The 132,377-nt window shown below is 45.2% G+C and overlaps 4 protein-coding genes and 1 long non-coding RNA gene across 15 annotated transcripts; 4 read left to right on the top strand and 1 right to left on the bottom strand.

Annotated features, from left to right (window-relative positions):
- The first annotated feature begins 3,969 nt into the window (after positions 1–3,969).
- On the top strand, positions 3,970–24,972 carry CCDC22 (CCC complex scaffolding subunit CCDC22). 6 transcript variants are annotated; one of them, XM_035140620.3, is made up of 19 exons: positions 3,975–4,168; positions 5,016–5,094; positions 7,011–7,091; positions 8,483–8,660; positions 12,237–12,369; positions 12,455–12,561; positions 13,096–13,180; positions 15,424–15,593; positions 17,436–17,642; positions 17,870–17,926; positions 19,220–19,339; positions 19,699–19,818; positions 20,160–20,276; positions 20,369–20,470; positions 21,349–21,456; positions 23,290–23,385; positions 23,500–23,559; positions 23,659–23,733; positions 24,544–24,972. In XM_035140620.3, the coding sequence occupies exons 3-19, from the start codon at positions 7,042–7,044 to the stop codon at positions 24,655–24,657; spliced, it is 1,899 nt and encodes a 632-aa protein (XP_034996511.1). In that variant the 5' UTR covers positions 3,975–4,168; positions 5,016–5,094; positions 7,011–7,041; the 3' UTR covers positions 24,658–24,972. The 6 variants fall into 6 exon arrangements, with proteins under 6 accessions (XP_034996516.1, XP_034996511.1, XP_060125056.1 ...); XM_060269073.2 differs by having other exon boundaries at positions 4,135–4,168; positions 5,016–6,470; XM_088658432.1 differs by lacking the exon at positions 3,975–4,168 and adding an exon at positions 4,390–4,662.
- Positions 24,882–35,156, bottom strand: FOXP3 (forkhead box P3). Its single transcript, XM_088658438.1, has 8 exons — positions 34,192–35,156; positions 31,646–31,754; positions 31,433–31,559; positions 30,624–30,690; positions 29,668–29,842; positions 28,738–28,814; positions 27,208–27,306; positions 24,882–25,506 (listed from the first exon to the last, which is right to left on the bottom strand). Exons 1-8 carry the CDS (start codon positions 34,342–34,344, stop codon positions 25,243–25,245), a joined length of 1,071 nt encoding a protein of 356 aa, XP_088514564.1. The 5' UTR covers positions 34,345–35,156; the 3' UTR covers positions 24,882–25,242.
- Positions 27,713–63,274, top strand: LOC148683336 (uncharacterized). Of its 2 annotated transcripts, XR_015947195.1 has the most exons (5): positions 27,713–27,842; positions 41,093–41,172; positions 57,350–57,458; positions 58,827–58,876; positions 63,136–63,274. It is a non-coding gene; the product is annotated as an uncharacterized LOC148683336 (long non-coding RNA). The 2 variants fall into 2 exon arrangements; XR_015947196.1 differs by lacking the exons at positions 57,350–57,458; positions 58,827–58,876 and having other exon boundaries at positions 63,136–63,272.
- Positions 63,275–67,382: 4,108 nt separating this feature from the next.
- On the top strand, positions 67,383–96,793 carry PPP1R3F (protein phosphatase 1 regulatory subunit 3F). Its single transcript, XM_035141043.3, has 4 exons — positions 67,383–68,563; positions 86,486–86,541; positions 90,667–90,743; positions 94,057–96,793. Exons 1-4 carry the CDS (start codon positions 67,491–67,493, stop codon positions 95,158–95,160), a joined length of 2,310 nt encoding a protein of 769 aa, XP_034996934.3. The 5' UTR covers positions 67,383–67,490; the 3' UTR covers positions 95,161–96,793.
- GPR173 (G protein-coupled receptor 173) lies at positions 86,523–130,895 on the top strand. 5 transcript variants are annotated; one of them, XM_088658436.1, is made up of 3 exons: positions 106,826–106,923; positions 121,299–121,321; positions 129,646–130,895. In XM_088658436.1, exon 3 carries the CDS (start codon positions 129,736–129,738, stop codon positions 130,846–130,848), a length of 1,113 nt encoding a protein of 370 aa, XP_088514562.1. In that variant the 5' UTR covers positions 106,826–106,923; positions 121,299–121,321; positions 129,646–129,735; the 3' UTR covers positions 130,849–130,895. The 5 variants fall into 5 exon arrangements, with proteins under 5 accessions (XP_088514563.1, XP_088514561.1, XP_060124960.2 ...); XM_088658437.1 differs by lacking the exons at positions 106,826–106,923; positions 121,299–121,321 and adding an exon at positions 86,523–86,541; XM_088658435.1 differs by lacking the exons at positions 106,826–106,923; positions 121,299–121,321 and adding an exon at positions 90,668–90,743.
- Positions 130,896–132,377: the final 1,482 nt, after the last annotated feature.

Genomic DNA, 132,377 nt, shown 5'->3' with positions numbered 1-132,377 from the left:
AGTTACAATTCCCAGCAACCCTAAACAAACTAAAGTGCCCAGAATTTTTTGAGGAGAAAATGTGCTTCTAATGTGCTTTAAAGGTATGGAGGTACAATGTCTTATGAAAAGGACAGCAACTGGCATAATTAATTGGCGAGTCAATAAAAATATTAAATTTTACTATTGTTATTTCATAATACTGTATAGGGTTGCTTTTTTTAATGACTTGAAAACAATCTTAGCCTGATGCCAACAAATGTGGAAAAAGAAGATAAGGTAGTCAACAAATGTAAAACATTGGCACAGACTATACATGTATGAGATACATTGAGTGCACTCTCAACACTGGTTTGGGAAGCAGTGTAGATGCAATGTTAGCCAAGGACCATATCTGTTTTGTCTTGTTTCACATTGTTTCATGTGAAATACTGCCTTTTGATGTGTTTTCCCCAAAACCAGCTTCAGAAAAAGAATGGCATTAACCCCATAATATGTATACAACCTTAGTTTTCCTGCCTTCTGGCACAGGACAGGAAATGTAAAGCATTGCTTTCTGGTTGGTATGTCAAAATTCACAAATGGCTCACATGTGCCAACTCTAAAATGAGGTGGACTGTACCACTATATATATATATATATATATATATATATTATGGAAAGAATGAAACTGAAAGATAGAAAAGTGAGAGGAAAAGAGAGGGGAGGAAAGGACAACTAAATATAAAAATTTAAAAGGGTGAGAGTTTATTTACAGTTAATATTTGAGCAGGTGCAGCTTTTATTAGCTATGCATGGCAATTTGCACTTGATAAAATGTCTCCTTTCATATAATGATTGTTGATGATCTCCAGCAGGGTGAAAGCTGTTTCCTAGTTCTGCTGGATCTCTCAGCAGCCTTTGATACCATCAACCATGACATCCTTCTGGACCGTTTAGAGGGGTTGGGAGCTGGGGGCACTGTTATACAGTGGTTCCACTCCTTCCTCCTGGGCCATGTCCGGAAAGTGGTGTTGAGGATGAGTGTTCAGACCCCTGGGCTTTCACTTGTGGGGTGCCTCAGGGTTCTGTCCTCTCCCCCATGCTTTTTAACATCTATATGAAGCCACTGGGAGAGATCATCAGGGGCTGTGGGCTGGGTGTTCATCAGTATGCGGATGATACCCAGTTCTACCTCTCTTTCAAATCAGAACCAGTGAAGGCGGTGAACGACCTGTGTGAGTATCTGGAGGCGGTTGGGGGATGGATGGCGGCTAACAGATTGAGGTTGAATCCTGACAAGACAGAAGTACTGTTTTGGGGGGACAGGAGGCGGGCAGGTGTGGAGGACTCCCTGGTCCTGAATGGGGTCACTGTGCCCCTGAAGGACCAGGTGCACAGCCTGGGAGTCATTTGGACTCACAGCTGTCCATGGAGGCGCAGGTTAATTCTGTATCCAGGACAGCTGTTTATCAGCTCCATCTGGTACGCTGGCTGAGACCCTACCTGCCCACAGACTGTCTTGCCAGAGTGGTACATTCCCTGGTTATCTCCCACTTGGACTACTGCAATGTGCTCTACGTGGGGCTACCTTTGAAGGTGACCCGGAAACTACAACTAATCCAGAATGAGGCAGATAGACTGGTGATTGGGAGCAGCCGTCGAGACCACATAACACTGGTCCTGAAAGACCTACATTGGCTTCCAGTGTATATCTGAGCACAATTCAAAATGTTGGTGCTGACCTTTAAAGCCCTAAATGGCCTCAGCCCAGTATACACTGAGGTCCAGCTCTGAGGGCCTTCTGGCGGTTGCCTCCCTGTGAGAAGCAAGGTTACAGGGAACCAGCCAGAGGGCCTTCTCGGTAGTGGCACCCACCCTGTGGAACACCCTCCCATCAGATGTCAAGGAAATAAACAACTATTTTACTTTTAAAAGACAACTGAAGGCAGCCCTGTTTAGGAAGTTTTTAATGTTTGATGTTTTATTGTATTTTTAATATTTTGTTGGAAGCCGCGCTGCCAGAGTGGCTGGGGAAACCCAGCCAGATGGGCGGGGCATAAATTATTATTATTATTATTATTATTATTATTATTAGATTATTATTAGTATATAAAAGTACAGGAGCCTTTGTCTCTTGCCATCCTAGAGTGAGATTCAGAAAAACAGATCTAGAATAATAGAAATGCAGAGTTGGAAAGGACCCCAATGGTCATCCAGTCCAACCCTCTGCAATTCAGGAATCTCAACTGAAGCATCCATGACAGAAGGCCATCCATTCTCCTGAAGTAGTCCATTCCACTGCTGAACAGCTCTTATTGTCAGTAACTTCTTCCTGATGTTTAGTCAGAATCTCCTTTCTTGTAACTTGAAGCCATTGGTTCGAGTCCTACTCTCCAGAGCAGGAGAAAACAAGCTTCTTCCCTCTTCCATGTGACAGCCCTTAAGATACTGGAAGATAGCTATCATATATCCTCTCAGTCTCCTCTTTTCCAGACTAAACATACCCAGCTCCTTCAACCATTCCTCATAAGGCTTGTTTCCCAGATCCACATTTTCCTAGCTACTCCAGAATTTCATGGGGGTCTTTGTCAAAAGCCTTACTGAAATAAAAAAACACTATATCCACAGCATTCCCCTGATCCACCAAACTTGTAACTAGAAGCATGTTGTTGCTGTTTAGTCGTTTAGTCGTATCCGACTCTTCGTGACCCCATGGACCAGAGCACGCCAGGCACTCCTGTCTTCCACTGCCTCCTGTTTGGTCAAACTCATGTTCGTAGCTTCGAGAATACTGTCCAACCATCTTGTCCTCTGTCGTCCCCTTCTCCTTGTGCCCTCAATCTTTCCCAGCATCAGGGTCTTTTCCAGGGCATCAGCAGCAAAATTAATAATGGGATCCATATTACAGATGGGTGATAAAGGAGGGACGTTAGGTCTGAAAAGGTTTGAGATTACTGATTAAGGTTGCAAACCTAATCATGGCTACTCCCAGGCAAGTGGGGTGAGGATTGTAGCCTTGGAGGACTCATTTTCTGATAACCTTTTGGAAGAGGGCTAAAAGGTTATCCTGTACAGTCCCTCCTCCTTAAGTTACAGAGCTGTGAGCTTTGGTTTAACTCATTTTACCTCTTTACAAAGGTGCCTCAGCATGAAGTAAGCTGAGGCAGCAGCTGGACTGCAAGCTGGGGATCCTGACAGAGAAGGGCCCCAACCTTGCCCTGGCACATGGGCATATTTCTGCTGCTTAAGCACTACTGAATGGGAGGTCTGTGATGTGGCTGCATTCATTTAGAACAGGCATAGGCAACCTTGGCTCTCCAGATGTTTTGGAACTACAACTCCCATGATCCCTGACCACTGGACCTGTTAGCTAGGGATCATGGGAGTTGGTAGTTCAAAAACATCTGGAGAGCCAAGGTTGTGTATGCCTGATTTAGAAGGAGCTTGAGCAGGCATCCCCAAACTGCGGCCCTCCAGATGTTTTGGCCTACAACTCCCATGATCGCTAGCTAACAGGACAAGTGGTCAGGGATGATGGGAATTGTAGTCCAAAACATCCGGAGGGCCGAAGTTTGGGGATGCCTGAGCTTGAGTAAGGGAAGGGTCTGGTTAGATTGGGCTAGAAGGAGTAGGAACCTTCCTCTCTTTAGTTTAGGCATTCCCAAACTTCGGCCCTCCAGATGTTTTGGACTACAATTCCCATCATCCCTGACCACTTGTCCTGTTAGCTAGCGATCATGGGAGTTGTAGGCCAAAACATCTGGAGGGTCGCAGTTTGGGGATGCCTGCTTTAGTTGGTCTTTAAGGTGCTACTGAAGGAATTTTTTTATTTTACTTTGACCCAGACCAACACGGCTACCTACCTGTAACAAGAAAAAAATAATTACCTTAAATTAATTCCCTTTAAAAATAACCTTATAATTGCTGCTCCTGTTGTTTTGTATTTCTCCATGGGCGTATGGGCCCCTCCCACTTCCGCTTCGAGGGAAACCTCCGCATACAAAAAACACCCTTTCTCAGAAATTACTCCTCCTGCCAGAATTGCGCTGCTCTTCCACTTGCTCTACCGCCGGGGCGGAGACGAGCCTCCTGGACCACAAATCCCAGCATGATGCGCGCGAGGAGACCCCGCACTACATTTCCCGCCTTCCCCTAGGGCAGGTCCCGTGACCCAGGGCGCCTGGCCCAGCTGAGAGCAGAGGGAGCGGTGAGTGCTGCTGCTGCTGCTGCTGCCGCCGCCCGACTACTGGCCTTCTCGCTGGCCTGCTTCTGTCCCTCCCGGCTGCCTCTTCCCTTCTGCCCCTGGGGTCCTGCTGCTGCTCCTGCCACCGCCCCACACCTGGGATGCCCCGCTGGCTCTTCCTCCCGCGGGTGGAGCGCATGGCGCTGGCAGAACACCCCCCCGCGCGCGCGCGCGCGCGCCAGGCCGCTTCACAAACGGAGGGTTGCCGGTGGCGCCCGGCCCCGAGGGCTAGCTCGGCTGGGCCGGGCTAAGGCCTGATCCGAGCAGGAGGCAGCGGCGCTTCCGAAGGCCGGCTGCCGGGAACCGAGGGGCCGGGAGGGCCGGGCTGGGTTCGGCGCTGCTCACGGGCTCGGGTTTCCCGTAATGGGCACCCGGTTGGCCACTGTGAGAACGGGGCGCTGTGGGGCCCCCTTTGGCCTGATCCAGCGAGACTGTTCTCGGGTTCAAGGGTAGGAAAGGTGCACGTGCCAAAATTCATCCTCTCAAACCACTTTATTTTAAATGGCTTTTATCGCGGGTCGGCGGGGTGTGGGTGTGTTGAGGATATGGACATATTGCCGGGGTGCAACTAGAGAGCAATGATAGCAAGCGGAGCGGGGCAGATTGCCGCAGCTGTTGACTCTCATGCTTCTGCCCGCCGCCTTCCCGAGGCCTGTTGCTGAGCTTCAGTAGTAGTTTGCCCCTCAACTGACAGAGGAGACGCTGGGTGGGTGACAGTGCCCTGGAGGGAACAGTGGCAGCATCAGTACTGCTAGGTTTACTATGTTGCCGACTGGCAAAACCCCACCACCATCTTCTGCGTGTCTTACAGCATGGCTACAGTTGTGAAGTTGCTGTTTACTCTGTGTTATCCCATGTGCTCCAGATCCTAACCTTGGTTCCAAAAACAGGTAATCCCTTCAATTGCTGTGCCTCAAACTAAGTCCTGTATATTAGGTTCAGGGCACTAGCCCATCTAATCCAGCATCCTGTTCTCAAAGTGGCCAACTGGTTGCTTATGGGAAGCCTGCACAACCAGAGTGCAGCAGTATTCTCCCCATATGCAACTGTCTCCAGCAGTGGTGGCAGAATAACAGCCATTGTGGCTGGTGGCCATTGATAGGCTTCTCCTCCTCCAAAAGGGGAAACGCAGAATGAGGGCATCTGTACTGTAATCCAGCATTACCAGTTGCCACCAGGCATTGCCCACTCTGGCCTGTACATCCTCCTGATGCCTTCAGGCACCCATTGTGGTGACCTCCACATGTGGGACTCCCAGCTCCAGCCAGTATGGCCAATGGTTAGGAACGATGGGAGTTGTAACCCAACATACCCCTGCCTTTGAAAATCAGAACCACTGGAATAGGGGGATCCTGCCACAAACCAGAGTCTTGGTTGCTAGTATTCTGATGTGGCATTTGTGTTATTCACATCACCTTAGAATTTGACTCCATCCACCCCACACCCAGCTGGTGATAACCTGTCTTCATCCTCCTCTCTTTAGCTCCCTTCGTGGAATTGGAGCCCATCCCAGCCTGGCCTTAATTTCCTTACAGTTCACACTTGGAGTATTGGTCAGACTTGATAAAGAGGGTGATGGTATCTACGCTGGTCTAGAAATAAAAATATGACTAGCAGGAGGCAAGAGAGAGGCTTATCAAATCATGTAGCAAGAAAGGTGTTTCTTCATCTCCCAAGTTCTTCTCTCAGAACTTGAGAGAGCCGTATGAGACATGATAGCGAAAAGGAACTTTCTGCTTCAGAGGCAGTATACTTTTGAATAGCAGGTACTAGTGATGAACAATGATGAGTGCCTGTTGCTTTCCTTTTTTCCTTTCTAAAATTTATTAAAAATGCATAAAATGGATACATACAAATGCAATAAAACAGAGAATACAGTGCAAAGCAAAACATAGTGTAACAACAGCAGTTCCAAAGCAGCTCAAAAAACCAGCCACAATGTGTTGATTAAAACCTGAGGAAATAAAATAGGTTTTTAACTACCTGCCTATATTATATGAAGCTGGTGCCAGGCAAATGTTATTTTACATGGTCTTAAAACATTGGCAGGCCATATAGGTTCTCCACAACAGGTTTGTGAGGCTGGTGGGAGAGCTTTACTTTCTTTTTCCTTATGTATAAAAAAGATACCAGGTTTCATCAAAGGTATTTTCCTTTATAACCCGATTTGCAACTCTTCTAAGCCCAGTTAGTTGTCCTGAACTAGCTGCATCCCAAATCACTGAACCACATCTCAAGGGGTAGCTGTTGCCTTCCTGGCTGGCTGGTGAGTTTCCCTGAAAAAGAATGTCACACTTGGGGGGGGGGGGAGGCACTCTGTGTACTCTTCATATGGAGAACTTTGTTCTGGTCTTCATCTCTATTATAGACTTGGTTGCCTGTGGCAAGAATTGCCTCCAGGCAATAGGACAATGAAGTCTTTTAAAGCAGAAAATAGTTTCAATTGTGCCACCCCCTTTCACACTATTGTAAACCACTTAGAGGCTATTGTAGTTAAGCAGCATACAAATTGTTTAAATAAGTAAGCAAAACATGTGGGCAGGCAGGTATACATGAGATATATTTGTAGGCAAGTTACAGTTTGAGAGTTTATTCACAAGATTGGCCTAACCAGCAAACAGGAGTAAAGTTGCAGAAAGGGGGTGGGGTGGGGGTTAATACTCCAACCTGTTGTAGAGGAAAAAGGAGGAGAAGAATTTGTCCCAAGGGCTTCATGGAACTTACTGCTTGTAGGTAACCCAGCTTGAGCCCTGCTGTTATAAGCATCCAGATTATTGGTTGTTGTAATGCTTCTTCTTTTGTACAGGGTTTCCTGTATCCATAGATGTATTGGCATCATGGAAGAGGTGGACAAGATCCTCATACATTCCCTTCGCTTCTCTGGGACGTAAGGCCATCTTTATGCTGTCTGTACTTCTTCATAGTGGTGGGTGGGTATGGTGAGAAGTCAGGTACTATGGTGCATGGTGTCCATAGGCAATCATGGGTTTGGTGGACAAAGGCAGAAAAGGGTTTGGAAGCATAATAATAATAATAATAATAATAATAATAATTTATTTATACCCCGCCCATCCGGCTGGGCTTCCCCAGCCACTCTGGGCGGCTTCCAACAAAATATTAAAATACAGTAATCCATCAAACATTAAAAGCTTCCCCGAACAGGGCTGCCTTCAGATGTCTTCTAAAAGTCTGGTGGTGGTTGTTCTCTTTGACATCTGATGGGAGGGCATTCCACAGGGCGGGTGCCAACACCGAGAAGGTCCTCTGCCTGGTTCCCTGTAACGTGGCTTCTCGCAGCGAGGGAACCGCCAGAAGGCCCTCGGTGCTGGACCTCAGTGTCCGGGTAGAATGATGGGGGTGGACCAAGATATACTGGACCAAGGCCGTTTAGGGCTTTAAAGGTCAGCACCAACACTTTGAATTGTGCTCGGAAACGTACTGGGAGCCAATGTAGGTCTTTCAAGACCGGTGTTATGTGGTCTCGGTGGCCGCTCCCAGTCACCAGTCTAGCTGCCGCATTCTGGATTAGTTGTAGTTTCCGGGTCACCTTCAAAGGTAGCCCCATGTAGAGCACATTGCAGTAGTCCAAGCAGGAGATAACCAGGGCATGTACCACTCTGGCAAGACAGTCTGCGGGCAGGTAGGGTCTCAGCCTGCGTACCAGATGAAGCTGGTAAGCAGCTGCCTTGAACACAGAATTGAGCTATGCCTCCATGAACAGCTGTGAGTCCAAAATGAGTCCCAGGCTGCGCACCTGGTCCTTCAGGGGCACAGTTACCCCATTCAGGACCAGGGAGTCCTCCACACACACACACACCACCTGTCCCTCCAAAACAGTACTTCTGTCTTGTCAGGATTCAACCTCAATCATGCAGGATTTGATGTAGGGGTGTAGGGTGGCTGGTTGCTGTCTCCTATGGGATTTCACAGACTTGGAGCCTAAAAAGCTGAAGTCAATTTCTAGAAATTCAGAATACTTTTCTTGCTGTGAACTCTAATAAAGCAAAGGCTGTGGTACAGGGAATGGGGTTTCCACAGGAGAGCTAATAGACCCAAAAGCTTATGCCAGGGATTTTTCTTAGGCCAGGCAAGAAATTAATTGGGGATAAACACTTATGGCTTTTGCTGTGTTCCATTGGCTCTTTGCTTTTGCTTTGGGAATCATCCTACAAGCTGCTTATTGGACAGGTGGTACAATGGCAGCAGAGTCTTAGCAGCAGAGGACAAATTGCAAAAAGTACGGCAGTTGGCAAGCCATTCCCTTGTTCTTCCTTCTAGGGATATCCCAGAGGAAGTGCAGAGCATCCGGGAGTTTACCACCGAGTTGATAGTTGAATCTGTTGTGCGATGTCTTCGTGTCATCAGTCCTTCTGTGGGGTCCAGCCTCTGCCACATCCTGCCTCCAGGGATGTCGGCTCGCTTCCGAATTGGCATGAGCCTAGCGCAAGCTTGCCAGGTAACTACAACTTAACCAGGGTGTGGATGCATTAAACATCTCTGAAAGTTTGTGCAGTGGTAGATAGTCTCTCATTAAGTGCCATGGGTTCTGAGCTTGAAGGTGTTGTGAGAAATCTGGTGTAGTTTAGATTTTTGTTTGCTGGAAATCTCAGATTTGATTTTTGGAAAAGCAAGCTTCTAGGCATCATGGTGGAAAGTACATCCTTGTTAAAGGATCCAGAAGCGTACACATGTACACACACACGAACTACCAGAATAAAATGGCAAAATCAGCCATTACCAACAAGTTGTAAGAGTCAGCTGGACAAAAGACCATAATCAAGGCAACTGCTGAAATAGCTAAGCAGATGAAAAGGTATTTTTATTTTTTAAATATATTTATTGAATTTATATTCCACCCTATACCCAGAGGTCTCCAAGCAGTTCACAGAACAAAATCAAAATAGAAAATACAATATATATAATCAAAATAAAAATAACCCAATACCCCCCCAAAAGAACCAGATTTTAAAAGGGCATAGGATGTCAATCAAATCAACCAATGGCCTGGTTAAAAAATGAACATTTTTGCTTGGTGCCTAAAGGTGTATAATGAAGGCTCCAGGTGCCACAGACAGGGGGCCACTGCAGAGAAGGCCCGTTCTTGTGTTGCCACCCTCTGGACCTCTCAAGGAGGAGGTAGATGCAGGAGGGTCTCAGAAAATGATTTCAGGGTCTGGGTAGGTTCATATGGAGAGAGGTGATCCTTGAGGTATTGCGGTCCTGAGCCTTAAAGCTTTATAGGTCAAAACCAGCACTTTGAATTGGGCCCGGAAACTAATTGGTAGCCAGTGCAGGATCAGTGTAATATGCTCAAACAGTCTTGCTCTGATGAGCAACCTGGCCACTGAATTCTGCACTAGCTGAAGTTTCTGAACCGTCTTCAGAGGCAGCCCTACATATAACGCATTGCAGTAATCTAACCGTGAGGTTACCAGAGCATAGACAACAGGGATAGTTGGCTACCCCACATAGGGGCGTAGCTGGGCCACCAGCTGAAGATGATGGAAGGCACTCGGGGCCACTGAGGCCACCAGAGCCTTGAGGCTCCATCTCTCTTGGAGCCGGGCACCAAAGAGCCTCACTCCTTGCCTTTACCCAGCAGGCCACTCCCACTCTGCCCCACTGTGGGACTGACATGTTACTGAGTACCCCCAAGCTACAAACCTGCTTCAGAGGAAGTTTAACCCCATCAAGAGCAGGCGACCTCCCAGCCATTGGTCTAGGGAACCACCCACTAACAGTGCTTCAGTATTATCTGGATTGAATTTCAGTTTGTTGGCTCTCATCCAGTCCATTACCTAGGAAAGACACTGGTCCAGCACTTCCACTGCCTCACCTGCAGATGTAGAGGAGAAATAGAGCTGAGTGTCATCCGCATACTGCTGGCAACATACTCTGAACCTCTGGATAACCCCATCCAGGGGTTTCATGTAGATGTTAAACAACATAGGGGGTAGGATTGAGCCCTACGGAACCCCACACTGAAGGTTCCATGGGGCTGAAAAGCATTCCCCAAGCAACACCCTCTGGGAATGACCATCCAAGTAGGACTGGAACCACCACAAAGCATTGCCACCAAATCCCTAGTTCAGACAGCCGCTCCAGAAGGATACCATGGTTGATGGTATCAAAAGCCACTGAGAGGTAGAGGAGAATTAACAGGGACACATTTTCCCTGTCTCTCTCTCTCGACAGAGGTCATCATACAGGGCAACCAAAGCAATTTCTGTGCCCAAACCGGGCCTAAACCCTGATTGAAATGGATCCAGAAAATCAGTTTCTTCCAAAAGCACCTGGATCTGGTCTGCGACCCCTTGCCTCAGAACCTTGTCCAGGAAAGGGAGATTAGCAACGCTGGTGGTTAGTTATGTTTTCTGAATCCAGGGAAGGTTTCTTAAGGAGTGGGGGGGGGAGAGGGGGACCCCCCCCTCTCATAAAGAGGCATTGATTGCTTCCAGGGCCGGCCCTAAGGCAAGGCTGGGTGGTGCAATGCGCCAGGGTGCTGGGCCACCCGGGGGGTGCCGCACTGCGCCCACCAGACAGCCACGCTGGGAAACGGGGGGGGGGGGCGGCACTGGAGGGATCTTCACACCACGGCGCCAGGGCGCCAGATATGCTTAAGACGACCCTGATAGCTTCCCTGGCCCAGTCAGCTGTTCCCTCCCTGCTGTTTTTTATCAGTCAAGAGGGGCAAGGGTCCAGAGCACAAATGGTCACCCTGACTGATCTGAGCACCATGACACTTTCTCCTTTGCCCATTACTACCCACCAAAGTTTAGATAGTGGGGAGAGACTTAGCAAGGTCTCATGCTGACTGCAGAGCTCTGGCAGGCTTTTGTGGAACTCCCCCCCCCCCAACAGAGCTTTGTAGCTAAACGTCAGTCAGCTAGCAGATAACAGACAGGATGGCCACATGGCCAACAGGTGTTTGAGTTTTGTGTCGTGTGTGTGTCTTACTTTTTCTTTTCTTGATAGTTCTTATTGAAAATAGGTTATGTTAACTGCTATAAATATTTTTAATATCCATGGGACTCAGCAAACAATTGCCAAGTTGTCTCTCATCATCCATTGTTGAGAACTAGTTGCACGGCATTACAGTTCACAAATAGCTTGATTTCGCACTGGCTTTCCATGATTTTGGACTGGCTTTCCATGGTCCTTTCCTGGACCGTGTTAGCTAGGCGGCCTCTTGAGGGTTCTCATGTGAGCACAAGCAGCTTGCAAGTCTGGACTGTTGCACTGAGAAAGCAGGACTCTTGGTCCCTTAACCTAGAGCAGTGATGGCGAACCTATGACACGCGTGTCAGATGTGACACGCAGAGCCCTCACTGCTGGCACGTGCCCCACCAGCCCATTCACGTTGTTGTTGTTGGTCCCCCCCCCATTTGTTCTTCTCTGCTAGAGCTTGTCTCAGCTGGTAGCCAGAGATTGTTTTTTTAAACCCTTTCTATGCTGTTTTTTCTGGCACTTTGGCAGACTATGTCGGTGCTGCATGTTAGTTCCAGCGAAGGTATTATTCATCATTTTTTTCTGTTCTCTTCCCCCCCCCCTAAAAGCACAGCAGCTTTGGGGCATCCCCCCAAAAAAGCAAAGCAACTTTTGCAACCCCCCAAAAAACCTCCAAAACTTTAGTTAGCAGCTCCCCCAAAAAAGCTCAACAACTCTGGGCACTTTGTGATAAATAAGGCGTTTTTGGTTTGGTTTGGTTAAATAATTAATTTTTGGTTTATTAAATACAGTTATATATTACAATTATACATTTTTGTTATTTAAACTATAAATATCGCAAAATTATGGTTTTTTTCTTGAAGTGACACACCAGCTGAGTTATGCTCGGGTTTTTGGCGAATTTTGACACACCAAGCTCAAAAGGTTGCCCATCACTGACCTAGAGCCAGCTTGGAACACCTTTATTTTAAATGCTTCATCTCTTGGAGCCAGGCACCAAAGAGCCTCACTCCCCGCCTTCACCCAGCAGGGCACTCTCACTCTGCCCCACTGGGGAACTGACATGTTACTGTCCATCATTTAGGACCTGGGATATCAAGGGGAAGTTGGCTATCAGACCTTCTTGTACAGCAATGAGCCCGAAATCCGACGCCTCCTGCTCTTCCTGGTAGAGAAGCTCCCACGCGACGCCTCGGAGGATGCCACCCAGCCTGTGGGTATGGATGAAACTGGGCAAACACAAGTCCCGGGCACAGGGAGGCCAAGTGGTGGCAACCTCTCTAACCTGTTGTGTCCTTGCAGGCAAATCAACGACACTTCACAGAGCCATTGCTGCTGCCATCAAGGAGCAACTGGCTGTCCCCTGGGTACCCCCTGCCTGCCGTACCCCCCGCTTGCAGCTCTTACAGGTGTGCTTCCTCACCCCTCTTATTAGGTTAATGGTCCCACTCCTCGGGTTCATGGCTTCCTAAGCAAGATCTGTTGCTGAAATTTTATTTCTGAGGCTGTTGACTTCCTTAAAAATGAAAGCCTTTCCAGTCCTCGTGTTGTGGAGAAATGCAGGAAACCTTTGCAAAAGGTCATTGTGGATTTTGGGTTCATATGACTATCTAGTGTCTGGTCTGCACTGTTGGGGCTTTTTCCCTTGCCGATAAATTTTTCATACTCTGCAGAAACCCAAATACTGGCTTCTAAACAAACCATGCAAATTTCTATGCATCCATTATCTTAAACAAGATATTGATGTATTTTTCTTGTTGAGTATGTAAACTCCTCGAGTAAATAATTCATTTTATAACCCCACTCCTTGCCCCCTGTTTTATATTTCTCTTTCCAGGCCTCATCCCTGTAAACCCAGAACCTATTTCCTCTTACAGTGTTTCTTATCTTTCAGTGGGGTGAATGCTGTTTCAGACTCTTCCCCCCCCCTTTATCCTTGCTAGGGTTCTTGCCTACTGAAGCGATTCCAAGCTCAACCCTTGGTCCTGCCTCGAGAGTCGGACCCCTTTTGGGGGAAGGTGCCCCCAGGTGAGTTTTGCCCTGTAGCTGGGTGGGGTGGGGGGTATATTCCTGCGTATAAGACTGCTTTTTAACCCAGGAAAATCTTCTCAAAAGTCGGGAATTGTCTTATACGCCGGGTTGTATTTCTTATACGGCGAGTATATCCTAAACTCTATATTTTAACTGGAAAAGTTGGGGGTCGTCTTATACGCCCAGTCGTCTTGTACGCCGGAATATACGGTAAGTAAAATGGAGGGCATGGAATGGCAGGTTTTCCCTGTTCTCCATTTATTTATTTATTTCCCCTTATTTCTGGGGTGCGGGGCTAGAGGCGGGGGCGGGGGAAGACCTCTAGCCCCGCACCCCAGAAATAAAGGGAAATAAATAAATAAATGGAGAACAGGGGGAACCTGTTCTCTGTGTCGGGGGAGGCAGGTGAGAGGCGGCGGGGGACGGAGCCGAATCGCAGCGGGCACTGCTTGCCCCCGCCTGTCTTCCCCGAGCCAAGGGGAAGACAAGCAGGGGCAGCCGCCGCACCGCCGCGTTTCGCCTCCGTCCCCCCTGGCAAAGGAAGATTAGCTGTCAGCTTCCCTCGCTGACAGCTGATCTTCCTTTGCCGCTTTCTATGGCCGCGCTTCGTAAGCCGAAGCGTCGGTCATAGAAAATTTTGTCGTCTTACGAATGCCTCGCGCAACGCAAAACTCTTTCGTCTAGTGAGTTTTTCGTTGTGCGAGGCATTCGTAAAGCGAGGCACCACTGTATAGGTAAACCTATTCAATTATCATCATGGGGAAAATTATGGAAACAGAGTTGGAGATTCACAGCTTGCGAGGCGATAAAGGAAAACTTGTTAAAGATGTTTTACAGATGGTATTTAACACCAAGCAAAATATACAAAATGTATAAAACAAAATAAAAAATGTGTTGGAGGTGCAACCAAGTAGAGGGGACGCTACTACATATGTGGACCTGTGGCAAAATGAAGGGCTTTTGGCATATGGTATATGAAGAGCTAAAGAAAACATTTAAACAAACCCTTGTTTAAAAAAACAGAAGCTTTTTTATTGGGTATACTAGATTCAGATATCGCTAGGGAAAACAAGAAAATATTCCGTTATGCAACGATGGCAGCGAGAACCCTAACTGCAAAAAAATGGAAAAATGAGACAGCACCAACAAAAAAAGAATGGCAAGAAAAATTATTTGATTACATTGAATTGGCCAGAATGACAGATGCAATTAGGGGTCTGTCTAAACCAAAAAACATTTTATCTCTAGAATCCCGAGAGTAAGTTCTGCTGAGTCCAGTGGTCCTTAGTCCCAAGTTAGTGCACATAGGATTACAGTGTAAAGGCCTGTGAACGCCCCATAAACCTCTGGGAGCCCTTGAAAAGCCCTTTAAAAAAGCCAGCAGCACTTACCAGACTGGCATGAATGGTGGCAGTGGTGGCTCTCAATCTTTGACAACACTGGGGGATTATGTGGAAACAACAAGGCAGGTAGACCAGTCCCCCAAAGTGCTTGGCTGTGGGGCAGATTCACTTGTTGCTGGTGGTATCTTACTCTTTTGGGGCTGTTTTTGCCCTTTTCATGGTTTAAATTGATTTATAAAATTATTTCCCAGCACCACATGTATATGTGGTCATGCGTGAGTTGAATGCGTGTAAGTGGGGAAACAGGACACGGGTGGCGCTGTGGCTTAAACCACTGAGCCTAGGGCTTGCCGATCAGAAGGTCGGCGGTTTGAATCCCCGCGACGGGGTGAGCTCCCGTTGCTCAGTCCCAGCTCCTGCCAACCTAGCAGTTCGAAAGCATGTCAAAGTGCAAATAGATAAATAGGTACCGCTCTGGCGGGAAGGTAAACGGTGTTTCCGTGTGCTGCTCTGGTTCGCCAGAAGCGGCTTTGTCATGCTGGCCACATAACCTGGAAGCTGTATGCCGGCTCCCTCGGCCAATAACACGAAATGAGCGCGCAACCCCAGAGTTGGTCACGACTGGACCTAATGGTCAGGGGTCCCTTTACCTTTAAGTGGGGAAACACCTGTAAATTCCTTTCTCTATAAACACATAATTTTTGGTCCAATTCACCATTTCTGAATGAGGAACCTGGAGCAGGCTGCTGAGTGCAGGACTTGCAGGCCTCCTCCTGGATTAAGAAAGGGGAGGAAAGTTGCTCTTCCAACATTTGGCTCAACTTGATTGACCCCAAAGCAGGGGCTGGGGCTAACCAGTGTGTGGCAGTGTAACTGGCCTCATCCTCTTCTCCCTAGAAAGGAAAGAGTTCTTTGTCAAGTTCCTGCCCCCCGTCTCAGCCCAGCTGTCCCAACCTGCATCCTTGCTGCCATCCCTGTTGGAGCTGAATACGGCTGAGCTGAGCACAGCCCAAGACTGGGAGAACGAGTGGAGGAGCCAAGGCCTTGGATCACGGATGACTCCGGAGGTGGGCACAGCGGGTGGCACTCGGCCTGTTTATCCTGACTCGGTGGCTGGTGGCAGCAGCATGGCGATGATAGTTTGCATTGGCTGCCCTCTGAGGAAGGGTAGTGCCCTGTGTTGTTCAGGGTGTGGGTGAGGCCAGAAAAATGGTGACTTGCCTAAGACCACCTTAGGGATTCATGGAAGAAATGCATCTGAATCAGGAATCTGCAGGTGTGGAGCTCATTCTCTTTGCTATTACATGGTGGTCGTTGTAACACTCTAAAGTCACATCAGAAGTGGGGTCCTCTGTCTGAGTTTCCTTTCTTCCATCATGTTTGGGTTGTCTTTTGTTCCCTCCCTGACACCCACATCTCTTGAGAGGAGAGGAGAAACTGTGTCTAGAGAAGGGATGGCCTTCCAGGTGTGTCTGGACTGCAGCTCCCATCATCCCTGATCATTGGCCATGTGGGCTAGGGTTGATGGGAGTTTGTTGTTGTTGTTTAGTCGTTTAGTCGTGTCCGACTCTTCGTGACCCCATGGACCATAGCATGCCAGGCACTCCTGTCTTGCACTGCCTCCCGCAGTTTGGTCAAACTCATGTGAGTAGCTTCGAGAACACTGTCCAACCATCTCGTCCTCTGTCGTCCCCTTCTCCTAGTGCCCTCAATCTTTCCCAGCATCAGGATCTTTTCCAAGGATTCTTCTCTTCTCATGATGGGAGTTAGAGTCCAACAACACCCATCTGTGGTGTAGAGCACAAGTTGTTTGAGCTACTCTTATTACTTGCTCTGGTAAGCAGGGGCAAGCAAATAGGAGAACTACGACACATACGTACACACACTCCAATTCAGTCCAGTCCTGCTGCTTTGCACTTTGGGGACTTGGGAGGAGCTATGCTTCCTCTTTACCATTTAGCTATTGATGGAATATTTTTTCATCTTCCTGCTTACCCTGCTTGCCTCTTGAGCACACCTCAAAGGAGCTGCAGTAGCCTGACCCAACACTCATCTCCACTCAGCAGAACATGCCCACATTGAGGCGCTGGAGAGAGTGGTTTGTGGAATGATCTGAAGGCCACAGGGATAGGTGGAGCCCTGGTTTTCTGCATGGCAAGAAGGAGATGCTACTTCTTGGTTGGTCTGGAGTTCTGTGGGGAGGTCTGTCTAGGATACGACATACAAAACTAGTGCCACTTTTAATAAGACACCAAAGCAAGAGGCTCAGGGAAACTGCTGCAAGTCTGGCAGTCCTCCCCTCACATCGGCTCCATTGCAAATGGGGATATTCTCCAACCCAATTTTTCAAAATGAATGCAAAACATTCTAGAAAAAATATATAACGGTGAGCAGAAAGTGCAGTGGTAGATCTTGTGTGTCCACCCCCTACATTAGATATTTTTTCCTCTTCCTCCTTTTAGTCCAGGAATTTCTGGTCATTATAGAAGAGAGGTTTCTGAATGTTCTCCCAACTAGGAGAAATGGAGCCTGTGAAGTCAGCTTCCCTTAGGTTGAGAGACCTTTAGAGATCCCACCCCTGACTTCAGACAAGAAGAAGGGAAGTAGCAATCTTATATCTTCCTGCCTCCACTGCACACTCAGATAATTGTCCTTCTGCGAGGTTCTTCAAAATGTGTGGAATGCCTTCCTGCATGCCTGAGTTTTCTGAAAGGACCATCCGCATTCCAAAGTCTGGATCTAACCAGAGATGTTACGGTTTGGACTTGGTAGATGGGAATAGAATCCACTCGCCCTGATCCCAGTTGAGGTGGTTTATGTTCCCAAGATTATTTGCTTGCCCCTCCCCACCCTGTCTCCAGTCTGCACTGCCATATCCTGCCCCTTATTTCCCTTTGCCCTTCCCTCAGGAATACCGCCAATGGAAGCGTCAGCGGCTGCAGCGGCGCCTCCTGGACCAGTTCCGGCAGGCATCTCCTCGTGCTGGGCCTGCCCACCAAGGAACAGCCCATGACCTGATTCAGCTCCTGGGTGCTTTTGGTGCTGGCCATGAGAATGCTGGGGCTCTGGCTAAGGGCTCTCGCTTCACCCACACTCAGCACTTGGCCTATAAGCAGGTATGAAGGGGAATGGGAAGAGCATATGATTTTGGCCTAGAATGGTGGGGACAGGCTTAAGACACAACAACAATAACAACGCTTTTTTGGATCAAAGTGATTTGAGTTATTCAGCAGCACCAGCTGAAGAATCTCATTTGTTGAGGTTGGGGAGCAAGCAAGGAGGGTGGAGCATGCAGGGGAACAGGTAATGGTCTATGATTACTCTCTGTTTGGTCTCCCAACAGGAGGCAGAATCGCCAGTGCAAGTGGAAACATTGCCAATGTCCCGGACATCAGAACAGGTAAACCAAAGAGGGAGAGCTCTGGTTATGGTGCTGGCACTGGTGAGAGCCAGTTCTGTTTGCCTAAAAGCAAGAGCCCAGATGGGGGAGGGGATTTTGGCTAAAAAACATTGGGGTGTGTGTGTGCTTTATGCCGTCTCATTCTGCTTTTTGAATTAATAAAAACTGCATGTGTGTGCACACAGGCAAGGGGGTACATGGGAGGTGATGGTCTCTTAGGTATATTGGGTCTGAAGCTGCTTTGGGGTTTTATTGCCATCATCTTGAATTGTGCTACAAAGAGAACAGGAAGTCAGTGCAGATGTTGGGAGTCCTCATGTCACATATTGTCAGCAGCTTGCAATTGGTGGCAGGAGCTGTTGAAATAACTTGGTGAACACATCCAACAAAGTTAATTTGAATCTTCTTTTTAAAATAATAGGACCATGATTTCCTCTTAGAATCTTCTTTTTGAATTCTTATAATTCTGATACTCTGCAAAGAGTGGCAGCTTTACAAATCCTTTGCTAATAAAATGACTTGAAACATTTGTCTGCCCCCTTCTTCCAGACATTCATCTTTGCAAGAATAACGTCTTTAAGATCTTCACACCACAGCTGATCAATCCTGCAGCATTTGTTTGCATCTTGTCAGCAGGGGGGCCTTTTTACTTTAATCCAAATTGTCCAAATTTGGATTTGGGGGGGATCTGCAGCAAAATGCAGCTGTTAAACAAGGAAGACTCATGGTGGGTTTTTGCAGCCTAGGGCCCTGCTTCTTTGACCGCTATGCAGAGATCTTCACCTCCACCAGACACTTGTTTCGGCATTAACAGGCTTCTGTGGGGTCATGCACCTCCATTATAACCAAAGGGTCAAGAGGGCAACTTGCCTGTCACCCCCTTTTTTCCCACCAGAGTGGGCTCTGTGGTGGGTTGTTGTGGTTTTACATGGAGGAAAAGTGGGTGTGGGTGTGAGTGTTTTGTCTCAATGCCTTTTGTTGTGCATGTGTGTTTCCTAATTGTGTGTGGGTGTGTTGTGTGAATATCTTTTATTCACACATCACCATCATCACCCAGAATAGAGGCAATTATTGGAACAGGGAACTGGATATGCCAAAAAGCCTGTCATATACTTTTGATGAAGGGTGGTTAAGGAATTTCAAATATATAAAAAAGAAATTATGCTTGCAATAAGAGATGGGTTGAGCTGTATTTTTGCATAAACGCAGGGTTTATTAAGACAGGATTCCAGCTCTGATTCCTCAAGCATCCCTTCCCCCACGTTACCGTCTCCTCACCCCCCTTCCCCCCAGGACTTAAGGGAACATCAGGCAACAGAACTGGAAGCTTTGGAAGGTGAACTGGGCCATCTCATGGAGCAGATTGAGGCGCTTGAAGGCCAGATAGCCACACTGGGATTGACTCTCACACAGGTGAGAAGAACCAGTTGGGGGGTGGCAGCACCACTGTCTGGCTGAGCCCCGCCAGCTAAAGGGCCTCTAGGACCCCCTTCTGGCTCTCAGTGGCACTTGCAGCACATCTAGCAGAAGAAAAGCTGGTGGACTCCCAAGGCCCTGATGGGGCATGGTCTCCAGAATGAGCTGTCTAAAGGTTTGTGGGTGGCAGAGTGGGAGAAATATAGCTTTAGCCCATGGGGCAGATCTCCTGAGGAAGCTCCTCTGAAGCAAGTGGGAGCTGCGCAAGGACACCACGCTGTTCTTGGGTGCCTGCCCCCTCCCCCGTTTGGCCTTCACCTTGGGTCAGTTCTGAGAGGGATCCATTTCTTTTCCAGGTGGAAGGGGAGGTGCGGCAGCGGCAGCTGGGAGTGGCAGAGCGGGACCAGGTGCTGCGGGTGAAGAGGTGTGCTGTGCAGCTTCTTCCCGATGCAGAGAACAACATGGCTAAGCTGCAGGTAAGGGGCCAGGCAAGAGGAGGGCCATTGCTTGGGAGTGGAGCAGCCAGGAATGAAGAGGCTGCAGAGGGTGGGGGTGCTTGCTGGAGTTTCCATAGGGACCATTGAGAAAGGTTTTAGAAACCTACAGGTGGTTCGGTGGCAGGATGCTTGGTAAAGGGGAGGCAACAGATGGGTGTGGACATGGGTGGAAGAGGCTGTAGTTGTAAGGGTTTGGTGTGAGTGTAGAGTGTCTTAACTGCTATCTCCTAGAATGGCATTGAACATTACATAGCAGATAGTTGGAAGGTGAGAGAGCCCAGGAGGCTTAGAATCTCAGGTTCACTTTTGATCTCCTGCAGGTGGTGGTGGAGAGCAGTGCACAGCGGGTCATCCAGCTGGCTGCCCAGTGGGAGAAGCACCGGGTGCCTCTGATCCAGGAGTTCCGGGAGCTCAAGGCCCTCCAGGACTCCAAGGAGGTGACGCAAGCGAAAGGGTGTGAGGAGTCCTTCCAAGGGCTGGGAGGGAGCCTCGGCAGCCGTGACACTCTCTTGTCTGCTCCTCTTTGCAGCTGGAATCATCACAGCGCCTGTCCGAGATCAGGGAGCTGCATGAACGGATCCGATCTGCCGCAGATGAAGCGAAGCGCAAGGATGATCTCTACAAACAGCTGGTTAGTGACATGTCTTAGGGTGCAGGGCTCCTGGCAAAGATCGGTATGCACAAAGAGATTTATGGTGCGTTGCTTCTTGTGCGGTGATTATTTCACAGAGAATGAATACAGTGGCACCTCTGGTTACAGACGCTTCAGGTTACAAACTCTGCTAACCCAGAAATAGTACCTCAGGTTAAGAACTTTGCTTCAGGGATGAGAACTGAAATCATGCTCCGGCGGTGTGGTGGCAGCGGGAGGCCCCATTAGCTAAAGTGGTGCTTCAGGTTAAGAACAGTTTCAGGTTAAGAACGGACCTCCGGAATGAATTAAGTTCTTAACCAGAGGTACCACTGTAATGAGAATCCTTTCCCCACTCCACATTTTACTGTTTCTCTGTAATTGGGATATATTTGCTAACTTTAAATGGGTGACAGTTTCTCAGAAAATTTCTTACAACCACCAGTACTGCTGAGAGGACTCGCCTGTTTCATAAGTCAATTTGTTAACTTATGCTAGTTACAATTCAAGCTGGCCTCATTGAACAGGTAAACCTGTGTCCAGGCTACATCACATTATGGAACACTCCCTCATTAAAAAAACAAAAACAAAATCCTGCCCATTGAAGACTAGCATGCCTGAGGGAACTAGCCTAGCATTACCCCTTGCATGTTAGTTTTCTTTGTGCAGGGATTTGTTGTGTGAATGGAGGAGCATTTGGTCATGGTGTAGTCCAGACACACGTTTTCCACCTCAAGTGAGTACTGAGCCTCTGCACAGTGGGATGGGGCTTAGGGGTAGAACCTCCTTAGCCTCTTCCAAGAGCCCCTTTACCGTTTGCACATTCGTCTGCTTGTTGTAACCCAGTCCCATTCCTGCTTTCCACTCTTTGTCTCCAGCTTATGGAGCTGGAATCCCTTCCCAGGGATGTCTCTCGCTCTGCCTATACCCAGCGCATCCTAGAAATTGTCGGCAATATTCGTAAGCAGAAGGAGGAGATCACAAAGGTAAACCAATGGGTACCTGTGAAGTTCTTTCTCAAGCCTTGCCTTATGTCACTGTACACAGGCGATAGCCCTGTGGGATGAGCCCATGGCAGACAGCTGGTGGGGAAGACTGAACATTTCAGGGGTCCTTTCATATTAAAAACAGGGGTGACATTATTTGCACGTACATAACATTTAATGTCAAGGAAAAAGTTGTCCTAACCTAGTTTGAATGTGCAAATAGTAGTGAGTAGTGAGCTTTCACATTTTGTCTCAAATGCAGTACTTTTCCATGATGGATCCTCACACTTTTAAGCTCAGAGTCATCAAGCTGAGATAGCTCAGTTGGTGGAGCAGAGCTTTCCAAACTTTTTCATGTTGGTGACACTTTTTAGACATGCATCATTTCAGAACACAGTACCAGTTTTACTAGCAAACTGGAGGTTAAACTAACTCCTTATAATATTGTTTGCAAGACACACCTACACACTGCAGCTGACACACTAATGTGCTGCAACACAGTTTGGAAAGCTCTGCAGTAGAGCCTGAGACTCTTAATCTCAGGGTCATGGGTTCAAGCCCCACATTGGGCAAAAGATTCATGCATTGCAGGGGGTTGGACTAGATGATTCTCAACCCTACAATTCTCTGATTCTATGTGATGCATATAAAATATAGCCATTTTTTTAAAAAACCTCCAAAATAAAGCTTCTATGTCTTTGCTACTAGGAGGGAAAATGTTCTTTTCTAGCTGTAACTGTGAGCCACAGGATTTGACAAAACATTTCCTCTTGCCCAGTTAGAATCATAGAATCATAGAGTTGGAAGAGACCACAAAGGCCATCCAGTCCAACCCTCTGCCAAGCAGGAAACACCATCAAAACATTCCTGACAGATGGCTGTCAAGCCTCTGCTTAAAGACCTCCAAAGAAGGAGACTCCACCACACTCCTTGGCAGCAAATTCCACTGCCAAACAGCTCTTACTGTCAGGAAGTTCTTCCTAATGTTTAGGTGGAATCTTCTTTCTTGTAGTTTGAATCCATTGCTCCGTGTCCGCTTCTCTGGAGCAGCAGAAAACAACCTTCTCTCTCCTCTATATGACATCCTTTTATCTATATATAAAAAAATGTTCCCACTGCATGCGCGGATGTCTCAGCCTTGCACCGTAACCGCTGAACCGAATTGCATCAAATTAGGACAAAGCGTACCTTGCCCATCAGGGAGGGATCTAGCATAAAAAGTTTATCAAAAAACCACACCTTTCACACCTAAAATAATGATTAAACACACAAAAAGTGGTGCCCAAATTATACATCACCAGCAGAAGCTCTGAAGACTCCAGCAGCATCCAATAGAAAGGCAGATCTCCGAGGGCGGGGCTTATTTGTTACGTCATCAACCACCATCCAACAACCGGCAAAACGGCCATTCCACCTCCCAAGCCCAAGCCCAAAGCCTCTCCCGGCAGCTGCATTATAAACGCCTGGCAGCATTAGGCATTTTAAAAGGATGCCACTACTGCCTTCAATTGGTACTAGGACAAGGGACCCTTGCAATCCCACGGGGCCTGTGAACTCTCATAGCCGATATGTGTGTGTCTGATCATGTGAAGATGGTGGCCCTCAGCAGCATTTCCCTGTGTCAGTGATGATCCTGTCATGCAGGCAACCAGCAGGAGCCCATCTATGCTGACCACAAGTACTTTCCCTCACCCCAAGGACAGAACCAGCTGTTAGTTTACAGCCTGTTGTTGTTACCGCTGTTGTTATCTGTCTTTGTTCCTGAGTTTGAGTTTTCAACCTACAGTATTAATAGTCTCCATTTTCTAATGCCTGCTATTTGTGCTTCTCAAGATCTTGTCAGATACCAAGGAGCTCCAGAAGGAGATCAATGGCCTCACTGGGAAGGTAGACCGGACCTTTGCTGTCACTGATGAGCTGGTTTTTAAGGTGAAGGCAAGGGATCAGATTTCGGGGGGGGGGAGGGAGGGAGAGCAGCGCTTTGGCTGACCTTCCAGTTGCTAACTTTCCCATCCCTCCCTTCTGCATTCTTTCTTTCTGCAGGATGCCAAACGCGACGAGGCTGTGAGGAAGGCATATAAATATTTGGCAGCACTGCACGAGGTAAGCTTCAGCAGCAATATATTATTTCATATATAGATATAGAGCTGCAGTTAGTGCTACATCCCTTTCCAGCTGACTCTGACTCTTCCTCTCCCCTAGAACTGCGGTCAACTGATTCAGACTATTGAGGACACGGGTACCATCCTGCGGGAGATCCGGGACTTAGAGGAGCAGGTGAGGCCTGCCAGAAAGTGGGTGGAAACATGTAAACGTTTGCCACTGTCTTGCAGTAATCTGAACTTCTGTGTGGAGGAAATTGTTTCAGAAATTGGGATACTAGGAAATATATTTTAACAACTCCCTCTTTAGAACTAAAAATGCAGCTGCCAAACATGGACACCTGTCCCTCTGTTCTCGTTTCTAGTCATGCTTTCTCTCCTGCTTCCTTACCACCACCCCTGTGCCGAAAGCTTGCAAATTCTGCCATCTTTCCTTTTGATTTTTTAAAATTAATTTTTAAACTTGGGGGTTCTGATCTCACCCACTCAGAAGTTGAGATTTCAATCTAGAAAGAGGAACATTTCATGCCTGCCCTGCAAGCAGGAAGTTTGGGTGCCTGAACATATTTCCTGTGGACAGGATGTGAGACCTCAGTGGCCTCCAAATCTGTGTCTTTCTCCCACTTTCCCATGAGTAGGAATAGCCCTCCTCCATCTTGCCAATCACACCTGCCACGTGCACGATGTACCTTCCTAGATTAATGCTGCAGTCTTATTCACACGATATGCATGAGGTGTGTGTGGGGGGGGTGTTTTAAGCATTACCAGGTTTAGCAGGCAAACTTGGTTCAGCACTCAAGCAGAAATTAGTGGTGTGGGGTTTTTTAAAGATCCCCTTAACACTTGCTTTATTTAAAAATATTTATAGGCTCCCATTCCGAATGCAACTCTTACATAGCACAACAGAGATACCATCATAAAACAATAGTTCTCCCTGCTGAACACTGTTACCCATTCACAAAATAAAATGTCTCTCTTTCCCCAGATTGAGAGTGAAACAAGCAAGAAAACCCTGAGCAATTTGGAGAGGATTCTGAGTGACTACCGGGCCATGAAGCAGGAGAACGCAGCACTGCTTAGCCGTACCCGAGAGACGTGAAGCCCCCTTCCCCTGGTGGGGTACCTGACCTCTTTTTAAATCAAGACTTTGCTGTGGCTCCATCAAGGGGCCCAGGGAGTATAAGCAGGGCTCATCCTTCCAGGCTCTGCCTGCGTTGCAAGTTGCCTAAAACCAAGCCAAAGTGCAGCACATTTTGAGGCGGAGGGTGGGATTGGTCCCTAGTGCCATTTTTCTGACATAGATTGTATATTGGAGAAGTAGATGTGGGGAGTAATTGTTTCCTCCATTTATTATATCCAAGCAAACCTATTGTCTTCTCAAAAACCAATAAAATCTCTCTCTTTTTGCAGCGTACTTGTGCTGGCTGCATGTGCAGTAACATTGGGGGGGGGGCGTTACAGAGGAGGCTTACATAGTTTGCCATTTCCCCCCTCCCGTCTCTGGATTTGATCTTTTTGCAATATTGCTTTCTTGTCTGGCTCAGCTGTGGGTTGTGTGTGAGGAAAGCTGGTGGGTAGAAGCCTGCTTGATTGGGGGGGGGATATGCGCTTGATTGGGGGGGGGGAGACACACACTCGCTGCCAGGCCTTCTGCAGGGGAAAGTCTGCACTGTGATCTTTCAGCTCATGGTCCCTGGGGAAACAAAAAGTGCGGAGAGGACTCCAGCCTGTGGTGGATGCGCCTTTCTGTTCTTGGCTGGCTCAATCTCTCTCGGGTTGCGGAAGACCCTGCTGCTCCTTGGCTGTCCAGATATGGGTGTGAATAAGTGGAGTAACGCTGGTTCCTTTTCTTCTGGTACTCAAACTCGTCCACCGTCCACATGGCTCCTTTCACATCCTCCACACGCACAAAGCACTTGTGCAAGCTCAGGTTGTGTCGAATGGCATTCTGTTGGTTGAGAAGAGATGGGTAGCATGCCCTGGCCATTGGACCCGCCTTCTCCTTTACCCCGACTTAACTCTCATCCCTCTGCCAAAGTCTCCCTCCCTCAGGTGCCCTTCAACCCTCTTAGCAGGATCTTCAGCCCCTTAGCCCTGCTGTATGGCATTCTGGAACTAATAATTTATAAAGTACTTGCTATAGAAATGAATAAGAATGTATTCATCTGTAATAAACACTGTGATCCCAGGAATATACAGTAAAATAAACAATAAATCTTATACTGCCTCAGTTTGACCCAAATGCTAAGCTATGCTATGGCTTAGTGGGTGCTTCCCAAACTTTCACCTCCCATAGAGGGCTTGAGCGTTGCTTAGAGTCTTAATGATTTATTTTCTGTTTTAACAATGGTGAGGCATTATGTTTTTTTTTTAATGTTTTTATTGCTTCTTTTATTAAGAACATTTTTATATATGGTATTTATTGTAGTGGTGCAGCAATAAAGCTGCTAGCACATTTGCAAAGCTAAGCAAGGTCCAGTATTGTTTATGGGGGGGCCACATGTTAAGATTACAGCAGGTCGGAGTAGATGGCCCTTGGGGTCCCTTCCAACTCTAAAATTCTATGATTCTATGATTCTATGTATTGCAATTTAAATGATATGGAATTCAAACAGTGTAAGAAATAAGAGACCCAATGAAATGAAATTAAAAATCAGTATGACTATTTGATGGATAGGGGAGCCATTCCTGTCCTGCAGACATGTCTGTTGTGGGCTACTTGAATGAAACTCAGTCCACGGGCCACACTTTGGGAACCCCTGGCTTAGTGTGAACATGCAAGTGTGCTGATGCACAGTAAGAAGACTGTAGCCACTTTTGTCCTGCACTGCCAAGCCTTAGTTTGACATAACTTTCTGCGTGAGTTCAGTCTTGTGGCTTGTCTTGCGCCAAACCAACCATGAGCAGTAAGCCAAGAACAAACCTTGTTTAAAGCACATGGTTTGTTTGAAGAAAGACAAACAATGAACCTGGGTTTGTGTATAAGGCTAAGTTAAACTAAGGTTTGGCTCCAAGTAGTGTGGCAGGAAGCAAGAGAGGAGTGAAGAGGCTGCAATGTTATTACTGTGCACCAGCAAGCTTGCTCATTGACACAAAAGCCATAGCTTAGCTTAGCATTATGTGCAAATCAGGCTACTGAGTCATAGTTCCAGCTAACCAAGATCAGTCTACTTGAAGATGTTTTACTGAGGGTACATAGGACTAAGCCACCAGCCTTCCCATGGTTTCTTGGGCAGTACAGAATCAAATACCTTTATTATCTCTTGAGTGTTACAGGGTGGGCTGTGTTTCTGAGGCATGGTTTTAAAACTCACCTCTTTCAGTCTGTTCATTATTATAATAACACTTATAAAGTGCTGTCCCACATTTTTCACCATTCATTTCTGTCCTGCTTCCCTAGTCTGGAGAAATTATGTTTCCAATTCTGCAAAGTGTACACATCAAAGTCCTTTTGATTTTTAAAAATTAATTTTTAAACTTGGGGGTTCTGATCTCACTCGCTCAGAAGATGAGATTTCAATCCAGAAAGAGGAACATTTCATGCCTGCTCTGCCCATATCCTCCCGCCTGTTACCTGCCTCTTCTGCTCTTTCGGATGAGGCTGCCCCTTGATTCTCAGCCCTCGGCTTAAGAATGGGATCCCCCTCACCTTCCAGGTGGTTGTGTTGTGCCTGAAGTAGCCAAAGTTGTTAAACCAGCAATAAATCTCACTCAGGTTGAGCTGCTTCTTAGGAGATTGTAAGATGGCCTGCAAGTAATAGGCAGGTATGGTTAACAGCCTGGTTTTGAGGCAAAGGCATCTCAGCTTCGCTGCTTCTTGAAAAGCAATGAAAGGGCCTTCTGTGCTCCCATTATTGTTGTGCTAAATTGGATGCATGTAGAAGGTGATGGGAGGGAGGGAGGTTCAGTGTGCCTGGCACAGGGCTCACCTATGTACAGTACCTACAACCATGTCCTGTGGTGCCTGCAAAGAGCCTCAGTAAATAAAGCCTCAAAATCCACAATGCAGAAAGGACGGTTTGTTCTTCCTGCTCAGTTCCTGGTTGCACTCTCTTCTGAACAAAGGAGAGGTGAAAAGAGCATCTCTCACCCTATGAGCAAGTAGGATGGTGACTGATGCAGATGCCCACACCCTTTCCTGCTCTTTTAGATGTGGCAGCCACTTTGCATTATGCCAGGTGTGCATTGCAGCCATGTGATGCATGCTCAGAATTCTAAAGATGCCCACTGGCCCAAGAAAGATTGCAACCCCTGCTTTTCGAGAACCCATGCCAGCATTGTACGGTAAGTTATGGAGCCTCAATTAAAGGGTAGGCTGAAATGTTTTGCTTTCTCCGACAGCTGCCATACACATCACTGGAAGAGGGCCTCAGTGGGTACTAGGCTCAACTCAACGCTTGTATGTTGTTGGAGAGCTGTGCCCAAGCATTCTATGTGTGACATATGCCTTTCATTGTACCTCTTAAAGTACTGGTGCCTAAAATGGCTGCTTGAGTTGCAGACAGCTAGCTCTAGCCCTGCACAACCCCCCATATGCCACTAATTACACTTCCATGTGAAGTATGTGATCAGATGAATGGGCTTTTAAAAAACCAAAACCAAAAGACCTTTTAGATGCCCTTCAGTCCTCACTGGCTTAGTAATCCAGATAGAACTTTTTCTCTCATTGCAGGTAGAGGTAACCTGTAGTCCTCCAGGGGTTGATGGACTCTCACCAGCCTGAGACAGCATAGCCAATAGGCAGGAATGATGGGAATTAAGCTTGTGACTCATGTTAAGCTTGTGGTCCACCAAGACCCATAGGTCCTTTTCACATGGGATGATCATAAAGATTCCCCATCCCAGTCTTTATGGGTGTGTTGCAACCACACAGTGGACTTTTCAGAAGGTTGTTGGCTACAGGAAACAGACACAAGTGGAAGGCAACAAAGTACAGAGAAGGAAGAGGTTTGTGGGCAAAGGATAGTGCTGCTGAAGCCAGGTAGAGAAGGCAGGCAATAGCATATAGGGGCAGCAAGAATGGTGCTTCTTGTGAGGACATTCAATCATACTGTACCTGGAAAACAAGATTAGTATTTTGGGGTTTTGAGTGAGCTGGTAAAAAGCTGCATAGCATTTAAAATATAGTTGCATCCTATATGTATGGGATTCCGTATTTACCTTTTGCTAAATAACTTACCCAGCGTATAAGGGCGGCGTACGTGAAAGGTGGGCGGTTGAGAGTGTGGCGGTAATATTCTATGCTGGGGCTTCTCTCTGTAGACAGAAATGAGGCTGGAGGTGTTAGTACCGGTAGGAGCAATTTTTTGCTGGAGATTTCTGGTTCCAAATCATCTCCTTGAGAGCCCAGTAAGCCAAGACACTCATTCCTAAATGGCAGACTTCAAACCTGTGTGAGATCCCTTTACAGCAGTCAAGACTGACTGTGGTGACTTGTGGGAAAGGGCACTCTGCTCATGCTCAGGGAAATTTCTTTGTAGCAAGCCTTCAGATGCAGCATCTAAATGGCAGCTTACTGAGTTCTAACTGTCAAACTGAGGCAGCATGACAACAAGCCAGCCTCAAATCAGCTTCAGAATGGAACTGGTGCCATATTACCCCTATGTTACTCTTGTCCTCTTGTTCAAGGAGGACCGTAGAGCACAGATCATTCCATTCTGACTGTCCAGGACATCCATGAATGGAGCTTAGCATTGCCAAGGTCTCTATATGACATTACCAGGGACTGAAATTAGGGGGTGCCCTTTAATAGGAATACACATTACTAGCCCACAGAGCGCTCCAAGAACCCCAAGCAGAGGTGAGATGGTATGCCAACTAACCCGAATGGCTAAGAGTAAAACATGGTGTGAAATTCAGTACATGGACTCTGATGTTTTCACTGTGTGTGGCTAGAATGACTCCTGAACTGTTCCCATTTCCTTTCTCAGAAACAGGCATTCTGCAACCCTGTTGTGGCTCTGACAACCCTCCCCACACCCTAAACAGACAACAGAATTTTATATTTCATGCCCACTCCTGAAATCTAATGGCTGGAATGTGCCATCCATTTCTAGAGCTTAGTGAAGGGGGTGGGACCTGGCCTCCATTCTCCAACAACACTTCTCACCTGAACAGAGGTGGGCTCCATGGCTGCTAGAGTGGCATTCCAAACCCTCAAACTCATTCCTTGGCCCTTCAGACTGGCATGAAATGATTGGCGCTGGTGCATCTGGATGCTGTGAAACGAAGGCAGGTGCCAACTCTGCCCGCATGACAAACAGTTTATGCTTCTCTTGTGCCAGCTAGATCATGGGGGAAGGTGGAGAAGAGAGCACAATCACTTTCTAGATGCACCACATATGCTTCCTCCCACTTAGTCATATCCCTTAACCTAGGTTATCAATCAGATGTAAGTTCCTCTGAACAAGGGACAGAGTGCAAAGGGTCTTGAAAATCTTTTCATTATTTTTTAAAGATTAAGTTTTGCCTTTGTTGTTGTTTCAGAAAGCAGCAGTGGCCATACCTGCTGAAAGCTCTCTGATTCAGCAAACGGAGCTTTTGCTTCCTCGGAAGACTTCATTGTTCTCTCCCCAACCTGCGGTTGTCTACTATTCACTTGCCATTTCTTTTTTTTAAAAGAAAATCTTGCTTTCCTCTTGCTCTTTTTTTCACCTGCAACCTCCACACACACCAGCCCTGGAAAAACTCATGGCTTTGGGGAAATAATGGTAACTAGTGGGACCCACAACAAAGTAGAAGGATGCTCCTGTTCAGGTTCCCAGCCATTCCATTCCATTCCATTCCATTCTATTCCATTCCCCTCCCTCTTCACCATGCCTACTGAACATGTGCTCAGCCCAAACTGGGTCATTTGAGAAATTCCCCCATAAGATGTTAAGGTTTATGTACTTCCCAAATCTTGCTCCCTCTTGTGTGTGGATGTTGCCCTTTTGGCTACATAAGACGCTATACTTGGAGTACCATATGCCTAGCAAGCTCTCTGTTCTGCAGGCTTCCTTCACACTGACTGTGTCAGCGCCCATCTCCAGCCCTCATCCCACCACCTGCCAACTTTGTCCATACCTGCAAAGCTAATTTGTTCACCAATTCTTCCTGCACCAGCCACTCTCTGCGCATTCTGCACATGACTCTGCAAGAGGAAACAAGTCCGAGACTTTCAGCCACTAGGTTCAACTGTATTGCTTTCTCCCAGGGATAATGCCAAGGACCTGCTCACAAGGCCCATCCTACAAAAATCCTGGTTTTGTGCTTTGTTGTGTTGGGGTAACAGGAAAGCATATCAGAAGGAAGCAGGCCTCTCAAACATAACTGTCATTTATTGCTATGTAACAAGAATGGAAAATGAAACTAACTGGAGCTTTGCAGAATGCAAACTACAGGAGTTTCAACAGGTCCAAAAAAGTACTACATTGAAGCGCAACGCCCCTTGGCATGCCCAACACCCCTCTCCCCGGCAAACAAAATATTTTGCAGTGTGCTCTCTGTGTTTCACTGATGGGACTATTGATTTGGCAGCTGCTGTGGGCAGAGGGGGTTCTCTTACTTCCATCACTTAGTGGCTCCAGTAACTCCACAGGAGGTGTGGCAGGAGCATCCACTTTTGCCCACGGCCCTGAGATGAGGAGTCTCCTGCTCTACCAACTGAGCTCTCCTGTTTTATTTCAGTGTATTATAAAAAGATACTTTGTAATGGGTATGATTTTTTGTATTTATTTGAATAAATATCAATAAATATATTTAATAAAGCAAACTGCAATGGGAGGTATAGACCTGTTTACCTTCTTAAAAAATTAAGGCATCTAGTAGAGATGCTTTGGGTACCAGAAACTTGTGGTTTCGAAAGAGGTATTCAGGGCAGTTGGACAGCTCACCTTTCCTCATGGCTGTGAAAGCAAGGGGTGTTGTCCGTAGGTGTTCTTTTCCCAGGGGACCTCTCTCTGGGATGGGGTGCAGGGGGGGCTGGGAACTGAGCCCAGTCCCATTTCTCAGTGTTGTTCCCTGAAACAAAGGCAGACAAGAATAGATAGGGAAGCTGCTATATTCACACCCCCAAATGCCATCTCCCCCCCCCTGCCTCTACTTACTGTGGGGCGGGGCAGGGCCTGAACTTGCTGAATGGGCTCCCTGGGGTAGTAATGACCCAGAAAGGGGCAAGAAGACCAAGGGCAGTTCACTGCCATCCTTGTGAGTGACCTGAGGAAAATATGAGAGTCAAGTGAAATCCAGGAATCTCAGTTGTCAATCCTCCTGGAGTCTCTAAGATAGGGATAAACCAGGACTTCCAAAAATCATAGTGGTCACCCGCACTTCTGCTTGTCCTGGGTCAGAGTGGTTTTTCCACTTGTCCTGTGCTTTCTAGGCACAGATCCAAGCAGTTTTGCATTTGTCCTGCAGCTTTCCTCTAGAAAACACGCTCTTTACCACAGAATCTTTCCTCAGGGCCCGCAAGACAGAGCTGTTCCGCTGGGCCTTTGGCCTGGGCCCAGTCTGACCCCCTTCTTTCTTTCTATGGGACCCTGTATGCAAGTGGCCTCCTTGGCTCTTCCTATTGGCCCATATGGGACCAGCACGGGTGGCCAGGCCTGGTGAACATTTAATACCTTACTCCTACGGTTATGATTTGTGGGTTCCCACTTAATTTTATTTTGATTTTAAATGTGATTTTGAATTGTATTTTAAATCTAATCGCTTAATTTTGTGTTTTTAATGTATTATATATTTGGTTATAGGTAGGTAGCCATGTTGGTCTGATGTAGTCGAAACAAAAAAATAAAATAAAATCCTACCAGTAGCACCTTAGAGACCAACTAAGTTTGTCATTGGTATGAGCTTTCGTGTGCATGCACACTTCTTCAGATACACTGAAACAGAAGTCACCAGACCCTTATATATAGTGAGAGGGTGGGGAGGGGTATTACTCAGAAGGGTGGTGGGAATGGGTCTTATAGGAAAAATGGGTCCTTTGGAAAAAGCAAGGGGTGAGATGGCTATAGATAGTTTTAGCATATATAATAGCTTTAGCATTTATAAGGAGATAAGAATCCAATGTCTTTATTTAGACCAGGTCTCTCCATGGTTTTAAGTTTGGTAATAAGTTGCAACAAAATCGAAAGCTCATACCAATGACAAACTTAGTTGGTCTAAGGTGCTGCTGGAAGAAATTTTTTTATTTTGTTTCGACTACGTCAGACCAACACGGCTACCCACCTGTAACTACCGGTAGTAATAAGTTGCCGTTAGCAACTTCTCTTTCCAGTCTATTTCTGAAACTCTTTTGTAATAAGACAGCTACTTTGAGATCTTGTATAGACTGTCCTGGGAGATTGAAGTGTTCTCCTACTGGTTTCTCTGTGTCGTGATTCCTGATGTCAGATTTATGTCCATTTATCCTTTGGCGTAGGGTTTGGCCTGTTTGTCCAGTATAGAGAGCTGAAGGGCACTGTTGGCATTTGATGGCATACACAATGTTAGAAGATGAGCAATTAAATAGTCCTGAGATGGTATGTTTGATGTTGTTGGGGCCAGTAATGGTGTTGTCCGGGTGTATGTGGGATTTTTTATATATATTTGCTGTTAGCTGCCCTGAGCCTGGTCTTGGCCAGGGAGGGTGGGGTATAAATAAAATTTATTATTGTTATTATTGTTATTAGAATCAAAACCAATGGCAATCTCTGAAAAACCTGATTGCTCTTTGGTCCAATTTAGCAGTAAATCGTGGGTTTCCGTGGGGGAAAGTAGCAGGGCAAAGTGTTAGTACTCAAACTGATTTGTTAAACCTGGGCAGCCGCAGAGGCAGCCATTTTCTTCAAAGCTTGGGTTGCCAACTTGCCATTTTTAAAAGCAAACCGCAACCTGTCTGTATTAGAGAGAAAGGGAGAAAAAGAGATTCTTTCGGGTCAACTGGTCAAAAAAGCAAGGGGCAAAGCCATTTGTCTGTTTCTCTCAATTAGTCACACTATTACTGTATTATTATTGGGTTGTTTTTTTTTTTAAAAAAAGTACCCTGTATGTGAATGGGTTTTGTACTAGGCGTTGCTGTGTTCCTCACAAAAACTGTTGGGATATGCCTGCTGGTGTGGTATCACATTGGTTCTGGAATGTAGAAGAATGAAAATTGTAGACCGTCTTCAAATGTTTTGCAGAAATCAGTTCAGGAGGCTCACAATGATATACAGTGAGGGGGGAAAGTATTTGATCCCCTGCTAAATTTGCCAGTTTGCCCTCTGACGAAGAAATGACCAGTCCATAATTTTAATGGTAGGTTTATTGTAGCTGTGAGAGACAGAATAACAAGAAAAACCCCAGAAACCCAGAAGACGGGGTAAAGAAGCAGTATTTCAATATGAGTAGGAAAATGAGAGTACCCCTAAACATTTTGTTAGGAAAAAAGCACTGTGTGAATATACCAGATTTCTTAAAGACACTAGTTTCTGCTGTGCCTCATCTTTCCCAAGGAACAAACCCTGGTTAAGTGCCAAACCCTTGGAATCTCTTGCTGCTGCTTGGCAGAGACTGAAGTGGCCTATAACAGTATATTTACCAAAAACCCAACAGGTACATCTTGGTAACTGTCTGATCAGGAGAACCTCTGACACTTGCTATGAGTGGGGTTGACTCCCCACCAACTTACTTCCTGCTTGCGTGGTGCAGCACAAGTCAACACTGTTGGTCGGATCTGAGCACCTCTTCTTGGACTGGGCTGTGGTAGAGTACAGGGAGGTGGACTGGAGGATGGCTTGGAGCCAGGCATCAGGAATGAGGAACACCTGGAATAACATTTCATGAAATTTATTTTCTCATTAAAGGTATTGTTATGAGTCTGTGGAGTTCCTGGACTCCCTTTCTAATTCCTGGGTGCCAGACACTGGATTTAGCATGTTAAAATACAAGCCAGGAGCCAGCCTGGTCATAGCCCACTAAATATGAGTTGCTAGTGGGACAAAGTGGGTGGCTCTGTGCCAGAGGGCAAATGGGAGGGGCCTCTCCCTCAACTCATAATTAGTTAGAAAGACAAAAGCCTTTCAAGTGGAGTTTTAGAGTTGGAAGGAGAGCAGTTGTTTTAAGGCTTGCAGCTGGGGATGATGTGGGCAGGAGGAAATATACCGCAAGTGCAGTCTTAAACGCAGCAAGCTGAGCATTCTTGATTTCTTTTTGCATCCAGCCGCAATGGGAGAAACAGGATCCTCTTGGAGTGTAATGTTTTGAACCCCTGCATCGCAGGCAGGGTGGGCAATGTCAAAAGTCTATAGAAGGGCTTGCACACCATTGTTCTGGGTCTCTCCTGCCTCCTGCATGTGGTAGTGAGCACCCTGTTGCAACAGTTATTAAAGATCAGGCTTACTAGCTGCCTTTTTTCTCAGTATTCTCTGGTTGGCCTGTTATTTTCTTCATCCAATAGGGGACCTACTTAAGGACTCTATACGGGCTCTTGAATACCCCATTAAGGGAGGAGCAGTATTTTCTTATAACAAGACCTTAAAATTCTTCTAACATGACTGTATAGTTTTATGGTTTTATATTGTTGTAAACCACTGTGATATATATTTTTTATGATACAGTAGCATATAAATATGAATGAAATAAATAAATTACAACACCTCCAAACTAGACTGTGATTACAGAGAGCTTATAAACAGAATAGTGTATTATTCAGTGGGTAAAGTTTATTCACACAGAACACGAAGTACTCTGTATGACAACCAGCTCCCCGTCTCCCTTTGTGTTTCAATATATTCCACCCCTTCTAATAAATATTCCAAATTCTGCTAAATGCAAATGAACTACTGGAAAAAAAGAGTATTGTTGTAACTAACAATGCAGAAACAGAAAGATCCACCTAATCGCCTTCTCAAGCCGGCCCGCGGATGGTCCAGGAATCAGCGTGTTTTTACATGAGTAGAATGTGTCAGGTCAGCCGGGGGCAGGAACGATCCACAGGCCCAATGCAGGAACAAATCCAGCCTGTCTCTCCCATCAGCGTTCAGCGTGCAGCTCTAGAGAGTTCCGACAGCCCTTTCCCAACAATTTATTACGACTCATGTCATGGAGACACTGAGCATAGTATCTGTATACAAAGTCATACCTAAATTGGCAGCAGCTACCTCAAATACCACAGCCACCTAAGTTTAGCTGTTTTTCTATGTTATTTAATGAAGACCTGCACAGTAAGAGGAATAGAAACCCAACAGAATGTGTCCTTTTATTTAAAATGCATCTCTGGGTTATTTGTGGGGCCTGCCTGGTGTTTTTACATGAGTAGAATGTGTCCTTTTATTTAAAATGCATCTCTGGGTTATTTGTGGGGCATAGGAATTCTTTCTTTCTTTTCTTTCCAAAATATAGTCCGGCCCCCCACAAGGTCTGAGGGACAGTGGACTGGCCCCCTGCTGAAATAGTTTGCTGACCCCTGGCCTAGATCATAACTGAAATCTCAGTGGTGCCTCCCCCATTCAAGAGAAACATACAGAATAAAACCTGGACAGCCACTTTTTTAATTTTTCTTTTGATAAAGGGTACTTCAGGCCAGAGTGATTTGAAACTGTGTGTGTGTGTGTGTGTGTGTGTGTGTGTGTGTGTGTGAGAGTGAGAGAGAGAGAGAGAGATGAAAAATACAGGTCCCTTCTCTAAGGAATTTCTAATCTACACCACAGCATTGTGAATGGAGAAACAAGGGTAACAACTGGGGAGGAGTGGTTGAGACTTGGGACACACACAGGATAAATCCAAGGGAAAGTAATAGGCTAAGTTTCTCAACCAGGGATGAGGAAAGGTTTTTTTTGAGGGTTCACTTGTGTGAACATTGCTAAGGAAGGATAGAAAATGGGAGACAGAATTACAGCTCTAGAGACTCCTATACACATGTCATCTCAGAAGTCTGTCACCCTGAGTTCAATGGGGTTTACTCTCAGGATTGCAGCTACGTTTAGTATTCTGGGCAGGCAAATTTTAAATTCAAATTGCAGCAAAACCAAAGGAAATGTTCCAGCATATTTAAATGTCATTTGTGGAAGCAGTTTGACAGGTAAACATATTTGCTACCGGTAAGAGTTGAGTCTCTTCTGAGTTCAATGGGACTTACTTCTCAGATAAGTATATCTAGAATAATAGCTTGATTTTGTTCTCAGGACAGATAAGATCGCCCACATATGCTTTTGCACAGGTGCATGGCTATAGGTTGCTACCCAGCCTGGTGCAATATGTGATATTATGTCTTATGGTTGCCTTTTAGCTAGGACTGATGGAAGACATTAGCCTTTAAATCCCTGTTAAAGCAAGAGCCAATGCAGGACCCTAGTCCTGCCCTCTATCTCCATTATATCTGCAGTGTGGCACACCTGGATTTTTGCAGTTGAGGGAAGGGGGTGGACAACAAACAGTACTGCAAAGGGAATGGTCATGAGGAACTGCAGCTGTCTTGTCTCCTGCTGCATCAGGAGGTTTAAATGATCCATATATAGTGCCTGTGACGCAAGAGGACAACTTTTGCCCATATGCTATATGACTTAGTCCCTGGTTCATACAGCAGCCAGCAGCCAATGTCCAGAGTCTGCTGTGCCACAATAGAGAAAGGAGACACCAGTCGTCTCTTAGAGCAAGGGATGGCAGACTTCAGGCAGGCTTTTTTTAATGAGAGTACCAAACAGCCAGTACAAAAAGCATACACTTACAAATTCTGAGCCAAGGAGATTCTTTTCAGTGTATAAAATTATGCATGGCATGGAGAGAATGGACGGAGAAAAGTTTTTTCTCCCTCTCTCATAACACTAGAATTCATCCAAAGTTGAATGTTGGAGGATTCAGGACAGATGAAAGAAGTCCATCTTCCATAGTTTGGAACTCATTCCCCCAGGAGACAATGATGGCCACCAACTAGATGACTTTAAAAGAGGATTAGACAAATTCAGGGAGGGTAAGGCTATCAGCGAAGAGTCGGACACAACTAATGACTAAACAACAACAACAAGGCTATCAGCGGCTACTAGCCGTGATGGTTTTGCTCCACCTCTACTCTTGGAGGCATCATCATCATTCTCAAACTGCAAGAGGGGAGAGTGCTGTTGAACTCAGGTTCAACTCGCAGGTTTCCCATAGGCCTCTGCTTGGTCGCTGTAAGACCTGGATGCAGCACGAGGGGAGCCATTGACCTGATTCATCAGGGCTCTTCGCTTCCACATGGAAATTCATTCCTGATTACTCCACTGGGAGTCAGAGATGTGTGTCGAACTACACAAAGTCACCCAGAAATTTACCTGTAGATCTCAATCTATTTTATGCCCATGCCATTTAACCTCCAATAAGTAATGGGCCTGCTTCTTGGGAGAAAAGCAATGACAAACCTAGACAGCATCTTAAAAAGCAGAGACATCACCTTGCCTACAAAGGTCCGTATAGTTAAAGCTATGGTTTTCCCAGTAGTGATGTATGGAAGTGAGAGCTGGACCATAAAGAAGGCTGATCGCCGAAGAATTGATGCTTTTGAATTATGGTGCTGGAGGAGACTCTTGAGAGTCCCATGGACTGCAAGAAGATCAAACCTATCCATTCTGAAGGAAATCAGCCCTGAGTGCTCACTGGAAGGACAGATCGTGAAGCTGAGGCTCCAATACTTTGGCCACATCATGAGAAGAGAAGACTCCCTGGAAAAGACCCTGATGTTGGGAAAGATTGAGGGCACTAGGAGAAGGGGACGACAGAGGACGAGATGGTTGGACAGTGTTCTCGAGGCTACGAACATGAGTTTGACCAAACTGCGGGAGGCAGTGGAAGACAGGAGTGCCTGGCGTGCTATGGTCCATGGGGTCACGAAGAGTCGGACACGACTAAACGACTAAACAACAACAACAAGTAATGGGCAGTGAGCATGGCAGGGAAATGAAAAGATCAGTGCTGCAGATTGTCAGTGCTGCAGGAAACTTGCCTTACTCAGCAAACACAGAGTGTGTAAGTAAAATAGGCATATGGACATGCTTTTAAACACCCCTGTACATGCACCTGAGAAGACTTCTTCAGCTAGGTGTATTGCCAGGGAAACAGCCAGTAGATGGTGCTCCAGTTTTTCAATTTAGCTTCTATTTCCATATATACCGGTAGTCACTGAGATAAGGAACGTAGCTGCAGGCATGGGAAAGAAAGGAGTGGCTTTGCTCTGAGCCAGCTCATACATTGACTTCAAAGGATGGGAAAGGGATTCCAACATTAACACCTGCTGCAGAAACTGTGGGAAGCTGCTCCAGGACACTATATAAGGCCCCAACTCCATCAATTCAATGAGATCTTGATATGAAGCATTCCAGAGGGTGAGAATAAGGCTCTTGAGCCTAAGTAAGAACAGTCTGCCTATCTGAAGCACCAGAGATCTCCAAAGGCTGGGGAAGATGTGAAGCTGAAAGTATTCTGTGACTATATCTGCTATTATTTCTCTTGTCAAAAATCTTTGCTTATTGCCTATACTAATAGCATTATATTTGTTATTATTTGCTTTATAGTTTTTGTTAGTTATTACTTTATTCTATATTGTTAATCTGTTACTCTGCTAATATCCTTTAATTATCTTTGTTTTGTATCTTAGCACCTGTTTCTGTTTCTATGGTTATTATAATTGTTAATAAAGGTTGCTTCTGCTGCCTAAGAGTATCTTGTCCTCCATTTTCTGAGATCCAAAGAACCTGCTGCTTGGTGGTTACTATGGCTGCGTGGCCACTAGGGGGCAGCACACTAGGTTTCCCAGATCCCCCCCCCCCCCACAGTTACTTAAATGTCTTTATGTATGCATATTTTGCTTCTATACCTTCCACATTTGATGCATTGGCTACAAGCAGTGCTAGCTAAAGAGAATAGTGGGCATAAGAAAACTGTTCTGTATCACTAGATGACACAACATCTTCCCACTGGGCCATAGTTTGCTTGCAAAAGGACCAGCACACCTCAACCTTTGTTCTGCCAAAATGCAACAGAAGTCTGGGAGACGTCAAGCAGTAGCGTAGTTAGCCAGGGGTAGGTGGGTGGGCTTAGAGTGACACTGGGGTCCGTAGGGCGGCATGGTGGCTGCTGTGCACCTGGGGGTGGGATTCCAGGCAGCAGGGGAGCTTGAGGATGGCATGACGCGGTAGCCGGGCATTTTGGGCGCTGCCTGAAATTGGCTGCCCTAAGAAAAGCTCAACAACTTTGGTCCACCCCAAGCGCTGGCGGAGGTTGCTATGAATTGATTTTTTTAATGTAAAATGAAATGATTTGGGGGGAAAGGAGCACCTGTCAAGTAAACAAATAAACATACACCTAAATATAATAGAATAGATTTCTGAAGACGTTGAGGAAAAGTGCATCCTTTTGAAAAGGTGTTATGTCCAATGCTGGTCTTACTGAGGGGAGACGCATTGAAATCAATAGACATATCTAATGTTGGTCCATTTAGCTCAGTGGGTCTTCTCTGAAGAGATGACTTTGGGAAATGTTTGTTTCATGCCTTTCTTTGGCATAACGCAGGGCTCAACTTTTTAAAGAAAACAAAACATCAAAAACATCAAAACACAACAATACTATAGAGCACAATTTAAAAAATAAAAAAATGATTGGCAGCTAAAAAATTCCAACACAGAATATGAAATTAAATGCCTGCCAGCAGCACTTTAAATTTTTGTCAGCACAGCTAATTACTTTAGCTATATATTTTACTTTATATACTTAAGTATATATTTTTATTTATTTAATCAAAAGCATATAATTCAATAACATATAAGCAATAAGGAAATAAAGGTGCAGGAATGCAAGTTAATTAAACTTAACATGCACACACACAAACAAATACAAATCTGGGTAACTGCATCACAATCCCTTGGAAAAATAACAATTAATGATATTGGAGGGTAGTACTGTATCATGCTCTTTTAAAATACAGTACTGTATTTGTTTTACTTGTAAGTATCAGGGTGTTGTCCTGAAGAGTTACTAAGAAATCAATTTCACTGGAGGCATTTGAACATTGTTGCCACTGTTTATATGACAGAATTGTTTGCAATGTAGCTGAAAACAAATCTTTTTTTGATTGTCCTCTAAAAGGTAAAGGGACCCCTGACCATTAAGTCCAGCCGCGAACCATTCTGGGTTTGCGGCGCTCATCTCGTGTTACTGGCCGAGGGAGCCGGCGTACAGCTTCCAGGTCATGTGGCCAGCATGACTAAGCTGCTTCTGGCGAACCAGAGCAGCGCACGGAACCGTTTACCTTCCCGCCGTAGCGGTATCTATTTATCTACTTGCACTTTGATGTGCTTTCAAACTGCTAGGTTGGCAGGAGCCAGGGACCGAACAATGGGAGCTCACCCCATCGCGGGGATTCAAACAGCCGACCTTCTGATCGGCAAGCCCTAGGCTCTGTGGTTTAACCCAGTGCTCCCCAACCTTTTTATCGCCGCGGACCAGTCAACTTTTGATAATTTTACCGCGGCCCGCTGAGGGGGGGACATTGATTGTTTATATTTTATTTAGATTGTTTAGATTTAATAATTTTAATTTAATTGTATTTAAATGTTCCTTAGGCGGCCCGGTACCAATTGATCCACGGACCGGGACCGGTCCGTGGCCCGGGGGTTGAAGACCACTGGTCTAGCTGACTCAGGTAAGCACCTCTAACTGCACAACTAGAAAGGTTGCCATGCTACCATAGAGACAACTAGGTTGATGGTGTTCTCCAGGAGGGGACCAGCCACATCATCATCTTGTACAAAGGAGAAAAATAGCCACAGCCAATGTATGAGAGAGTTTGGCTGAAGCTGTAGGACCTCTGGAAATGGAAACCTAATAGGAAAACAAGATCTGTTGGAGTGTCAATGAATTGAGCCTTCCATCCTGTGCTCAGGTTGTAGATACAGTATGTGTAGTTTCTGTTGAACCTCAGGTAAGCACTGGAACCCCTAAAGTCTCTCACTGCTGCTTAGAGATTACAGCACACACAACACTACTGGTAGTATGTCCATGAGTTATCAGTGGAATATATTATTATTATTATTATTATTATTATTATTATTATTATTATTTTACTACAACATTTATAGTGCTCATCAACAGAGTCCTCTGGCTGGTATACCACACACAAGTTATAAAGGGAAACATGCCTGTGTAAAAATTGCCCCCCAATCAAGATCCCTCTCCACTTCAGCCTTCCTCTAACCGCTAGACACCATGCCCTTCCCTCAACCTGTTTTGATGTCATCTTACTTGTTATCAGAAAGCTTTGCCTATGTTCATTTCCTAGAAAGTGGGGGAAAATGCCACCCCGCAATGGGTTTCAAATTGCTGACGCCTGTTCCCAGAGTATGTGCGTCATATGGTATTGGTGCCGAATGCTGAGTTCTTTCCTATACGTCAAACCGAGCATCAAACTGCTTCCGTGAGGTTAAAAATTCCCTTCACATGGTAGCTTTAGTGGACTGAGGGTTGGAAATACAATGGCCCACTAAAAAGAATCTCCTGCTCGAGCATACAATGTGCATCCAGGCCCAACTGCATTTGAACCTTCTTTAACCATATGTTTTAAGAGCTCTTAAGTTACAGAATAGTAAAATGGTAGGTGCTAAGCATTGTTAGGAGACCCCTAGTGCCCTTGCAGAACTACAATTCCCAGAATAGCAATCAAGCCCTCTTCTGAGGGAATCAGAGGTATGTGAGGGAAATAGGCACACATTAAGGGCTATGTCTATACTGTAATCAAAGAGTGCCAGTTATTCCATGTCCATTGAGATTTTATTCAAATGTGTTTCTGAGTCTCAAACATGCCTCCTTGTGTCTCCTTATGGATGCATTTTTGTTTATGTGGGATATCAGCAAGGAGACAAGCACAGTAAACCAACTGGCTTCTAATGTGTGATGGTTAATTCAGTTATCGAAACTACAAACCAATTTTATCTAAATTATCAGCCATTCTGAACTTCTATATTAGTGGCAAGAAATTACATTTAATGAAGAAGGCCAAAAACAGATGCTGAAGTATAACAGGGACCTTCAAGAAAATGCTAGTCCCCCCCCCCAATAAGTCAGCCAGGCACCTGCCATGCCCTTCCCTAGTAGGCGACTCCACCCCACCCCCGATTTCCATTTGGGTTTTCCAAATTAGTCAACAATCAGTGTGCACTGAGTATGCTCAGTTCTTATTGGTTTGTCTTTGGGGGGGGTTGTCCCCCTTGTTTGTTCTTTATTATTGCAGTTATATCCCACTGTGTCAACCTGCCCCTTTTTTCTTTCCTCTTTTGAGAAATCAAATGCAACAGAACATCAGGCTGTCTCTGACTTTAGCTTAACCACACAGACACAGAAATGTAGGTATATGGGTTATGCAAGTTATATCCCACTGCTCAAGGTGACACACATACTTCTCTCCATTTTACCCAGACAACTATGTTGGGTGGGCTAGGCTGAGAGTCAGTGACTGGCCCAAAGTCATCCAATGGGCTTCCTGGCACAGTGGGAATTTGAACCCTGGTCTCACAGGTCCTAGTCTATCTCTAATTACCACTCCAAACCAGCTCTTTTTTTAAAAAGGTTGTTACAGTTCTATAAACCTTGGTTTCCCGCTAAACCTGCTGAGTGCAGATACCTTCCTATAGTTCTTCATTGGCCCCATTTCGGCTACAGTCATGTTGGCAGTCACCAACATAGCATAAAAATATAATTAATAATAATTAGTTACTAGGAAGTCCCAATTAACACAGGAACATACATATACACTCAGGCCCCATTTCGGCTACAGTCATGTTGGCAGTCACCATCTGAATTTACTATTATTATATCATATGGGATGGTTGATCTAGAAGACTCCTAAAGAGTTTGCTGTGAGATGCTATGCAGTCACCCTCAATTCAGAGACAGAAGATATAATGGGAGAGATGTAGGATCTCTCTCTAGATGCGATGGAAACAGTATTCCCGCCCCCTGCAATAACCCCTCTAGTCTACAATTAAAACCATCCAATTGTTCTATTTGCAACTTTTGCTGGGAATGCTTGTCTGGAAGAGATGGGCCATGATCTATTAATTGCTCATTGCTGCCTCATACATATTACTTTCCTTCTTGAGGTCAGAACTTAACTAATGTTATATATATAACTGTGTAACAAAATTTCACCGAAAGCTTATATTTTTGGCAAAGTCATTTCAGCAGGAGATTTGTAGAAGAAAAGCAGCAATGGGAAGGGAGTGCTTCACCCTCCGTCCACACACCTGTCACTTTTCTGCTGGAACTCACCACCCACCCACCCACATACAAAAGCAAGGAAGCACCTGTAACTCTTTTAAGATAAGTGTTTGGTGGAAATGAATTGCAGCAAAAAGTAGAGGGTTAGGCAGGAATTAAACACAATCTTCTCCACTCCAACAGAGTTTGCTCTAATAGAAGTGGCCATTCATTTTTATTGGACATTGTTGCATGTAACATATAATGCAATTCTATGCTCACTCCTCTTGGTATGAGAGTAGAACTGAGGCATTCAGGATCCTTGCCCCCTCTGCTTGAATGCTCTAAGTATCCCATATTGACTTTCCAGCTGGAGGTGGGGACTGCAAATCCTTTTACATGTCTAAATAGACCTTGAACTGGTCCAACAGCCTTCCTGGTTGAGACTAATAGAAGCGATAATAACAGTCTTGCTAGTTGATTTCATTTATCATTCTTGTTTTCAGCATGACCAACTGAATGCCTCTGCGAAGCTTTTTCTTTTGTTTGTCCCCAGCATCTGATACACGCTGAATGATACAGCCATCATCAACATGGCTACTGATCACCTTATCCTCCATGAATTTGTCTAATCCCCCTTTAAAGTAATCCAAGTTGGGGACCATCACCACATACTGTAGTAGGAAATTCTCTAACTTAACTATGTGTGATGTGAAGAAGTACCATACTTCCTTTCGTCTACTGTTTCTCCTGCTATTCACCACTAACTCCTAGCTCAAAATACCACATTCGTTAGTATTTCAAAACTAACAAAGCTGTTAGGGAGTTATATTTCTCCTACCCCCAAAAGGTACATTGCAAGCCTATGCACCAGTGCTAGCAGGTACACAAAATGAGAACATAAACGGGTTCATTTGGATGGGGTGTGTAAATTCTATCTATACCCTGGAGAAGCGAAGTTACTATTCTCAGTTCCAGTGGTTTATATTAAAAGTAACTTGAGCCAAGTGATGCACCTCAGTAGAAAACACTGTCATCACTTCAAGTTCTGTGACAGGTGAACTTCAGGTCTAACAGAATATAGTCCGTTCAGCCACTCTGTTGCTAGAAGCACAAATAACAGAATCTGGCCGTGCTCATTTTCAAGCCAGAGAATGACTGCTGCAAATCAGAGATCAGACTATCTCACCGGCTTATAGACTAATAATTCTAGACTGACCCAAATTGAACTATAATCAACGATTTTATTCATCCCATTTTATGGGTATCTCCCCCTTTCCTAATGCAAAGAATGGTTTTATCAAATCCTTCAAACTCAAATATTCTGAAAAGCAAATCAACTTACCGCCTGGGGCTTTTCCGATCAGATGAGGTGAGCAGATGGATAAATAGTGAAGAATCCTCAAAAACAAACGAGTATTTATATCATGAGGAAGCCACAGGCAGGCCTTGTCACAGCCCAATTTCTCTATGTACTCTGCTTATCACCAAGGGTTAAGGTACTTTTTCTTCTCTGACTATATGGAAATTATGAAAAATTCGATCTTTTTGTCTGTGTCAACCTGCCCTTTTTTTCTTTCCTCTTTTGAGAAATCAAATGCAACAGAACATCAGGCTGTCTCTGTCTTTAGCTTAACCACACAGACACAGAAATGTAGGTATATGGGTTATGCAAGTTTGTGTGTAACACAAAATTATACAAATACACGGGAGAAATCACTCTAGAGTCTAGACCATTTAGAGGAAATAGAACTATAAAAAGGACAATTGATTGTGTAACATTTCTAATAAGACTGACCCACATAATTTTTACAAATGAGTTCCACATTTCTCACTGCCAGAACATCCTTCAACCACCATCATGCTCTGGTGAAGCTTCTCCTCTGTGCTTATTTACTCTGCAAAACCTGCCTTGATTTGAAATCAAAGGGAGCACTTGCTATTTCAGTTCAGTATATGGTAGAATTTTTTTAATCATGTATTACTTATAATGTGGTATCAACGGTTCAAAATTCACCTCAGCTGCCTGCCTCTTGACCTGCCAAACTGTGAGCTGCATGATACTTTAGTGTGCATATGCGTACATGAGCAGGCTTGTGCATTAGTGAAGTGATGCAATCCTCCTCACTCCCAGGAATGGTATTCAACTAAGTTTTACTCAGAGAATATCCACTGAAATTAATGGACCTAACTTAGGCATGTTCATTAATCTTAACGACTCTAAGTAAAACATACTTGAATACTATCCCGGATATTTAATTTCTAGAGACTTAGGGAAAGTGGCTGAAACCTGATTTTTTAATTATTTTGGCAGCACACACATTTTTTTAAAAAAGTATTCACTGATAGGCAAAACAGGAATAGTGATTTACTATATTTTCTGGAAGCATCTGTCTCTGATAAATAGGACAAAGTTCCATGAGTGGTGCAGTTAAGCAATTTTAGATTCAGGACTTAATGGTTTTATGAGTGAGGACTCTAACTGGTATTTCAACTTGTTTTTAGCTAGCACCTTAGGTTTGAAAGCCATCCTGAACCTTATTCTCCTGGAGGGCAGGGATGGGGCACTGCAACTCCTGTTCTGACAGCACCACTGACAACAGCATCAAACCACCAAGGCAGGGGAAAATAAAATCCAATCACTAATGTGCTTATTTAAATAGTTTGTCTGCAAGGTGGCCATATATACTTAACCAAAGAAGAGGGAAGGTATCCCCATCAAAAGGACAAAGATTCCAATTTAGAAATAATTGATATAATTTAATTTTTAATCAGAAATATAATATACCCCACAGTAGCTGTCCAGGTGCTAATTGCTGATAGGCCCCCGACTTCCCTTTCCATAGTTATTTATCTTATAATTGCCCTTTGACCAGACAGCTCTTTTGATAGAGGACCTCTTCAAACAGAGGACTGTTGTCTTTTAAGGAAGACACATGGCCACCCTACTCCTTTCTACCTTATACTGGATTGTCCTGAACATCAAATCCATGTAATCCCAAAATATCTCAGGTATTGTTGATTGCAGAGCCAGCTCTACAATTAGGCAAAGTGAGGTGGCTGCCTCGGGCATATAATTCTGGGTGTGTCAAGAAAGGTCAGCAGATAGTTGTTATGTAATCTATTATTCTTTTATATGTACTGTACTCCCAAAGAGAGGTTGTTGTGGGATGTTCTGCTTTGGGTGCCAAATAATTTGACCAGTTGTGGGTACTAATATGCACCTTGACTTTGGTGCCTCAGGCAGCAAAATGTCTTGAGGCAACCCGAGTTGACAGATTTGGCAACTACAGTCTAAAACAGGATGGTCCAACACCTCCCCTCCCCTTGCTGGCCACATGCAAACCTCAAGGCCTTTTTAGGTGGCCTTTACTAAGTACCAAAAAAGTGTTGCTAGCGGCAACTGCCATTCTCTTCCATTTTATCTCTAAGTTCCTACTCCAAATCTAAGTGAAAGGCATAACACTGGCTATGTGGCAGTGGTGCCATGGAGGAAACCATGCCTCTCAATTGATTTGTGCCACAGTGGCAACCAATGGCCCCCATATGGGCAAAGGAAAGCTGTGATTGCCTAAGGAAAGCATTGGCCAGTTTGAGGCCCAGGGGCAAACTCCCAGCAAGAGCTCGAATTCACATAGAATCATAGAGTTGGAAGAGACCACAAGGGCCATCCAGTCCAACCCCCTGCCAAGCAGGAAACACCATCAAAGCATTCTTGACATATGCCTGTCAAGCCTCTGCTTAAAGACCTCCAAAGGAGGAGACTCCACCACACTCATTGGTGAGGGAAGCTTTGGCACTTTTCTTTGTTTTCCCCCTCACTGGTGTCAGGTGCCATGGCAATGCTGGCAGTGATAGAGCCGAGTCCTGCATATGTTTGGCGCACAGCACGAAGCTGCCACCTGTTGATATGATTTTGGGGGGGGGGGATAAAGGACATTTGCCTTGGTGGCTATCATCAGCCCTGCAGGGATCTCATCAGGGAGAAAGAACTACAGTTCCCAGTGTGCCTTGTAGCTAGGTTAAGGTGTTAAGGTGCCTTTGGAATATGTTAGGATTGGTCCTTAGAGGAGGAATGCACTGCTGCCATTTCAGACTTGTATGTGTACTCTATTTTTTATTATTTTTATTTGTTATTTATTAATTGCATTTATACCCCACTTTTCCTCCCAGGAGCTCAAGCTAGTGTACATACTTCTACCCCCTACATCCTTGTTTAATTCCCCACAACCTTGTTAGGCTGAAACTAGAAGTCTTCTTCATTAGCAGTAGTAGTAGCATTCTCTGTCTTTTTATCCTGACAGGGACTCAATGTCTGTGTTGACAGTGGCATAGCTTGGGTTGCTGGTTCCCGGGGGAGGGCAAGTGTTGTACACCCACCCACCCACCGGTGGACTGGGCAGCTCGTGTGGAGGTTGAATGGAGCAGTTGCCTAACACAAAAAATTATTTGCAGCCTCAAAAGGGGTTAATTAAAAAGCTTAACACACTTAATTACAACACTAGCCTAATGTACTTTATGCATTGGCCAGTCTTTTAAAGACCCCACAAAACTTAGAATCATAGAATTGTGGAGTTGGAAGGGATCCCTAGGGTCATCTAGTCCACCCCCTGCTATGCAGGAATTCTCAACACACAGCCTCCCATCCAATTTGAAACCATACCAGACCCTGCTTAGCTTTACAAATGTGCTGGCAATTTTATTTCACTATATTGAGAGCCAGTGTGGTATAGTCGCTAGAGCATGGGTAGGCAAACTAAGGCCCGGGGGCCAAATCCGGCCCAATCGCCTTCTAAATCCGGCCCGGGGATGGTCCAGGAATTAGTGTGTTTTTACACGAGTAGAATGTGTGCTTTTATTTAAAACTAGCTGGCCCTGCCACACATTGCTGTGGCTCAGTCTGTTAAATGGAGCCTCAGAGTCCCCCTTCAGACTCCCCTGACCTTCAGAGTCCCCGTTTTACACGTGTTATGTTTACACAGGCGCATCCCTATTACTCCCCCCCACCCTGTCCCGCCCCATGACCTATGCCGCCCCCTCCTATCCCCATCCCCCACTCAAGCAAGCCCCCACCTCCAATTGGCCTAGTCTGGAAAGCGGCCTAGTCTGCAAAGCTGAGCCGATATGCTGTGGAGAGGGAAGCTTTCCTAGGTGCAGTACCAGTGTAGCCGTCACTAGAGGGCGCTGGTTTGCTACCTCGCCTGTGCTCCCAGCATGCACTTTCGTATGATTTGTGAGTTCTGAAACATGGGGTTTTGGGGGTTTTACCTGGCGTAGGTGACACATCTGTCTTAGCAAACTTTCCTATAGCCTTCGGACATTTGGATGTGATGTTGTGTCAAAATTTCACCTCAATTGGTCAAACGGTTTTGGTGAAAAGTGGAAACACACCCACATGCCTAGTTTACCTTTTTATATACTGTATATAGATGCATCTTTGGGTTATTTGTGGGGTATAGGAATTTGTTCATTTTCTTTCTTCAAAATATAGTCCGGTCCCACCCCCGCAAGGTCTGAGGGGCAGTGGACTGGCCCCCTGCTGAAAAAGTTTGCTGACCCCTAGGCTAGAGTGTTGGACAGCCCCCGCTGCCGCCGCCATGAATCTCACTGGGTGATCTTGGACCACTCACCATCTCTCAGCCTAACCTACTTCACAGGCTTGTTGTGAGGATAAAATGGGGAGGAGAACCATGTGCACCAGCTTGAACTTCTTTGGAGAAAACATAACATAAAAATATAATTAATAATAATTATTTACTAGGAAGTCCCAATTAACACAGGAACATACATATACACTGCAGGAAGGAAGATTAAGGTTTCTGAATTGCTGTATCTTGTATACAAAGCATGTGTTACTGTTTGTTTCCTTTATTTCCTGTAAGAATCCCAATTTACCAATGAGGAGGTAGTAGCTTTCAACTCCTGATGAAATATCTGGGATAATTTGTGTGTTGTTATGCGGTGTGTGTTTTTTTTGGGGGGGGGAGAAATGTCTAAAAACTTGCACAACAAAATCTAGCACAAAAATAAATAGCCCTCAGCCACCACCTTTCAAATCAGGTTTAGCTGCAATCATGACTACCCCACCCCACCCGCAAAAAAAACCCAACAACCTCAGTTCCTTTTCGGCATCATCCTATACATCGAGTTCAGTGGAGCTTACTCCCAGGTAAACAGGGAAGAGATTGCAGCCCCGTTTGTTTTAAAATAAAGAGATTGCAGCCCTGCTGTGCATTTTTTATTACTAGAGAGGGAAAACTCCGCGGCCCTCGAGCGAGGATTCCGAGGGGGGCGCGGGGAGAATCCCAAAGGAAGGCGAAGCTTCCCTCCCTGTCTCCGGGGGGCTCAGGCTCTCCCTCAGCAGGGGGCCGTGGAGGCAGCCGCCACACCTGCCCCTTCCCCCCTAAAACACCGCCAACAGCCTCATGGCAGACAGAAATACCACAGGTGAAGAGTTCCCCCAATTGCACCTCCGTAGAGGGAAAGTTTGCGCGCAACCTCTAATTTCGTTCTGCCACTGTCTAAAAGTCCGCCTGAGGCCGAGTGCCGAAGAGCCTCGGCCGTCCTGCAGCCACCTTCAGTTTCCGGCGCTTTGGTGGTCATAGAGTACAGTCCTCCAAGGCATTTAGAGCGGCCCTGGTGTAACCATGGTTGCCAAAACCACAGCAAACCAGAAGCGCCGGTTTCTTCAGGGAACGAGTGGGAATTAAACTGGCCTGCTTTTAAAGGCCTACTCTCGTAAAAGGGGGGGAAATACACGGTTTCCTGGTTCTCCTTCTCACTGAAACTACACCCCCCGGCAGGAATTGCGGGAGCCTCTTCATCCCCCCCCCCTCGAGAATCCAGCTAACGGGAAGGCGATTTGCGTGGCGGGGGGTGGGGAGTGGAGGCAGAAAGGAGCGCTGGGTTCAAGGCACGGGCGGCCGCGACAGCGCGCTTCCCCCCTCCTTCCCTCTTGGGGTGCCCAGGGCGGGCGCGGGGCGGCCCGTCACCGGCTCCGAGGAGGAGCCGCCGCTGCCGCCGCCGCCTCAGCCCCGAAGGCTCTGCCCGAAGCCGCCTCGCGGCTCCAGTCTGGCCTAAAAGAGGCGCCTGCCTCTGTAAAGCGCATACACCTGTTTGTGTATTACATGAAATATATTAAAAATGGTAGATGTGTACGTAATTACCGGTATATACTGTAGATTCAATTACGTATATTGTGTGGTTTAACTGCCATATTTTGCTTTCAGCTACAGGCAGAAAAGCAATGTCCTAACCTTAACATAAAAAAAGCTCAGGTGAACAGACATATTTTATGCTCAGATGGACCCCAAAACAGCTGGAACAATCAAAAACTGCTGGCTTTTCCTCTGGACTCGTTCAGGTCTAGAACAGGGGTCAGCAAACTTTTTCAGCAGGAGGCTGGTCCACTGTCCCTCAGACCTTGTGGGGAACTGGACTATATTGGGGGGATGAACTAATTCCTATGCCCCCAGAGATACATTTTAAACAAAAGCACACATTCTACTCATGTAGAAACACCAGGCAGGCCCCACAAATAACCCAGAGATGCATTTTAAATAAGGACACATTCTGCTCATATAAAAACACGCTGATTCCAGGACTGTCCGCGGGCCGGATTTAGAAGGTGATTGGGCCGGATCTGTCCCCCGGGCCTTAGGTTGCCTACCCATGGTCTAGAGCAGGCATGTCCAAAGTGCTTTCTGGGGCCTAATCCAGCCTGCCGGTTGGTTTAATCTGGCCCCTGTGGCAGTTTATTTCCTGGGGTAAAATAAAAAAAAACCTTAGCAACTTCAATCCTAAAAAAAAGCTCAACAACTTTGGTCGGCCCCCGCGGCCCTTCACTTCATCAAATCTGGCCCTCTTTGGAAAAAGTTTTGACTAGAGTGTAGCTCACTCTCCACATAGATAAATATTTTCATTCTGAAAGTTAGTAGTGCTAGTTTGCATTCCTCACCCAGGTGTGGTAATGAATACGCACAACTGTACTTTGGGTGAGTACAGAGCCATTTGCTTCCTAGTGGAGTTAAGATGGCCGAGGGACAAGTTACTGTAGTTAGAGACATGTCCAAACACAAACAGTATTTGATTATTCAAAAGAAGCTGGTTTTTGGCCATTGCTGGAAGACAGAAAACTCATCTGAAACACACCTGGTACTCAAAATGTCCTGAGAAAATAATAGCTGTTGCTCAAAAGTCCCCTTCCTGAGGCGCTTCCTATTTCAAGGGCCAGACTAGATGTGATGCGCAATGCTTCATTACAAACTCTTGTATACACAATATACCTCCAGAGCACATTTGAAACACATTTCCTCCCTCCAAGAATTCTGAGCACTGAAGTTTGTTACGGGTTGCTGGGAATTGTAACTGAAGGGTGAACTACAGTACCTTGGATTCCTTGAAGAAGGGAAATGTACGTCGAATGTGCTTTAAATGTACGTACAGTATAGTGTGTGTGCAGTCTATGTCTGAATGTGTGTGTTTTTTAAAAAGCAAACACACACAAGGGGAGGGTATATGAGGAGATTAGGTTTAAATCTTTTGTCCCTTCAGTGTTCCTAATGAAAATCCACCCCCAATCTCTTACTAGGGAACAACATTTACAATCGGGGTTGTCCCCCCAAGCTAATAGCCTAGGGGGTTATTCTGGAGACCACAACAGGAGAGGAGAGGAAAGGGTGTGCCGAGCTCCTGATAAAAATCTGGTTCCCATGCCTGTTATTTAAAACAAAAACATACCATATGTGGTTTGTAAGTACTGTACTGTATACATTTAGTGCCGCATGCAGTTTGACCCTTCATTTTAAAGAAGAAAGAGCTATAACCTCCCCTAATTAGCTAGCAGTTGCTAGCTAAGGTGCACTAACATAATTGCCAGATTTTGAAGTGGCTTTTAAAACCATTTTGGCATTCAAATTTTAGCAGAACATCTATATGCTGTGAAGCAGTTCACCTATAATTAAGGTGCTGCTTTGAGGACCGCAAGAATAGGCCACACTGTTCTTTCCTGCCCCCTCCCCTCAGGTGACAACCCTATACATAAAGTAGGCCATGAGGTAACTCAAGAGAAGCAATGTGTATTTGTCTGCCATCTCTTAGTTCTTACTGGAGAGGATGATCTGTGTTACAGAATAGCTTTCAGAAAGGATGTGGGGTTTGTGCACTAAGTTTAGATGTGTTGCCTTCTTGTGGGTAAGGCCACATTCACACTGTATATCTAAAGCACTCTTATACCATTTTAACAGTCACAGCTTCCCTCAAATAATCTCAAGAAATGTAGTATAGGGGAACTAAGAGATGTTAGGAGACACTTAACAAACTACACCTTTCAATATTATTTGCAGGAAGTCATTTACTCTTAAAGCGGAATAAGAGTACTCAGAAGTGTAGCGGGGGGGGGGGAGCAGTGGCCATCGCCCTGAGCACACATTCTGAAGGGTGCAACTGGGCCGCAGTGGGTCCAAAGGTGCTAAGAGGGAGGGAGGTGGGCCCCTTTTCTAGCCTGGTAATGCATGGTGTGTCCAGTGCACACACCTCCTGGGCAGCCAAATGGGCTGTGAATGGAAAGTGGACAGCCAGCCAGGCCCCCCCCCTACTGGGGCAGACCCCCCCCTCTCGATGCCCGCCCCCTTCGGTGCCTCAGGGTGGTGTGCCACATGCTTCTTGCGCCATGGCTGCCGCTGCCATGCACACCGGGTCACTGCTGCATCGGGCAGCCCCCTTGGCCTCCTCCTTTCCCGGGGCTACTACAGAGCCACCAGCCAAGGTGGCTCTGTACACGTATGAGAGGAGGGAGCTGCAGACACAGTGGAGTGCCATTGGAGCACCCGGCACAGATGCAGAGGCAGCCGTGTGAGCCTTGGCAAGCGGCATGCCACCTGGGCCTGACCAGCGGAGCTTCCTGGGAGCGCACTACAGGTGAGCTGCAGTACCCCACCCCTTTTGCACCTTGCCCTGGGCACTGGCAACTGATGCTACACCATTGAGAGTGCTATCAATGTATGATGCAGCTGCTACCCAATATTTTGCGTCATTATTCCAATGTGCACAGCCCTTTCTTTTTCTATCTGGACAGATAGTTTCTACGGTGCATAAACTAGATCCACTAGTACATGTAATGAGAAATGGCTATGCTTTGGCATTAGTGCATATGCTCCATTTATCCTTGTTTCTTGGGAATGACCCCTGTTTCCTGTTAGCTTTCTCTGGCTGCTTTTTAGGCAGATGTTGGGAATGCCTTTTCAAAACATTATTAGTGTACAGTCACCTGCACTATTCCATCCCCTCCAACATTTATCCAATGAAAATAGGGGTGTCCTATTCAATCCCCTCCAAGATTTCTCCAGTGACAGGAAACCAGGACATTTCGGGATCAAATCAGAAACTGGGGTGGCTTCTCTAATTGCAGGAGTGTCCCTGGAAAATCAGGACACCTGGAGGGTCTGATGTTGACCACACAAAATATATAACTAGAAGGGAGAAAGCTGAACTCAGTGCAGACTACAGTCCTATCGTGACAGCAGAAAGGAAACAAAGCCATATAATAACTGTATTACAAAAACTGTAATACAAAAACTGTAATATTGCAGATAGAAAAACATACTGGGCATTATCCAACTAAACAGTTCTGCTAGCGAAAGGAGTTTTAGCTGTGCAATGGAACTTCCCCACCTTCTTCCCCCTGCATGGGGGGTGCAAAGCAAGTAGAGGGAGGGGGATTTCCACGGTGCGACTAAAACTCCTTGCACTAGCAGAACCGTTCAGTTCCATACCATCATATACATAAATCCAGTGCTTTTTTTCTGGGGGGGGGGCACAGGGGTAAGCATACCCCTAAACATTTTGTGAATCTATGTTTAGCCTCATTGGGGGCAGTATTTCAACATGAGTATGAAAATGAGAGTACCCCTAAGCATTTTTTAACACTGCATACATCTATATAACCATAAAAGTTTGTGTGTGTTTTTACTCAATGTAAACGCAGGAATCTAGCATCCATATGCAAGCTTGCATTTAAACACCAAAGTGGCACATTTTGCTAAGCCAAAGTGATAATGCAGGCTGCTGGAGAGGAGCTCACTGCCACTTTGCGCCTCCCTGGTCCTTTTTGCACAACAGTGTTGCACTAAATTAAGCCAAGATTTGGCTTGGTGTGTTGCCTGAACTCATGCTTGTGTTTTAACTTTCTCCTCATTAAGGATTGAATAATCTGTCCGTTTTTGTTCTCTCCATTTATATTTTCCCCCATGTTAAATTCAGTTCTCCACATTACATTTTACTTTTTTTAAAAAAAATGTCCTCATTAAATTTCATTAGCATTTTAGTGTGGATTTCTCCCAATAAACACAATTTTACATGCATTTTGACTATACATTTTTGCAATAGTTTCCCATCCCTCCTCATCACCAACCACATTCACACACTGAGAACCAGACCATTTTCTGGAGTCAGTATAATTCCAATTCACTCTTTGAAAGCTTTGCATTACAAGCAACCCCAACGATTTTTTTAAAATGAAAATCAGCCCTGGAAGGCTGCATTTTTCAACAAAGTAATATGGAACAGACAGAGAAAGATGCTTAACTCTTTCTTCTCTGGCTGTTTTCCCCCTGTCCCAGCTGTCCTCCCCCTCACAATGGAGTTCCAAATGAGTTTGTAAAAGAGTAGTTATACATCTGGAGCGCTGCAGCAAGGGAAGCGAAGGGGATGTAAATGCTCTGAGCATTAAAAAAAAATCCACAGTGGGACATGGTTAATTACCCTCTCCATCTATTGTATTCCTCTGCTCAGAACAGAAGCTTCCTAATGCTGATTTCACTAAAACAAACTAACTAGGTAACTGATGGAGTAAAGGTTGCCCCATATCTATTGCGGATTCTGGAAGACATGGAATCCCATACAGTACTAGTTTGAATGGGTGCCAATTTAATAACCCATTTCACTTCTGCCTTAACAATGGACTCAATTATCCATTTTCTAAAGTGGTCACTCAGTTCATAAGTTTTCTTTCCACTAACATTTGTGAGCGAGCTGTTGACTTGACGGCACTGGAAACTGGATTCCTCCTCCTCCTCCCCACCACCAATGGAAATGTGCCTCTCAGTTCTGGATTGTCCTTTATGCATCTGATGTAGTAGACTGGTCCGCTAGAGGTTATGCCATAATGAATATTTTGTAAGGGTGTTTCCAGTCAGGAGTTTAATACTGTAAAAGGGTCACTGAGATATCGCAAAATAGTTATTGACAGCAGGTTTTCTTTAAAAGGAACTTATCAGTTTTCCCTCAGAAAGCGTAAATCTAGATTAAAATGTAAAGAAATACAGGCTGGCATTTTGATAATGTCTTATGGACATTCCAAAAAAGTTGCATGCATGAGGAGCATCAATCCGACAGTAAACAGCCACTTGGAGCCAACAACCTACATAGTATTTAAGGTACCACAAATCTTTGTGTTGATTTCACACAGACAACACTGCTAATGATTCTACATCTATGGCACCCCCCTTGACTCCCTAACCTACATTTGAAATACTGTTACAGGGCAATATTTTTCTAATCTGTGACTGAAGTTATGTGGTAAGGTACAAGGGAGACAATTTTAAAAATACAGTATTCACTACTTCTCCCCTTTTTCTATTTGCAATTAACTTTTTCTTTCTAGGTCTGTGAGGATAGTGCAAACAGGAACAAATTATAAATGCAGATATATGTCTACTAGGATTAAATACTGTATGTACCTGGTATATAAGTCATATTAATTGTGGCAAGCACAAACACTGCCTACAATTACCTATGTGGCTTTCTCCAGGAGTTATTAAATTTACACAACAATGCACATCTGGATGTGTGCAATGCATTAACAAACTATGTGTGCGTATGTGAGAGACAGCACCATCACCCTCTGATCTGAAACACCCAGGGGCTACAGACTTATTCTACATAGCTACAGGTCCACTATGTAAATACAGAGAACATGCTCAAGAGCACTGATTAATTGTTGCCTAGATGACTGGATTATTAGGCAACTAATAAATGTAATTAAAAAAAAATCTTAGCTATTCACAAGCGTATATGATCATGTCTCAACAAATTGTGTGTGTGTTGCTTTTTAGGTCCAGTCTTAGGATGAGCAACCCTTGCAACATAATCACACCTGAGACAGCCAAGAAATAAGCAAATAATAGTTTCCCCACTACCACCATTCCTCAACACCAAATTAATGGTTGAGTGTGAGACACTCCAGTCTTTTCAACACCTCACCTTAGGGTATTTTGGTGGTCTCATCCTCTTGACACGTCCTGAAGGTGGTGTGCTTACTTGGGAGGTATTTGCAGACAGAAGAAGCATTCTGAGCTACCACACCTGAGCCCACCTCGTTTTATTGGTGTGGCCTCTTACGTCATTCTTCAAGTTCCTCCCTTGCTGTATGGTGCAGCCCCTCTAAGAAAAAGGTGGGGATCCTTTGGGGGGGGGGAGCTGATTCTTCAGCTTTTCTTTCTTTATGGGTCAATTTCTCATAAACTTTCTTGACACTGAAGACACACAAATATAAACACCTGAGGTAAGCAGCCCTTGCTGTGACATACTTTCACCAGGGCTTGTTTTCTTTTTCTTTTTCCTACTAACAGTCCCGCCTGAGAAAGTGTCATCGTCCTGCTACTTGCACTGCAAGAGAGTATATGAGAAACTGGTGTGGCAGCTGGGTTGGCAGGCCCTGTTAATCCTTTCAGCATTTTAGTAAGGAAATTACTATCCTTCCTTGATACCTATGGGGGCTCCAGGTAGATTACTACATAAGGTAAGGGAGGGAGGATTTTGGATGAATAGGGAAAGGAGTGGTGAATAACCACCATTTTAAAAACAAGCAAAAAGTTCTGTGGTAGTTTTAAAGACTAAGTATGTTATCATAGCTTAAGCATTTGTAGGCTTGAGACAACTTTCTCGGATACAGGTTAAAGCTTTATTATTGTTATTGTTATTTCCCCACCCCTTTTCTTATCACAAGGAGTCTGACCTTTTGGGACAGCATATTTGTTGTGCAATAGCTCCAAATCAGCTTTAACTGCACAACCAGGTATGTTATTTAATCCCACCCGAAAATAGTGACAGTCTGAAATATTTTATTTTATTTTATATTTATATATCATCATAAGATCACAGAATAAAATATACTGTACAATAAAAACAAGTAAATAAGTAAAACAAAACAGCCAAACAATAATGCCTCCTTCCCACATACACATATAAAAGGCTATAGAATATTAATCAGCCCAAGGCCTAGTTGAGGAGGAATGTTTGCGCCTGGTGCCTAAAAATATGTAATGAAGGCACCAGGCAAACCTCCCTTGGGAGAGCATTCCACAAACAGGGAGCTGTTACGGAGAAAGCCTGTTCTCATATTGCCACACTACAGACCTCACATGGAGGAGTCACACGAAGAACGGCTTCAGATGATGAACAGAGTCTAGGATGGTTTATATGGGGAGAGGCAGTCCTACAGGTATTGTGGTCCTGAGCCATTTAAGACTTTATAAGTCAAAACCAGCACTTTGAATTGGGCCCGGAAGCTAATTGTCAGCCAGTGTAGTCAGTCCAGGATTGGTGTAATATTCTCAAACCACATTGTCCCTGTGAGCATGCCCTCTGGAATTTACCATTACATCAAGAAACTGGGACCTCTCCACTTTTTAAACAAAAAACCTTGTTCTCTTAGAATGGCAATGGCATCCACCTGAGGTGCCAAAACTGAGTTCCGACGAGTTCCAGCTGAAAAAATGCCCTGTCTAAAATAATATTCCAACCTCTACTGTGTTCACTAAGAGGTGGCGCACAGACCCACAATAAACCATAAAGATGTACCAATACTCAGATCCCAATAAACAGTAAACATAATTAAGCATTTGAGAAGAAAACTGAGGCAGAGCTCTCATAATTTACCACATCCAAGGCAATGTACACAAGAGCTACCAATAAAGGTCCTAGAACAAATAATTAAATGGTTGGTCTATGAGCAAAGGATGCTGTGATTACTAAGACCCAGCATGGGTTTCTCAAAAACAAGTCATGCCAGACCAGACAAATCTCTCTCTCTCTCTTTTTTTATAGAGTTACCAACTTGATGGATCAGGGGAATGCTGTGGTGTATCTTGATTTCAGTAAGGCTTTTGACAAAGTCCCCCATAATATTCTTGTGGAGATTGAGAAGCTGGTAACATGTGGACTGGAGAAAGTAACTGTTAGGTGGATTTTTAACTGGTTGACCAAACTCAAAGAGTGGTAACTAATGGTTCCTTGTTGTCCTGGTAAAAAGTAACAAGTGGGGTGTCACAGGCTTCTGTCCTGAGCCCTTTGCTGTCCAACATCTTTATCAATTCCTTGGGTGAAAGAATTGAGAGGATGCACATCAAATTTGCAGGTTACACCAAACTGAGTGTCATGGACTGGCTGGATCCAGAGGAGTGGTGGAAGGCACCAGCAGAGGAATCCCCAAGGGAAGAAGGCTCAGAGCCAGGGGATTAGTGGTGGGACGACAATTAGTGGTCAGAGAGAGAAGAGGGAGCAGCCTGGGAGGACGTTCGGAAGCTGAGGAACACTTAATAAGCAGGAAGAGGCTATGGCAAAGAGCAGCCCCGAATCAGAGGCAGGAGAGGAGGGGGACTGCCTACCCCTCCTGCTGCAACCAGCTCCCCTCCCCCCTGGTCTCCCAGAACCCATAGAGGTATGAAGGGGGTGGAGCAAAGAGAGACAAGACATCAGAGCCTTAGGCTGCTGGGGGAGGAACTGGGACAGGAGCCTTGGTGAACGGTGGGGAGGCGGGGACCTTCAGTCCTCACAAATGCCTCATTGGGGTTAGACCTACTGGGAAGAGTTGCTGTGATTACTAGGCCTGCACTGTTTTGTTTTGTTTTAATAAAGTGTTTTAACTTCACTGACACCAGGTGTTTTATTGCTGCCCCTAACCTCAGCTCCTGAGAGAGAAGTAGCTAATACCACTGAAGGCTTGGGATTCAAGATGATCTTAACAGATTGGAGAACTAGGCCAAAACTAACAAAATGAATTTCAATAAGGACAAATTTAAGGTTCTGCACTTGACAGAAAAAACCAACTGCACAAATGTAAGATGGGGGTCGGGGGACATCATCTGGCTTGAGATTGAGGGAGCTGGGTATGTTTCGCCTGGAAAAGAGGAAACTGAGAGGAGATATGATTGCCATCTTTCAATATTGAAAGGACTCTCACATGGAGGATAGAGCAAGCTTGTTTTCTCCTGCTCTGAAGGGTAGGATTTGAACTAATGGATTCAAGTTACAAGAAAGGAGATTCCGATGAAACATTAGGAAGAACTTTATAACAGTAAGAGCTGTTTGACATTGGAAGAGACTCCTACAAGAGCTGGTGGATGGTCACCTGTCATGGATACTTTAGTTGAGATTCCTGCATTGCAGGGGGTTGGACTAGATCAGGCATCCCCAAACTTCGGCCCTCCAGATGTTTTGAACTTCAATTCCCATCTTCCCTGACCACTGGTCCTGTTAGCTAGGGATCATGGGAGTTATAGGCCAAAACATCTGGAGGGCCGCAGTTTGGGGATGCCTGGACTAGATGATCCTTGAGGTTCCTACCATGATTCTATGATGACATAACTGTTAACTATGCAACTGTGTTATCTATTATCTAAAATAATTTCAACCTATGGATTCCACATAATTAACATAGAACAGAATCCCCTCTTCATTGATAAGTATGCATTGAAGGGTAGTGATGGGGAAGAATTTAAGGACTCTATAATCACCCTGATTGTGAGTACAACAGAATGTCTAAGAGGTGTTAAGACTTTGGCAACCCCAGCAGCAATCCTATGCACAGTTATCTGGAAGCAAATTCCACGGAAGTCAGTGAACCTATTCCCAAGAAAACACACATTGCATCAGGGTGTGATCCACAGAGAGTGCTTTTGAATGTGTTCCATCCAGGTGGTACTCAAGGGAATGTAGTACCGGCACCTTCCCCCCCCCAATGTTACCATAAAAGTGTGGCACTTACTGTAACAACTTAATGGTGAGTACTGGCTGCTTTTTTCCTTAAAAAAAAAGCACTGGTTCCATCACTCTGGGAGTAAGGATATATTGGATTGCAAACATTATGAAGCACTCGGACTATGTTAGGTTGGATAATTTATGAGGAAGTTACACCACTTTTATTTTTATTACCTTTTAAGTCTTGCTCACTCCCTTTTGATATGCATTTCAATCAAGAAAATTAAGCTTGAAAAAGGTGCTTATCTGAAATCTAATTGATTATTAGCTCTCAGTGTAGTTAGTATTCATATATCCCTGACCCTGAAAACCATTACTGTGATTGGCCAAGGTAGCTATATGGGCTGTAAGGTCAATAGTTACGCCCTAGACAAGGCATAGGCAAACTCGGCCCTCCAGACGTTTTGGGACTACAACTCCCATCATCCCTGACAACTGGTCCTGTTAGCTAGGGATGATGGGAGTTGTAGTCCCCAAACAACTGGAGGGCCAAGTTTGCCTATGCCTGCCCTAAACTCTACATGTTGTTGTAAAAATACAGTGGAACCTCAGTTTTCGAACGTAATCTGACCCGGAAGTCCATTTGACTTCCAAAATGTACGAAAACTGAAAATCAAAGTGTTGTCAGCAAAGTGAATGGTGAGAACGGAAAAATGCGCCCCAGAAGCTGTTTGACTTCTGAAGTGTGTTTGAAAACGGAAGCATTCACTTCTGGGTTTTCGGTGTTTTGAAACGTTTGGCAGCCGAGACATTCGAAAACTGAGGTTCCACTGTACAGTGTTTAGGGAATGTTCTCATCTTGGGTTTTTGATTAATAAACTTCACTTTCTGATTTTGTATAAATGATGCTGTTTATGACACACCTAAGCAAGCTTCCTGTGTTGGGTGTAACAACCAACAGCTAGCTAGCTCGTGTAGTTTTTGCTTGTGATCAGTAAACATACTAGATGTCTGCAGCAACCTGCTTTTCTGTTAAATATATTTTGATAAAACAATTCTGCTTGGCTATTCTGCCCTTGTTCTTTTAAACTGTTTTCCACTGTAATAACACACTAGCATGGTCTGGTGTTTGAAGGGTGGAGGGAGAACACACAAAAACATGGCTGTATCTCAGAAAGAAGAGAGTGCCTAGGTTTTGCCAAAAATGTTCTGTTTGGTTTTATCTTCCCTTCTTCTTCTTTGATGATCACTCGTAACCAAGTAAGATTGTCTTCCATAAACACAGTTTTAACAGTGAGTCTGTAAGTGACTGTGGAGGCCAATTCTAGATACACACATCTTTCCACAGTGGAGACGTAGGTTTCCGGGTGGGAGTTTTATATGCCCTTTTTAATTATTTAAATAATTTATAGAATGCATGAATGCTATTTGAATAATCAATGTTGTCTAATCTCCCTGCAAATAAAAAGGGACGAATGCTCAAACAGGTTGTCTAGAAGTGCCTGTCATTGGTGCAATGATAGTGTATTAATATCTCATCCACACATTGTTCTGCTTTATTAGTTGTTGTGTGATGCTTCCCCAGTGTTACTGCATTACTGACATCTGGAGGGCCACAAAGCACAAAAAGGCACTAAGACAGGACAAAAAAATTTCCCAGAACATATGGGGCCCTATGATTAGGCAGAGTGAGGCAGATACCTCTGCTGGTGGATATTGGGGAGCAGCGGGGACACAGCAGCAGGGGTTCCCACATGGTAATTACTCATTAGTCCCCCAGTCATTTCCAGGCACATGAGTTAGTGATCCAACAGCAATGATGCTTGCATGTTGTTGGCCTGGGCTGCTTGGCCAGACATCTCTTCTCACAAGTCACAGAAAGACGTTGGGAAAGGCCCCTGATTGATTGAGTGAGCAGCAGAGAGGCAACTAGCCTAGACCATGCACCCTAACAGGCATTGTGCATGCACATGTGTTATTCAGCTCATATGACACATACTGATGTCATGTACATTGCATTGTTTGAGTGCAGGGTAAGCAGGTGCCAGATGGAGTGATGAGTGAGCAGTGGGAACTTGTTAGAAGAGAGAACTGTTTGTGCCACATGACCTGATCTGCTAAGCCAGGAGGGAGCTGTCCCATCACCATTGTTCAAATACTGCTGAAACTTCTGTTTCAGTTGTGCACATGGAATGAGATGGTGTGCCATCTTGTCCTTCTCTCAAGGCAGCACAATGTATCAGCCTAGCCTTGCAAACCAGGCAAGACTTTAGGGCAGTTCTTCCATACTTTGGGTTTGAATCATACTCAAAGCCCAGTGAAAACACATTTATTATTGTGTTGCCCAGCAGTGATATAATTTGAGCTAGTTGCATTTGATAAATTCTGAGGGGTTGATGGAATCCACGCAAACATGTTCCCTACTTTCTACTTCTAGCTTAATCCATCTTGCAGCATGAATAAATTCCCAAGTTAGAACTGTCTGAACTGACTGGGAGAATCCGAGATCGGGGAGAGGAGACGGTGGAAGAAGATTGGAAGAAATTTAAGATCTATTTGGAGAAGAAATATAAAATTAAAAATGGACAATAAGGGAAGTGGAAGTACAAAGAGGCTGTAGAAGCAACTAGATATAGTAAGAAGGGAATATGTTTAAATGTAACAGAAATATTAAGATTTTTAAGATCCAAATGATACTCTGAAATACTGGGAATGTGTGTTTAAAATGGATCATTTTTTAAAAAATAATAAGTATTTTAGAAGAAGAAATGGTTTAAGAAGAAGAGAGTGCTATATTAGTCATTAATAGAAACGTGGAAGGGGGGGAAGGAGGAAGTCGACAGTGTAAGAAATATATTTGTGAAATGTTAAAGAAATGTTTCCTTTTTCCTTTTCCTTTTTTTGTATTTTTTGTATTTGTTATAAAACCAATAAAAATATATTTTAAAAAGGAATAAATTCCCAAGTTAGCTTGTTAGTTTCTGTGATTGCATCTGATTATTTGTCATTGTCTGTATTATTTATAAAACAGAAGCACTGCATGGTACATGGCTTGTAAATTTTTATTGATTTTACTGTTTTATCTTTTGTTAACTGTTTTGATGATTTTTACAATCAAGAGGTGTATAATTTTTATGAAATAAGTAAATAAATATAATAAATAATATACAGTAGTCTCATATCAATCTTCTGATTATCTATACAGGTTAAAGTCATAGCCATGTACAAACTTTCACAGCTTCACCTGTGCACTGTGACTCATTCTCACTCTCCTCCAATAAAACCAAGCCTATGTGGGAGCATGTGATGTCATTTATTCACATTCATCCCTGGTTAAATTTATTTACTCCCCACAATCTTTCTTTCTGTTGTTGCCCCATCCACACTGATTTACTTTGTGTTTGCAGCCGTTTATGTTATGTATTAGTGTATATCGTTTTCCCTCAGGTCCTTGACAGTTGTTTTAGGAGGGAACTTTAGGAGGAACTTTGAATTATGTTTGATACATTGTTTGAGCCAGCCTCTATAAAAGCAGGCCAGCTCGGCAATGCAGTTCAGTTCTGTTCTGGCTTCCGAATAAAGAGCTTCTTGAATAATCGCTGTGTCGCTACCCACTATTTAATACTGGCGACGAGGATGGGATGGATGGACATCAGAGCACAGCCAGATTCGGACGCTCACTGAGCGGAATCACTGACCTGAATCACTGAGCAGAACCAATTCAGAGCTGACCGTTCTGGCTAGAGCACTGTGTTCCATCCATCGCCCTCCACGTCGGCATCGGAATCACGGCTTCATTTGTGCCTCTACCGCCGTTTGCACCAGGCTCTGAATCGTGGGACGCTTACCTCGCTCAGTTTGCCTGCTATCTCAAAGCAAATGAGCTGACAGTGGTGTCTGCAGAATGGAAGCGGGGCCTTTTCCTCTGTCTTTGTGGCTCCGAGGTCTTTGAGACAGCCCGGGCCTTGGTCACACCTCTAGCTGTTGAGGCAACGCCGTGGGACACACACAAAGAGAAGCTGCGTAACCACTGTGCGCCCAAGCCGTCCAAAATTGCTGCCCGTCAAGACCTTCTTGAAGAATCGCTGTGTCGACTACCCACTATTTAATAGTTTATACTCCCATTTAATTTGTATAGCCCACAAGACATTAACCACCCACACCCCCACAAATTTGGGTTATACAATAAACTGGGGGAAATTGGGATCACACGTTATTGTTTTGGTGATTTGGGTGGGTGGATCAATTGTTACTAGTCCTTTTTCCATGCCCTCAATGCTTTAATTTTTTTCAGTCTGTGCTTGTAACTATTTTAAATATACTCCTAAGTAAAGCTATCAACATTTAATAGCTCCCAAATATCACTAGGTATGTGTATGTCCTGGTATTTGGGGGTCTTGCTTCACCATTGAAGATGAAGCTGGAAGCCGCATCCCTAAAATGTTCCACCTCTGTTATTCCAAGGATTTTGCTCTCCCCACTCCCAGTTATTTTTGTAAGTATTACATACTTTTAGGACGTACTAGTCCCAGAAGATAGATCCATCCCAGAATAGTGTTGAAAATATGGGCTGCAAGATACTTCAACACACAAACATTTGAATTGGCCTCTAATTAGTTATTGCTAGGAGAAAGATTTCCAAAGATTTCCTATAAATGAAATATTTTGGTTATTGGGTTTTAAATTCCTCTTCAATAACAAATATTATAAAACTGAATTGAAATTAAGTTATGGTACTTTCCTCCATCTTAATCCAAATAAACGGCCCTAAATGGCCTTGGCCTAGTATACCTGAAGGAGCGTCTCCACCCCCATTGTTCAGCCCGGACACTGAGGTCCAGTACCGAGGGCCTTCTGGCAGTTCCTTCGCTGTGAGCTTACAGGCAGAGGGCCTTATCGGTAGTGGCGCCCACCCTGTGGAACGTCCTCCCATCAGATGTTAAGGAAATAAACAACTTTCTGACTTTTAGAAGACATCTGAAGGCAGTCCTGTTTAGAGAAGTTTTTAATGTTTGGTGTTTTATCATGTTTTTAATATTCTGTTGGGAGCTGCCCAGAGTGGCTGGGGAAACCCAGCCAGATGGGAGGTGTATAAATAAATTGTTGTTGTAGTGGTTGTTATTATAAACAACTACAAATGTATTTTTGATTGTTCATCTTGAAAATACTTTTGTTGCATAGTACTTAATTCCTATCAGCAAGGTTGCTGTCATTTTAGAAATGTGTGCCTAATCCTAGAATGTACCTGCCACATGAACAGTTGGGATGGAATATTACAGGTCAGCCTTACTGGAGAACTGGATCTGACACCTTTGCTACCATGTACAGATTTTCGAAATTCTGAAAATTCAGTACAGTGGAACCTCGGTTTATGAACACCTCAGTTTACAAATTTTCGGTTTATGAACGCTGCAGACCCATCTGGAACGGATTAATTCACTTTCCATTACTTTCAATGGGAAAGTTCGCTTCAGTTTATGAACACTTCAGTTTATGAACAGACTTCCGGAACCAATTACACCCATGCTTCGGGTTAAGTACGCTTCAGGTTGAGTACTCCGCAGACCTATCTGGAACGGATTAATCCACTTTCCATTACTTTCAATGGGAAAGTTCGCTTCAGTTTATGAACGCTTCAGTTTATGAACAGACTTCCAGAACAAATTGTGTTCATAAACCGAGGTACCACTGTATTTTGGCTGCGTTGTATTGTGCGACCATAAAAGTATATGCATGTATGGAGAGCATATGGAGTTTAAAAATGTGTTAATTCGTGGACAACGGGTTGTGTTCAACTAACCCCCTTTCCTCCCCCTCCATGCACGCCCCTCCAATTCTGCTTCAGAGGGTTGGGGCACACCTGGAACAGATTCAGTGGGCGCAGAGAGAGGAGAGGGGTCACGTTCGGTTACGGGGGGATAAGATCTTGCGCTGACGAAACTGCTTGTCGGGTGCCAAACTGGATGCAGCTCAACCTATGTTTCGGAGCTTAATGTTTGAGGACATTTTCGGGTCGGGCCAGCGGCCAGGCACCGTCTCCATCTCCATCCCTTACTTTCTAAATCGCTACGTGCAGGGGCTGAAGTAGGCCCAGGAAACCCGCGCCCTGCCCTGCCGGCCCCTTGCTCTCCATCCCCGTTTACTGGAGGGTCGCCGCTTCTTTTCGCGGCCATTTGCTCACTAGCAGCGTCAAGGCGCACGGCGCATGTGGCGGAGCGAAGGGACAGCGGCGCCCAGGAGCTCGCGGTCGGTCGGTCGGTCCGCGGGGAGCGGCGGCTCGGCCGACGGGCAAGGGTGACCCGCGGGCGGACTCCGCGCACCTGCCGCCGCCCGCGCCGCGCGCACTCGGGCTTCCTTCCCTTCCTCTGGGCCGGCGGGCGCGAGGCTGAGCAGCGTCCGCCGGAGGAAGAAGGCGCCCTTTCTTCCCGCTTTAGCGCGCTCTGGAGTGGAGCCGCGGCACGAAGAAGAGGCACGCCGCCTGCCCTTCGGTCGCTTCCCCTGCCTGCTTCCTCTCTTCAGGCGCCCCGATATCCTCGCTTATTGCTGCTGTCGTTATCGCTCGGGCGGCGAGAGGAACCTCCGCTTCCACGGGCCTCCGCCTCGTTGCTGCGCCCGCCCGGCGCCCCGGCTTCTGAGGGAGGGAAGGAGAGCAAGGCCTTCCTCGCCGTTCCATTGGCGCCGGCGCCGCTCTGCCCGCCTGACAGCAGCCCGCCTGGCCGCCCCGCCCCCGCCGCCGCCTCGGCAATAGCAACCGCTTCTGCCTGCGCCGCCGGCCTCCCTCAGCCGCTCGCCATGGCCGGCGCGGGGGCCGCCTCCTCCCCCGCGCCGCCGCCCCCGCTGCCCGCCATGTCCCTGGCTCGGGAGGCGGCGGCGGAGGAGGACGAGGAGGAGGAGGAGGACGAGGAGGAGGAAGACCCCCCATCTCGGACCCTGGTGCCCCGCTCCTCCCCGGTGCCCAGGCCCCAGCACCCCACCGCCGGCGGGGGGAGCAGCTCCTCAGGCGACGAGGACGAGGAGCTGCAGCTGCAGCAGCAGCAGCAGCAGCAGCAAGGGCTGCAAGAGCACCGCCAGCCCCCTTGCTTGCCAGGGCCTCTCTGCCCACAACCTCCGGGCCTTGCTGGTCCACTCTCCCAGCATGCCCAAGGGCAGCAGCCCCCACAGCATGTCACCACCACCGCTGCCATGGAGGAGCCCTCCCAGAATGCTGCAGGCCGGCACGTGCTGTTCGCTGATGCCCTGGGCCTGCCTTTGGCACACTGGCGGCGCTATCAGCCTTGGCCACCACCATCACCTGAATCTCCCCCTGAGGTGGTGCCACCCTTGGCCTCTTCTCAGCCACCCTCTTCTCCTTCCCCCTACTTTCTGCCATCTTTTGTGTTGCAACCTGCGGGGCAAGGTGAGGAGGAGAAGCTTGGGCGCCTGCGCCAGGCCAAGGTGGAGCTGGAAGAGTTGCTGCCCCCAGAGCCAGGGGAGCCTCGGCTGTTGCGTGGCATCGTGCGTGTGCTCAACGTTTCTTATCACAAGGCTGTGCATGTGCGGGCCAGCCGAGACCGGTGGCAGAGTCACCGGGACTACCCTGCCCTCTATATTCCAGGGGGTTCACCAGATGGGGGCCTGACTGACCGCTTTGCTTTCCGCCTGGAATTTGGCGATAAGGATGACGAAGAGGAAGAGGAAGGAGGGGCCCGGCTTGACTTTGTGGTGCGGTACCAGACCGAGGAGGGCGTCTACTGGGCTAACAATGACGGCAGGAACTACAGTGTGATACTGAAGGGGGCTGCACCTTCCCAGGGTGTGCCAAAGAGGTCTGGCAAAGAGGGCGAATCACGAAGACTCAAGAGCTGTATGAGGCCAATCAAAATCAGGTAATGCCCCTCAGTGTTCTATGTGCCCCTTCCTTTTCATGACACATTTTCAAAAGCTGTTGACACCTGTGCCCAATCCATGGCCTGGAGGCTTCTGCTCTCACATCCCTAATGAATCCACTAGATTCTACTCTGCTCAAAAGAGGGGGTTGGAACCAAAGTTTCTTGCTTCCTTAGCCCTGTGAGAAATCGCTCAGCCCCGCCACTTTCAGGATAGAACATCTTGCCCAGCAGTATTGTTTTCCAGTTTGCTTGGACCCTATGTGCAGTAACCTCTAATATTTGCGAACTGGAGATGCTCTTTTAGGTCACAAATTTCCTTTTGAAGAGAGGGACTAGCTATAGTGTTTTGTGTGTTTTTTTTTTTGCTAAAAGGAAACAAAATATATGGTGTATTAATTTAAGCACTAAGTAGGCTTGTCTCAAATGCTCTCCTATCTCTGAACTGTTTTTAATGGGTCCCCTTTTCCTCTGTGTCTCTCACTTGTACCAAAGATTCTTATAGTGTAATATGGGCATTCCTAGGGGAGGTGCAAATAGTTGTCAGAGGTGTAAGCTTGGTTTTGTCCCCTCCCAGATAATGCCTTAGGGTATTTTCACACATGGCCCTAAAAGAAGAAGAAGAAGAAGAGTTTGGATTTGATATCCCGCTTTATCACTACCCGAAGGAGTCTCAAAGCGGCTAACATTCTCCTTTCCCTTCCTCCCCCACAACAGACACCCTGTGAGGTAGGTGGGGCTGAGAGACTTCAGAGAAGTGTGACTAGCCCAAGGTCACCCAGCAGCTGCATGTGGAGGAGCGGAGACGCGAACCCGGCTCCCCAGATTACGAGTCTACCACTCTTAACCACTACACCACACCATTGAGTTCATATTTTAATATTTTAATGTTAATGTGTAGAATGTGGAAGAGAACCATTTTAAGGCAAACATGTATTCTAGTTGGTTTTGCATACTGATTACAGAAAAGTGAAATCTTTTCAAGGCGATTCAGTACTTAGATGTGGCAGGCATGATCACTGCACACACTGGTGTTTGTCACTTGTAGATAACATACAGATGTTTAAAGTCATCTGTACAGATGTTTAATCTGTACACACTAATTTATCAATCTTGGTTGGTCCATGATTTTTAGGCCTTGTTCTTGCTTAGATGATAAATCTATGTGTGACTTACACCACTTCAGACTGAAGATGGAGGCTCATATGAACCATCACCACTCAACTGTTCTTCCCTGTACACATGTCATTGTTTGCTGATAACCCAAAATCTGCTACCTAAGGTGATCAGCCATTTAGTACAGTGGTGCCTCGCAAGATGAATTTAATTCGTCCCGTGAGTCGCTTTGTATAGCGAAAAATTAGTTTTGCGAAGCGGCTCCCATAGGAACGCATTGAAGTGCGGTTTCCCATAGGGTGCCTCGCAAGACGAATTTTAAAAAGTATTGCGAGGCACCCTATGGGACGAAAAAGATTCGTCTTACGAAGCGCGCCGTAGGAAACTTTGTTTTGCGAGTCTCCATTGAAATCGCAAAACGCATTCGTCTTGCGAAAAAATTGTCTTGTGAGGCATTCGTCTAGCGAGGTACCACTGTATGCTGAAGCCAATTGCTTCACATAACAGATTTTGTGGTATCATTAAAGCAGGCATCCCCAAACTGCGGGCCTCCAGATGTTTTGGCCTACAACTCCCATGATCCCTAACTAACAGGACCAGTGGTCAGGGATGATGGGAATTGTAGTCCAAAACATCTGGAGGGCCGAAGTTTGGGGATGCCTGCATTAAAGGATAGTGACTTTTCAGTTATACTTTTACCACTATACCAGAAGAGCATTGCTTGGATTTTACTGTAGGAAATGATGGTGTGTGTATGCGCAGGTATCACCCCACTTACTTGGAGGTTATATTCCAGGTCGTCGTCGTCCCCCGCCACATAAGTGAAATCATGTAAAGTGGGAAGCAGCCTCTAAATGCCGATTTCCTCCTCTCCAGCTCTCTCTTCCATTCTCTCCAATCCAGACCAAAATATTTAGGGGCTGGAGGATGTGTGAGAAAATGGCTGTTGCTGTTGTGCTACCCCTCACATCAGCTGTTAGGTGAGGAGGCTGAGCAGCATAAACAAGCCCTGATGCTGCTGCTCTGGTCTCTTTGGGGCTTCCTCCGCCCTCCCTGACATCCTCTTTGGGCTCTGGGGAGAGTCTCCTTGCAAGCCACAAGGACTTTCCAGCTGTCTCCTACCATTTCCTCATATGATTCTATTTATTTTATTTTATTTTATTTCATTTATTTTATTTCCTGGCACCATGTGTATACACAGTTGTGCATGAGTAGAATGTGTGTAGGTGGGGAGATGCCTGTAACTTCATGTTTAGCCTTTAGTGGCTTGTGTGAAAACCAGCTTACTTGAAGAAGAACCCAGAGCCAGCACTACCCCACTCTGTTAAGTACTGTAACAAAGTAGACTGTGGCAGACATTGTGATCACCACCACTGCTGAGTATATAAACAGAATGATAAACAGTTATGTGTTCCCCCTCCATTTCCATCCTTTGTTGACTTAGTTTTCATGAAGAACCCAGAAAACTTCAGGTTTTTGTTTGTGGTAGACAGGCAAAAACTACTGAGGCATTTCAGGGCTACTGCCCATATAATTACACATTTCCTGTATTTTATTGCTTCCTGTTGATCAACAGAAAGCAATAAAGCAGGACTTGCAAATGGGACACTTTATTAACATTAGACGGAACCTTTGCTGACTGGGACAGATTTGTGAGCAAATGTGGTACAAGAATATTGTCCGTGGGAAAGGCCATTGCAGGATATTATAACACTGCATTAAATGTGATGTGTAGCCTTTGTCTTAATTCCTCTTTAAAGCTAATAATCAAAATTTTAATTGGACCAAAGGGCTCCAATCTGGAAGCAGCCCCTCACACACTCTGTTTCTCAAAAAAAAACCTTCCTACTACTATGTAACATTGATTTGGTCTGTGGTGTTTCAGAAGGCACTTCTACTTTGCTGAAGCCTTCAGACGCAGGATAGAGTAGCAAGCTGAAAGAAAATAGTGTTCTTGTACCTTTAATAGAGATTTCAGCAGATGTTCCTTGAATGACAAGCTATACCTGCTGAAATCACAGGAATGTGAAAATGTAGAAGTCCTATCCTTTTTTTTTCATTTGGCCCTGTTATAACAGGAGGAGGAGGAAGATGGCTGGTTAAGTAGATAGGGAAACCACAAGGAATGGGGGAAGCAACAACTCTAGAATTGAAGTGACAGCCAGTTCCCTCAGTTGTGGGCCTGGAGAGGGAGCAAAATGCTTCCACTACAGGAGCCAAAAACAATTCCCTTGACTTGAAGCAAGGTTTCCCTGTGAGTGACTAAGGGTCATGACTAAGGGTCTGCTCACAAGCAAGTCAAGGTAGCAGGGACTTGGTATGACTGGCTGGGGAGAAGAACATGGAAGTAGCCAGGTTTTTTTTTGTTGCGGGGCAGGCTTTTGTTAGGGAGGCAGAACCTCAGTTAGTTAAGTATTTTTATTGATTTTGGGTGGGGCAGCTTCCCCCCTGGCTACACCCATGGAGAAGAAGGGGAGACTGAATAAGAAATTCTGCAACTAGGGAGAGGTGGAACCCCTTTCCTGCTGGCTCAGGCCAAAGAGGCTTCAACCATCTCCTTGCTCCCTCGCATTGTCCTATTAGCACTTTGGGAACAGTACAGAAATGCAGAGGTTTCTTGGAAATCTTCAGGGTTATTGTGATGTGTGAGGTCTAACCATTTTGATCTGTTGTATCTTCCCTGAATAATGACAAGTGACTTGCCTATTTTTTTTTAATCCTAGTTATACCTGGGAAAGCACAGTTGTTTTTCTTGCCTTGGAATAGGTTCACAATGTTTGTGTTCCCTTGAGCTATGTCTTCTAAAAAGTGATGGTAATAATTAAATAATACTTCTAATAGTATGGAGAAGGTTGTGGTATCTTAGGATAGAAGAAGTGATTATCTGTCCAAGGACAGTGGTATCTAGAAATACAGGATCTTGGTTACCACATAAAGCATGGGAGCTTAAGAAGAAGAAGAAAATGATTGATTTCTGCATTTTATTCACTGCCATCATTCTATGTGACACTTCACAAAGCATAAGGGTCCCTGCACTGAGGAGTTTACAACCTGAAATTCAGCATAGGGGAAACAACCAGGGGAGGGAAGCATAGCTGCCAAGTTCTCCCTTTTTTAAAGGGAAATTCCATTATGCTGAATAGGCTTCCTCACAAGAAAAGGGAAAACTTGGCAGCTATGGAGGGAAGTGGAAGCATGGGGTAAACAAATAACATGCCATTGTTTCAGTTCTACATGCTTTGACTTAGTTACGGACTGAGTTAAGAGGTCATGGGAACTAAGGAGTTGTGCCAAATGCTTCATGGAAAAGATAGATTTCGAGAATGAATTTAGGAGACATTAAAGGCATCATACAGGTTTTCTGGGATGCAGGTCCAAGCATACAGGACAGGAAGGGAGAGTTTTGTTGTTGCAAGAATTTGTAGCAAAGCACTTTGACTACTTTAAAAGCACTATGTGAAAGACTAACTTCTGTTATTAACCATTTCAAAGCTTTGGCAACTTGATTGATGTTTTGCATATCCCATTTGTATTTATGTTGTTGGCTTGGAGGGAAAGAGTGTTGAGATTATTGGGAGTAGGACGGATGAAGGGCAAGGGTTCATAATGTTTTCTTTTTATTATTACAAAAGTATTTTTCTTCTAATAAAGTAAAAAACAAAATTCTAAATATGAATATTCTAAACAAAATTCTAAAAATGAATATTAAAAGATGCATGTGCCAAGGGAAGAAGTAAAGACAAAAAGCTGGAAACTTGTTTTATTTTCAGCCTCAGATGGAAGCATGTATTCTTTGTGGTCTCTTGACTCTACTGATGATACAGTAGTATATAAAGTGAGCAGATGGTGTCAGCGGAAATCCCCACCCACCCTTCACCTGCAGGATTATATTATATTTGAAACTTGCTTTCTCAGGTGATATTTCTTTGAATTGCCTTAATTCACCCCCCCCCCCCGATACCCTTCTCCGATTCCCCCCTCCAAGCATTACCTCCCCCCACCTCAGGTGATATTTCATAACTAGGGTGGAAAGGATCACAGAACCATGCTCTGTTCTGTGTCTCATGTTGTAGACTGAATCTGAAGACAGATAACATTTTAACAATGATCACAGCAACCTCTTCACTAGTGGGGTGTAACTTACCTTAAGTGCACATATACCATTAAATTGAATGCTGGATTATTTTCCCTTCCCCTCGTGCTTCAGACAGCTATCTACTTTTCATGTTTTTGTGTTCATCTTTCACATGGACTCTCCTTTCTTGGAGGTTTTTAAGCAGTGGTTAGAGGGGCATCTGCCATGGATGCTTTAGCTGAGATTCCTACATTGCAGGGGGTTGAACTAGATGACCCTTGGGGTCCTTTCCAACTCTACAAGTCTATGATTCTATTCCTCTCCCCGCCTCCCAAATAATCTAACAACGTTTCAGATTTGCTCTGTAGATGGAGAAGAGGTTTTATTGGTGAGGTCATGGACACAGCTAATAATTTCCTCCCTGTTGCAAACTAAAGCATAATGAAAACTTGCAGAACCATTTTTAAGAGTTTGTCTCGGGACGGAAAAATATACATGCGTTTTGAGGCTTCTGTTTTTGAATGCGCCTCAGAAGTTGAACGTCTTCCGCTGTGTGTTTTTCCATTTTCTCAATTGAATTTGCAAACAGCCTTTTGTGCCTTGGTTTTCGAACGTTTTGGAACTCGAATGGTCTTCCAGAACAGATTATGTTCAAGAACTGAGGTACCACTGTACCAGTTATCTTTGAAGGGGACAAACCAATGATAAATGCTCCTGTGCATGCCTCATTGAAATGAGCAGGGACTGCTTTTGATCAGCTCCCATTCATTTCAATGGGGCTTGGATCGAAAAAGGTTTTGTTGGATTATGCCTTAAAATTGCAAGCAAAGGGCAGGGACAAAACAGCAGTGCAGAAAGGCAGGCAGAGAGAGAAATGCACGCACATCCATGAATTCTTCCAAACTCTGTAAGCATCTGAATCTCTTCCATGGTCTTACTGTTTCAGAAAGGTAAAGCCCTTAAATGACAAGAGACATGTGGTTGTTTCACCAGTAAAGCATTCAAGGTTTCAAAGACCCACATTAACCTGAGTGTGGCAGTTAGTTTCTAAGAGGCTCAAGCATGCCTGGAAGCCATATTTTTTTCTGATCAGTAAACCCTCCTCACCCCTGTCTACCCACCCCCCTTCCTAGACATTTAGAGTTGTGACTGAAATATATGCTGCAAATGCAGTGTTAGAAACTCAGATATATAAGCTAATCACCATCTATATATATATATATAAATGTAGAGGGTGCATGTTTGTTCCAACGTACCTTTCTCCACAACCGCTTACCCGATCATCCTCAAATTTGCCCACAACATCGGGAGCGCATGTGAGAGTGTCTCTATCCACTTACATTGTCCATAAACAAACCTAGGACAGGTAGAAACCTGGATTTGTATACAAAAAATTACCCGCTCCAGTGGACATCCAACAAACAGCATCCAACATACTGCCAAAATCCCGTCCACTACCCATCCACCAAACCAAACAAAATCAAGCATATACCCAAAATCCTGCCCACTGGCAAAATAACGGCCATTCTCCATCCACCCCACCACCCCGGGACACAGCCCACCCCGGAGAACAGACCTCTGCCAGGCACTAGGCCACCCCAATAGTAGCCCACTCCCCAAGGTACCCCTCCTGCCACGGAGGTACCTACCCCAGAGATCCCCCCACTCCCCAGAGATCCCCCCATAGGTCTCGGCCTTCACCATCCTACCCGATCCACAATCCGTGCCCTCCGCTCATATCTTGCCTGATCCATGATCCCGCCCTCCACGGAGATCTCCCCACTGAAATGAAACATCCCAGTGGGGCCTACAGGGGAGTCTGAAGGGGGACTCTGAGGACCCATTTCACAGGCTAAGCCACAGCAACATGTGGCAGGGCCAGCTAGTATATATATATATAAGCTAATCACCAAATGACACCTTAAACCAATGGTTTTCAACTAGTGTGCCATGGCACCCTGGGGTGTCTTAATGATGGTCGGTGGTGCTGCGGGCAACATTGACCTCTGTCCCTCTTCCCCTCCCTCCTCTGATGCCCTCTCACGTCTCTGCCTCCCAAAGGCTTGCAGTGCCTTGCACAGCTGTTTATTGCAGTAGCTGTCTGGAAGGCACCTCTGTCTGGGGTGTGGGGAGGGTTAGCTCAGAGACCAGGGATGGCAGCAGCAGCTGCCCAGAGGACTCTCAAGGAGAGGAGGCTGAGGGAACACTCCATAGGGGAAGCTGTTCAAAAAAGGGTGAGGGCCTGCTAGCTCTGCAGGCAAGGGGTGACATAACTGGGCTCCTGAGCCCCTCAGGGGTGTCGCAGGAAGAATGTAGTTGCTTAAGGGAGCCGTGGACTCAAAAAAGTTGAAAACCTCTGCCTTAAACCTAGGTTACAGTTGCCACAATGGAATGTCCAGGTGCCATTTTTTTGTAATGCTTGTAATGCTGTTTATTGTTGTTGCTTTTGTTGTTGTCATAGGGATTAATTTAAGAGTGGGGTGAACCATTTACTCCTTGGAGAAAAAAGGTGGTATATAAATGCAATAACTAAGCTCTTCTGCCTCCCTGCTTAAGAAAGCTGGAGAGGTCAGTCCAATGGAGATGTTAGTCACCAACCTTTCATTCATGGTCGCAATTTGACCAGTGCCAGTGGCAACACATGCCTGGTGCCTGGGGAATTTCAAACACTGTGCACATGTTCAGATGCACTCCAGCTACCTTTATTATTTCTTTACCTGCACTGAGCCTGAGTTCTGGTGTTGAAAGCACATTCTGGGATAGAACTGTAGTGGGATCTAGCTCAAATTAAGAACCCTCCTAAATGTTTTCTGGGCATGGATTAGGGTCATCTGGTTTTTTTGCAGGATGTCTGAGACTGCAAAGGAGCCTTCACTCAGAAGACTGTGTCTGGAGTGGATAAGGGATATTGACAAAATCTTCTTTAAATACCATTTCAAAATATATTCACAATGCGTTATCTGTCTGTGATTCACTTGAGATGCAAGCTGTTTCTATGAGTACGCCTAAAAAATTAAATCATTTTAGTCATTTTAGTCATTTAGTGCAACCTCGCCACCCCATGATGAACCCCTCAATTAATTGTTAATGGTGAAAACAGAAAGAATAATAATTATCCCCCCTTTTTCCTCAGAAGAGTTAATGAAATTGGCATTTGACAGGTAGGAGAGTTCATGGATTGCAGAGGCTGTCCAAGATAGGGAGGTATTGTCCAAAAACACATGCACAGTTTTAGACAGTTGGGTACAATGTGGTAAATGAGGCTGAAGTGGCAGAATCTGTTCTATGTACAGAGCAGGCTGCTGCTGCCACATACCAAGTGAGAAAGAGAAGCCCAGCTATCTTGTTGGTTCTACGGAATGCAGTGAAAACATTGCTTGCTTCTCTTCCTTGAGTAACAATAATTTGTTTACCTGCCCAAGGTAGGGTCAAACTGGACTACCATGCTAAGAGAATGAGGTTGTCTCCTTCCTCTTTCCACCTACAGTGCCTCTGTCTTTAGGCAAAAGGGCTGTCCACTTGCCCTGTTTTTTTCTACAGCTAGTAAGGGTGGAAGGGTAGTGTTGGAAGGGACAGGCAACCTGTAGAACTTTCATTCTCCTTTGCATTTTTCCATTATGGGCCATTATGGATACACTTTGGTGGAGTTCTTAGTCCGGGCATATAAAATCTAATTTATTTCTACTCTGTAAATTAATTAAAGGTAAAGGTAAAGGACCCTTGACAGTTAAGTCCAGTCGTGAATGATTCTGGGGTTGAGGCGCTCTTCTTGCTTTACTGGCCGAGGGAGCCGACATTTGTCCACAGACAGTTTTTCTGGGTCATGTGGCCAGCATGACTAAGCTGCTTCTGGCGAAACCAGAGCAGCACACGAAAACGCCGTTTACCTTCCCGCCGGAGCGGTACTGATTTATCTACTTGCACTTGATGTTTTTTCGAACTGCTAGGTTGGCAGGAGCTGGGACTGAGCAATGGGAGCTCACCCTGTTGCGGGGATTCGAACTGCCGACCTTCCGATTGGTAAGCCCAAGGCTCAGTGGTTTAGACCACAGCGCCACCTGCGTCCCGTAAATTAGTTAGAAACCTGCAAATTCAAAAACTTGCAATGTTTTTTAATACAGTATACGGTAATATAAGGCTGGATTCAACTAACTGGTTGTATTAGTGTTATGGAAACCTCACTTGGTCTAACATGCATAAGCCAGGTTACAGGCTGGGGTTCCATTTAGATCTCATATAACAGTTACACTGATTGCCAGTTCGTTTCTGAGCCCAATTCAAGGTGGGCATGTGACTGTTTTAAAGTCCTAAACAACTCAGACACCAAATGGCTGAAAGATTGCCTCCTTCCCTACAGACCCTCTCAGGTGTAAAGATCAGCAAAGGGGCTCCTCTTGGTAGTTCCTCTGCCCTCAGAAGTTTTGGAGTGGTGCTGACCTGGGAAACTGCATTCTCTGTGGCAGCCCCTAGATTCTGGTCCTCCCTCCCCACAGAAATGTGTTTGGCATCTTAATTACACAAGGGGTGAATGCCTAATATGCTCTTCTTACCCTGACTTTTGGCATTTGAGTTGCATATTTTTAGGGTATATCCTTCTGTGATTATAAGTTGTTTTATACTGTTTTTAACAATGTGTTTTGATTTTGCAACCTGCCTTGGAACCTAGCATCTCACTTTCTGTGTAACCAACATAGTATAAACTCCATGGAATAAACTTAAATGTTAAGAAGAGCTACTTGTGAGTGTCACCTCTTGTGTATGAAGAATGTAATGTGCAAGTCATAAATCCATGGATTTGCTTTGACAATTTACATGAACTCTGAAGCTGATGTAAGATGGCCTAAGTTGCTGCAGCAAATATCTAAAAGTTGCAGGTACCTGTATACAGATTACATTGTTTATGTTGAAGATACTTCTTTCTTGAATGGAAAAAAGCAGCCTGAAATAATATCTGTACAGGTCAGTACCTAAAATTATCTCAGGCTTTATAACAGCCCCTAGAGGAAAGTATGGTCTTTAGCTTAAAGCAAGCAGTGTTTGGGCATCTGAATTCCTGGGTTCTGTTCCAAAACAAGAGAGCTGTGATACAGCTGGAGAGTTCTACACAAGTTGTGACCTACCAAGTTTATCAGCCACTGTTGGTAACTTGCCCGATGCTGGGTCTGCCCCCCCCCCGGCTGTTCCAAGTGATCTGCAAAACCAGGAATTCTAATGAACTCCTGGAAATCTGCCATACTTGGTTGGTGGATTGTGTTTGATCTGTTACTTGAAATATAAGTATTTTGCAAAATCTGTGAATCTTGTCCCCCAATTTGAAGAAGACTGAGAAGAGAAGGGGATGTAAACATTTAATCTGTGTCAAACTTATTTTTTTCCATTGGGTGATAAGACGCAAGTTACTAACTTATCACTGTCACTCACACATGTCTGCTCTCGCTGTCTAGAAATCCTCACAGACAGGCAGGTGACACATTTGTTCTTTAACTTGTCTGTGTTCCTGACCTCAACCTTTCTCCTCTGTCATCTCCAGAAAGGTTTTGATTCCCCATGTGGTGATTTGCCACAGTTATTTGTCTACACTGGTGTGAGTGAAGCTTTTTGTTTGTTCGTATGAAACTCCTCCTACCCTAAGACACTGTACAAAATCTTTTCTCTAGATTCTTCTATCCAAGGTTATCTGCAAGAAGAAGAGCCTTAGCTGTCCATTCACATAGTCTTCACTTCCTAGAGAGGGTTGCTTGACTCCATAGTCAAGACATTCCTCTTCAGAAGAAATTTGGGCTGCCAGGAAATACTGCTTTATGCCTGTTGCTAAAGCGATCTTGTATTTCTGAGTTTCGATTTTTTTCTATCAATCGTTTTAATTATTACTGTAGCAGATCCCGCTACCGGCCGCAATTTAAAGAGAGTGCACCGACCTCACTGTACACCAATTACACGAAGTTTTTCAATTTACCACAGACGATCATAAGAGGGACTTGTGTGAGGGGAAACTTAATGATTTAGAGTCTCAGGCAGGAGTTGATCAAACAGGAAAAGTTTATTAAACAAAGAGAAGTTTGTGAAACAAAATGGGTCAGGAAATGTGTTCTTTCAAGTAGAACTTAACTTATTACTGAAACGAGGTAAAAAGATGTCACAGGCTTAAACGTAATACTATAGGCACAGCTCTTCTTAAACTTCAGATACTAAAAATCAGGTAGATGTTCAGGTTTCTAAAATATGTAATAAGATGCTTAAATCAGTTTCTGTTACTCAGCTATGACAGGTGGCTCCATGAAATATTTTTATTACGGCACAGCTTCCTTCACAGATTAATACCGTGCTTCATGACCAAGAGGCACTTTTCCTCACTTAACAATCCCACTCCTGGGGAATGCCAAAATAGTATAACAGACCCAGGGGATTACCTCCCCCCTTGTTACTGGCTTGGGAGTCTTCTGTACCTAGGAGGACTCTTCCCTCCTGGCTAGACTGAGACCCAGGGAGCCTGAATTCACACAGGTTCTACCTCTCCCGGCTCAGGCTCAGCCCTCCCAGGACACGCCTGTCTGTATACCTTTCCCAGACCCTCAACATGGTCTCCCTATCTAAGCTGTGAGGCTCTGTTCTGAGCCAGTTCTCCCTCAGTCAAAACCTAACCTACTCCCTATCTCACTGCCTAACTCTCATCTCAAATCCAGCCCTATCTAACTGTCTCCCTCAGAAACTGCCCCTTTTATTCTCCCTCCCAAAGTGCTTTCCTCCCCCTTCTGTGGCGAGCTGACTTCGTAGCCAATCAGAGAGAGGCTCCAGCCCTCTGGTGGAATTTCAAGGGGACTGCATCACCAGACTCTAGTCTGGCTCTGCTGTTCGTCACTTTGAACTTGCAGCGAAAGCTGTATAAAAACAGGGCAAGTAAATAAAGTCGTACCTTGAAAGTTGAATGGAATCCATTCCAGAAGTCCGTTTGACTTCCAAAACATTCGGAAAACAAAGCACAGCTTCTGATTGGCTGCAGAAAGCTCCTGCAGCCAATTGGAAGCTGTGGAAGCTCCGTCGGATGTTTGGCTTCCAAAAGTAGTTCACAAACCAGAACAGTCACTTCCAGGTTTGCAGTGTTTGGGAGCCAAAACGTCTGAGAACTAAGCTGTTCGAAAACCAAGGTACAATTGTAAAATAAGCACTGGAGGGAGGGAGAGAGAGAGAGAGAGAGACTGTTGTTCCTCTGAAGGATCTCAAAGGAAGGCATATTGGAATGTACACAGAATCCTATGATGCAAAAACCCCTAGCAAACCCCAGAAAAACAGTGTTTTTATAAGAATTTGTGGGTGCAGCAGGTATTATAGGTACCTACTGGTTTGGGGACACCAAAACTCAACCAGACCTATTTTCCTGAAAGCAGGCCAGCCAGTCCAGTGAGTATGAATTCAGTTCCACTCCCCCCCCCCTCGGATGAAGTAGGATTTCCATGGACATACCGTGTATGGGGTGTTAGGGGAGGGGTAGTACTTCTGGTGGGGGACATGTGGTGCTCCTGAGGAAGTTTGCTCACTTTTGTCCTCACCCTGCACTCACCTGTGGCTCGGTGAAGCTGCCAGCACATGTCAGCGGCTACACCCCAGGAATGGCTTTGACTGGCCGGCTATACCAGGTGAGGGTAGCCAATGGGTCTCAAATTCTCATGAGTTAAAGACTTGCCCTGCATGTGATGAGCGGACAAGAGCAATAGTGGTCCAGTGGTCAAGAAGGCGGTTTCTGCACGTGCCATAGAGGGAAGTGAGGGGCAGATGGGGCTCATCAACCTGGGAAAGTAGTCCATCTAGGACAGGGGTCAGTAATTTTTTTCAGCAGGGGGCCGGTCCACTGTCCCTCAGACCTTGTGGGGGACCGGACTATTTTTTTTTAAAAAAAATGAACGAATTCCTATGCCCCACAAATAAACCAGAGATGCATTTTAAATAAAAGGACACATTCTACTCATGTCAAAACATGCTGATTCCCAGACTGTCCGCGGGACGGATTTAGAAGATTATTGGGCTACAAACGGCCCCCGGGCCTTAGTTTGGTGACCCCTGATCTAGGAGAAGGAAAACTCTGATCCTAAACCTCTGCTGCCTTGCAGGACATCTTTGGAAGAAGAAATGGCTAAGGAACAAAGCCTCCACAAATCTGGAGTGGAGTCCCTAAGATGCATGGATGATGCCTTGTACGCCTCCTCCCGGCAACTCCTGCAGCTAAGCTGGTTCCAAATGTATTGCTCTGCTTTCTTTTGAACCACACCAGCATGGTCTTGTTGTCTGGGCAGCCCTGGGTCTCTATACACGCTACCCAGGCTTGTGCCTCAGGGATGACACTTTGTTGCTGCTGACGCAGTGGTTTGACTTCACTCCATTGTCTCTCAAGACAGACGGATATCAACAACTGTGCCATCTTGGTACATTCCACGGATAGGGGTGGGTGTGGGTTTTAAAGACTTATTGCTGCAGGTTATTGCTCACTGAACTTCTCTTGCAATTAGTGAGATCATGCTCAATAGATTATTTTAATAATCTGATTAAAAACAACCACACCACAGTCACTGTTGGTTCAACAGAAAAGATGGTACCAGAAGCCTGGAAACCTTAATAGTTACTGCTTAAGCAGGCAGAGCCCATTGTAAGGTGGAGTGGGGGTCTCTGCAAGGTGAGGATGAAGAACAGTTTTTACAAAAATGGGTTTGGAAAACTTTAAAGGTAAAGGGACCCCTAACCATTAGGTCCAGTCGTGACCGACTCTGGGGTTGCGCGCTCATCTCGCATTATTGGCCGAGGGAGCCGGCGTATAGCTTCCAGGTCATGTGGCCAGCATGACAAAGCCGCTTCTGGCAAACCAGAGCAGCACATGGAAACGCCATTTACCTTCCCGCTGTAGCGGTTCCTATTTATCTACTTGCATTTTGATGTGCTTTCGAACTGCTAGGTTGGCAGGAGCTGGGACCAAGCAACATGAGCTCACCCCGTCACAGGGATTCGAACCGCCAACCTTCTGATCAGCAAGCCCTAGGCTCAGTGGTTTAACCACAGCGCCACCTGGGTCCCTTGGAAAACTTTACAGGGATATTAAATATTCTAGGGATTTGGTGACAGAAAGCCAGTGTGGTGTAGCCATTAGAGTGTTGGACTAAATTTTGGAAGTCCAGGGTTCAAATCCCCACTGCCACTCAACCTGGCCTATCTCACAGGGTTGTTGTAAGGATAAAATGGGGAAGAGGAGAACTATGTACTGCCACATTGAGCTCCTTGGAGGATACCAGTAGGTGGGATAAAAATCATATCCCTCCTCCTCCTCCTCCTCTCCCTAAGGCTGCTGCTGTACTGAGTTGGGTCTTATACCTGTGTGCCCCTAGGAAAGGATGTTGCCACCTGCAGTTGTTCCCTGAGATGCCCCAATTTTATGCCTTTGTCTATGGAGACATTCTAGGAACTGGGGCCCTGTTCTGCTGCTTCCCCAGACAGATGAAGCCATAGGCTGCTTACACATTTCTACTCTTATGATCTAATGAGCAGAAACTGCCACAGCTGTTTAATTGAGGCCTTAGATCCTTCCCCTCCCACACCTTGCAGGTAGACAAACACTGAAGGCCTTAACTGGCTTCTAAAGACACAACTTTTCATCCAATTGTTTGCTCAGATCACTCCCATGTTGTACCACAAGCCCCTGCATGAAACTGGAGAGTACCATATGGGAGAAGACATTAAAATCTGCCAGTTGGAATTAAGGCTCTGCTTTCACTTTTCTAAGAACTTCGTTTGGTTCCTGCAGTTGGGTTTTCAGAGTTTCATTTGCAGTTGATACGACAGTTAAAACAGTTTATAAAAATGTAGCGAAAGAAAGAGCAGAGAGTGAGAGGAGAAGAACCTGTCTCCCCACTTTAAATATATCGCCAGTGTGGACATTTTATGCAATGCTGTTCTGAGTGCTGCATAGATCATATCCACAGGGCTGAGGACAGGTTCCCTTTTCTATTGGCCTTTGAACAAGGCCTCATCCAGACAGTTGATTTGCATGCTTTTGGTCTGATGCTATTATGTTTTTCTAGAGTTTGGAGTGTCCCAAGGATAGAGAAGAAGGGCCTATCTGAAAGGAAGGGCCCAGTTCGATGTAGATGATGAGTGTGTATGTGTCTCCATGTACTGGTTTTACATCTAGAGCTGTTGCATGATTAATTAGGTCATCATGTGTTCCTGGTGTCCTCTTTGCTCAGGATTGGGATTGGCAATTACAATTCAACATGGTTCAGATGATGCTGCCCTATGGAAATCTACATATTGTGGGAAATGGTTTACCCATGGGACTTCTGGGAGAGACAAATGGTGATTCGGTTGTCTCTCTGTTAGCTGCAGTAGGCAGTAGATAATTACATGGTGATTGATAATAGTCAGACACATAGTCTGGCTATTAAACCACTCTGGAGATAATCCGCCCCATTCTGTTACATATGTTAAAAGTTTATATTTAATTCTAGGCTTTCCCCCCTGCTAGATAAATTTGGATAATACCTTTTGCCACTCTTGAAAACACTCTTGAAAACACTTCCGATTATCAATAATCGGAAGAGCTTGAAATAAAAATAACATCTTTGGCAATACATTCATCTTTATGACTGATATGTGGCCCATCAAAGATAATCTTAGCTTTGACCAAATATCCAAATTCCTTTTAATTTCATTCCATAGCTTTTCATAATTGTCTTTATAAAGATTCAAATGTCATATTTACTCCCAAGTACTTCACCTTTTTCATACACTTCAATCCAGTGACTTCTTCTAATAAATATATCTCCTGTATCGTTAAATTTTTCTCAATACAACACCTTTATTGGCATATATAAGACAATAAAACCATATAGACCATCCATATGTATTATAATTCTAAAACATACAATAAAGAGGGAATCCTCGGCAATCACTATTATACAGGCCAAACTACCCCAGATTTAACTTCAAAGATCCTGGTCAAAAATTGTACCATAACTAGTGAGATCAGGAGAGTCATCTCTCAGTAGAGACTGCACCACGTGTTGTTTATTGGCGGGGGGCCCAAGCCACAGAGAGGACATCGAAGGATCATCACGGAAGATGTTAAAAAGAGGGCAGTCCAAAATTATGTGATCCAAAGAGTCAGGTACATTCTGGCCACAGGTGTAGAGTCTGTTCTGGTAAGAGATGCCTCTGAGCCTTCCAGATAACACGGAGGACGAAAAGGCTTTCAAATGCATCTCATCTGGAAAAATGGTCACGCTTAATAAATGCTATAAATATGAATGACCATAAAACATTTTGGCAAATAACCTCTGGTCATCTAAACCATAACCTCCCTTCTACTGCACCTACAATCTCCCCCCAATCCTGGATTGATTCATCCTCCTCTCCACTTAATGATGATGAGCCTAACCCATAGCTGCCAAGTTATCCCTTTTTTTAAGGGATTTCCCCTTATGCTGAATAGGCTTCCTCGCGAGAAAAGGGAAAACTTGGCAGCTATGGCCTACCCCCCCCCCCCAAGTATCCCAAATTGGCCTCCTGTAGATACCGATGAAATCATGGAATTGACTGAATAATTGAAACCTGGTAAGGCCCCTGGTCCCAGTGGGATCCCTGCTGAGATCCTGAAAAAGTATGCTGATTGGTGGGCTCCACCACTTGCCATTCTCTTTACGCTTATAACCCAAAAGGGAACATTACCGAAATCATGGCTGACTTCTATAATAATACCAATCTACAAAAAGGCGATCCAGAGCAGCCATGCAACTACCGCCCTATTAGTCTCCTATCTACTATAAGCAAACTTTATTCAAAACACCTAGAGCGTTCCTTATTAGACTGGATTAAAAAGAATAGAATTATCGGTCCTGAACAGATTGGCTTTACAAAACAGAAATCGACCATAGACCACTGCTTATTATTGGCATCTCTAGCAGAAAAATATATGAAATCTGATAGGGGGAAGCTTTACGTGGCTTTTATCGATCTGAAGTGTGCCTTTGATTCAATTCCCAGAGGGCTGTTATGGGATAAATTGAAAGCTACTGGGATAGAACCTCGTCTACTTTTTCTGATTAAAATGTTGCACACTAACACTATGTGTCAGGTGAACTTCTCACCTGAGGGCCATTTATCACCTAGTCTCATGACCACTAAAGGGGTTAAACAAGGCTTTATCCTTGCCCTGCATTTATTTAATCTATTTTTAAACGACATGAATCAACAACTACTTGCTGTAAATGGCCACCCCCCTAGGTTGGGTTCCAAAGCAATCTCCCCACCCTCTTATATGCGGATGATACCGTTATCCTCTCCTATACCAGAGTTGGGCTGCAAAGATACCTAAGAGCATTCTCTAATTACTGCCAAGTAATCTAACAATTAATTATTCCAAATCAAAGATTCTGGTATTCTCTAAAAGTTGGCATTCATCCAATTGGCACATGGGAAATCAAAAAATTGAACAAGTAAAAAAAAACACTGTTGAAGCAGAGCATATGTTATTGTCCACCATTCCCAGCGTGCACGAGCGGAAGACCGACTTCACTTGAATTTTGGCGTGACTCATAAATTACACAATCCATTTAAAAATCACAATATATTTTGGGTCTCTAGTAAAAGCAATTATTTGTATCATGTTGGTTCCCACTGGTTCTTGGGGCCAACTTAGCAATGGATGTACCTTAGAACTGCACTCACTTGTCTGTCTTCTTTCTCTGTTACAGGTCAAGTGAAAACGAGCTGCGAATAGAGGACATAGCTCAGACAATCTGCCCTGAAGGTAGGTCTTCCCTGGATGTTTCTGTTCTGGCAATCTAAAGCTGGTCAGAAAATGGTGCTGGGAATGGGGTGTGCAACTCCATAGCATAAAAGGGAAAGGTAAAAAGTAAAGGACCTCTGGACGGTTAAGTCCAGTCAAAGGGTGCGGTGGGGTGCGGCACTCATCTCGCTTCAGGCCGAGGGAGCTGGCATTTGTCCATAGACAACTTTCCAGGTCATGACTAAACTGCTTCTGGTGCAACGGGACACACTGACAGAAACCAGAGTGCACAGAAACACTGTTTACCTTCCCGCCACAGCTGTACCTATTTATCTACTTCCACTGGTGTGCTTTCGAACTGCTAGGTTGCCAGGAGCTGGGACAGAGCAACAGGAGCTCACCCCACCACACGGATTCAAACTGCTGATCAGTAATCCCAAGAGGCTCAGTGGTTTAGACCACAGGATATATAAAATTGCCTTGTACTGAGTCACACTATTAGTTCATCTAACCCAGTGCTGTCTACTCTGATTGGAAGCAGGTCCTTTCCCTTTCTTCTATCTAATGTCTTTTTAACTGGAGATGCCTGACCTGGGATCTTATGCAGTGAAGGCATGTGAGCTAAGGCCCCTGCCCATAAGAGAAGGAGATGGATGTGATCAGGTGAAGCACCGTTATCTTGCTGCTTCTCCAGTTCATATTGTATCCTCTTGAAGCCACAGGGGACACACAGGCCAGACCCAGGTATCCCTCTCATTCATTATCCTGTTTGTAATCATTGTCCATTCAGATACCACAGGGGCTTGATGGAGGTTACTCTTTTGACCATCATTACCTACCTGTAGCCACCAGTGAGCCTGTCCTGCTTGTATTTATTTTTAATGCTGTGGATAATCAGTATAATTCAACTACGTTTAACTCTGAGTAGACTGAGTAAGTTAATGGACCTAACTTACTGATGCTCATTAATTTCAGTGGTTCTACTCTGAGTTTAATACCACCCAATATTACTCTGGTTTCTCTTCGGATCATATAAATATTCTGAAGTGGTCAGTCCTGCAGGTTAATTACTTAATTACCTGTCATATGAAAATATTTCCTTTCCATGCAAACACGTTCAGTTCTCCTCAGTTACTTTAATGTTATTGTGTGGTTCCCCGCCCTCCTTTACTCACTCCAACCTGACTTCTCCGTGGTGGGGGTTATGCATTTATCAACCCACTTTGGGATATTTAAAGCACTTTGCATTGTCAGAGTTGCTGATATTGGATATCAAAATAAAATAAAATAAAATAAAATAAAATAGAACACTTCATATATGCTGTCTTGGAACAAAAATCCCACAAGGTGTGCCAGTATTAGGGTTCCATAGAGCTGAACTGTATTTTATACTTGGCATGGGGCAGCTGCCAAAAATGGCAACCCTGTGTCAGTGGTCTCCATAAAGCACAGGATAGTGTCTTGACATCATCATTTCAATTCATTGGCTGCCCCAGTAGGGGTGGGAAAACACATGATGTTATCACAAGAATTCATAATATCATAGAATTGTGGAGTTTGAAGGGACCCTGAGGGTCATCACGTCCAACCCTCTGCTATGCAGGAATCTCAACTAAAACATCTATAACAGATGACCATCCAATCTCTGCTTAAAAAGGAAGGAGAGTCCACAACCTCCTGAGGAAGTCTGTTCCACTGCTGAACAGCTCTTACTTCATGTAGAGAAATTCATGCAGAGGTACTGCTGGAGATGTCTAGAGTCTCCTGTGCTGAGACTAAGATACTTAGCAGTTTGAGCCTACTTAAAAAGCTCAGAGCTGAATTTGGGATCTTTGTGGGAGCCACTACTCTATGCTAATTCCCAAGGAATCAAATGCTTAATATACATGAGATATATTCATTGTACAGTACTGTACATCCAAACAGACATATATGACATTAGCAGCTTTTTATCTGAACTCCATGTGATCCTTTAAATTTCTGGTTTGTGTATTCTGTCTCATTAAAGAACAATTTTTAATCCTTCATTCACTGTTGGCTGTGGCTCTCAAACATCTTATTACTACACTAGCCCTGTGGGCATGGATGGGACTACTCTGAATTGAGTGCCTGGAGGCTAGTAGCTATGATATAGTATCTGACTGGACAACCTCTGGGAAACACATCAGGTTTCCTATCTCTAGGCTCGCGCGTGGAGAGAAGTAATGACTCTACTTCCTCTGATTTTGCGTTATGCCATGCCCTTTGTGGCAGCCATGTTGTGTTATGCCACACCCCTGTGGCAGCCATTTTGTGAGCAGTGCCCATTGCATTTTTCTCATTGGACTAAAAAGGACAGCAGTCCCCTATTTAAATGTTTTACTTATGAAAAATGTTTTATTTCATTTTTTTATATGCATTTGTGTTCAAAGACCTTCTGGTATGGTACAAATTTAAAAAATCTACACCATGAAATAAATAGGAATGAGATTCTAGTGCAGTCTGTTAATCAGATTATTGCCCAGCCCATTAATTGCATCTGTGCAAGGCCCATTGAACCAATTTATCTATTTGAAGAATTTATAAACTGCTCACTATTTTAAAATATCATGGCAGTGTACAATAAATTATTAAATACAAAGTTCAGACAATAAGGATACATTCAAACCAGCATGAGTAATTTCATAGACTCATAGAGTTGGAAGAGACCACAAGGGCCATCCAGTCCAACCCCCTGCCAAGCAGGAAACACCATAAAATCATTCCAGATATATGGCTGTCAAGCCTCCGCTTAAAGGCCTCCAAAGAAGGAGACTCCACCACACTCCTTGGCAGCAAATTCCACTGCCGAACAGCTCTTACTGTCAGGAAGTTCTTCCTAATGTTTAGGTGGAATCTTCTTTCCAATTTCCAACAATGCTGCTCTAAAAAAACCAGGTTGAATAAAAATGACTTAAAAGAATAAGTGGCTGGCACTGCCCTCATTTCCAGGGGGAGCTTAGTCCAAAGTTTTGCTGCTACCACAGCAAAAGATCTGCCTCAGGTACTTGTTAAACCAAATTTTGGGGTGTGTTGCACCCACAATATGACCTGTGGGGTATGAGCAGGATGACATAGAATGATGTGGGGGTTGTACACATAGCTGTCAAGTTTTCTCTTTTCTCGCGAGGAAGCCTATTCAGCATAAGGGAATTTCCCTTAAAAAAGGGAGAACTTGACAGCTATGGTCGCACAGCAGCAGCACTTGGTGGATTACACCAAAGACTCTGCTCTTGAGAAAGGCAAGTTCTGTGAGAAGAAACACCAAATATTGGGACCTGAAAAGGGCAGGCCCTGCATTCTCTCAGGAGCTTGTAGACTGAATTATTGAAAATAGGTCATAACATTGTAAGCTGTATAATCATTGCCAGGGTGGTGGCTCATCCCCTGCCCTCCAAGCTGCTGCTGCTCTTGCTTGTTTTCAGTTTTCAGTTTTCATTTTAATAGAGCTGTTCTGCCCTAGAGCAGTTCTAAGAATAAGAGCAGTTAAAAAAATTTAAAATTCCACCCTTCCTTCTTTCATTTTGGCTGATGGAAACAAAATCAGAGTAAGAGGTGTGGCAGTATATGGCACCCTGTGAAACATACACACAAAAAGCCACCACCTGGTTGCAAAATGCGCTTTAGCTGGGTAACATGCAGTTTTATATTGGATTTACTTCCCTTATCTGATTAGCCTGATGTTGGGAAAATCTAAATTTAATGAGGAAAATGTGGGGCTTGCCAGTTGGATGAGGAAGATATCACATGGAACACACACACACACACACACACACACACACACACACACACACGTAGCTTCAGATCCATATTAAACTCCTGTGTGGATGAGCCCTAAAATAGCTACCCCTCTGTAAATTGTTATACTTTTAAGTATGTCTTTGGAACCAAAAGGGCCAGAATCTTGTGGGTTTTAAAAATATATAAATATAAAAGATAAGATTGTCAAGAAACTGAACTCTGTGCCCAGGAGCAAATTCTATGCTCCCATAAGTGTAGAAGTACCCAGATGGTGCCCAGCAGTTCTGAGCTGTGAGTTGCACACATTACTGAAAAATGTTTCCTTTCCTCTCCTCTCCTCTCCTCTCCTCTCCTCTCCTCTCCTCTCCTCTCCTCTCCTCTCTGCAGAAAAGAAAACTGATAGAGGCTTGGCCAGTGAATCCCTAAACCTTCCTGTTCTGCAGCCCCCACTCTCAATGACACAGGTAAGGAGTCACAAATCACTTTGGAGAGCCAATGCTCAAGTGCAGGGGTGGGGGGGACCTGTGGCCCTCCCTCCAGATGTTGTTGCTGGACTTCAGTTCCCATTAGTCCCAGCCAGCCTGGCTAAAGGACAGAGATTGTGGAATTTGTGGTCAGGCTACATATTGATGGCTGCAGGTTCCCCCTCCCTGTTCTAGCATTGTGCTGAGCCTTTGAGGCGCTTCCTGGGGAAGAGTGCCCCTTTCCGCTCCCTCCGCTTGATTAAATATTGTGTCCAGTTATTCAGATTCATTTACAGTTTGCTCTGTCCAAACTTACCTGCCAAGATAAGAAACAAGCTCCACGACTTATTCATCACTGCAACAGGGTTGTGAATGGAAACCAGTAAATGCAGTAGTACAGTGGCACCTTGGTTTTCAAATGTAATCTGTTCCGGAAGCCTCAAAATGGAAATCTCAATACGGAAAACTCAGTATGAAAGCCGCATTTCTGGTTCAACTTCCGAGGCACGTTCGAAAGCTGAAGCATTTACTTACAGGTTTACGGCATTCGAGTTCCGAAACGTTCGTCAATGGAGACATTCAAAAACTGAGGTACCACTGTACTTAAATACTAACAAAAAATTAAAAAAAATTGCTTCCAGTAACACCTTAGAGACCAACTAAGTTTGTCATAGGTATGAGCTTTCATGTGCATGCACACTTCTTCAGCTCATACCTATGACAAACTTAGTTGGTCTCTAAGGTGCTACTGGAAGCAATTTTTTTATTTAAATTTTTTTTTACTATGTCAGACCAACACGGCTACCTACCTGTAACTTAAATACTAAATTCAATATACAGTATGCTTCTTTATAACCAATGTTATAAAGAAGTTGTGGCTGAAGGCAGATGAAAGAATTTGGAAGAGTACACCGTGTGGTCTTGTCCTGGTGGAAACAGGCTAGTTTGTAGCAGGTTTGTAGCAGTAGTGCAGTTTGGCTAGCTCTTACCTGTATAATGTTTCTAAGAACCTGCTTCTCCAGATACAGTGCTTAGTTCTTAAAGCTATCACCTGCCTTGTAACAGTTACTGTTCCACTCAGGCCATGTTGATGCTATCTTTCTATTTTGACAGGGCTAACATATCCAGTTAAGAATTTTTGATGTCCTCATTGGAATCCAAACCTTCCTTTTGCATAATGTAATATTTTATTTATATACCTATTTCTTACCTCACATTTTATCTTATCTTATAATTTGTTTGTTTGAAAGTTTCATATCCTACCTTTCAATCAAATGACCCACAAAACAGCTTATAACACACTAGCTGACCCGGCCACGCGTTGCTGTGGGTCTTTCCTGTGATCCCCACCCCACGCTGTCCCGATCCATGACATATATTGCCCCTCCTCCCTCCACCTCGGCTCATCCCTGTGTTTTGGTAGGATATCCTTTCATCTGTTGTCCTTGGGGAGTGTTGGCCCCTCCCCCATGTATCTCCATACCTTGGCCCCCACCCTTGGAGAAGGAACTGTTAGGTTCTGGGTTTTATTTCCCAGTATGCACTTCTGTCTGAGGCCTCTGTTGTCCCTGGGGAGTCTTGGCCCCTACCCCCGGTATCTTCCTACATTGGCCCCCACCCTTGACGAAGGAAATGTCAGTTTCTGGGTTGCATTTCCCAGTATTTACTTTTGTCTGAGTCCTCTGTTGTCCCGTCCCCCCTGTATCTTCATACATTGTCCCCTGCGCACGGATCGTGAACATTTCTGTATATTTAGATTAAGGATGGGGGGTGATGACGTGTCCTGGGACGTAGAGAACTACTTTAAAAATCCCGATAGTTTAGATTCCTACAACATGTTATACGTAGGGGTGCCTCTGAAGACTGTACAGAAACGTGCAGAATTTGGTGGTCACGTAGCTCACTGGGGCAAGATGGTTTGAGCATATTACACTGATCCTGGCCCAAGTGCACTGGTTGTTAATTTCCATAGTTTCCGGGCCCAATTCAAAGGGCTGGTTTTCCAGCAGCTCTGGATCACAGTACCTCAAGGACTGCCTCTCCCCCATCAACTGAGGCCCTTCTTTGTGTGCCCCCTCCATGAGAGGTCTGGAGGGTGGCAACACAAAAATGGGCCTTTTCTGTGGTGGCTTCTTGTTTGCAGAATGCTTTCTCCAGGGAGGCTCATCTGGCGCTTTCACTGCATATCTTTAGGTCCCAGGCAAAAACTTTTTCCTATAAATATAGGCTTTTGGTTGATTAAACATTCTATGGCCTTTTAAATTTGATTGTGAGAGAGGGTTTATTGGTTTGTTTAAGCTTTTGTTGTATTTTGTGTTCCAATTTTGTATTTTTATGTTGTGAACCACACTGTGGTCTTTGGATGAATGGCAGTATACAAATTTTAATAATAACAACAGCCACAACAACAACATAATTACTGCCACTCTGGGTTCCTTCTGGAAGAAGGTTAGGATGCAAATTTAATTAATAAATAAATGCAATAATAACTCAAAGAGGGCTTTTTTTTTTACAGTCAAGCAGTGTATAAATTTTATGAAATTGATAATACATAAATGATAATTTAGTAACAAGTTAATTAATTAGAAAGATAGCCTCCTTAAAAAACAACTTGTCCATTTGCATTAGATACAAACTGGGAGGAAAATGTGGCAAGATCCAGGAGCTACCAAGTCCCAAGTGCTGGCAAAGTCCAGGCTCCCCGGTTGGAGAAGCAGTAAGGAACCCAGAACAGAGGGAGCAGCAAGTAGGCCACAGAAGGTGTATATGGGGGTGGCCTGGTAGCTGGCCTCAGTGATGAGCTGCACATGTGAGAGAATGTGTGGAGTGGCATGAGGTGACTCTGCAACTCACCTGAGCCCAGGAACAGGAGGATTCTGGTCTGGTGCAAGTGTCCCTCTGAGTGAGCAGCTGTGGTGGCATAGGTAGTGCCTATGTTCATGAAACATTTTGCCAAGCAAATGTACTCGTGGAGTCCCTAGCCCTGGAACTATTTGAGATTTGATTAATATCTGTTGGAACAATTGGTCTGGAGTTGAAATGGAGGGTAGACAAGGTGGCTATTTTTCATTTTCTGGTCTGCAACTGCTTGCATAAAGTGTTCTATCAACGCTGCAAAGTATAATAAACTGGTGGCATTTCTTAACATTTAGTATGAGCAAAAAAGAGAAGCCCCTGGCAATCATAATGATGAACCTTGATGTTAGCAAGGTTTCCCAGTAGCTCCACAAATGGTTGTGTTTATCGCTTTGAATATAAAATCACATTCTGCCATTTTCTCTATGTATCTTTTCTTCTTCCTCACTTTGCCCAGATTCCAGAACTCACAATCACCACCAACTCCCCAGAAAAGAAGGAACCTTCTAGAGACAATATTGCAGATTTCACCGATTCCCCACAGGCACTTGCTTTCAAGGTCCATCCGTCATCTCATGAGGAGCTGAAAGTGCCCTGGGGCTTGGTACTGGGAACCGAAACCCTTCCCTTAGGGCAGTGGGATGTGCCTGAGTTCAGCAAGTGTGACCTCACTACGGAGGGCTCTTTCATGGAGGAATGCATGGATGAGCAATTGAGAAGGTACCAAGAGTTGCCCTACCGCTTGGAGGAAGATGCCATAGACCGGGAGCTGGAGCAGCTTTACCTGTCCCACTTGAGCCGGCTTCGAGCAGAGGAGCTTGGAGGAAGAGAGAAGTGGGCTGAGGAAGGTGCAGGCAATCCTAGCAGCCCTGCACCATCTCTCATTGCCTTGCGGCAGAGTGTCTTGACTGACCGTGACCTGATAGTCAACTGGACAGGCCCCGAGAGAGCACTGAACAGCTCCCTGGCAGAGGAGATTATGCTGCACTATGCCAAGCAGCGTGGCGATGACTCCAGGGACAGTGAGGAAGAAGGATGCACGCCAGGGTATGCAACAATGGCATCATCTGAGTTGATAGGACCAGGTCGAGATAGTCCACCTGTCCTACTAGAAGGCTGCTTTCTAAACCACCTGGAAGAAGGAAGTGTCCAACGTGGCTTATCTAGGGACTCTGACTCTCCTGTCAGCTTGAGAGTGGTGTCACCCAACACTTCACGACCTGCCACTCAGGAGGCCATGGTGATGCCTCTGGTAGTCCCAGCCCGGACACTAGTGCCCCTTCCACAGCGGCCCACAGATCTGCTGTCCAGCCCTCTTGGTGCCCATGGACAGAAAAAGAGTCAGGGCCTCTTGATAGGGCAAGGCAGCCTTTGGTTGGGTGAGGGGCTTAATGTCCACAAGCCTCCTGAAGCCAATCCTGGTTCTCATAGTGAACTTGAAAAGATCTTGACACGCTCCCTGCGGTTTCTCAGCCTCTTTGTCTTCCTGCCTGTGGTCTTCAGCAGCTGCATGCCCCTCGTAGCCATTATGCTTTACCTCCTCCTGGACTGGTTCTCATAGTTTGGCATCTCTCTCTATGAGGTGTTGGAAGACCCATAAGAGGATTGTCTGCAGCTTGGCTCCATTCCTGTTTTCTTCTGAACAACCATGGTTTGATTGAGAGAAAGAGAGGGCAAGTCAAGTCCTCCTGAGAAATCATGGCATGTCTTAGTTGCGGCTGCTTATAATTTTCCAAAGTTTAGTGCACTTTTCTTTCTTTTTGTTTTGTGAAATCATTTGAGGATGATTTTTAAAATGCATTATTTACAACCACCCATGAGAAAATTCCCAGGGCTAGCTCTAAAAGATGGTATGGTTGGACACCCCATGAGTAGCAAAGAGCCTACCATCTCCAGAACATATTGTTTTCCCTTTGCATGAAACTCCCAAGAAGGGCAAAAGTAATGTGAGAAAATTCTTGGGTTGCCCACCCTGCCACTTGAAAGATAAAGGGACCAACTAAGGCTGTCTTGTCCAAAGGCTTGTCAAACATTACTGTGTGTAATATTTCTAATTTTTGTCAGATACGAATTTGCAGGAGGAGAGCATTGCATTTTTCTTCCCTGGAAATAAATTTCCTTGTTGGGGTTGGCAGACTTTAATCTGGATTTTTAAGCCTTCTCCTTTATGGTGTTTGGCTTTCAAAGACTGAAATGCTAAGCATACATACCTGGCAGGAGTAAGTCCCGTTATTTAACAGGAGAAAGTATACAATTGCACCTTTATACTTAAGAGATGCACTATGAACAGGTTTCAACTTGTTCCTTGTTTTTTTTGGGGGGGGGGGCTTATTGAAAAGAGATAAAACTAGGCTCTTTGGAAAAAGGAACAAGCATTCACATTTTTAAAGTCTAATTTAAATTTACCCATGTAAGTTTTATTTTAATCATTTTAAAAATGAATTCAGTGTATGCTTACTCTGAACATAATACTGCATAGTATGGCAACTAGAGTTCTGGGCAGGCTAGATCTTGGAGGAATCATTGGTTAAGAACCATCCTGAGTCCTTTTAGTTGAAAATAATAATAATAATAATAATAATAATAATAATAATAATAATAATAATAATGTCCCTTTAAGCCTTGCCCTTGGCCACCCATATGTGACAAAAGAAAATGGTGAATGGAGCAGAAATAAGCTAGCTGCCTCAGTTTCAAGACTGCTTTTTTCAAGGGCTAAAAATAAAACAAACACAATAATATGAAGAAAATATTTGAGTTGAAATTACCCCACTCCTGCTTAATACTGAACCATAGAGAAAGTTTTTATGGCTCTTCCAGAAAGTATACATGCTTGGACTTTTGACAGATTATGGCAACCAGTATACCAATTTTATTACTTCTGTTTAAAAATAACAAGAAAATGTCCAAACTTATCCTCAAAAAAACCCTAGAATTTTTGTATTCTTGGGAGGAAGGAAAATTGTAAATATTATTTTTCAAAATACCTTAGCATACAGTCCAGCAAGACATTCTCCTGTGCAAATGCCAGTGAAATTAATAAAAAGCTTCTGTATTCTTCTTTTTCATTTCACTGACGTTTCTGCAGGTGAACCTGGATTGAGCCCTCAGTTCCCATAAATTAGCATTCCTTTTTTCAAAAAGGCAAACATTGAGATGCTTTCCATTCCAAACAAGATGGTAACCTTTTCGTTGTTCTGTCCACCAAACCCCTGCAGAATTCAGCCGCTACCATTCCAGATGGCCTGTCTAAAAGGTGGTGTGGACCCATTTCCTTCATGCCACAAGGGCCACGCCCGTTTTTAATGAGCACCTCCAGGTGCTGATTTAATCTCTGCTTTAAGGACTCCTTTCTGCTCGTGGATTTACCCGTGCTTCTCTGCCACCAGCAGGGTCCAGTATAGAGGACTACAGGAAAGCTGCCCTAAACAAATGGCCCCCTATTTATTTTTGTACCCGGTGGGAAATCCTGACCTTTTCTACCATAGAACTAACCCTAAGATAGAGAGTTTATTTATTAACCACTAGCAGTGCAAGTCCAGAGTGCTGGGGGTTGAAGATGAAAATAATTTATTATATCCGTGTATGTGTCTGCAGCAAAACAGTAGATTGAAAACACTGTCTTCATGTGCAATAGGCTAAATTGGCATTGAACCTGCCATGAAAAGACAACCCACTTTCATGCTGCTAACATGCTTCATTACTTCCTCCTGAATGTTGTACTCTCAACAGCTGCTGTGATATAGTTTGTGAGGCCTTGTGGAGGAAGAGGGAGGTGTTTGTGTGGGTTCTGAGGCCACTTCCCTCTGCTGATCCAAACTTGGCTGTGCTTTCTCATCCAATGGCAAATACTCTCATCTAGGGAATGTAGGTATTTTTTGAAGGTGGAATGTTGCTTGTGCTTCGTGAATGGAGATTGGAGTCCAGTCCTGATTTTACAGTCATCGGTGGAAAAATCTGTATTCACCAAACAGAAGCTAAGTTCAGAATGTAACTAACAGCTACAGTGCGCTCTGTGTGTGTGTGTGTGTGTGTGTGTGTGTGTGTGTATCTTTGTTGAGTTGTCCCAAGGTTATGGTCTGTGTCCTTCCCAGGGACGTAGGAAGGGGAGGCGGTGGGGACGGCCCACCCCTGCTGCCCTCACTGAGGGAGGTGGCATTTGGCGCACTGCCCACCCGCCCACAAGTCCCAAGCCAGCCCTGAGCCGTTGGGGTGAGGCGAGGAGCTGTGCCGCTTTGCCGACGGCATTCCCCCCTTCCCCTTTCTTTTTGACAGCTTGAGGGAGGCTTGGGAGTTGTGGGTGGGCGGCGTGCCAAATGTCCACCATGTAGCAGCAACAAAGAGACAACCACGGTGATGTTGGTGAAACAATGAAAAGGTAAACCACCGTGAGGTGCACCCGAGCAGCTATCCTGCGCCTGGGAGGGCACCCTCCGCGCCACACCCTCCTCAGGAGCACACCTGTCCTGGGCAGCACAGGCATGTGCACCACTGGTCCTTCCACCACTGGTTTCTCTTCTGCCTTAGCCAACCTGTCTGCTTCCCCTCCTGGGGACCTATTGCTTATGCAAATGTGTCTGAAGACACCAGTTCCGTCTCACAACAGTCTTTTGAGCCATCTTTTGGCTGAAACGCATGTGCCACTTCCATTCAACACATCTGCAGAAGCATTAGGTAAAGCCAGAGGCATTCTTGCAATGAGACAAGGTGAGGTGGCTGCTTCAGGTGGAAGGTTTTGGGGCAGTGGGAGGCAGACAGATTTGAGTTTATAACATATAATCCAACAGGGAGATCTCCACAGAAGTGTATCACTTTAGGAGAACTTCCCAGTGGAATGTGTCCCATGTTAATTTATACTGAGGGAGGAAGTACCTTTGAATTTTTCTGCATTAGGCACCAAAACATCTTGCAACTGTCTAGGTGAAAACTAAGGCTAGTTCTCATGTTACAATGCAAGGCATGCTATGCTATGCTGCCTCATTTTTTAAAACCATTTTTAGGCCAGGTTCTTACTCAGAAATGCATCTGGGTTGTTCCATTTTAGACTTCAGTTAGATGTAGGGCTTACATGATTGAATTCCCCTCTGTCTAAAACTGCACATAGAAAACTAGCACATAATAACATTTTTCCTTACATGCCAGTTTCCTTGTGCAGAGATTTTTTAAAAATTTTGTTTGAAGAAATGCTTGGTTATAAAAGTTCTCACCTGCAGTCTGATGTAGGTGCAGCTTAGATGCTGGTTTACTACCTCAGTAAGAACCTGGGTCTGAGTGTGTTAACAACAGCAAAAAAGGGTGGAATCAGCATTCATACATGGAACTGCTGCCTCACTTTGCTTCTGCCATGTGCTGCCTATAACCCCTCACCAACTAAGTTGTCACTTTATAAGAGTCAGTGGTTTCTGCTCTCTGAACAGCATAATAATACTGTAATAATCAACCCAGCAGGAACTGTATAAAGTTTCAGATAACCTTTACCATGCATATCCAAGAATGTCCTGGAAAGTGTGCATATTAAAACAGGTTAACTTGTTATTAATAGGCACCCTTGTGCCTTTGTCTATAATGTGTGTAAAAGCTGTAACTGGCATTGACCTCTTCTGAATCCTGAAATGTACAGGTTAGAGACAACAAGCACAGAAAAGCAAGTCTCAAATTATTGAGGGAGGCAGTTCCTTCTGTGTGTTCAAGGGATCATACATGTTGTCCCATTTCATCCTCACGACAACCCTCTGAAGGTAGAGGTCAGTACTTGCCCAAGGCCATCCAGTGAGTAGGGGTTAATTTGGGCTTCCGAAGTGGAACCATCAATCATAGAATCTTAAGAGTTGAAAGGGACCCAAGGGTCACCTAGTCCAACCCCCTGCAATGCAGGAATCTCAGCTAAAGCATCCATGACAGATGGCCATCCAACCTCTGCTTAAAACCCTCCAAGGAAGGAGAGTCCACCACCTCTTGTAGGAGTCTGTTCCACTGTCGAACAGCTCTTACTGTCATAAAGTTTTTCCAAATGTTTAGTCACAATCTCCTTTCTTTAAACTTTAAGCCATTGGTTCGAGTTCTATCCTCCAGAGTAGGACAAGACAAGTTTGCTCTCTCTTCCATGTGACAGCCCTTAAGATATTGGGAAATGGCTATCATATCTCCTCTCATTTTCCTCTGGTCCAGCCTAAACATACCCAACTCCCTCAACCATTCCTCATAAGGCTGTGTTTCCAGACCCTTAATCATCTTGGTTGTCCTCCTCTGCACATGTTCCAGTTTGTCAACATCCTTCTTAAATTATGGTGCCCAGAATTGGACACAATATTCCATATGTGGTCTGACCAAGGCAAATAGAGTGGTACTATTACTTCCCTTTATTTGGACACTATACTTCTGTTGATACAACCTAGAACAGCATCAGCTTTTTTTGCTGCTGCATCAGATGGTTGCCTCATGTTAAGCTTGTGGTGCAGTAAGACCTCTAGATCCTTTTCGCATGCACTGCTAGTAAGCCCATCCTATATTTGTGCATCTGATTCTTCCTGCTTAAGTGCAGGACCTTACATTTGTCCCTAATGAAATTCATTTTGTTAGCTTGCGCCCAGTTCTCCAATCTGTTAAGGTCATTTTGAATTCCGATTCTGCCTTCTCCGGTACTAGCTACCCCTCCCAGTTTGGTGTTATTTGCAAATTTGAATTTGCAGATTTCAATTCCTTCATCCAAGTCATTTATAAGGACGTTGAACAACAACCAGCTCAGGACAGGACCCTGTGGCACCCCACTGTTTACTTTTTTCCAGGATGACAATATTATTACTGTTGCTTTGGCTCCCTTTGCTAGAAGAATGTTTTGTCATCCCACTAGGGAGAATAATGTGGTGACATAGAGATGGATAAAGGGACACACATACAACATGTTTCTGAAGGCACATGAAGCTACCACCTTCTTGAAGCTAAGTGGATCTAGGTCTGGTCAGTGGCAGGATGAGTGACTACCTGAGAATTATATCTATGCCCTTTTGGGTTCCATGGTGGAAGAAAGGTGGAGTATAAATGTAAGAAGATAATCAATCCATATTGGATGAGCTAGGAAAAACTGATAATATTTATTGTCCCCTGTCAGTAGGATTGCAGGGAAGTGTGTCAGGGTCTGGGTGTTGTGCTTATTTTGAGATGGGCTCACACTAAGCATTGTGAGAGCTGCTACTCTGGTGGATGATAGTGTATGGTGAATTGGGAAGTCTAAATCTCACCTCAGCTACTATAATTAGTTATTAAATTCATATACCACCCTTCATCCATAGATCTCAGGGTGGTTCGCAATATAAAAATATAAGATAAAAACACAAAATACACACAAATCAGTAACCCCACCCCACTAGATTGTCATCTCTTACTGCCCCCACTGCCTGCAATACTGCCTTATTTTACAGGGTTGTTGGAAGCATTACTGAGATTATATACATGAAGTTCTTTGAGCATGCAGAAAAAGTGGTATTTCTGTGGCCCCAATCTATTTAAAACTAGTTGCCCTTATTGAAATTGAACTAACTTGACCCATTTATTTCCATGGGGCTTGCCAGTGGCTTCCGGGTTGTTTTAAAATTGTTGTCAGGTTATACCTTTCTGCCAACAGAATCTAATAGGGTAAGGGGGTACTTTCCTGGTCACCTTGTGGTTGATTTGTCAGTCTGTGCTGACTTCTTCCCATGGTGGAGCAATGAGTCATACACATCAGTCTGCCATTGTTGTACATTGCCCATTGCATATGTAAAACGTATTGTGGAGAGTTGCACTCAATGTGTGCAAGCTAGCAAAGGTACTTACAGGACTGATTTGTTGTAATCAGATTCAATCCCTGCAGTGAGAAAATGGTTGCACTGTTTGAATTAAGACTTATGGTAGAAATGAACTCTTGTGCATGGGTCTTGACTCTGAGCTTGCAGAAGACTCAAGAGAAGTGGCAACGGTATTGCCTTGAAACAGAATTGCATTAATTGATAATACCCCAGCATTATTCCCTCAACTTTCCATCCCAGAGCCTTATTTCTTTCAGGTATTCCTCAACCACAAACTTCTGCTGTGGGAGCAGATCTCTGTAGAGACCAAGAACATGGAGGATGGTTGGGAGTCGTTTTTTTCTGTTGAGTACCTGTTGCCCTTTGTCACTAGCTATGGGAGCAAAGGAAAGCATGGACCATGTTTGTTCAGGGGTGTGTGTGTGTGTGTGTGTGTGTGTGTGTGTACATCAACTGAGCTGTGCCTGAATTGAAAGCACTAATAAAAACATCCTGACCACAGCATGTGTCTCTGGCAATTTTTTGGGTTGGAATGGGTGTTTGCTGAACTGCCATCCATACTGTGACCTTATGCAAGCTTCAGTGTCAACTCAAAGGCATACATTCTTCTTCAGGTAGAGGAGAAATTCTCCAGATTTGTAGCTGCTGCCTCCCTCACTGCCCTGTTTCCTTGCATCAGTGACCCAATTAGCAAGTTGGAGAAAGTATCTTCCAGAATGATAATAGATTTGCATTGAATTTATGCCAGTTTAACCAACATGAGTCTCTCATGAGACTTTTTTGTTGCTAAAGACTTCCAGCCTCCCTCACAGGGCTAGAGTTCACTGGAGGAGATTGCCCAGTCAAGGTTTGAGAGTCTAGCATAGCATAAAGGAACATGTCTCCTGAAGTCAATGATGTTCTATCAGCCCAGCCATCTTTGCCTGAAAGTACCACGGTGCTGTTTTAAATTGTATTTATTGTCACCAAAATTGGGAGGACAAAACCATTCTATCAACAGGGAGAAGGAACCTCATTGATATCAATGCCATGGCAATCTATTGCCTGAGAATTTCCATGCACATCCATAAGAACATAAGAAGGCCCCTGCCGGGTCAGACCAAAAGCTGCCTATATACAGTAGCTTAGAAACCTCTTTCTCACAGTGGTCAGCCAGCGAGAAACCCACAAGCAGGACATCAGGGCAACTTGTGTTCCCCAGCAAGTGACATTCACAAGTGTTCTGCCTCATACTGGTGGTAGTGCATAGCCACCAATAGCTTTTTCCTCCATGTTCTAATCCTGAGCACCAGGAGTCAGTTACAGAATAAGTGAAACAATGTGGACAAGAGTGCCTTTGAGCATGTGTAGGGTGCTTTAATCAGTTTTTTATGATGTAGAACTTGAACTTCCAAGTCAGTCCCAGTCAAATAGCATTATGTTTTTGCACCTGTCATTTCACTCTGAGGCTTCATCCACTCTCCAACTGAGACTAAAGAAGAAATCTTAAAACGAGCATTTTAGTGAGATTTTTTTTTGCTCGATCTGTTTTTAAGAAAAAGCAGCAAGTATAGGAGAATTTTAGGGTGTATAATCAGAGTGGAGGTCTGTATAATCAGAGCGGAGGTCCTTCAATTTTATTGTACAGAAGACACCTGTTCTGGTCTCCTGGTTTTTTTTCAGCCCAGCATATTTTCTTACTTTGCAATAGGCCATTAGCAAACAGCAGCTCTTAAGACCAAATCCTGCTCCCTGACTGATGCCACCTTCCTCCCCCCACAATTCCCAACGGCACAGTATAAGTGCTGAACTCATGTCTGGTTCTGATAATGAACTAAATCTGGGCCAGTCAGCTGAAGTCCAGTACCTCTGGCTTATCTAGTCAGAGCAAGCCCTTCTGGATCAGAACATAGGCCTCTCCAGCTTCCGCTTTCCCACAGTAGTCAGCTAAAGGCTCCTAGAAAACCCACACTATGAAGGCAATAGCTGTCTTTCACTGTTGTTCCCCAGAAATTGGACACTAATAATTCTTTCTGACAATTCAACATGGTAGTATCTGGATTCTCCTATTAACTCTACTATTCCTGATGTTATGGAGGCTTTGTTGTCCTTTGACACCAGGTAAAGATCATTTCTGTTAATCTTACTAAAATCTGAGAGATTATTTTATTCAATGCTGCCCATTTCAATAGTAATGCATTTTACCTTGTCTTATTCTTGTTAGTAACCTAGAGAATATTTTATATTGAACAGTGGTGTAGATACATTTATTAAATCAAGAATTCCTAGCAGGACCAGCCAAAGACATCTCACTGCCTGAGGCAGGTCAGCAAAGGGCTCCCCACCATTACACACCCATGGCTAAAGTGCATAATCCCCAGGGCCAGCTGAATTATTTCGGCACCTGAAGCAGGCAAAATACTATATAATTATTGATTTTTTTAAATAGAGGTGCATGTACATATAAAAAACATAACAAATATGAAAAGAACATGTTGGCTGCATAAAACAAATTGTCAATAAAGGGAAAGAGATCTACTGTTGTTAATTCTCATTATTGGAGGTAACCACATAGCTGCTTGGGATGCTGGTGGCCTAGGGGGACTAAGAGATTTATTACTATAATTAATGAATGGAAACCATGTAACATCAAAATTATCCCATTTTGCTTTACCTTCAATAACTTGTGTATGTTGGGTCAAGGGTTCAAATTACGCCATGTCCCAAATGTTTTGTACTATCCCTCCTTTGTGGACACAAAACCCCTCCCAATGCCCAGCTGTAGCCAGTAACATCACTAATAATTCTATATATACGGTACTCCTGCTATCAAACTCTGAATTCTCAGGAAATTGTTTGTTAGGTGAGCATTCACAAAAAGGAAGGAAGGAATGCTTTCTTATTTGTCAGAGATCTCCCCCTCCCTCCCACATGGTTTCTGGCGAAACAGCTGCTGCAGACCAGCAAAACACAAAAAGAAAGGCTTAGTTAAGGCTGTTTGTTTGTTTACTGTACTACACACAGGTCTGGCTGTTTGGATATTTCTATCTGGTGTGTATCGTGATGTTTGAGTACTAATTATTGTGTTTGGATAAGTGACTAGGAGCGTTTGGCTAGTGCAGGCACGGCCAACAGGTAGATCGTGATCTACTGGTAGATCACTGGACATCTGTGGTAGATCACTGGCTCCCCCCAAAGAAGCTCAACAAGTTTGGCTCCCCTAGAAATAGACTAACATTTTTGCCCTGCACCCCAAAAAGCATGGCTTTCCCCCTCCCTAGAAAAAGCTCAATAACTTTGACCTGAACTACTGCCAGCTTTAACTCTGTGAGTAGATCACAGTCTATTGGGAGTTGGCCACCCCTGGGATAGTGGTACCTGTGTGTATTGAATTCCATTACTATTACCACTTTCAATGGAGAAGAGTGCTAGAATGAGATCTAAACAGAGGGTTTGGTTGGCAATTTTGCCAAATTAAAAACAAACAAACACATTTGAACAATTTTTAGCTGTAGGGCAATCCCACCACATGTGAAGCACCGATCCTCTTTCACCGCATCCCCTATTATTTATTAACAAATTAAATAACTTAACCATTGGCTGCACTTTCCCGACACCCAGAATCTGCTGCCTGTAGCGGCAGTCGCCTCACTCTGCCTAACGGTAGGCTTGGCCCCGATTCCTACCGGTAGAGGGAATGAGGCTTGTGAATGGACGGGCTCGATAGTGGCAAGGACGGTGTGTGTGTGTGTGTGTGTGTCTCGCCTCATTCACATCTTTCTCCTTTGTCCAAGTGGTTCTTTAGCTACCCACCGGCCTTACTACCATCACCGGCCGACCCCCCCCCCCCTGCTGCACGCCGGTGCACAACCATCGTGTCTCTTGTGTGAGCTTGGCGTGGTGCCGGTGCGGTGTCATTTTAAGATTTTAATTGCAGAAGTTTTCAAGAAGGTGCGCAGTCCAAGTTTCACGGGTCACGGGGTGGCCTTAGAGAAGGGGGTTCAAGTGTACGTGCGCGCGCGAGCGCAACTCAGCTCCCTCCCACCCCACCCCGATGATCTCCAGCCTGGAAATAGAGGGGCTGGGAATAAAAGTCCGCTATCCCGGCTGGAGCTGCCCGCTTGCTTACCCCGACCCTATTTCCCAAGTTCCGGCTCCCCGCGGACCCGTCAGCGCCTCCCCGAGTCTCCCCCGCCCTTGGAGCGCTTGGTCTCTCCCATCAGCTGGTCCTGATGTAGTAAGTGGGGAAAGAGCCCCCCCCTCCCGCCAGCCAAACCCCTCCCTCCGCTGCCGGGGCCGAATCTGTCCGGAAATCCCCGAGCCCGCTCCCCTCCTCCGCCTCTTGGCGCTCCTCAGCCCGCCCCGACGGCGCCCGGGCGCGCGCGCGCTTCTCGCTGCCCATTGTCCTCCCGGCAGGCTCGTCCCGCGTCGCTTCCGCCGTCCCACCGGCCGTCCTGCCTCCCCCGGGCGGCCCCTGCGCCCCCGCACCGTCTCCCCATGGGGCCGGGAGATTCCGAGGCCTAGGCACCCCCGCCTTTCGAAGGCACCTTCCGGCGGATGGGCGCAAGATGGCTTGATTTCCACGGCTGTCACGGAGCGTTTGGAGCTGGGCTGCTCGCTGGAGAAATCCCACCGGCGCAATGGACGGAGTCAAAGCAGATCGCAGGGATCCGCCGGGACTGGAGGAGCAGAGCCGGCGAGGAGGTTGTGTGATCCAGCGCCTTAGGTTGCCCTGATGCCATGGTCCAGGAGAAGGTCTGGAGAGATTCTGATTTCTGCGGTCGGAGTGGACCCGTCCGGATAATAATAATTATTTTTATTTCTTCTTCTTCTTCCTCTTCTTCTTCCTCTTCTTCTTCCTCTTCTTCTTCTTCCTCTTCTTCTTCTTCTTCTTCCTCTTCTTCTTCTTCTTCGCGGCGTTCCAGCTGCTTGCCTTTCAGGGTGGAAATGGACTGATCCAAGGGGGTACCTGGTGGGAGGGAAAGCTAGCAGCCTGGATTTTGCTGCTGCCTGATTGACTGGAGAGCAAACGAGACCGGCTGGGATTTCCGGGGGGCGGCGGGGGGAGATGAAGTAACCTTGGTCCAGACATGGCAAATCGGGAACCATTCAGCTGGATGCCTCCTTCCGCCGGGCGGCAGGCGCTGCTCCCCGTCTCCCCCAACCCGCCTCCCCAGCGAGAGCTGCTGCCGCCGTTCTAAACATTCATCACCACGGCGAGAAGCGGCAGAGGCTCCGATCTCTCTTCCAGATGCGTCCCTACCCAGCCTGGCTATAGAGGACAATAGCGGGGCCAGGATCAGGGCCTGCCGGAAGAGACCGAGCGGGAAGAAGGGGCCATCCCTTCGAGATGACAGCCTCCCCATCCCCATCCCTTCCTGGCAGAAGGAAGCAAGACTGGTCCTGTCTCCAAGGCAACAGCTCCGGGCATCCCCAGCCTGCCTCTCTGGATAGGGTGTGAGCCCTGAGCAACCCGGACAGGGGAGGGTGGATTGGGACATGGTCCCCCAGCCAGCTGCTTGAGGTGTCGTCTTTGCCAGTGATTTCTCAGACCAGAGAAGGTGAGGTGAGCAGGCCCCACCACCAGCAACACCGCATGCTTCACACTGGTGATGCAGGGCTGTGATCCGTCTCTCCCCCCCCCCCAAGTCCAGTCCCTTTCCTGGCATTGCTTTGTCTGCTTAACTCCCCATCCATCCATCCAGATACAAACACATACCCTGCTTATCTCATTCATCGGGCTGCCTATTAGTCACCATGGCAAGCCCCTCTCCCCTCCTCCCTTTCATCCACTTCACTCTCACCCCACCTCTGCTGCTTCTTAATTTTACTCTTGCTTTTCAGATGGAGCCACCACCTGTTTCATTTCTGCCTCTGTGTATGTGTGTGTGGAGGTGGAGGGAGGGTGCTTTTAACACCCCATGTGCTCATGACCAAGCTGGGTGTGGGAGTCTTATTTCCATTTTGCAAGAGCTACAGGCACCCCACCTTCTCCTTGCCTGTTTGTTCCTTTTGTCTGCTCCGCCCTGTTGCTTCTGAACCCCCTCCATTCCATGGTAGCTTCCCCCCTCCTTATATGTAGCTCTTTGAAGATAGGCGAAGAGGTGGAGAAAAAATCTTTAGCAGACGTAATGCTCAAGCACCCCTCCCCCAAATTTGTTATTCAGGGAGCATTCATATAGGAGAGGGTTTGACCCTTTCTGTCAAACGGAGACCACTTTTGTAACAACCCAGCCTCCAACCCAGCACCTGCTTTTTCATACTCTTATTCACCATTGAAATTTGCATCCAGTTTGTATCCAATGAGATACAAAAATATGGAGCAGATTATGGGCAGAGATTATGGGTTTCTTTGTTCCAACTCACCAGGCCTTCTCTCAATTTGACAAGCAGTTAAGGGGCAACTCTTAGTTCATTTGGGTGGACTGTTCTGTAAATAAAAAGTACATTATTCCCAAATCTGGAGGAAAACTTTGATGTGGGGCTCACTTCCCTTTCTCCTCCCCCTACAGCAGATACCTTGGTGTAAATTAGTAGTAAACTAATTGTAAATCAGAAGTATTTCAGTTGGAACCATTTGTTTCTAAATCCCTATCACTTAATGTAAAATAGAATTGACCATTAGACAAAAAGAACCTTATTCCCTCTCATCCAAGTAGAAACCAGATATAAAACCAGAGGTGATGGCATTTGAGGTTATGGCTATGGTTTGTTTGCATTCAACTCTGTGCTAGTGCTGGTCAGGTGAAAATATGTTGTGAATGGTTTGAATTTCTGTTGGAGCCAATTTACTAATCCCTGTAATTGTGCTTGTGTGAATGTATAAACAGACACTTTGACTCACCTGATGACATGTACAAATCAGACAACAAACCTTTATACAAGTTACTTATTTAGGCCTCAAAGACTCAAAAAAACATGATCTAGTAACTTTAATGGGTGTTTTTGCAAGGTAGAATATGTTACTAGTAAACTAGGAGGACATTACTTGAGACAATAAAGTTACCCTGGCTGAAGGTGATATAAATGAAATGTTATTTCACTGACGTTCAAGTTTGCTTACTATCCCTGCCACTCTTCCTTTTGAAAGTAAGCAGTGAGCCAGGTATGTATCAAAAGTTTAGCAACTGAAATAATGATAGGATTTTTGTTTTACACTTTTGTGTAAAATCTTAGTAAATCAACTGTAAGGCTATAGTAACTTGCTGGAGTCACTGGAGTCAATTGGTGTGAAAGTAAATCAGTTTACATTTCTGAAACTAATAGGTGTCTAATCCCACTGTTGACTTTATTTTAATAATAATGAGTCAGTACATATGTGTGTGGAAAATTGGTGACAGAACATCCATGTGTGTTTTAATGTGATACCTGAATGAGTATTCATTGGATTGTGTGTAGCAAGTGTGTTTCATTGGAAGTGCTAGTTTGTCACTGTGTGTGCGAATGAATGTGTGTGTGAGAGTTCTAATATAACAGAGGCAGGCTTGGCGATAATTATCTGTGATGTTGAATGGCTGTATTGTGGAGACTGTTTATTCAGAAATACCACTGACTGCAATGGGACTTGCCCTCTACTAAATAGGTTTAGGAGTTCAGTCTTTGTGCATGCTTGCCTGCCAACATTTGAGTTTGAGTCTGTGTTTGTGCATTGTCTGGGCCTGACTGAGTACAGGTATCTGTGTCAAAGTGTGTTTCAGATCACAAAGATTTGCATGACCATAGCAGGATCATGATATTTTTGTGAAAGGATGTGATTCAGTGGATAGTGTGTGCTTAGGTCTATAAGTATACTTATTCATAATTAATTTCCTATTATTTTCTCTTTGTTTACTCATAAATCCTATGGAATAACTATGCTAGTCTTTAGATGACACAAGACTCTTTGTTTCCTGCTTGCCCCCCTGCCACCATCCCATGACTGTAAATGTGACTTTGTGTTTCTCTCAATAAAGTGATATATCTGCCAATTAAATTGGACAGTGGTATGCACAGGTCAATCAGATAATGAACATCACTGAAATAATTTGTGTGTCTGGCAAGATCTATAAGTGTGTTGTGCTAAGAAACACATGGCCATGAGACCCTTCCCTTATTCTTATCTGTAACTTTTTACAGGCGTGTGATTGTGTGTATGACTCAGTGAGCTATCATGTGTGTTGTCAAAATGTGTGTGTGTCCATGACAGTGTGTATGTGTATGTCCACAAGCATATCTGCTGTGGCTGTATCTGTGCATGTATTGCATTGATTGTATTATGAGTGTTTCAGGATGTGCTACTTACCAATGGCAAAGAGGAACTCCCTTCACAATTCCCATTATAAGCAGCAGGTGTCAGTCCTCCAGCAGCCATTGCTTGGCTTGACACTGGCACCACCTTCTTTGACAGGCCTCAGGCTGATAGCATCAGCTGTGTAGAGGGAGTCCTCAGATAGACCGCTGGAGCTCTGGAAGCTAAAGGGGAGGCATATTGCCTAAGGATCAGCAACTGGCCTAAAATCCAGGCCCTTCAACTGCTTGGCTCCCCAGAGCCAGCCTACAGGCATGAGAGGTGTGAAGACAGAGTGGTTGCTGTGGCTACAGGAAGAGGGTCCCTCCCTGGCCCACTTAACATCCCTCAATAGCCCCCATGTAAAGTGAGTTGCTGAGCAGCAGTTTAATGAAGCCTTTACCACAAGCCAGAACTATCTATCCTCTCTGACATAAACCCCATGTAATTCATATCAGAGACTGTCAGATCCTTGACATTTCAGTTTAAAGGATCTAAGGCAGCAGGTCTGAGAAAGACTGCCAGTCAGAGCAGGCAGCACTTGGCAAGATGGGCCAGTGGTCTGCTTTTTTTTTAGTGTTCATATGAAATGTAGTTGGTCCCCACCACCCAACAGCTTGAATTTAGTTGGAATGACCCAGGTGGAGACAGAGAAAGAGTCCTCTATCACATGTGGAGAATATCTTTTTGATCCCTCTGGGCCACAAGTTGGGCACAAGGCATGTAAAATCAATTTCTTCATATGAACATTCACTGCTAGAGTTTGAGGGGGAGGGAAAGAGAAGCATCATTGACATGTGTATGTATTTGTGCATGCATATGTGGCAATTGTGTGTGCTCACAACTATTACAAGCAGGAGTGTGTAAGCCCACAGTGGATGTGCACAAGGTAGCCCACATGCTTTGTTTCCAAGTGTATATTACATAGATATTGTGTACCTTTCTCTGTGTACATTTATCTAGAAAGTGCATGTGTGTGAATTTGTATATGTTCTGGTGAATCATAGAATCTGGAATTGTAGAGCTGGAAGGGAACCCAAGGATCATCCAGTCCAACCCCCTGCAATAGAGGAATCTACTGGACTCCCTTGGGAGGTTATGGACTCTCCTTCATTGGAAGTTTTTAAGCAGAGGTGGGATGGCCATCTGTCATGGAAGCTTTAGGTGAGATTCCTGCATTGCAGGGGGTTGGACTAAATGACCCTCAGAGTCCCTTTCAATTCTACAATTCTGTGATCCATAACAGATGGCCCTCTAACCTCTGCTTGAAAACCTCCAATGAAGGGTGGTACATCACCTTCCAAGGGAGTCAGTTCCACCGTAGAACCGCTCTATCCCTTCCTGATGTTTAGTTGGAATCTCCTTTCTTGTAACTTGAAGCCATTGGTTCAAGTCCTCCTCCAGAGCATAAGAAAACCAACTTGTTCCATCTTCCATGTGACAGCCCTTGAGCTATTGGAAGATGGCTAAAATATCTAAGACTCCTCTTGTTCAGGCTAAACGTACCCAGCAATCTCATCTGTTTCTCATACAACTTGGTTTCCAGACTCTTGATTATCTTAGTTGCTCTCCTCTGCACACATTCCAGTTTGTCGACATCCTTCTTAAATTGTGGTGCAACATTTGTGTAAATTTATGAATTGTCAGAGTGACAATTTTCATAAATTTATGTATCTAAATTGCATAAATACGTTGTACGTCAGGTGTGGGGAACTTTTACCCTTTCAGCTGTTGCTTAACTACATCTTCCATCAGCACCAGCAAGCATGGCAAATGGCATGGGATGGTGGGATTTGTAGAGGACCACAGTTGTATTGGAGAGCCACAGGTTCGCTTCACCGGTTGTGCTTATTCCTGCGGTGGGGGCACACACAATATTATTACCCATTGCAATGTATTATATTGAGAGCTGGTATGTACGCATGTATCCTTCATTACATAGAAGAGAAGCCTTTCAATGTGAACAAAAATGGACAGGCTTAATGCAGACTGGGTGGGTTGGGGGCTCTGCAGATGGTTGGAGCAATGGGCTATCCAGACCTACGGTTAAGATCTAGAAAGCCTTTGCCAAGCCTTTGCCAAGCCTTTGTTGGAAGCCGCCCAGAGTGGCTGGGGGAACCCGGCCAGATGGGCGGGGTATAAATAATAAATTATTATTATTATTATTATAAGCTATCTTGCTTAGTAGCAGGGGTAACTTTACCTGAGGGCTGTTGCTGAGGGAGATAATTTATTATTATTATTATTATTATTATTATTATTATTATTATTATTAAATTTGTATACCACCCTATACCTGCAGGTCTCAGGGTGGTTACAACATAAAACCACAACATAAAAATAAAAACACCCCCCATTTTAAAAGGGTTTTGGATGTCAATCAGCCAAAGGCCTGGTTAAAGAGGAACTTTTTTGCCTGACAGCTAAAGATATATAATGAAGGCACCAGCCCAAATCTCCTGGGGAAGTAAGAAAAGACTTGTACCAGACTGAGCTGGAGTTTCCCCACCTCCCTCTCCCCTTCAAAAGCAGTACCACTTCCTGAATATTGCCTGTAGTTGAGGCAGAGTAGCATCGCTGTAGACAGGTGCGGAAAGGTTTTCCCACTGCCCAGGATAGCAAAGGTGAATCACCTCACTATCTTTCCCAATGCAATCTATTTGTTTTCTTTTTAAGTGAATGGAGCCAGGGGTGTTAGGGGAGGGGTAGTACCTCTGGTGGGGGCTACGTCATGCTCCTTCTGGGGTAGTTTATACACCGTTGGTCCCCACTCTGCACTCAGCTCTCACCTATGGCTCTGTGAAGCTGTCAGCATGTAGCAGCAACCACACCCCAGAAATGGCTTTGGTTAAACCAGGTGAGGGTGGCCAATGGTCTCAAACCCTCAGTGAGTCATGAACTTCCCCCTGCATGAGAAGACAAGCTCTGGCGAATCATGCAAATGAGACCAAGAGTGGGTCCAATAGTCAAGTAGATGGTTTCTGCACATTCTGTAGAGGGAAGGGGAGCATAGCTGCCAAGTCTCCCGTATTCCCCAGGAAACCCCCGTTTTTCCAGCTGTCCCCAGCCGAAAAAAATGATTTTTTTTGTTTCCCCCCGGTTTATTCTGGCATGGCGGCCATTTTGGAACTGGGCGGAGCATGCTCAGAAGCGAATTTTAATGCTGCTTTGCCCAGTTCCAAAATGGCTGCAGCATGACTTCTGGTGCAGTGGCCATTTTGGAACAGGGCAGAGCAGCATCATAAGTAGCTTCTGAGCATGCTTCGCCCAGTTCCAAAATGGCGGCAGCACTACCTCCGGTCTGCTACTTCCGGTCCAGTCCCTTATTTCTCAGGCCGGAACTTGGCAGCTATGAAGGGGAGGCAGATGGGGCTTGTCCACCCGGGAAAGGAGCCTAACCAGGAGTAGAAAGACTGGTCCTAAACCCATGCTGCCTTGTGAGATCTTTGAGAGAAGAAAAGGCTAAGGAGTAAACTACACAAATCTGGAGTTGATAAGATGCTTGGATGGTGCCTTGTACATCTCCTTCCATAGGCGCCAACCCTATAGGACTGAGGTGTCTTCAGGCTCCCCCCCCCCAATATCTGTTCGGATGGGGTTGAGCCCACCCAATCTTAAGGGGTCAGAGGAGGCTGAGCATGGAGGTGTGCTCCATGCTTGGCCTCCTCCCGATGCAACAGGAAGCCTTATTCCCCAACCGATGCTGCTGCTTTCCCTTGTGCGGACCCTCTGCTGCTTGCCCGGTGCCATTCTCATGATGGAGTGGCCAGGATGGTCCAGAGCATCCTGGGGGCTTTTCACCATGGCAATGGGAGGCGCACAAAGCCTCCTGGAGTGGTGGCAAAAGGACGACTCCCCTTCCCAGCCCTGCAATGGGTCTCCCAATGGGTCACCGTTTCTGCTGCCCCTCCTGGTCCAGCCTCAGGGGTGGGGTGAGTGGGGACTATGAGTCCCGTCCTGCCTCCGCCTTGTTCCTCAAGCTCACTTCCTCTGCAGGGCCAGTTGCCAAGGAGCCAAGAGCCAATCAGCATGCCATGCCACATGGCTGGACTCTGAGATCGGCCTTCTCCATGCATCAGTCACATGTGTGATGTTGTCATTGTGTGTGTGTGACACGCGAGATGAGCCCCCCCCCATGTTGGGCACAATTTGGCACCTCTGCCTCCTTCCAACAACTTCTGCAGCCAGGCTGGTGCCAAACGCCTTGCTTTCCTTTCCTTTGGACCAAATCAGCAAGGCTGAGAGGGAGGTCTTGCCCACTTGGCAGCCCAGGACCTCCCTCCACACTGCCCAGGCTTGCACCCTGGAGAGGTCCCTTTCGTGCTGCCAACATAGTGGCTTGACTTCACTCCTAGAGGCACCACATTGTGTCTCAATACAGACTGATGCCAACAAGAAAAATGGATCCAGTTCACTTTTTCTGATGAGAGTTCAAAATGTGCCCCACAAAGACTCAGGTGACCAATTGAATGTTATGGTGTGTGTGTTCTTCTCACTGGAAAGGCAGACATTTTACAAGTGTCTTACCATTTAAGAAGACTTCATCAGAATAGGGACACGGTCAGCTGCTGCCTGATACCAAGTCAGATCCGTGACTTATCTAGTCCATTCTTGTCTACACTGACTGGCAGCAGCTCTCCAGGGTTTCAGGCAAGAGCCTCTCTCAGCCCAGCCTGGAGATGCCAAGGACTGAGCTTGGAACCTTTTGCATACAACGCATGTGCTCTACAACTGAGCTATGGCTATTCCCCCAAAGGTGTATCTGATTATGGGGCTGAATGCTCCAGGGTATGCAGATGTGGCATTTCTGTGTGTCGGGGTAAGCCAATGTTTCTAAGTGATAAGGACACTTACAACAAATTTACAGAAGCAGGGAAGTGCAGCCCCCACTACTCCAACCCCCTTTCCTGACAGCTTCCCCTCCCTCTAGCACTTTCTCCCTACTCTGCCTAGCCCCCACTACCACCGGAGGCAGACTGACTGCCAGGAGAAGTACAAGTAGCTATTGGGCACAATGCTGGTGGATACATATTCTCTGGGACAGCTCAGTTGGTGGAGCATGAGATTTAGGGCTGTGGGTTCAAGCCTCATGATGGGCAAATGATTCCTGCATTCCAGGGGGTTGGACTGGATGATCCTGGTGGTCCCTTCCAACCCTACAATTCTATGATTCTATACCAGACCCTTGGCTTATCATCACCATCATTTTCTTTGTATAATAATAATAATAATAATAATAATAATAATAATGGGACCCAGGTGGCGCTGTGGGTTAAACCACAGAGTCTAGGGCTTGCTGATCAGAAGGTTGGCGGTTCGAATCCCTGCAACGGGGTGAGCTCCCGTTGCTCGGTCCCAGCTCCTGCCCACCTAGCAGTTCGAAAGCACACCAAAGTGCAAGTAGATAAATAGGGACCGCTCTGGCGGGAAGGTAAACGGCGTTTCTGTGCGCTGCTCTGGTTCGGCAGAAGCAGCTTTGCCATGCTGGCCACATGACCCGGAAGCTGTCTGTGGACAAACGCCAGCTCCCTTTGGCCTATAGAGCGAGATGAGCACCGCAACCGCAGAGTCGGACACGACTGGACCTGATGGTCAGGGGCCCCTTTACCTTTACTACTACTACTACTACTAATAATAATAATAATTTATTATTTGTACCCCGCCCATCCGGCTGGGTTTCCCCAGCCACTCTGGGCGGCTTCCAACAAAGATTAAAATACATTAAAATGTCATACTTTTAAAACTTCCCTAAACAGGGCTGCTTTCAGATGTTTTCTAAATGTCAGGTAGTTGTTTATCTCTTTGACATCTGATGGGAGGGCATTCCACAGGGCAGGAACCACTACCGAGAAAGCCCTCTGCCTGGTTCCCTGTAGCTTTGCTTCTCGCAGTGAGGGAACCGCCAGAAGGCCCTCGGCGCTGGATCTCAGTGTCCGGGCAGAACGATGGGGGTGGAGACGCTCCTTCAGGTATATAGGACCGAGGCCGTTTAGGGCTTTAAAGGTCAGCACCAACACTTGAATTGTGCTCAGAAACGTACTGGGAGCTAATGTAGATCTCTCAGGACGGGTGTTATGTGGTCCCAGCGGCTGCTCCCAGTCACCAGTCTGGCTGCCGTATTCTGGATTAATTGCAGTTTCTGCGTCACCTTCAAGAGTAGCCCCACGTAGAGCGCATTGCAGTAGTCCAAGCGGGAGATAACCAGAGTATGCACTACTCTGGCGAGACAGTCCGCGGACAGGTAGGGTCTCAGCCTGCGTACCAGATGGAGCTAGTAGACAGCCGCCCTGGACACATAATTAATCTGTACCTCCATGGACAGCTGTGAGTCCAAAATGACTCCCAGGCTGCGCACCTGGTCCCTCAGGGGCACACTTATCCCATTCAGGACCCCACACCTGCCGGCCCCTGTCCCCCAGAAACAGTACTTCAGTCTTGTCAGGATTCAGCCTCAATCCGTTAGCTGCCATCCATCCTCCAACCACCTCCAGGCACTCACACAGGACCTTCACCGCCTTCACTGGTTCCGATTTAAAAGAGAGGTAGAGCTGGGTATCATCCGCATACTGATGAACACCCAGCCCAAAGCCCCTGATGATCTCTCCCAGCGGCTTCACGTAGATGTTAAAAAGCATGGGGGAGAGGACAGAACCCTGAGGCACCCCACAAGTGAGAGCCCAGGGGTCTGAACACTCATCCCCCACCACCACTTTCTGGACACAGCCCAGGAGGAAGGAGCCGGAACCACTGTGCCCCCAGCTCCCAACCCCTCTAGACGGTCCAGAAGGATGTTATGGTCGATTGTATGCCGCCTTTCCACAGTTAAAACAATGCTCTCAAGGCGGCTTACAATATGAAAAGATTTACATAATTACAAATAAAGCAAAGCAGTCATAAAAATAAATGAAACACATTAAAAACTACATAACCAAAGTGAACAATTTCCACATGAAAATAAAGAGACAAAAAGTTGATATCAGTAATATTAGTTAATATCAGTAACAACACCAAAAACGTCCAACGAAACTTCTCCCCAAATACCTCAGTCCTTGCTGGGCAGGTGGAGAGAGGCAGGAACTCAGTAGGCGAGCTTAGAAGAGGAAGGGTAGTAAGAGGAAGCAGGGAGCACCCCTTCCTCAGCCTTCTTCTCTCACAGGCTCTCTCTGCTCTCTGTCAAGTTTGTGACCCTGATAAAAAACGCAGGCAGTAGACCAACAATGGAGGAAATAGCCAATGTTGCTGCTGCTCCTTTCACTGGCTTGGTTTGGGTACATTGGCTCTGTGTGTGACCTGCTTTTCTATCTTCACTGAAGATAAGGCAGAAGCACACTAGATCTGCCCCAAGTCCCGAGTGCGTGCCTCACCATATTTTATTGTTAAGCTCGTTTCTAATTTTTGTTTTTGTTTTTAAAACAAGACTTACTCCATGCCTCTCCTCAATGTATATTGTACTTCCTCTAGTTTCCCACCAGATTTCTGATAAAAGACCATAGCTGACCATCTTCAGCGACACTGCAGCGTCAGGTGTCCCCAGAGCACCCCTCTTTATTTTAGTATTACTACTTTTCGTGGCAGAACTCTTGTGCCCCTAAATCTGCAGAAATGTAGCAGCTGAAGCTTTCCCCCTTTTGTGAGCCAGGAAAAGTTTCGCCAGCATATTTCTGCATGTCAGAAGCCCTACCAGAAAACATCCACAGGGAGGCCATTGCTCTTCCTCTTCCCAACAAACCTTGACTCCCTCTCCAGTGGTCCAACTCTGGTTATGAAGCTGGCGGCAGCAGCACCTGCTATTCAGCCTTCCAGATATTGCTGGTATTTATTCACCTCCTTGGGCAGAGTAGATTTCAAATGGAAATAAGGACGTGCTTCTAACACCCCTATTCTCACCAAGGAAAAATCACTGCCTGAACCTTTCTACCTTCCCACTATTACACATCCCTGAAAGCTGCTCTATGTTTTTTTTTGTATTAATTTATTCTGTCAGGGCCTCTCCTGAGCTGGAGGGTTACATCGGCTATTAACAGTTTGCTAATGTTTAATATCTCATATTTTACTTATATAATAGCTGTGACTCAAAATGCATAGCAACATTTACTATCTGGGCAATGGGCTGTTTTGGAAAGGAAGTTTATGCTCTGGCATTTTGTGCAGGAACCAATCCTGGTACACAAACTACATGTGACATGAAATATGTCCTTTGTATCTAATGTCCCTGGATTGTTTTATTTAAAAACTAGCTGGCCCTGCCATGCATTGCTGTGGCTCAGTCTGTTAAATGGAGCCTCAGAGTCCCCCTTCAGACTCCCCTCACCTTCAGAGTCCCTGTTTTACACGTGTTATGTTTACACAGGCGCATCCCTGTGACTCCTCCCACCCTGTCCCGACCCATGACCTATCCTGCCCCCTCCTCCCCCCCATCCCCCACCCAGGCAAGTCCCTACCTCCACTCGGCCTAGTCTGCAAAGCGGCCTAGTCTGCAAAGCCAAGCCGAGATGCTGTGGAGAGGGAAGCTTTCCTAGGTGCAGTACCAGTGTAGCCATCACTAGAGGGCGCTGGTTTGCAATCTCTCTGTGCTCCCAGCATGCACTTTCGTATGATTTGTGAGTTCTGAAACACGTGGTTTTGGTTTTTTTTACGTTGCACAGGTGTGACATCTGTCTTTGAAAATGGTATGGGCTTGCTCTTTGTGTCAAAATTTGAACGCTATCGGTCAAGCGGTTTTATTGAACATTGGAGACGAACACACATACCCGGTTTACATTTATATATATATATATAGATATGCAGATAGCACCAACTGGGAGGGGGGCTGATAATTAATGGGCCAGAGAAGGGAAAAAATTAAACCCTTCTCTTCCTTTGCTGGTCTCAAACAGAATTCATCTTTTAAAGTTAATATGTGCTTAGGGTGGTGGCAAGGGATTCCCAACAAAGCAAATACAAGCTTTGGAAGAGGGACTATTCTCAGGAACACATGTTTGTGGGGAGCATTATATTTTCCCACCTACACCTGGTCTGATCCCATTTCCCATTCCTTCAGTTGATACTATTTGCTTTTTTTAAAAGGTGTCAAATGTGGTTTGGCCCCCTAGGGCATATATGAAGGGGACCAGTTAAAGGCAGTACAGGCAGCGACTGTTTTAGGCGTATCTCATCTGTGTGTAACCATGCTCATGTGCATTGCACCAAACCCGGACATGACCCCAAAACATTACAAAAAAGGGGCAAGGTGGGGCAGGAGCAGAATGGGGTATTTGCAAGCTTTTTCAATGGTGTTTCCAATATACATGATTTCACTTAAATGGGTCCTGTACCTGGAGCTCCCCTTCCTGCACCCCCATTGCTGAGCTTGGGATGCAACAGGGGCACCAAGGGAGCCAATCCTGTGCACCCACCGAGCCCAGTTGGAGCAAGGCTGGTGGTAGGAGGGCAATTTCACACCACCACGCCTGTCTGTAGCTAAGGGACAGGTTCTGATCTAGTTCTCATGGTGATGGTAAGCCTGTATCTGGATTATGCAACTTCTGACTATAGGTGGGGAACATGTGATGTCATGTTCTTCCAAGGAAAAACAATTTCCATGCATAGAAAAATAGCATGTCAGGGAAGAGGCAAGGTAGAGGGCCATTTCCTATGTCAACATTTCCACTCTTTTAATAGAATCTTAGAAATGTAGAGTTGGAAGTAGGGCTGGGCGACGTATCGAGACATTGTCCAAAATCAGTTCAAAGTCTACACCATGGTAATGGTTTCATAATATTTGACATGGTGATATATTCCAAATCATGATGTGTGTGTGTGCTATGTAAAAATTGTGATGTGGTTAAAACCATGAAGCCTGTTGTCACTTCTCTCATAATTCCTGCTGCCCCTGTTCCTCTGTACTAGAAAATAACAGTTGCAACAATATATTAAGGTAAAGGGACCCCTGACCATTAGGTCCAGTCGTGACCGACTCTGGGGTTGCGGCGCTCGTCTCGCATTATGGTCGAGGGAGCCGGCTTACAGCTGCCAGGTCATGTGGCCAGCATGACAAAGCCGCTTCTGGCGAACCAGAGCAGCACACGGAAACACCGTTTACCTTCCCGCTGTAGCAGTACCTATTTATCTACTTGCACTTTGAAGTGCTTTCGAACTGCTAGGTTGGCAGGAGCTGGGACCGGGCAACGGGAGCTCGCCCCATTGCAGAGATTCGAACCGCTGACCTTCTGATCGACAAGCCCTAGGCTCTGTGGTTTAACCCACAGCGCCACCCGCGTCCCTAACAATATATTAAAGGTAAGTAAAAATGTATCAGTTCTAGATTGTTAAGTAGTAGCATTTGCCAGAACATTACCCCCATTTGCCTCTACTGTATATAGTTATGATACACAGTGGTGCCTCGCAAGATGAATTTAATTCGTTCCACGATTCGTTTTACGAAAAATTCATCTGGCGAATCGTAGTTTCCCATAGGAATGCATTGAAATTTCTTTTTTTGCCCATAGGAACGCATTAATTAAATTTCAATGCATTCCTATGGTAAACCGCGATTCACAAGATGAATTTTTCGCAAAATGAATTCGTCTTGCGAGTCACCATCAGATCGCAAGACGCATTCGTCTTGCGAAAAATCCGTCTTGCGGGGCATTCGTCTTGTGAGGTACCACTGTACAGTCAAACCTCGGTTGTTGAATGTAATCCGTTCCGGAAGCCTGTTCAGCTTCTGAAACGTTTGACAACCAAGGCGTGGCTTCCAACTGGTTTCAAGAGCTCCCTGCACTCAAACAGAAGCTGCATTGGACGTTCAGCTTCTGAAAAACATTTGAAAACCCGGAGCATTTACTTCCGGGTTTTCGACATTCGGGAGCTAAAACGTTTGAAAACGGAGCCATTCAGGACCCGAGGTTTGACTGTATCAGTTTATTGCGATGCTTAACTGGTGATAAAAACCAGGCATTTGTCAGCCCTAGTTGGAAGGAACCCTGAGAGTCTTCTAGTCCAAGCCCCTGCGATCCAGGAATCTCAACTAAAGCATCCATGACAGATGTTATATGGAAGAACATTCAGTCATGGCAGTCCCCACTTATAGTCTGAAGTGGCAGAGCCCTATCATAGGTTTTCCACTTCAGTGAGTAGAAACTAGACCTTTCTCTTTTTACTGGACTGAAAGTTTGTTTCTCTTAATTGCCCAAAAGCCACATTTATGGCATTTTGAAAACACATGGGCTTGGGGCCTAACTAGGTTTTCACAAGACGCTAGAGCAGTTTTGTTCCCACCAGTGATAGTGATAGGAAAGTGACTTCCACAGATTCCCCTCTTGTGCCCTTCAAAAACCTGCGCTGGGTGGAATTGAGGGATTTCCTGAAGCAGCATGAGATGAAACACACTCTCCTTCTGCTGTCAGGTTCCTCCACTGAATCTCACCAGTCCCTAGGCAGAACCCTTCCATTTTGTTGTTTAGTCGTTTAGTCGTGTCCGACTCTTCGTGACCCCATGGACCAGAGCACGCCAGGCACTCCTGTCTTCCACTGCCTCCCGCAGTTTGGTCAAACTCATGTTGGTAGCTTCCATTTATGGATGCCTAGTTAGGATCCTAAGTCACAGTTTTGTCAGTCAAAGTACTAGATATTAGCAGATGGGTATGCCAGTGTGCTAGTCTGCCTGACAGTCTTCTCTTTTCTAAACAGGAAGTCCTCCATCTTTGCCCCAGGTGAGGAAGAGGTCTCATGGCTCTATTCTAATCTGTGTTGCAGCTTGATCTTTTACACATTTACTGAGTACAATGGGGTTTACATCCACGTATGCATGGATGTGTTAGTAATTCAAGGATATAATGGGGTGCATGTCATTGTATGGCACTGGGGTTTTGTAGGCTGGGTGTTAGCCGTGTACATGGGTTGGTTGCACAGAAATGATTTTTCCATGTGTGCTTTTGGGCACTTTCATCCACACAGGAGCACTTCCAGTTTAGATCTGTCTTGATTTTCCCACCTGCACTGCATTCATGCTATGCATTATAAACCCCTCTCCTCAATTACTACTTCCCTGACCTCCAGAAGTTCCAGAAACCTGAGGTCCATCATAGGCACATGCCCAGGTATTTCCTTTTTTAAATAGTAGTTTTGTCCATGGATTAGCACAATAACAAAAGTCCGCCAAAGTTTTAAGCATTTTCCACAGTGGGAAAAATAGCCTATTTAAACCAGAGTCAACAGCCTTCTAAGGAATGCCTCTGTGGGGCCAGGCAGGTGGGAGGCACATGTGCCTCTGATCTCCAAACACAAAAAGTTGTGGGGCAGCTCAGAGAAAAACCTGCCTTGCCCACCCTCCAGTCTCTGCTTCTCAATTTGTATTGTATTATTTTATATGCTGTGAATTGCCATTGTTTTATTGATTATAGTTTAGAAATTATTTATAATTATTTAGAAAATATTTATAATGGTTAAGAGTGGATTTTTGTTTAATTTTTATATGCTGATATTTAATATTATTCTATATTATTCCAATGGATTGTTGAATATTACTTTATTAGATATAAGTTGTTTATTTTAAAGTTATGTTTTATTATCACATTTTTGTATTGGACTAGATTGTTATAAGGTGTACATTCTTTGTTTCTTCAGCTTGTAAACCGCCTTGGGTATTGTAAGATAGAAAGACGGCATACAAATTAAAAGTGATGATGATGGTAAAAGTACATTCCACACATGGTCAAGTCAGGATGGGAAGACTGATTTGGGGGAGAAGGATTTAAATACAGTGTTTTTCTATTTCTTTCCTCTTCTTCCTTTTGTACATGCAAAGGCCATTTTATTTTTAATACAGCTGTTTTGTGCAAAGGCAGTTCTGCAACAAAACAGTTGTTTTTTAAATAAAAATAAATTATGGTGACCTTGCCTTCATCAACAGTGTGTTGAACTAGGCACACCACATCCTTTCATTTAGGCTGATGAAAACAAAATGACTATTTTGTGCTCAGGTGATGAGGGCTGTGGTGATAGATGGCACCAGCAAAACATCACCAAACCTATAAACCCATCCCATAATGTTGGAATTCCTCTCCTTAGCACATTATCTGCAGATGGGGAAATCAGAATTAAATGGGGTTGGGGTTTAGTGTGGACTGCTATGCAGATCAGGGATTCATCAAATCCACTTTAAACTGCTGTGTGTCGCCTTCTTCTTTGGTGATCCCTCGTAGCCAAGTAAGATTGTCTTCCATGAATATGGTCTTAACAGTGAGTCCGTAGGTGACTGTGGAGACCAATTCTGGATCCACACGTCCTTCCACAGTGGGGACATAGGTTTCTGGGTGGGAGTTGATCATGGTGAGGATTTACCAAATGTGCCTTCTTCTTAGCACGTTTCTCCCTTGTGCCCTGAGTTTGAGTGTCTTCAAAGTCCACAACACCTTTGGTAAAGGCTGTTCTCCAATTGGAGCGCTCGCAGGCCAGTGTTTCCCAGTTGTCAGTCTTTATGCTACTTTTTTTTTTAGATTTGCCTTGAGAGAGTCTTTAAACCCCTTTTGTTTACCACCAACATTATGCTTTCAATTTTTAAATTCAGAAGAGTAGTTTCTTTGGAAGATGATAATCAGGCATCTGCACAACATGACCAGTCCAACGAAGTTGATGTTGAAGAATCATTGTGACACTGGTGATCTTTGCTTCTTCCAGTACACTGACATTAGTTCACTTGTCTTCCCAAGTGATGTGTAAAAATTTTCGGAGATACCGTTGATAGAATCTTTTAAGGAGTTGGAGATGGCGTTTATAAGTGGTCCATGTTTCACAAGCATACAGTATGGTTGGTAGTACAATAGCTTTGTAAACAAGCATTTTTGTTTCCCTGCGAAAGTCCTTAAACACCTGCACTTCAGTCAGGAGCAAGCTGCACTCACGGAGCTCAGGCGATGTTAGATTTCAGCATCAACGTCGGCCCTTGTGGAAAGATAACTGCCTAGGTAGGAGAAGTGATCAACACTTTTCAGCGTTACACATTGAGTTGGATTTGTGGCACTGCAGAGGGGTTGTTTTGTGCTTGCTGGTGCAGCACTGTGGTTTTTTTTGGATGTTGAGCTTTTCGTAAGCTTCTGCGAAGATATTTGGAAGTCATATTCAGAGTGTGCACATGCTACGTTGTCATCAGCATACTGGAGCTCTATGATGGAAGTTAGGGTAACCTTACTCTTTGCTTTAAGCCTACTCGGATTAAAGAGCTTTCCATCTGTTTTTTCCTTGGTTTTCAAACAGTTTAGTTCACAAACAACTTGGAACTCGAAAGCCGCAAACCCGGAAGTAGGTATTCTTGTTTGCGAACTTTGCCTTGGAAGCTGAATGTCCGGCGCGGCTTCCAATTGGCTGCAGCACATTCCTGCAGCCAATTGGAAGCTGTGCCTTGATTTCTGAACATTTCGGAAGTCAAACGGACTTCCGGAACGCATTCTGTTCGAAAACCAAGATACAACTGTCTATGATTTCTACTACGGTGGGAAGTTTCCCTTTGACAAAATGTAGGATCGTGGCAGTGAAAATAAGAAATAGAGTTGGGATGATAACACAACCCTGTTTAACACCTGACTCCACTGCAAATGGTTCACTTTGAGAGGCATCGTTATCTGTGATTGTTGCTGTAATATTATCATGGAGGAGCCGAATGATATTCACAAATTTACCGGTATCTGGGCAGCCAATTTTCAGAAGGAAAGTCGACAGGGCATTACAATTTACTGTGTCGGAGCCCTTAGTCAGGTCAATAAACACCATATATGGGGGTTGGTTTTGCTCTCTGCATTTTTCTTGAAGCTGTTGAGCGGTGAAAATCATGTCCACTATCACTCTAGAAGGTCAAAAAGCATTTTGGGATTCAGGAAGGGTAGCCTTGGATATTGTTAGATGGTTTGCTAAGATCCTTGCAAGAATTTTGCTGGCCGCAGCTAATAAAGAGATGCCACGATAGTTTCCGCAATCTGTATTGTCACCTTTTTAAAAGAGATCGATAATTTTGGCATCCCTAAAATCTGCTGGGATCTCCTCTCTCTCCAAGATTTTTTCAATGAGCTTGTGAAGTTGTTGTGTAAGTTCAATTCCGCCCACTTTGAAGACTTCGGCAGGTATCCTGTAGACAACTCTCCCAGATTTGGAGATACTGCTGTGTGTACACACCCTTAAAGCAGGAGCAATTCTAAAAATGGAATTTTCTCAAGAGAATTTGTAGGATTAAAATAAAGGAAAACAAAACTAAAGGTTGCCTTCAATTTCTATGAAAGCATAGGAATATGAATGAAACATGGAAGTGTCATAATTTAAGAAAAGTGCAAGCATGTTCAAGCCCATTTAAGAATGTAGTTGTCTAAAGCAGGTGTAGGATGGGGACTGACAAACCTCTCTGTGCAGGGGCGTGTCACCACTAAATCCAATTTCTGATGGCCATGGCTGTTGGAGCAGGCCCAAACCCCTCATCCGCCCAAGCACATGTGGAGGGATGTTGTATAGGGAGTAGATTTGGGGCAAGGTGACAGGTGAGTTGTACACATGCATCTAAAGTTTTGCTAGGTCATTTCACTGACAGGGTTTCTGTACCCTTATTTGTATCGCCTGTCACAGCACGACAGGGATAAGGGAAATCACCTTCTCCTTTCCCTGGGATCCTTCAAGACACAGGTCCCCTCCTGGGCTTTGCACCTCAGAATCCTATGAGCTAATCCTGCAATACAGTTTTAAGTATCAGAGCTTCGTTGCAGTTTAGTAAAAGTGCTTGAACATTCTCCCACAGAACTACAGTTTCCCTGGTTCACTAAGGAGAGGAAACAACAGTCACACCAGTCTACGCCTGCTGTGTAGAGATAGCTTATTTGTACCTCAGTATGATTGTTGACTGTATCCTGGTATTTTTGCATGAGTGTGTGAGCGAGTCAGATTTCCACCTGTTCAGCAGCTGAGGTAGCAGCTGAGCTGTAGCAAGTGGCAGGTAATATAGTGTTTATCATATTTTTCAAAAAAAAATCTAAATATCACAATATATTTAGCACAATATCAAGAGAATACTGAACATACAAATATTTCACATTAAAAAAGCATGTATAATTTATTTATTTATACAAATAAAGTTAAAGATAAGCAAATTAAGAAATAAGAAAGTATAGCTACATATTTACTAATAGCCAGTAAAGGGGTTTCACCCTTTCACAAATTTGAGATTCTTCTCAATGTCTCATTGTATCACTTAGTTTAAGTAACTGTGCTAGTTGCAGAAACATTCTGTAACTAAAAGAGTTTCCCCCCAGTGTTCCCCCAAATTACATTTTTTCCCCACTGAAAAACTGGGTTGGTGGAGGGGAAGTCCTCAGAGCATCTTTACACATCTCTACTCATCTTGGCAATCCCAGAGGACTGGGTTTGAGTGCTTTAAGCACAGCTGATCAGACATCTGGGGAAGGAGCGGAATGCTAAATTTATATTGGCCACTTGGCAGGAAAATAGTGCATGACTGGTTTACCAAACTGTTAAAAGGCACACTCTGGTAAGTCACTACTTAGTACACAGCCACCCGTGTTTACCTGATGCCTGCTGTGGAGAGCAAGGGTGGTTAAGGAGAAAATGTGTGTGGGGCTAGAGCATGCGGATGATACCCAGCTCTACCTCTCTCTTAAATCAGAACCAGTGAAGGTGGTGAAGGCCCTGTGCGAGTGCCTGGAGGCAGTTGGAGGATGGATGGCGGCTAATGGATTGAGGTTAATCCTGACAAGACAGAAGTACTGTTCTTGGGGGACAGGGTCAGGCTGGTGTGGAGGACTCCCTGGTCCTGAATGGCGTAACTGTGCCCCTGAAGGACCAGGTGCGCAGCCTGGGAGGCGCAGGTTAATTCTGTATCCAGGACAGCTGTTTATCAGCTCCATCTGGTACGCAAGCTAAGACCCTACCTTTCAAGACCACCTAACATTGGTCTTGAAAGATCTACATTGGCTCCCAGTTTGTTTCTGAGCACAATTCAGTGTGTTGGTGCTGACCTTTAAAGCTCTAAACGGCCTCGGCCCAGTATACCTGAAGGAGCGTCTCTACCCCCATCGTTCAGCCCAGACACTGAGGTCCAGCACCGAGGGCCTTCTGCGGTTCCCTCGCTGCGAGAAGCCAAGTTACAGGGAACCAGGCAGAGGGCCTTCTCGGTAGTGGCCTGTGGAACGCCCTGTGGAATGCCTTCCCACCAGATGTCAAGGAAATAAACAACTATCTGGCTTTTAGAAGACATTTGAAGGCAGCCCTGATTAGGGAAGTTTATTATGTTTGATGTTTTATTGTATTTTAAATATTTTGTTGGTTTTAACTGAATGTGCCGAGCCTATTTTGGACTATTTTATGCTTTACATATATCTGCATATTAGATTTTTGGTGCTGGAACCTAGATCTTTGCATTATTGTCTTAGGGTAATTTAAATGTTATTACACCAGCAACATCGCCTTGAATTTTGCTTTGTTGCTTGTCTTTGGCATTTTGTATTGTTTTTATTTTGCTATGGCTGTATGCTAACGCAGTAAAGGTTTGATTTGATTTGATATTTTGTTGGAAGCCACCCAGCCAAATGGGTGGGGTACAAATAATTTATTATTATTATTATTATTATTATTATTATTATTATTATTATTATTATTATTATTATTATTAGACTCTTAATCTCAAAGACATGGGCTCGAGCCCATGGCTGGGTGAAAGATTTCTGCACTTCAGGGGGTTGGACTAGATGATCCTCATGGTCTCTTCCAACTCTACAGTTCTGAGATGTTGTGTGTGTGTGTAATTCAACATCTACACAATCTGCTTACTGATTTCACTAAGTATACATAGGATTGCTAGCTTTGTAAAATGAGCTTCTTTTGATGAAAGACCTCATTGGGTAGGATAACAAGGTAGCAAAATTCTTAGGTACACTGAGAATGCAGCTATTATTGACTAACAAAATTGCTTTTAGTCATTTTGAGCTGAAATTGTCCTCATCCCTAAATTGTAAACTCATCAAAAATTTATATATATAAAAATTTAACTTGCAGTGCTAAATTTAGAAAGATTACTCTCTCCCAGGCAAGTGCAATAAACATTAGATCATTCTTAGAGCACTTTCCTTCTATGACTCTCTGACTGTTGTATGTGACTCAAAATGTACCAAGCAGCTTTGTAGAAACAATCTCTCCCTTGCCTGTGCCAAAATTAAGCCATGTTTTCCAAATCTGTAAACCACAAAGGCAAATATTCTGGGGTTGTATCAACATTATAAACTTGTTATTTTTCATATCGGTTTAACTGTCATGGCTTCTTCCAAAGAACCCTGGGAATTCTGTTAGAGATCCCAGTTACACAGGTCTCCTTTTGATATGGCCTGTGTGTGTGGACCTGCTAGAACTGGTGGCAATTTCTCTCCCGCCCCCCTTTGTCCCAGGCTTTTCATTTTGCATCACCACCAGCCCATAGAGAATATTGAAGTGACCATGACTTTGGGTCAATATTAAAAAATATTTGACTGACTGATTGACACTGGGCGTGTTTTATGAATTGTATAATTGTGAAGTTGGAAGGGACCCATGGGTCATCTAGTCCAACCCCCTGCAATGCAGGTATCTCAACTAAAGTATCCATGACAGATGACCATCCAACCTCTTAAAAACCTACAAGGAGGGAGAGGTTACCATCTTCTGAGGGAGCCTCAGCTATGTGTTTTGAAGACTGTTTGGCTCTTTGGAATAGTTGGCCATTTCACTCTAGACTGCGGATGGGACTTGAGACTCTCCAACTCCCATCAGCTCCAGTGGTCAGGGAGGATGGGAGTTGGGCATAGCTGTCAAGTTTTCCCTTTTCTCGCGAGGAAGCCTATTCAGCATAAGGGAATTTCCCTTAAAAAAGGGAGAACTTGACAGCTATGGAGTTGGGACTAGCTACAGATGGAGGGGCACAGGTTCCCCATCACTTCCCTAGAGGGGAAGTCAAACAACTTCAGCTGATATAACAGTACAGTGGTACCTCTACTTACGAATTTAATGCGTTCCGAACACACAATTGTAAGTCGAAAAAATTTGTAAGTCGAATCACATTGGAATGCATTGGGAGAAAAAATATCGTAAGTAGAAGAAACCCTATCTAAAAATTCGTAAGTAGAAAAAATCCTATCTAAACCGCATCCAAGATGGCGGACGGAGCTCCATTTGTAAGTAGAAACATTCATAAGTAGAGTTATTCGTAAGTAGAGGTACCACTGTATTACTATGCAAAAAGTTGTCATAGTTCTTATCTTAATTATTCACAAAAGAGCCTTGTGAGTTAAGACACAATTCTTCTCAACTTATAGATGGAGGCTGAGAAGACAGTGACTTGTCCCAAGACCATCCAATTGGATGCTATCCCTGACATGTCCAAAGCTGGCTCAGTGAAGCAGGGAATGGAAAAGGATGAATTATTTCTTGTCTAAGACGATGCGTTTCTCCAGCCTGAGCGAGGGCATTTTGATTTGGCCACATTGTCAGGAACTAGCTAGTTAGGAAATGAATACTGTGAAAATCCAGCTCAACCAGTCACTATCTCCCAGTTTCATCTACCTCATAGGAGTGTTGTAACAATAAAGAGGAAGCTCATGTATGATAAGCTCCTCAAAAGGAGGGGAGGACAAGAATATAATATATATAACCCTGCAGGCAGACCAGGAAGCCGCTTCCTGTAACAATTCAACACGAGCCCTCAAATCCTCTGCAACATCACAAGGTGTTCTAGAGTTCACCTGGCTCTCTAGTTTGTGTAGACATCTGTCCCCTTAGCACGACAAAAATAATTGAGTCAGTAATAGATGTTTGTCCTTTCCTTGCAGGAGGTGGAGCAAGGGAATCTCTCCTTTGAATTTCAAAACACCTGTAGTTCAGAGTATTTGGGACAGGTTTGGGACCTCGTATAGAACATAGTATTTAAAAAGAAAAAAAGGGAAAGGGGGAAAAGTTTGTGTTGCTACCATGAACTAATGCTTCCTTACTCCCCTTTCCTCCAACCTTTTCCCCACAGACAATGCCCCCCTTTAGCACTGGGGTCATGGGCCATCACCGGGCACGTCGCCGCTGAGCCAGTTTTCCCCCTTCCTTTCCCCACCTAAAGATGGCCAGTGCCAACGAGAGTGAAGAAGCCCATGGCTCAGCGCCCCACGTAGCCTCCACCTATGCCAAGTTGCTGCTCTTGGGCCTCATCATCTGTGTGAGCCTGGCAGGGAACCTGTCCCTCTCGCTGCTGGTCTTGAAAGAGCGTGGCCTCCACAAAGCACCCTACTACTTCCTGCTGGACCTGTGCCTGGCTGACGTGATCCGCTCAGCTGTCTGCTTCCCCTTTGTCCTCGTCTCAATCCGCCACGGCTCTGCTTGGACTTACAGTGTGTTGAGCTGCAAGATTGTGGCTTTCATGGCTGTCCTCTTCTGTTTCCATGCTGCCTTCCTCCTCTTCTGCATCAGTGTCACACGCTACATGGCTGTGGCCCACCACCGCTTCTATGCTAAACGCATGACCTTCTGGACATGTGTGGCTGTCATCTGCATGGTGTGGACTTTGTCCGTGGCCATGGCCTTCCCACCCGTCTTCGACGTTGGGACCTACAAGTTCATCCGTGAGGAGGACCAGTGCATCTTTGAGCACCGCTACTTCAAAGCCAATGACACCCTGGGCTTCATGCTCATGCTGGCTGTGCTGATCTTTGCCACCCACGTGGTTTACATCAAGCTCCTTCTCTTTGAGTACCGCCATCGCAAGATGAAGCCTGTCCAGATGGTCCCAGCTATCAGCCAAAACTGGACGTTCCATGGGCCGGGAGCCACTGGGCAAGCTGCAGCCAACTGGATTGCTGGCTTTGGCCGCGGCCCCATGCCTCCTACCTTGTTGGGCATCCGGCAGAATGCTCACGCTGCCAACCGGCGCTTGCTGGGCATGGAAGAATTCAAGGCTGAGAAGAGGCTAGGCAGGATGTTCTACGTCATCACTTTGCTCTTTTTGGTTCTGTGGTCACCCTACATTGTGGCCTGCTACTGGAGGGTATTTGTCAAAGCCTGTAGCATCCCCCACCGCTACCTCTCCACAGCTGTTTGGATGAGCTTTGCCCAAGCTGCTGTCAACCCCATAGTTTGCTTTGTACTCAACAAGGACCTCAAGAAGGGCTTGATCACCCACATTCCCTGCTGGAGGACAGAGCCCGAACTGCCCAGAGAGCCTTATTGTGTGATGTGAGGAGTGCCAAGGGTTGGCTGGAAGGCATCTGCCTGTGCCAAACTGAATTTGAGTTTCATTTCTTTCTTATTTATATATCACACAAGATGCCAAAAGATGGGTCGTTCTGCTTCCCCTGCAATTTTGGCCATGGTTCCCCAGAGTACTTGGTGTCACAATGGACTATGATCGCTTCAGTTAACCCAGGGCAAATATCCAAAACCACTCATTCACTACAATGAGATCAGAGCTGGATTCTGGTCTCAGCTCCCCTGGGGTAAATCCAGAGCTATACGATGACAGTAGCTGGTCCCCAGTAGTGTTCCAGCAAGGTCTTAGAAGGGGTACAAAATATCCTGTGCATCATGGAGTTTTCCTCTTTTTATAGCCCACAAACTCTATCCAGTTGCTTAAATCAGACACTGCAAAACTCCATAGAACCAACACCAGAAACTTTTGCGTCCATTATTTCAAAGTGTTTGATATAGCAGCTCTAAAGGTGTGTCTGGCATCACTGAAAAGAGGCCAGAATCAGATTTTTGTATTTGGATTTTCCAGAGTGAAGCCAAAGCCATCCCACTCACTGGAGCAAAACCACTTCATGCTCAGCAGGGTTGATTTGGCTTTGCAGCTGGAGGCAGGGCTCTGATGATGTAGAAGATTAACTCTCCCATTCAGTTATTCATTCCATCAATTAAACCAATTCCACACGGTCTCAGTTTGAGGCTAAGTTGAGGGGGGCCCCACAGGGACAGGAAGGATAGAGGGGCAGGGGAGGAAAGGAGGCAGTAGACACAGCTGTTTAAGGGAATGCCATGGAGCTAGCCTTGACTTGGCTCCTTGTCAGTCAGAAGCTGTAACCAGGGAGCCTTGGAAACCCCACCTCAGTTGCCATGGCAGCAACCAATCCAAGGCCCTGCAGACCATGTCACCCTGGAACAATGCAAGCAGGAAGATGCGGGTAGGGTGTGGGGGAGGAGGAAGCCACCAAGAAATCCTAACGCATTCCCTGAAGAGTGGGAAAAGGCAGAGACATCAACATGCAAGGCAGACAGTGGAGAGCACCCGAGGCTGCAGAAAGTGTAGGGTAACTACAGGAGAATCATGTGCAATGATGTCAATATGGCACATGCCCAGCTAAAATGGAAAGCAAAAACGCCACTGTTGCAAGGCATATAATGCCACAATACTCCCACCACCCGTTGATTCTCACACATTCAGATCACACAGCCCATTGCTTCCTCCTTGCCGTGTCACATCACAGAACTGTTTGCACTGTTCTTGTGAGACAATACCAGATCATGTATGGAAAGCTCACCCTTCCCAGAGTTGCTGTCTCGTACCTCTGGATTTATTCCAGTGGACAAGTTGTCTGTGCTTTGGGTCATTGACAGAAAGAGGGCAAATAGCCCTTTGGCTCGGAAGGAGGCCTGATTGTTCTAGTGTCCAACTCTAAGAAGGGAGTCAAGCCTCGAAAAAGGGGGCGTGGGAGGAAGAATGTCACCATCTCTGAGAGAAGAGGGGTACACTGGGTAGTGTGAGTGTGAGAG

Source organism: Zootoca vivipara, chromosome 15, assembly GCF_965207765.1.
Source record: "Zootoca vivipara chromosome 15, rZooViv2.hap1.1, whole genome shotgun sequence".
NCBI classification, from domain to species: Eukaryota; Metazoa; Chordata; class Lepidosauria; order Squamata; family Lacertidae; genus Zootoca; species Zootoca vivipara.
The sequence above is the reverse complement of the archived record's forward strand: the minus strand, read 5'-3'. Positions and strand labels throughout refer to the sequence as shown.

Excerpts from the sequence above, each read along its gene's own strand:
- CCDC22 (XM_035140625.3), top strand. The coding sequence starts at position 7,042 with ATGGAAGAGGTGGACAAGATCCTCATACATTCCCTTCGCTTCTCTGGG. Across the intron at positions 12,370-12,454 it reads GGATGCCACCCAGCCTGTGG|GCAAATCAACGACACTTCAC; the intron begins GTATGGATGAAA and ends GTGTCCTTGCAG. Across the intron at positions 19,819-20,159 it reads ACAACATGGCTAAGCTGCAG|GTGGTGGTGGAGAGCAGTGC; the intron begins GTAAGGGGCCAG and ends GATCTCCTGCAG.
- FOXP3 (XM_088658438.1), bottom strand. The coding sequence starts at position 34,344 with ATGAAATGTTATTCCAGGTGTTCCTCATTCCTGATGCCTGGCTCCAAG. Across the intron at positions 31,560-31,645 it reads AGGCCCTGCCCCGCCCCACA|GGAACAACACTGAGAAATGG; the intron begins GTAAGTAGAGGC and ends CCTTTGTTTCAG. Across the intron at positions 25,507-27,207 it reads ACAACACAACCACCTGGAAG|AATGCCATTCGACACAACCT; the intron begins GTGAGGGGGATC and ends CTCAACCAACAG.
- PPP1R3F (XM_035141043.3), top strand. The coding sequence starts at position 67,491 with ATGGCCGGCGCGGGGGCCGCCTCCTCCCCCGCGCCGCCGCCCCCGCTG. Across the intron at positions 68,564-86,485 it reads ATGAGGCCAATCAAAATCAG|GTCAAGTGAAAACGAGCTGC; the intron begins GTAATGCCCCTC and ends TCTCTGTTACAG. Across the intron at positions 86,542-90,666 it reads TCAGACAATCTGCCCTGAAG|AAAAGAAAACTGATAGAGGC; the intron begins GTAGGTCTTCCC and ends TCCTCTCTGCAG.
- GPR173 (XM_088658437.1), top strand. The coding sequence starts at position 129,736 with ATGGCCAGTGCCAACGAGAGTGAAGAAGCCCATGGCTCAGCGCCCCAC.